General features: G+C 38.3%; 1 protein-coding gene across 1 annotated transcript; it reads left to right on the top strand.

Moving 5' to 3' along the window:
- Positions 1-31,816: 31,816 nt before the first annotated feature.
- On the top strand, positions 31,817-109,881 carry SCARF2 (scavenger receptor class F member 2). The gene is made up of 11 exons (XM_053469710.1): positions 31,817-32,123; positions 63,590-63,648; positions 70,865-70,966; positions 79,031-79,550; positions 80,871-81,089; positions 81,364-81,492; positions 87,582-87,685; positions 93,130-93,247; positions 93,895-94,013; positions 107,793-107,945; positions 108,286-109,881. The coding sequence occupies exons 1-11, from the start codon at positions 31,909-31,911 to the stop codon at positions 109,545-109,547; spliced, it is 3,000 nt and encodes a 999-aa protein (XP_053325685.1). The 5' UTR covers positions 31,817-31,908; the 3' UTR covers positions 109,548-109,881.
- Positions 109,882-142,882: the final 33,001 nt, after the last annotated feature.

The following is a 142,882-nucleotide window of genomic DNA, read 5'->3' as shown; positions in this document are numbered from 1 at the left end:
ATGAGTGGCGTGTCCTGTGTGGGCTTGGCTTGTATCCTTATCTACTAAGTCACTTTATTGGAGCAATGTTATTTCTTCATTTTTTTTAAAATTGTAATTGTTTTAAGAGATCAGCCTCTACCGTGTTGCATTTGCCACTTTAATAACTATGTTACATGTTTATTGCTGTTTTTTATGTAAGATTTGTACTAGTGTGAAATATGGTAGCTGATTATGATTGTTCTCGCCTCTTTTGCAGTGTTCTTGAGGGTAACCATGTTTTCATGCTCTACAACATACTAACTGCCAAATCACTGGACCATAGATTTATTTTTTTGCTTTACTTCCATCTGCTTTTGGGTTATGCCCAGTGCAGACTACTCTATACAGGACATAAGCAATTGGCTTTTCCTATTCTTGTCTGTACCTCCTCTGTTTATTTAGTCTGAGCCACTGGTCATAGACATATAAGGCTTGAATGTTAGTGGATTTTTTGTGTTTGTCTGATAAATAACCATGGTTTATCAGTTTGTTGCTGCTGTTCTTTACAACTATATCAAGTAAATGGCCTTAGATCGGTGAGCATTTATACTTCAAAGTGAGTTTCCTTACTGAAGAGGTGAGATGCATTAACTATATAATATTAATTAGTGTCTCCTGGAAGGAGGAGAAAGTTGATCGTCACATCATTGCAATTTACCTACAGTTAATTTAGTAAATCTCAAATATGCAAAAACAGTGCATTGCTTTAATACATAAATCATCTGGATCAAGGAATGCTATGTTCAGAAGAGTCTAAATAAAATCTTCATATGCAAAATAAAAATGCACGTAGATTACTTGGGACTGAATGGAGGTATATATTTGAAGTGACGCTCTCACGATGTCAGAACATCACAAGAGCCTCTATACTGCTACTATGTTAAAACTGGTTATTCAATAAAGCGAAAGTTGTCAGGAAAGTTGTGATTTTGACTCCACTATACATGCAGTCCAACCCAAGTTAGCTGTGCGATAGGAAGCATTTGGTTTTATCTGGAGAAATCTGAGTGTTAGTTTAAACTATGCATTATACAGTTTCCTGATAATCCTTGATAATTAGGGATTACTCTAGCCTTGGTGTAGAGCTAATCTAAATTTTATTAAAGACAGGAGGCGAATATTTGCATAACTTCTTTACTTCAAGACCTCCAGCAGCAAAGAAACAGTTAAAAAAACATAGAAACAAAAGGACCAATCAGAACATAATAGAGTCCATAAATAACAGTCCGAAACCTCCAACTTCCTCTTCTTTGATGTGCAAAAACAGGTAGCACTAAATAACGTCTCCGGCACTACTTCAGAGGAAAACTCGTAGACCGCCAAAGGTAGAGATCAGGAACTTCAACCGAACAGCACCAGCCTCAACGGAATCAAGCTGTAAATGGAACAAAAATATGTGAAAGTACACGGCATACACAGTATACATAGTATACAAGAAATAAAAACAGGTAAGTATGATCAAAACACTAAGTCATAGTAATCATAATATAAACATCCAACTAGGAAGAAACACAAAAAATAGAACAGTAACCCAGGGAGGGAAACACAGGGTGGGAAATATTCGCCTCCTGTCTTTAATAAAATTTAGATTAGCTCTACACCAAGGCTAGAGTAATCCCTAATTTTATGGCAAGACAGGAGGCTTCATATTTGCAATTTTAAAGCGTCCCCACAACAGCAAGAGACGGATGAATACGGGGACGATAATAAAACGTACGAAAGGTAGACTCCCTAGACCAATCGGCTGCGGAAAGGATGTCAGACAGAGAGCCACCCAAATCAAAAGCAGCGGAAGCAGCTGCTCCCCTAACCGAGTGAGCTCCAAAGGAACCGTCCACTCCTGCCAACCGCAGGATCCACTTAATCCATCTGGCAACCGTAGGAGATGACACCGGTTTAAAGGGAGAGACATAAGAGATCAACAGAGGGCCCGAAGAGACTGCCCTAAGAGACGCTGTGGAAAACAGATAAACACGAACACACCTAGCCACACACAGCCTAGGCCTGTCAGGAAAATAAGGATAAGACACCGAGGAAGAAAGACCTTTGGTCCTACGAGAAACGGACACAGAAACACCATCTGGGGTAAAGGAAAAAGAGTCAGTGTTAAACGCTCGAATGTCAGAAACCCTCCGGAAAGACACCAAACACAGGAGAAGGGCCAATTTCGCCGAGAGCTGACGTAATGATAGGCCCTCGTTATCCGGCCACGCTTCTAGGAACCGTAGAGCAATGGATACATCCCAAAACGCAACATACCTGGAAGGAGGGGGTCGAGCAAGACGAATCCCTCGAAGGAGACGACAGACAGTCGGATCCTTCCCGATACTAACCCCCGCGACAGGAACGTGAGCGGCCGAAATGGCCGACCGAAACAAATTTATCGTCCGATAAGACTTCCCCGACGCGAACAGATGAGCGAGAAAATTCAAGACGAGCACCACAGGTGCTGTAAAGGGATCCGCCTGTTGTTCCACACACCAGCTATACCAGGATCCCCACGCCTGAAGATAGGAGCGTCTGGTGCCCGGAGCCCAGGAATCCCAGAGGAGATCTCTAGCTGCGTCTGATAAGCCTGCCGTAGTCCAGGATCCCCTGAAATCGTCCAGGCCACCAATGACAACTGGTCTAGAAGCACCAGCGGATGAGGATTGCCCTCCGGATCCAGTAGGAGATCCTGAGACGAGGGAAGGAGCAGGGGATCGTCACACGACAATTCCAACAGCAGGGGAAACCAGGGTTGTGTCTTCCAATAAGGGGCAATCAGCAGGATCGTGACCCGTTGTCTGTTCACCAGATGGAGTGTCCGGAGGATCATGGAGAAGGGTGGGAAGGCATACGCCCCTGACGTCGGCCACGTCTGAAGGAAGGCATCCACAGCCAGAGACAGGGGATCCGGGAGCCAGCTGAAGAACTCCGGTGTCTGCCGGTTCGTCCGGGATGCGAACAGATCCAAGGTGAACGGACCCCGAACCTGATCCAGAACTCTGAAAACGGTCGGTAGTAAACGCCAATCGCTGGCATCCCTCCAATGTCTGGAGAAATAGTCCGCCACGAGGTTCTCTTTCCCTGGAATGTACTCTGCCCTGATGGAGAGGTGGTTGTCCAGGCAATATTGATACAGATCTCTGGTGAGATCCGACAGAAGCTTGGATCTTGAGCCGCCTAGCCGATTGATATAACGAACGGCGGACACATTGTCCATCCTCAGGACCAGGGAACAATGGGTGACGTCCTTGGTAAAACTTCGTATGGCGAAGGATCCGGCGATTAGTTCCAAACAATTTATGTGGAAACCTCGTTCCTCTTCCGTCCAGAGTCCGCCCGTGGCTAAATCTCCGCAAGCTGCCCCCCAGCCAAGAAGGCTGGCATCCGACTCCAGATAGAAGTCCGGGGCCTGACCGAAAATGGCACGGCCATTCCAAGCTTCCATGTGCCGAAGCCACCAGTGAAGCTCTACGCGCACCTCGTCGGTCAACCGGATGGGTTGGTCGTAAGAAGTAGACCTTCGCAGGTAGGACGTCTTGAGACGTTGCATGGCGCGGTAATGCAGCGGACCCGGAAACACCGCCTGAATGGATGCGGACAGTAACCCCAGCATGCGAGCCAAATCCCTCAGGGAGACAACGTTGGACTGTAGGAGGCGACGGATGTTCTTTTTGATAGCTACTATCTTGGACGTCGGTAGTTTCAAGACCGCCTCCACCGAGTCCACGAGGAATCCAAGGAACTGGATCGATTGAGTAGGAGAAAGCTCTGACTTGGCCTCGTTGACAATGAATCCCAGGGACTGGAACAGATGAACGGTAAGCTGGGTGTCCTTCATCAGGGTTCCCCGATCCTGGGCCATCAGGAGCACGTCGTCCAGATAGATGATGGACCTCACTCCGCGTTCGCGCAGAAACTCCATAACCGGTTTGAGGAGTTTGGTGAAACACCACGGAGCCGAACTGAGGCCAAAGGGAAGGCAGGTGAACTGCCAGAGCTCGTCTTGCCACCAGAATTGGAGGAAACGTCTGTCTGCCGCGTGAATAGGTACCGTAAGGTAGGCATCCTTCAGGTCCAGGCGAGTGAACCAATCCCCGTCTCTCAGTAGATCCCGCAGAAGATGGATCCCTTCCATCTTGAAGTGATGGTAAGCAACGTGGGCGTTCAGCGCACGTAAATTGATCACCGGACGGAAATCTCCAGTCTTTTTCTTGACGAGGAAGATGTTGCTGACGAAGACCGGCACACCTGGGGCCCGCTCGATCGCGCGTTTCTCCCGAAGGGAAAAAAGCTCTGTATGAACCAAAGCTTGGGCGTCCCGTGACATACGGATAGGGGAAGGGGCCCTGTCCTGATAAGGATGGGAAACAAAGTCTATGCGAAACCCTGTGACACATTGAAGGATCCAAGGATCCTGAGTTAACTGTTCCCAACAATGAAGGAAATGAACGAGCCTGCCCGCTACAGGAATGTAAGGAAGAGAAATACAAGTCCTTACCTGATGTATGTCTGGCCCTGAAGGAGGAAGATGTCCCTCTGCCTCTGGACGAGCCTCTGAAGACCGGGTTTCGGTAATGGTAGCGTTGTGCCGCCGAACTGTCTGGAAACCGGGGCCTGTTGCCACGGAACGCGGCCCTGCTGGTGACTCGGCCCCTCTGTCGACCAGCCCGGGATAAAAAACGGTCTCCGCCACGGAAAACTCTGCGAAGTGAAGACTGAGCCTTATTCAGGGACGTGAATATCGTAACGTGTTGATTGAGTTCCTTCAGGAACTTGTCCCCAAACAGCAGACCTTTTGCCTCTGGGCCCAGCTCCTTAGTAGCCAGCTCCGCCAGCTTACTATCCAGCTTGTAAAGAGCCGCTTTCCTCCTCTCTGCAGAGATGGCCGCATTAGCGTCGCCTAGAAGACACACGGCGCGTTGCGCCCACTCTCTAACCAGGTAAGGATCCAACTGGGCACCATCAGTCAAAGCGTCATCCGCCATGGAGAGGACCTGAGTGAGGGGACCAGTCACGTCCAACAATTTGCCCTGCGCAGCACGAAGACCCTGTTCGAGACCTTTGCGTGGATCCTTCCCGTTCCTGGTCATGAAGGTGACGAACGAGCTGTCAAACTCGGGAGTGTTCGCCACCTTGTCCGGGACCGTAGGCCTAGGGCACTCTGCGCGCAGTTTCTGACGCGCCTCCTTCTCCAACGGGCGTCGAAGCCAAAAACGGAGAAACTCAGCAATGTGAGATGCGGGAGCCCACTCAGCAGACCTTGGGTGTCTAAGGGTGCGAGGATCAAACATGGGCAGGCCAGCTGCGTCCAGGATATCTGCTTCCACCGAAGTAGAGGGCTGGGGATCCGTGACCGTTTCCCTGATGTAAGAAGGGCCGGCCGTTGGGGAGGACGGTCTAGATGTCACAGCTGGACACTCGTCTACAGTCTCATAATCCCCCGTCAGATCCTCGGTTTCCACCGGAAGTGAAGACGGTTGGGAGTGGTCAAGAAGCGGGGCTTTAGACCTCTTCAGGGGAGCCTTGCCCTTGCGGGACACCTCACCTTCAGCCCACTGACGCTTGCGTGGGCGACTTGGCTCAACTGCGGACTGCGACTCCTCAGAGTCCGACATTCCTTCTCTTGAAGGCCGACTGATGGAAGGCGGCGCCGCCTGGGAAGGGATTGTACGATCCAAGGCAGCCAGGGCTGTAGGAAGGGATTCCTGTAATGCAGCCTTCAGCCATGCTTGAAGGGCCGATGACATGGGAAGGTCTGACTCAGACATGATGGATCGTGTAACTCGTATCTGCAATCGTATAGAAAGATAGATCAGTGAGACCAGACACAATCGCGGGGGTCATCCGCTGGCACCAAAGAGGGTCACTCAAAGGGCTGGGAAACAGGGCAAAGCCTGTCCCTTATAATGATAAGGGGGTTTTCCCCTACATAAAGCAGTGACCAGGCACCGCACAAGGCTGGAGCAACAGCTCCTATATGTGTTGTCAGCTAGTGACAGATTCAGTGGCACATAAGTATAATCCAACCTCAAGTAGTACACAACAATGTGTTCAGTGCCTGTAAATCTTTTTTTTTTTTTTATTTTTTTTATTTTTTTATTATTATTATTTTTTTATTTTTTTTTATTATTATATCATTATTTATTTAGGACAGCAAGGCATGTGTCACTGTCTGGGCTAGAACCCAGGACCAAAGAAACCCTTCAGAGCACTGCACCAACAGGGTGAGCCACAGGGTGGTGCTGTATGAGCAGACAGCAATCAGATATATGAGGCAACGTGCCTGAATGCAATGAATAATTTTTTTTTTTTTTTTATGAAACTTTAATGACCGCGTAAATTGAATAACCGTGTAAACGTAATGACGGCACGGTAGCGGTCCAGGCTGTATGGCGCGGCGGCCGCAGCACACGTGGTGGAAAGGCACTCACACCAGCAGAGGGGGTCACCCTCTCCAGCGCGGAACGGCAACGTGTAGCCGAAACGCGGGAACGAAGGTAAGTTCTCACACTTGTTATGCGGCCGGAGCCGGGTAAAGCAGAATGCCGCACCTGAAAGGAAAAAAACGAAACCCCCCGCAACCGGACAAAACGGAGGTCCACCGATGTCTGTAGGTAAGATTATTATTTAATTATTTATTATGGGATAGAACCGCGGGGAAAAGGATAGGCAAGCCGCGGCGCGGGCTGCGCGGCGCAGAAGAAAGGCCGCAGATACGCAGATAGGCCGTAGTACGCAGAAAGAAAAGAAGGATACAGGGAAAAGCTAGTGAAAAAACTAAAAGCAAACCCTGTGGAAGGAAATCACAGAAAATACACAGAAAACAAGGCTATACATTATAAGAAAATAATGAGACAAGGCAAATAATGAAAAAAATATGAAATATGGTAAAAGAACAATAAATCAGTGTAGCACACTAGCATGGAGGGTGCTCACCTGGAGGTCAGCAGCAAAGAAGAGGAAGTTGGAGGTTTCGGACTGTTATTTATGGACTCTATTATGTTCTGATTGGTCCTTTTGTTTCTATGTTTTTTTAACTGTTTCTTTGCTGCTGGAGGTCTTGAAGTAAAGAAGTTATGCAAATATGAAGCCTCCTGTCTTGCCATAAAATTCATAGGAAATGCTGGAGGTTTCTTAAAGGTCTTCTTAAGTATTTAGCAAAGCATACAGAACCAGCTCTGCCCTTCTTGCAGAAGAAGCTCGTTTGAGATTGACTTCATAGTTTATCAGATCTGAACTGTTTAAAGAGTGAGTTGGGGACCAACGCTGGCAAGCTTCTGAGCTGAGTTTGCCCTGTATAATGCATAATTCACTAGGTGAGATGACCTCTTCCTTCAGTAAACATAGTGAACATTATTTTTTTGTGAGCAAGGATCACAGGCTGTAGGCTAATGGGACCTTCTACATAATGCTATATAGATGCTCTGATGAATTTTAAAAAGTTACATATGTTGAACTACTAATCAGATTATTTTTTTAACTTGTCCAGAGAAATAGATGGTTTATGCCTTTTTTTTTTTTTTTAAACAACACATGTATCACCTTTGTATCATTGGAAAACATTGAATGCGGCATGGACACTTAAGATTAGTCAATGCTAATCCTCCTAGGCCGGTATATTTACAAAATGGTGGTGATGTTGTGTTTTTCTCATGTAAACTGATTATTATTATCGTGTGTTGATAGACTGCATTTGGAATCCATAGTATTACATATTCTTTATATATATATACACAAAGCACCTTGTTAGAAGTGTATTGCTACTGATGAATATCCAAAAATGCTTTTCCTGAAATATGTCCTTCAGTTATTGCTGTGACATCAAACGTCTGCTGATCATATTCTACAAAATAGCATGTATCGTTTTCCTAGATGTTTTCAGTGTATACTACTGTATATTACTATGTATGCTCTCAAGATTTAAATGTAGTCTGGATACCATCTCCAACAGCGGTATTAATTAATGAAATGGAATTTAATATAAAAAAATTATTTTTTGTATGTAAATGTATTACTTTATCTTTAATAATAATAATAATAAAATACTTTTATATTGTGTAGTGCATTTATGTACTGATGACTCATGATGCATCATTAAATCTTATGGTAAAGGTTTTTTTTTTTCTCTCAAATCTTTATTTCCTTTCATAATACCGTAATATTTCATCGATACAAAAATAACACGCACTGTATCCTAATCAAAGATCAAAGTAAGAATCTAAAGTGCCATTTAACTAGGTAAATCACACTGTACAGTATAGTATCTGGTTAAGAATAATTAACCTAGGATAACAATTACTTCACGCAGAAACACTCATTCAAGTATACTGGACGTCAGAGGCAGTTATGGGACCAGGGGGGAGTCTGCAGGTACCATCTATTAAGAATCCCAAATTAATGCCCAGGGTCCCCTTTTATCTAAATTTTCATTCTCCATCTGTTTCTGGTAACTAATTTGAGAGGATATTTGGATCCAAGTGGGGATATTTTTAGATCCCCCAATATCTCGCCATGCAATGTTTTGTGGCCATCAGGATTTGAATAATTAGTAATTTTGTAGAATTTATAGTAATAGAAACATCTGGGGACTTAAATTGCAGGGGCCAGGCTGAATTTTCTTTAAGACATCGGTTAATGCGACACTGGGTGCCGAGCTCTTTTTCGGTCTTATGATAAAGATTTTAATATTGTAAAAAGATACTGCGTTTGGAGACAACTGAAAAACAGAAGGTACCTTCTTTAGTCTTAGTTTTCTTTAGAAAAAAAGGATGGTTAAGGAATTTATTTTCTTTTGATTTTGTCTACATGATCCACGATTAAATATAAAAATATCTACTGCATCTATAAAGGAATGATTGTTTTGGGCATGTTGTGTGTATTACTGTTCATATCTCACAGCTGTGGTTGGAAGAAGAACACAGCTGGTACAGTACACTCCAGGGATTACGCTCAATAAAAGTGCAACAATCCATTATTAATTGTTAACTGCCATCCGTATAAAAGACGGCCACGCATATGGGAATATATTTGTAAAACTCATTAGGATGGGAGCTCAATAAAAAAGACAAACTGCGCTGTTAAATCTAGGTTTTTAATTGCATATTTCCTTTGTATCTGTTATCCCAACACGTTTTTTTGCTGGAGAACATGGTTTTAATGTCCTTTTTTTATTGTCAATTTCTGAATACTCTAAAGTGCTCATATCTCAATAATTCATGTCTTTAATTAGATTTTATTGGAGATATTATTATACAGGATGCATGTGTTCAACCATTTATAATAGAGTTCTATGGAATGACCTTTTTATAACCATGAATCCTTTTGTACATCATCTTAATGGTTTACTTTAAAATGTAGGGTTTGTTCTGGTTTTAAAATTCCCCTTTGGAGACTATAAGGAAAATATATATGTCTACAGATGTTTGTTGTCCGCATGCTAATTACTTTATTGATACATTTCTTTCCCGTGTGTATCATACTTGACAATGCTTGAACGTTTCATAAAGCTGGTCAAGACCATTGATTTTACATTAAATTGACTTGCTCGCCCCTTTTCTTTTAACCCAAGCCCTCCCCAAGCCAAATACATAACCTATTTTAACCAATTCTTAGTGGCTAAATTAAAAAGACTAAACTGTCTTCCGAAAGTGGACTGGAAACGTAAGACATCGCTTTTAGGATTCTATGAGCACACATGATGACATATGACCAAGAATATGACATAACTTACAAATAAGCTAATTGTTAGCAGGATATCTCCACTGTTAAAGGACAGGATTAGTTATAGCTTGTTGATCTTCTTAGGTTGCCATTTTGGAGTTAAGAAGATTCTGTTTTCCCTTCTTGAGGCACAATTGTGAACTTTATTTTGGGGTTTTCTGCGTTCTGGGTCAACAGCAAGGTCAAACTTTTTTTTTCAAGTTACTATAGTATGGTACAAATTAATTTATGGTGTATTTATAAAGGTTGAGTAGGACAGTGGGGATCACAAATATAAGCTGAGTCTAGGTACTTGAAGCGGTGAGCCTTTTCACCATATACCTGAGATACTTTTGCTTGTGAGCAGAACTTACAGGAACTCCAAATTTGTTGTTGAGCTCCTAGTGAGTTTAGTTGCAGAGTTAACATCAACACTAGGATGTGTAACTATATCCCAGTATCCAATTATTCGAAGTCTGTATTTTACCATTAAACAAAAAAACCATAGGCACCTGTTTTCTAATGCATCAGAATTTGTTAGTTGGTATAAAGGAGAAGCATCACTTACCTAGGTCCAACAGCCTGAAAAGAGAAGCTTAATGAATATCATAACAAGTATGTAGCTGTTCCCTTACAGAGAAATATTACAAGTCACAAATTATTTAATGGAGAGCGGTGGAGCTAATACCCTGATACTGGCTAATAGCCAGATACCTCAGAAGCACAGAGGGGTACAGAAGTTTCACAAAAAAATATAGAAAAAACTCTGAGCACACAATGGAGTAAATCAGATCTTAATAAATACTGATAGACAGCACACAAATAATCTAAAAAAGTTACATACAAATTACCGAGCATCTGAATGCAAGTTAGTTATTTTATAGAGCAGTCAAAGTCAATATAATGCCATAAATATGTGCAAATAGGTGATATCGTCCTCAGTCATAATTATATTGGGTTGATACAAAAGTAACCAAACAGTCTTATCTTAAAGCATACACCTTGCCCAAAACAAAGTTTCAGGGCGCTACAGGAAATTATCTCCCGACCATGAGCATGTAACAAAATCCACATACGCAGATCCACTATACTTCTCTAAGCGGAGAAGGGAGATGTTGCAGGCGGGTTGGGTTCTGAGGTGAGTAAAACTGTAGCATCCGGTATACAGAACCCTGACAACAAGATGGGCAACCTCCAGGATTACCTTGCTGCGTACTGTGTGTTCCAATTGAACCATCAAATAAGAGGTCTTCCCATGTCTGAATTGTAGCCATTCAGTAAGAGCTTCAGAATAGCATACAGGAATCCTCATTAGGCAGCAGCCATGCATAACAGCCATGCATAACAAGCACATCCGAATCCTCGCACACTCGTTATGCTGTGTCTCCAGCTCACAAGGCTCCATGCATACAAGGGTAGTTTCTCAACTTAAAATGACGCAGGTTTTTTCCTTAATGTGACTCTTCCAGATCCCGGAATAAGTTACAGCTACTCTGAACTTTTGAAGTACTACATGAATGGGAACTGCACCTTAGCTTAGAGGCATTGTGTCCCCACTCCATATAATACAAGTGAGGTTTCCCGGAGAAGATAATCAGCTCTAGAACGGAACAACCAAGACAATCTAGACAATTTAGCGATAGGGTACAAACTGTAGAAATAAAGGCACATGGCTGTCTACAGCAAACTCCACAAAGCGTTCAAGGATCCGTATACTACCAGAAAATAGCAGTTCAGGAAAAGCATGTTCACCTTTGTATATATGAATGGGCAAAGATCAATTCATCCGTTTGACATTTTCACCAATAATACCAATTTCTAATTTGGAAAAATGACAGAAGAAGAATGGGAAGTTGTCAATAATAAATTACATTTGATCTGTCTGGATCTTTGTATTATTCTTTATCATTCCACATTGATTCACATCCTTTTGATGATAATTTGATGATTTGTTGAGTCATCAGCCACAAGACAGCAAAAACTTATATGAAACTCTCAAAATATAAGTGCTAGAATAGGAATAAGATAGCGGAATTATACTGTATGTTTAAGAATAGTTTACACAAAAACTTTTCCACAACAACTGGACCTAAAACAAACCACCAAACCCCTACAAAAAGGTATACAGACTGAACCAAGATTTATCTTCATTTTGCGTTATTTGTATTATTGTCATTATTATTGTCCTGTTTCTGCGCCAGGTTTACCTATTGCCCCCGTCTCTCTGTGCTAGATGACCCAGTATGGTCATTCCTGAACTATGTGGCATTTTCTCACTGATTATTTTAATTTAGTAAAATGTATTGTCATGCCTGTCTTCTTATTTTTTTCTTCACTAACCACTTATCTCTTATACCTGCCCTCTTTCTGCCATATGTCCACTCTAACAGTATAAATAACACTCTTTCCTACAACCCTCTTTAATCCTGCAACTTTGTAGAGGGCATCAGCCCTTGGTATCACTTTACTCCCCACTATGCTCAATTGGACTACTCCAAATCTTTCCATTCTGTTCTCCTACATATTCCTTTCTGTTCTCAACCCTGTCAACCGAAAACCTCAAATAACATTCGCAAATTAACAATCTCATCTCTATTGACAAACTCTTGTCTGTCTTCAACTGTGCCATGTGGAATGTCTGCTCAGTATACTACAAACTCACTAGTGTACATGACCTATTTCTCTCACATGTAAGCAGGGCTTTACCCACCAGTCTGTCTTAGTTGATTCTAGTTTTGTCATAGCCCTTGAATATACACTAAATGGACACCAACAGGGATTTTGATGACATTGCATTTTAAATACATAGACATCAGCACTTATGTTGGATGATAAGGCCTGGCTGGCAGTGTCTATTCCAGTTCTTCCCAAAGGTGTTTGATGGGGTTGAGGTCAAGGCTCTGTGTGGGCTAGTCAAGTTCTACCACAGCAAACTCATCCGACCATGTCTTTATGGACCTTTTTAAGATTTAATGAGATTTATTTAGAATGCAATGTCATCAATGTCCCTGTTGGTGTAATGGTCAGGTGTCACAATACCTTTGTGACATTTTATGGGTTTGACAATACCTTGCACAGGGGGCTAAAATATAAGTAATTACAACAATGCCTTGGTGAAACATCAAATACAGTGCACATTCAAGTTGTTTCCAGTACCCTGTGAGTAGATATCAAGTATTTTGTAATAAAAATCAATTAATTCTCATATCTTCAGTACAAAGGTTTCATCTCTGACAAGATCCAAGATTACTTACAGCTGAGCTTTTATCTCATTTTACCAAGGTCACATTTTCACTTCCTCTTATAGCAACATTTTTCTTCTTATTGAATGTGAACAAAAAATGCTTCCTCTATGGGCAGAAAATTGTAAAATACAGAGAGAGATAAAATCAGGCTCCTTCCCAGTGCTCCTTCTAATGCTGTTATTATAAGGAAACTTATTGCGGGCACATATTATGCAGCCATTGCATTTATTAGTCTATCCATCATCCTAATGGATCGAAGGTAATTTGAAGTATTACTTGATTTTTGTGTGATTCAGTCATACCTACAGACTGAATTTTTCCAGTTTGGACTTGTTGTTTTTGCAGATGTTGTAGTTGAAGGTGTGTTTTTTACAACAATTTGAAGACACCACAGAAGGAAATTAGGTAGTAAATTTACTGTCTACCATCAGGACCATGCAGAGGAAGCTACTGTAAATGGTTAAGCCTTCTGAAGGAGAAAATTACATTACATTTATTTATATAGTTCCAGCCTGTTCCATAGCGCTTTTACTACAGAGTCAGTAAAATAATTTCGAATACATGCTGTTGTAAGAGGATTTGAGTCATTCAAATAAATTGTTATTTATGACACCCCACTCACCCCCCACCCCTTCTCTAATACCATCACTTGTTTTAAGTTCTAACCTCTATCATGTTGATCAGTATTGCTTTAGACCTGATGAAGGGAGGATACATCTCGAATGCTTGTCTTTTAAATATTATGTTAGTCCAATAAAAAAGGGTATCACCACATACTCTGCAATACCGTTTTTTTTACATTATATATATATATATATATATATATATATATATATATATATATGTTACAGTGAAAGACCGAAATCTGTAGAATGTCGACATTCACCGGTGAATGTCAACATTCACATAGTCGCTTGGTGTATGTCCGAAATATTTGCTAAATACCCTTATTTCTTACTTACACCGGCCAATGTCGACATTCACCAAGTACTAATGGTGAATGTCGGAGATTTATATTTTCTTCTCCGTATTTCAGTGGCGATAAAATATCACAAGGGTGACGTAACTTTTTCGCCTCTCTTTCCGAGAGGAGTGACCAAGAACTTAAAACAAACAGCACGTTTCCAATAAGAAAAGAAAATATAATATTAATAATAAAAGGATTCAATTATGTGATTAGAAACTTATTTATTGCAACAACTTAAACTATTATGACATTTTGAATTACACAGAAGTCCCTTGCTTTTGCAACTGCATTTATTTGTGGAACACTTCCTTTTGCAATGACAGCGTGTATAGCCTTGCCCGCCGCTTCTCGAATTAGCTGCAGCTGCTTCTCTCAGCCCTCGGCTCCTCTCTTTTTGACCTCCACCAGAGCATATCTGTGATTGTCGACATACACCGGTGAGGGTCCGAATGTAATATAATGAAATGAAATATTCCATCTTTCACCGACGTATTTGGTATGTGTTGACATTCACCGGTGAAAGTCGACATTCACCAATTTCGGTCTTTCACAGTAACATATATACATAACTGAGAAAAGTGAATCATTTCCCTGTCAGCCTTCATTAATGAAATTGACCTTCTAGGTAATTGATATTTATGCCTTTGTCTCTTTCCACTAATGCAGTAAGACATATGAGCTTATTTGGTGTTATTATAGTGTTATGAAAGGCATGCTTAACACACAAATGAATAAAAAAAACCAGCCCTTAAAAATAAAGATGTGCCCGTATAGTATAACGTTAAATCGAGCACACTGTCTTTTTTTTATCTTTACATAACGCTACCCTGGAGAGTAGAAAATTGAGTCTCAAAAACCACAGACACTCTATGACTTGCTTGAAACTAGATAGCTTTTTTCCAAAGGCATTTTATGTAAGAGAACATTGTGTGATCTATAATTTCTGTTAAGCATACTATTGCAATGGTTTTCTTTTTCCTTTTCTTTTATAAAAAAACTAACCTTAAGAGAACACCTCAACAATATAATTTGCGTAGAAAACTACCAAGTAATTTCACGAGTTCTTATTGTTATTTATTGTTTTATATAGCGCCATCAAATTCCGTAGCGCTGTACAATGGGATGCATAATACAGGTATGTAATCATACAATTTGTGAAATTGTTTGTAAATATGTGACAAAACATACAGGAAAGATTATAGGTTTATAGATTTAACGTGCATTGTAAATTTAATCTTAGAAGCAGACTTTTTTTTCTCTCATCCTAACACTAGAGGGCACTTTGGATATGGTTTTGTTCTGCACTTCCTAGTTGTTTCTGAGTGCTCTCTCTGACTATGGAGTTGCATGGCTCCCTGTTTATGGTGGAAAGCTTACTAGTTAAATGTAGAGATATCTAATGTAGTGTACAAGCCCAACAGCAGGACTTCAGAGTCCCATGGGGATTTACAGCCCGCTCCACCGCCTTATTAAGTTAAGAGATGAGCCCCTCAGTTTAAAAGATAGCTGGTACTTATTATGTATTATTATTATTATTATTATTATTTTATTATTATTATTATTATTATTATGTATTATTATTATTATTCATCTTTTGTAAAATGAAGATTACTTCCCCACATAACCCCTTTGTGATACCTTACTAAAGATATTTGCATTGTATCTTACAAAACGCTAAATCATAAACATAACAATAATGTTTGACATTATTATGTTTTATTTATATAGCACCAACAATATACGCAGAGCCTCTTACAATACATATATTCAAGGGGTATGACAAGACTAGAATTGGCAGACCAAGACAAGTACAAATTACATAGGTGGAGAGGTTTGGCTCTCGAGTTTACGATCTCAAGGGAATGGGGTGAGGACAAACATAAGGAACATTGAAAGGTAAGAGGTAGTGTGGGGTTGTATCGGTGGAAACATGTAGTTTAAAATGTTTCATTCAGGAAAACTAAAATCTGTGTCTAAACCTAGCACAGTTAGTTTATTCCTCCTCATTAAGATGATTTAGTGCCAACAGTCCTAAAGACAGGAAGTTAAGATTGCTGCTCCCCTGGTATATACATAAAGTTGGGTTTTGTGTACAGAATTATAAAATGCATGATTTGGAAAAAAGTGTCAGATTCCCTTTAATGAACAACACATCTGTCTGCTGACTCAAAGCTAACACACATACACACACGTACACATACTTACGCTACCACACTTTACTGTACACATATTAACACACACTTACTCACTTATGCTTACACATAGTCCCTCTCACACTTACACATACACATTCCTGCTCACACACTATCATGCAAAAGGGTTAACACTGCATCTTGCATGAATCAGAGAAAATGGGACTTTTGCTAAGGCCATAAATGTTATCTTGAGACCTGGTCAGACTCTATCCCCCCCCCCCTTATGAAGTAGCTCTCTGGTTGTTTCTCAATACTTTCTCAGATACTTTGGAGAGTTTGATATTATTTTCTCCCTTCCAGAGAGCTCAATGTTCTATTCTGCTTGTTAACATATTTCTGCTCTCGACAACATACTGCTATGGTATTCCAAGTGGAATCTAAAGACCAAAAAACCCACAATTAACAAGACATTTTGTTACATGACATATTGTGAGCAGGTAAATTTTTTTGTTTGCCTATATACTAATTTTGTCCCATGTCCTTTTTTTAATTTTGAAAAATATATACTTCCAAGACATTCCCACAAATTAAGAGCGAATTTAATCTCCCATGTGGAAAAAAAATATTGACAAGATATATTGGATAACAGGCATTAGAATCAAAGATTCCCAAGATTCTATTCTACTCCATATGAATTGGCCAGAAATGAATAGGGGACAAACACAAGTAATAGTCCATATTTTACTGAGCACTATCTTGTCTATAGCTAGGAACTGGAATTCAAGAGAAATAGCATCATGGGATTAGATAAAAAATCAGTTAACATATCAATTAAAAATGGCGATAGGAAGAATCAAAGAGCTAGGAGTTAGATACCAGGATGCAAAATAAGTATGTAAGCATATAGTAAAGTAAAGAAAGATATAGTATGATAAGCCACACAATAGGTGAGCCAATTCGGACCTCTCTTCTGCTCATTCAAACGTTAGAGCCAGCCTTCCTCTTTTTTTGCTCTTTTTCTTTCTGTATATGTGTATGGAAATTCAAGCATTAATAGTAATAAAATCATTGTTATGAAGTTATATATTTTCCATTTTTGATTGTTTATTCAAATACTAAATTACCATTCACACCCCTTATATGGAGCCTTATTTTTTTAACACTTTCTTAAATATTGGCACAGCAAGGAAGCATGTCCTTTTCACTAGTAGAATAATCCTTCATAATCATTTCAAACTGTCAGGTAAATTTCCTCGATCAACAAATCCACTGATGCATAAATTATGATTAATTGAGACATCTTTGGTTATTATAGAATAGGGTGTATGTAAACTACCTGTTATATAGCACTGGTACATACAATTAGACATTGGATCCTAGTAATACCATTACAGGGTTTCTCCATGGAAGCTTATTGTTTTGCTTTTAACATTTATTAAGTAAATTAAATGTACATACTAGATCTGAGTTATGGTTCTTGTTTTTGAATGTCAGTGTCTTTAGACACACCATAAAGTATTTGCTTTCACATCTCAACAGTATTCATGACAGCGCACAACCATCCTAGGCAGATAGTTAAATCAAAACTGACAGTGCATGAAAGAGCATATGGATATCTTTGATATTAAACGTGGAGATTTTTTACAGCTTTTAACTGAAGGAAGATAGAAAAGTTCAACTTAAAACAACACAAATACATCAGCTGTGTCATTCAAGCTATGTTTTCACAGTTTGGTTCATTTCACAGGGCTGACCTTTTATCCCAATCTCACAAAGCCTTTACAGACATATTTAAGATCTAGACACATCTGTCATCCTCTGACAACCTAGTACAGCAAATGTTCAACCTTTTTTCAACCTAAAAGGTCCATTGATTAATTCTAATATTCAGTCCCTTAGTGCATTTTCATCAATGGCCATGTAATATCTCCCTGGTATTGAACAATTAGCATGACTTATCAGAATGTACTCACTACATGGCATGTTCTCATTATTATTAATTCTAATAACATTATAATATGAATGATACAATCTTGTCACCGCACACAAAGGGCAGCGTAAGGGATATTGACACTGTGTATGAACACATTTTATTGTAACGAGATGTCGCAGAGATTTTGTAAACTTGTCGGGAAACATTGCAAAACAGATTTACAGAGTTTACAGAACGTCTTTAAAAAGTGATATTTTTGTTTTCGGGGTTGTGATTTCTGGGAGATTTCTGGTTGTGAACCAAAATATAAACAATTCTTATCAAGTGTTAAAGTGTAAGCTTAAGGGGTTCAAACTGCTCCTGCTGTATTGGGTTTTGTAATTGAGGACCATAATTGGTTTGGACAAAATTCGGAAACACAATTGGCATGGGTGTCTGCAAAAATGTTTTCTGAGGTGCGGCACATTTTTTATTTCATCATGCTCCGCCCCTTTTCAATCATGTCATGATTTGAGTATATCAGATTTGAGTATTGCAATTTCCAATGTTTTTTTATATTATCACGATTAAATGCACCACATTATTCATGCACACATGATCAATTCGTCCTCAAAGTTGATGTGTTAGAAGCAGGGAAAACAGGCAGGCATAAGGATCTGAGCGATTGAGCGGGCCAAATTGTGATGGCTAGATGACTCGGTCAGAGCATCTCCAAAACTGCAGCTATTGTGGGGTGTTCCCAGTCTGCAGTGGTCAGTACCTATCAAAAGTGGTGCATTATCATGCTAAAGGGCACAATATCGTGCTGAAAGCAGTGAACCGGCAGGGTCATAGGCGGTCAATGCTCATTGATGCAAATGCTAGTCCATGTGGTCAAGTTTAATGCTGGTTCTGATAGAAAGGTGTCAGAACACACAGTGAATTGCATTTTCTTGCGTAATGGACTGCAGCCAAGTCAGGGTGCCCATGCTGACCCCTGTCCATTCAGGGCCGGACTGGCCCACCGGGATACCGGGAAATTTCCCGGTGGGCCGGAAGGTCCGTGGGCTGGGCGGCCAGGAGACTTACCATATAGACAGCCGCTGAGCTGCCCCCCAGGCTGCCCGAAATATAATCAAAGCGGCCGCTGGGTGCTGATGCGGCCGGCCGGCATCAGCACCCAGCAGCCGTGTGCGATGGCCGTCTAGTGATGGGAGCAGTGTGAGGGGTGAAAGCTCCGCCCCCTCGCACTGACCTTTCACCCCTCACGCTGCTCCCATCACTATGCGGCCATCAGATTGCTGGGAATGTAATCTGAACGGCTGATGCGTGCTGATGCCGCCGGCCGGCTCTGCTTTAATACTTTTTTTTTACTTTATATGGCAAGCCGATCCAGCTTACCATATAAATAATAAAAAAAAAGTGTTAAAGTAGCTCCGGCCGGCGGCATCAGCACGCACCGTCCGTTTAGATTACATTCCCAGCAGTCTGATGGCTGCATAGTGATGGGAGCAGCGTGAGGTGGAAGCTCCGCCCCCTCGCACTCAGACTGCTGCAGCACCGGATGTCAGGTCAGTGGCATCCTGGCTGTCAGCATAGAGGAGAACAGTGTGCAGCTACCAGGAAGTCAAGAGAAGTAGAAGGTGAGTAAAATAATGTATTTTTTGTACTGTATAATGTATAAAAATCGGCATGTGTGTGTATGTAAGTGTGTCCCCCTATATGCCACTCTGCCTCCAGAAATGCCTTATATCCCCCTATATGCCACTCTGTCCCATGATATGCCTTTTAACCCCCTATATGCCAGAGTTGCATATAAGGGTATAAGGCATTTCTGGATGCAGAGTGACATATAGGGGGTCAAAAGGCATATCTGGAGGCAGAGTGGCATAAAGGGGGTTAAAAGGTATATCATGGGTCAGAGGAGCATATAGGAGGGTATAAAGCATATTGGGGAGGCAGAGTGGCATATAGGGGGCATAAGGCTTTTCTGGAGGCAGAGTGCCCCATGATATGCCTTTTAACCCCCTTCATGCCACTCTGCCTCCAGAAATGCCTTATACCCCCTATATGCCAGAGTGGCATATAGGGGGTTAGAAGGCATATCATGGGACAGAGTGGCATATATTATTTTTTATTTAATATGGCAAGCTGGATCGGCTTGCCATATAAAGTAAACAAAAATGTCCCATGATATGCCTTTTAACCTCCTATATGGCAGAGTGGCATATAGGGGTTAGAAGGCATATCATGGGACAGAGTGGCATATAGGAGGGTTGAGGCATATCAGGGAGGCAGAGTGGCATATAGGGGGGTATAAGGCTTTTCTGGAGGCAGAGTGACATATAGGGGGTCAACGGCATATCTGGAGGCAGAGTGGCATAAAGGGAGTTAAAAGGGATGTCATGGGGCAGAGGGGCATATAGGAGGGTATAAAGCATATTGGGGAGGCAGAGTGGCATATAGGGGGCATAAGGCTTTTCTGTAGGCAGAGTGCCCCATGATATGCCTTTTAACCCCCTTTATGCCACTCTGCCTCCAGAAATGCCTAATACCCCCCTATATGCCACTCTGTCCCATGATATGCCTTTTAACCCCCTATATGGCAGAATGGCATATAGGGGGTTAGAAGGCATGTCATGGGACAGAGTGGCATATAGGGGTATAAGGCATTTCTGGATGCAGAGTGACATATAGGGGGTCAAAAGGCATATCTGGAGGTGGAGTGGCAAAAAGGGGGTTAAAAGGCATATCACGGGGCAGAGGGGCATATAGGAGGGTTGAGGCATATCAGGGAGGCAGAGTGGCATATGGGGGGTATAAGGCATTTCTGGAGGCAGAGTGGCATAGGGAGTAAAAGGCATTTCTGGAGGCAGAGTTGCATATCGGGGATTAAAAGGCATATTATGGGGCAGAGTGGCATATAGGAGGGTATAAAGCATATCAGGGAGGCAGAGTGGCATATAGGGGGCATAAGGCTTTTCTGGAGGCAGAGTGCCCCATGATATGCCTTTTAACCCCCTTCATGCCACTCTGCCTCCAGGAATGCCTTATACCCACTATATGCCACTCTGTCCCATGATATATGGCAGAGTGGCATATAGGGGGTTAGAAGGCATATCATGGGACAGAGTGGCATATAGGGGGTATAAGGCATTTCTGGAGGCAGAGTGGCATATAGGGGGTTAGAAGGCATATCAGGGGGCAGAGTGGCAAGCCTGGGGGCAGAGGTGCATAACTCGGGGGTAGGTTGTCAAATGAAAGGAAATAAAAACCAAACATGTCTCATTCATAGCTTTTATTAAATATGGAAAAAAATAGTCTACATGAATTAATAAAGAAATAAAAGTTTCTTACCAGAATATCGTGAAGAATAATGTGATCAGTGTTTTGTTCCACTGAATAAAATGGAACTCTTTCATCTAAAAATGTTCGCAGTAGTAAATGTTTTGATCCCATTATGTGTAATGTATTTCATTTATTAGGGCCTTTTAACACTTTTGCTTTCTGGCATTTTAATACAAATAATGAGATAAAAAGAATGGCACATAGTGTGACTCGGGTGTGTATAAGGGGTGCGTGTGTTTATAAGAGCTTCACCGTGAGATAAACTATATGGGGCTGGTCTCCAAATTTTTCCAGGGCTGCTTTTCAGTCCCAGTCCGGCCCTGTGTCCACTCCCGAAAGTACCTATATTGGGCATGTGAGCATACAAACTGCACCACGGAGCAATGAAGGAAGGTGGCCCGGTCTGATGAATCATGTTTTATTTTACATCACATGGATGGCCAGGTGCATGTGCGTTGCTTACCTGGAGAACACATGGCACCAAGATGCTCTATGGGAAGAAGGCAAGCTGGTGGAGGCAGTGTGATACTTTGGACAAAGGTCTGTTGGGAAGCCTTTCGCCCTGTCATTCATGCTATTCATGGGGATGTTACTTTGCCTGACCGCCCGCTCCCGCCCACAGTACCAGCAAGACTGCCCGCGCCCTCAAGTTTTTTGGCGGGTCCTCACAATGCAGTCCTCTACCAGGAAGTCACACACCATGCTGTGGGGTTTCGTTGGGGTCTCTCCTTGTTTACAGACATTCGTAGGAATTGCCAAAATTGGCAGATTTCATTAAAATTGAAATTTGTATGAATTTGAAAGCACAAGTCTAATAATCACACTCATCCATAATAGCATAAAAGTGAAGAAAGCAAGCTGCATAGGAAAAGGACTAAAATAATTTTAGACCAGACTTTTAAATTGTTATGTATAATTTCAGCTGCAGCTAGATTTGTTGATTGTCTGTGAATCAGTGATTTGTTAGGTGTTAAATATTCACTTAAATACAATAAATAGCAGACAGTTAATGAAGCAAAAAGTTGATGGGGGTGGAACTGTGTTACTGGAGTTAAAAGTATGCAATTTTAAAATGAAGCATGGGTGGTCAAAATACACTAGCATCACATGGAAGACTATAGAGAAGTATTCTGTTCTGGTTTTTAAAATACAACTCAATTTACTCTAATTAGTCTTTCTGCACAATGTTACCCAAATAGTACAATTACACGTGAGGGGTATACCATTAAATGGTAAGAGAAAGTGAGTTGGTGGATCTGTCATAGGAGTCCAGTTCTCACCACTCTCTTTAATTCCATTTTATGCATTTAAACTGGGTCAGACACAAGCATCTGTTCCAGCTACTGTTACATTTTTGTTACAAGGGCCAGTTACGCATAATGAAACCACACTGGCAACTAGACTTTTGTGCTCTATCGAAGCTTAAAGAATAAGATAATAGACAATGTTATATTTATTCATTAAGGGGTAAGGTATTGAAGACATTTTGATTTAGCATTTTTATACAAGAATGTAGCAGCCTGTCTTATTTATCTTACACTACAGAAGAAGAAGAAAATCACCCTTTTATTATTGTTCTGTGTGGTAATTAATAAACAAGATAATAATGATGTTGTTGTAAGAAACATAAATTTGTATGAGAAAAATAATCAATTTCATGTCTCAAGAAAATCCATCAAAACTTGACTGACTTATGTCTTAGAGTGACCTACAGTATGCGCAATATCCATCAGCTACAAAAATCTACAGTCTCCAAAGAAGTTAAGGAAAACAATTCATACAAACAAAGCGAGGATGTAATTATTGCTCCTCCGGGATTGTGCTGTACATATGTTCAGAAGACTGCTGCTTTGCAAAAAGACATTTCCATGGTTTAAAGGAATGGGCTTTGCGGTTAGAGATCTTGTGATTCTGGCTTCCTGGCTCCTTGACTCAGACCTTCATGTGATTTGGAATACATTCCTGCTATTTTTATAGGCTTCTCTAGACTCTTAACTCTTTTACTCTACAAGTAAAAGCTTTCAGTGTTCTTGGTTACAGCCATGTGATTGTTTGTGGGTATTGTTAGATCTCAGGAGCCTGAAAAAATCATACAGGGTCCATTACAGTTTAGCTCATTTTCTGAACACTTGCTATCATATTCTAGGTATAATAATAATCTTATTTTGTTATATGACAACCAAGAATCCCTAGCAACATTACAGAAGACCTATTTATTCTCCTGAATACTAAAAATGCCACAGCCGTCCCTACAGGAGAAACATAATTATCAGTCCCAATTTTTAGTCCCAATTTTTTTTTCAGATGAAACAGCTACTGGTGCATTTCCCAAAAACTTTACAGTACAGTGTCATTCAACACCAGAAAAAAATTGCCACATTTTTCCCATGAGACTTCACCTTCAAGTAAGTATATTTTACAACCCAAAGACCAGCCATAAATGTTCTAATTGAGGAAGTAATGTGGAATTATGTATCCAGCAGCTTTATGCTTGCTTAAAATAACAATACACACTAGGTAGATTATTGTGTGGAAGTAGCTGTAAAGAGTGCCCTGCCTCATACACCTTCTACTTTTTCCTTGGTAATAGGTCACACTTTTATTTGCCTTTTATTTGTGATGCCAACAAGCTAAATTGAAGGTACTCAGTTGGATTGGTGTTCATCTTGCCTAGAAAAATCACAAAAAAATCTTCTGACATTTGTTTTACCTGATGCTCCTACCAAAAAAACGAAATTATGGTGTAAAAAAATTTCAAATGATGAAAGGGGTAAGAACATGGGAGAAGAGAGATGTGTAGGACTAAGTGAGAAGTTAAATCCTGCTCCACAGGAACCTTATAACTGCTATGGGAATAGGGACACCTGCAAACATGGGCAGAAACTATGAATACCCACTCACTGACATCGCAGCAAATCTGATGATGCTATTTACTATTTGCATGTCATGCAAATTACTGCGGTAACTAGGAGGAAACAATTTTCCGGAGAGGAAGGTACAAAAGATACCCACATCTTTGAGTAGTTACTTCCTGTAGTATCTATAAAAGTACCTGTCTACGAACAGCTTAATGTTGAATCTGATCATGAGGTGATTTAAAGTATGGGACCATTATACAAGTCATTAAGTGGACAACACACAAAGTTGATGGACCACAAATTCTGTGAAAATGTGTCCTATTAAATGTAAAGACCTCAGGCTGCCTGCCTAATTCAGCAACTTGCCTCAGCATACTCAGCGCAGTCAACATGGTCTTAACCAAATCTTGGCAAATGGAAAAGTGCAAGCTGTTCAACATATGAGCTGTAATATTAGGGAATGGAGTGTGTTCTCCAAAGTGTCTGTTAGCAGCATCTGCTCGTCAAACACTATTATTGCACTATTGCATTATAGTTAACTATGTGTGTGGTTCCTGTGTCTTATGTAACCTTGAGAAACACAGCCATGAACCTGATACACTTGATGGTTGAGTGAGTACACCCAAATATGCATTTCATCATAACAAGAGCAGAATGAGCCTGGTATTTTATACCAGGCATTATTAACATATTGCTTTGAAGGTATTGCATGCATATTTGTATATATAAATGCATAATCGAGTAAAGTTTTACAAAAAGTATGCTAGGTGGTTGTAGGCCTTACAGGCCCCAAAATCTCAGGTAGCTCCATGGTGGGGATTGGAAGATATTGAAGATATTGAAGATTGTTAGAGCCCTTTCCTTTAAAACGCATTCACAAAGCTGGTTCCCTGGTTTCCCTGGTTAGTGCAAAATTGGAAAGAGCGAAACTGGGGTTTTTTTTGCCTTCTTTTGGAGCAACAACAACAAATGAACAGATATAGGAAATGCTGAACTTGATGGACGCATGTCTTTTTTCAGCCTGTATAACTATGTATAACTATGTATGTCCAATGGAGTCTGGCCCTGAAAGAAACCAAACCCAAACACTGGAGGTGATCTCCACAGTGCTGGCATAAGCTACTGGGCTGCGGGTAGCAGAACTCCAACAACGTACTGAGGGATCAACATCCCCTGCTACAACGGCCAGAAAGAAGCTGCCACATGCTGCTTTTAAGACATTTTCAGTGACAGATAGCATCACAGATGGCTACCTCAAGGACTATGAGAGACAGTGTGTACTCCACGGGTTTGACATTGCAGACTCAGTCTCTATCCTGACCAGCAAATTGTTGGGCTGAGCAGCAGAAGCATAATGGCTGTGGCGGATAAGGACTGCACCATTAATGAAAGTGTTAAACAGCAGCTGCTAGCCCTATATGCCAGTACCACAGAGGCACACCGCCTAAAATTCCAGGCCTCCGAAAGGGGGACATACTCAGAGTGGGGGCACGGGATGCATTGGATCTTACTGGGCTGGATGCAAGGACTTCTTGCATCCAGCCCAGTAATCTGCTTTTAAGATGGAGTTTGTCCCTACAACCATTTAACTTTACGGCACAATACCATCCGGGGGAAACAGATTACCGGTGGATTATATAGACAAATTGAGTTAGAAAGATAAACAGGGGGCTACCTGGACAGCTCCAAGCTGACCCGATTGGGGGTCTCATCAGGCCTGCCAGACAATGGAACAAGGGGGAAGCACTGTGATGATCCCATCTGCACCCCTCTTCAACATCTCACCCTGCCTAGTAATCTGTCAGCCAGACTGAGCTCTCTGTTTTCCCACATGTTTTTGCCCCTTTAGGTTTGTTCCCTGCAACTCACGCTCCACCTGCTGGCTACGTAGGGAATTGCAAGATGCCGCAACTTATAATTAACGGAGGACAGCTGAGTTCCCCTGGAACTCTTGGGAGGGACTGTAAATCTGCTGTGGACGCTTTGTCAAAAACCCTCAGATCAATATGACATTTCCAGATGAGGGAGGTTATTTTACGAGATGTCCAGGGATATACTGGGTTTAGTGTCGCCCTATATTGATCACCCAGGGAACCCTGATTTCTGTATATCTGGACATTTCACAGTTGGGCGCCAGGGGGCAAGGTGCCAGGCAGATGGCTGGAATGTTTACCCTGGGTGGGACAGGGGGAGTGGGAAATATTGTATTTCACCTGATTCAATGTGTATAAATACCTGTGTCCTTTTCAGTAAAGAGTTTTCTCACCCTACACTGTGTCTCGGCAAGTGGGTGAATAAGAGCTATAATTACTGGGCTACCTCGAGACTTCTCTGCAAGGTAGTCTTCCAGAGTACAGGTCTCCATCACAAGGACCTTTTGGTTTTTTGGACATTATTATCTGTATTATGGACATCGATCATCAGACAGCTTGCTGTGCTGCAAAATATTTTCTGCATCACTGCCTTATAGCCTGTTAACCTGGACTGACAACTCTGCCTTTCTCAACAGTGTTTGATCTCATTTAAGCTCTTGACTACAAAGTTTAGTGATCCTTTGTGTGACCTTTGCTTGTTTTTGACTATGATCCTGTGCATGATTCTTGCTACCCTGGTTGTAGCATTCCTTCACTTTGAGAGGTTTATCATGCTTTCTTGGATCATTGAAGTCCTGGGCCTTCAGTTTCTGCAACTCCGATGGTGCTCTAGCATCATCTTGATGTGTACCCCATTTACAACACTCTTGAACTATTATGAAGGTCTGATCCTCAACTACAATAAACACTTGGCTGAAGGATCAACTAGTTATTAAATCCAAGGGTTCACATACTTTTCCCACCCTGCACTGTTAATATTTGTTCAATATGTGTTCAATCAAGCGGATTGTGTTTGCTTATTCTTGTATTAGACAAATATCAAATGACTAATATATACATAAATCCAAATGGTGCATGTACTTTTTCCTGCAACTGTATATGGTGTTTTAAACAAATCTTCTCTGGTGAAATCCATACCCAACAAGTAGTGATGTGTCATGTGTCAAGATCTGTTTCTGCCAGAACAAAACATTGGCTAGTTTAATTCTCCTTTATAAAAAGAATTATATGTTAAATAAAAAAACAAGCATGCAAACCATATTTTTGACAAGTGTCTTAAGCATTTATCATACAAAATATCATGATAATAGGGTCCTCTTAATTAGTGTGCTCCAGGCATACACTCACATGTCCAGTTGTATAAAGCTGTCTAGATTGTACAGCGCTACGGAATTTGGTGGCACTATATAAAACAATAAATAATAATAATAGATAAATATGTAAGAGGAAATGGACAGTGCAGGTTCTCTTAGACCCAGAAGGAATTTATTTGGATCTATTGCCCCAGGCAGGCAAGAAATGAGGCAAGGACTATACTAGGTGAACACAAGATAGACTAGCAAGTAATATACAACAGGTTTCAGATCCTAGTTCTCTACATTCCCTTCTGACCTACATTAACCACAGTGCAAAACCTACAACTACACAGCCAGTTTCAATGAGATAGGGAATAGTGCAATCATCAACAGTTAAAAGGAAAATATGATCAACCACTAGACTAAACATACAAGAATGCCATTATGTGCAGTTTTTTAACTGTGACTAAAAAGCTGCAGATAACCGAAGCACAAATTATCTGTTTTAATACTAAAATATGACTACATAATAACTTCGGTTAAAATAATTCCACAATTTATGCACAATTTAAAAGAGTTTGCATTTTCTTGTTTTGCCATGAATACCAAAAGGGCTGGTCTGGGCTTTGTGGATACACTGGAACATTGATAAAGCTTTTGGTTCATGTAGATGTAATACTAACATAATTACATATTTAATGACATTTTAAAAAACAAGAAACTTGGCAGTGTAGTAGGATGATGACATTAAATTAGATACAAGTAATCACTACTGTTTCAATCTGAGTTAACGCTATTTTTCCCCAGTTGCCAGAATGTAGGGGAAGGCTTGGCAATGAGGATGACACTCAGTCTAATGAACTTGGAATTTGGGTTGCAATATCGGCCATTTTTTTCAAAGTTCACATACACATTTGACATGTTGCTGATCAGTACATATAGTATTGCCCTATAATACACTGTATATATTGTATATAACTAAGTAACTGATTTCCTTCTGTAAATGTATATATTCGATATATAATACCAAAGAACATTTTACAAATCTGGTCAGCAAAAAATGGCTAATATGGCAACTCTAACTTAAATGCAGGCCTGGCAACTGTTCCAGGTTAGGGACTTGAGTATTTCTGAAATTAATTGTGCTGCCGACCCTCCACTTGGATGGGACCCTCACCATTAAAATGGATACTCTAGAAAACAATTATATTTAACATCTGGCTTCCACTACTATTCTAATGTAAGCTGTACATCTTTAGTCCGTAATATTTGACCGATGGAAGGATTTTATTTATCTTTCATGCATGGCTCTCTTAACTATTATATTGGTTTGTCTTAGTCTGCAAATTCTAGTTTTATGTAGTAATAATAATAATAATAATAATAATGTATATTTAAATCATGAGTGGGAACTGAATCCAGCTGAATATGTGCATTAGGATGATGTTGTTTCTAGCTCAAGATGCCTCCCACTGATTCAGGTTTTCAGTGTTTCCTTACATGTAGTTCAATCTGTCATTCAAATACACCTGTGCAAGTTAAAAAGCAGCCTGGGAATTTCAAGGATATGCTGAATCAATTACTAAATAAACCAAAATACAGACAGTTAGATGTATAATCCACATGTGTTAAACCAAACTGCAAAATGGCCTAGTGTTGATATATTTGCTTTTATTTCTTCACAAGTAACTGAGTATTTATTTATAACAGCACCTACGTTAAAGCCTTTCCCCAATATGTTTATAATCAAGTTTTACACTTCCCGACACTTTTAATACGTATACAAGGCCCTTCAAATATTTTTTGTTGTTTTTGTTTCATATTTAATGCTCTAATTCACAATCCTGACATGTTAACTCGACCTGGGACTGAGGACATATGGGAGTAGGTTTGAGTTTGGGAGGGGGGCCATGACAGGTTCATGGGGAAGCTCATTTCTAAGCTTCCCAGTGTCCACTTATGTCGAAGTCACTCTGGGCTAAGGAAGTACAGTTTGGCTGTAGTACACAGTCACAGTCCCCCCTTTGCAGCTATAACAACTTCCACTGTTCTAGGAAGGCTTTCCACAAGATTTTGGAGAGTTTCTGTGGGAATTATTGCCCATTCACTGATGTTGGACGAGAAGACCCGGCTCGCAATCTCTGTTCCAGTTCATCCCAAAGGCGTTTGATGCAGTTGAGACCTGGGCTTTGTGTGGGCCAGTCAAGTTCTTCCACATCAAACTCATTCAATCATGTCTTGTACCTTGCTTTGAATGGGACATACCAAGTAATTTAGGACAATGTTGTGCGTGGGAACAGTTTGGGGAAGGCCTTTTTTATTCCAACATGACTGTGCCCCAAGGGGACCAACTACATATTAATGTCCATGTTTTTTATAATGTGATGCCAAGTCCTTGTTGGTGTAAAAGTCATGTGTCCCAATACATTTGTCTATATAGTATAGGTATATATTCTGAAACAATGGGTTTTATTCACTATTACAGAGGGCTAACACTGTCACATTCATCCAACTAGAATGGCTCAGCTGGTCCTACATAATGCATCATTTTATGGGTGAGGATACCCTCGCTGATTTGACAATGCATTATATAGAGCCTGCCAAGCATTTCCTACGACAGAATGTAATTGGAGATGAGCCTTCATAATGCATAGTGTAGTCAAGGAGTTGAGAACCACACTTTTGCTAACTCTCCTACCCAACAAATAAACGCCAATATATGTAAGTCTGTAAGGTTTTTTCTCCAGAATTTCCCTATATACGAACATTTATAACTAAGTATAGTTACATTCACATAATCTGGTAACAATTACAATTTTTAAGTTATTTACAACTGTTATTTACACCATACATACATTTGCAAAAAAGTGATGTTTTCATAAAACATTTTCACCTCATCAACCACAACTGCCCCTACATTAACACTGAAGACCCCATCAACCATACCCATTTATTAGGTAATTTATCTGGAGTATATGCAATTCATTTAGGGGCCGTTATGGATAATGGGGTATTTACGGTTAATTTAGGGGCAGTTATGGTTGATGGGGTCTTAAGGGTTAATTTTAGGGGCAGTTATGGTTGATGGGGTGTTTAGGGTTAATTTAGAGGCAGTTATGGTTGGTGGGTCTTTAGGGTTAATTTTGGGGCAGTTATGGTTAATGGGATGTTTAGGGTTAATTTGGGGGCAGTTATGGTTAATGGGGTATTTAGGGTTAATTTAATGCTGATGACTGAGGGTTAATTTAATTAATTTAATAAAGTTAATTTAAGGTGCAGTTAGAGGTAAAGGTGGGCAAACTAAGGGGAATCTAAATCCTGGGGGCAGTGAAGATTATTAATGTATTTATTTATAAAGGTTTTGTGTCAGTGATATTCTCTGAATGATTCGAATCTCTGTAAGATTCGAATCTTTGAATCATTCGAATCATTCGAATCTTTCAATGATTCGAATCTTTGAACGACTCTCTGAATCTATGAGTCATCGTTCCTTTGTGAATTAATGAGCTGTAACCTGATCCCAGAGTCTGTGTCTGAGTGCTCTGAATGATTCACAGACTGAACTGCTACAAATGAATCGTTCAGTCTACTGAACCGATTCATCCGGATCACTAAAAAGAATCGCATCAAAAGAACGATTCGTTCATGATCCGGACATCACTACTTATTGTTACTTACGGTATGTATGGAGCACTTAGAAGAAGAAGAGTGTGTTTTATTTACACAATTTAAATTGTAAACATATCTTCTGTTGTTTCAATACACATTATACTGGGATACACTCATAGAGCAATGTCAATACAGAAGCTGAGACAATTATAGCTACACAACCCATCTGGAAAGATTTCTTGAAGCTGGAAGACCTCATCCCAACACCACTAGAAGACATACAGTATAGAAATCGTGTGGTTTAGGGTTAAGAATCTAAATAACGTTTCAAATCTTATCCAAAGTAAAAAAAAAAACAAAAAGTTTCATATTTAAGTTTTCAGAAGTGATCCCCACAATATGGAATGGCTGGGTGGGACATGTGGATTTTTGCCCCACCTCCTAAAGGATCAGGGTAGCAAATCTGGAATTTCCTTCTGCCACTCCTGCTGTAAAAATCATTTCAAGCTGCCTGGCAGTCAAAGTAACTGAGCTTCATTTCCTCTCGCTGAAAGTCCTCAGCTCTGGGGCTGCGAGCTGCAAGCAACAATAACAGTACTTTGTGTCTGCCCCGATCCACGCATCCTTATACTTCGCTCCCAGCGAGCGATCTGGATTCTGCTCCCACTCACCCGCTCTTCGGATGCACAGACTCCATGCCTTCTCCTGAGTGTCCGTGAAGTTATTTGCACTCATCGGACTGACTTTTTCTAAGGAGGGGGGGGTGGGAGTTTCTTTTGATCGCACCTCGTGGATGTAAAAACTAGTGGAACCTTTCTATGCCCCCTTCCCTGGCCAGCTTCACCCCTACTGAAATGCTCGAATACCACCTCCTGTTGGAATCTGGGGGAGATTAAAACTTTCTGGAGTTTGTTTTAGTGTTTTTGTTTTCCTTGCGAGGAGCTTGTTTTTTTGGGGATGCGGATGAGGCAGTCGGCTTCTCTGGATCGAATGGGGATGAGGAGAACAGGAAAGTTTGTGGAAATGGCAAGAAAAAGTACTTTTCAACATCTGGAGGGGAGAATGACACACTTGGCCCATAGCTGTTTTGTGGTGCTTTTAGTGCTTTGTGTGAGCTGTGGAAGTGCCCAGGACCTGAATCCCAGAGGAAGGAATGTATGCAAATCACCAGGGTAAGGGGTTAACTCTATAATGCATCTGGATGCATATGTATATATATAACTGTATATGTTGAAAACCACAGTATGTATAGATGTGATGCTGTGTGTACCGTTACACAATTTCTACTATGCAGCTCTAGGAAACTACTCCATGTCGCATTGAACAGGAGGAGTCTCAGGGTTGCTTAATATATAAGTGATGGGTGCATTGTTTAAGAGCCTGTAGAAATGTTGCACCTATGGGAATTATGCAGAACACTTACTCTGGTGGCTCTACTTGCATTTTGTAAGTTTGGTGCCAAGTAGAACATGGCTGTGTGGTTAATGGAGCCTCTTTTTGTTGAAATCCTTTAAGTTGGCATGATGGGTTAGGGATGACACGTCATGTACACACTGACAGGGTATAAACATAATTATAAAGTAATAATAAACCTGCAAAAATTAAGATGATCTCAGTGAAAAAAAAAAGGATAAACATTACAGATGTTCGTATTCATGTTGCTGTGGGAAGCAGATCCCAATCATGGTCAGCCACCCAGAGACTGACTATGTAGGAACACATGTTCTCTTGGGTATTTATGGTAATTTTTGTTTTGGTTTGTATGATCTAGTAATTTACACAGTAAATATTTTAAATATGTTTAAATATTTGCACTTTTTTGTTTTAAATATGGTACTACATTTATATTTCCAGTGGATTGTGTGAAAATCTGTTATGATGGTTTTAGCTAATCTCATAGTAACCATGATGGTGTTGAAACCAATAATGGACAGTTGGAAGTGTTTGTGATAAGACCATTAGTGACAAATAGAGATTTATCTTTGCTCCACCATAGAGCTTAGGGTATTTTCTAATACAAGATAACCATGTGAACATTGTAGCCTGATAGACTTCAGCAGTTTCTAGTGTAGACCATGTGACATTTTGGCCAGAAGCGCTCTGGTTTAGGATTGGCTCTCAGATGTACTGTCATCAAAAGTAGGTGTCAATGTCCATTTAGATTTTCCTTAATGCTCTCCACTTAAACCCTATGTTTTAGAATACTGTTTAGGTAGATTTGTTAATTTGTGACACATGATGCCCAGGCTGAATTACAGAAACAAATATCACTATACCACTGGAACTATGATCATTGAAATGAAACTGATTAACTTTTGGAGAACGTTATCATAATGTATGAATTAATTTGTAACCAAGTATAACCTGCGAAATAATCAACAAAGATATATTAACGTCTCAATATGAAGAGACAAAACATTATAGCTTGTTGTATAAAGTAGTACGCGCTTAAGAGCATCTCAGCGTTCAAGCTTATTTTCATACTCCCCAAGGTCTCTCTTTGTTGGTTCTTTTGTGCAGATGACATTTGTCTTCTCCTTGCAGATCAGTATAGCCATTATATGGTGGCATTCTGCAATATTCATGGAGATAATACCTAAAGGTATAAAATGTTAAGTTAAGCCTATCATACATCTTGTTTTTACAAAACTATTTTTTTCTTTTTCATTTGGCAAATATGATTCTACATAATACTTTGGCTGTTCATTTCAACTCTTCCAATAACTGCTATTTCATCCATCCAACCCTGTGACCGTTTCCAAGCAGCACAAACAAGGCCAGCAGTTTTTTTCCAGATTCCAAACAACATAGGTCCCTAGCATTTAATACCATTTTTGATGACTTGATGCTTTCTTGGCCAAGGAAATGGTATATCTATCTGCAAACTCCAATCTTCTGGTGTAAACTGCACGGCCTGCTCTGGGAGTTTGGAGATTATAGTCCAAAAACAGCTAGAGGACCATAGAACATCACTGTTTGGTGTCATCCATGGACACAATTTTCTTCTAGAATTGTTACAATATTTCATTATGTACTACATTTTTAGTACTTTGATATGCATTCCTTACCTGCAGACAAAAAGGAGCTGATTTTGGCCATTTTGGATACATTTTTGCACCAATCAGTGGCAGGAAAGTGCCTCCACTGAAATTACTTTTAATTGAATTTCCACTTGTACACAGGGCATTGTGTTTGAACCCTTTGAACACTAATGCCAAACACATACCCTATAAGCCAAGTACCTGGAGGTCGGAGAAAACCACATAGAGCATAAGGGGGGTTTTGCTAAATCCAATCATGTATTTACATGGAAATAATTTAAAAGGGACCCTCAGCTTTCATATTCATTAATGTGCATATGATGATGGAAGTGTCCCTTTAATAAAGAAGAGCAAAACTAGTACGCAGTGTTATATGTTTGTGGAGAGTGCGTTTTCCATTCTCTAGGCATGCATGCACATGGAACTTTGCCAGCACATTTGCAACTTGTTTATAGTGCTGAATTCTAATCCTTCAAATTTGTCGTAAATAGCTTTTTACTGTGGTTTTGATTGCATTTGGAATGCATTGTAGCCAAACGTCCTGCCAAACTATTTGTAACTTTCACAATATAAACTGTGTCATTCGGAGCAGCCATTTGTTACATTCCACCCCTTCTGAATATCTTTCAAGTGTTGTATTGTGAGCTTGAGCATTTTCATATGTCAGTGCTCCTACTGTAAGATTAAATACCCATTCCTCCACAAACAATGAAACTGTGAGCAATGTCTCTTAAAAGCAGTTCTGCAGAAGCGTGCTGAATATTGGGCAGCCATCTTGAAAACCCATGGATCACTCCTACTGATTTCTTCAGAATGGACTTTTATAATTGTGATGTTTTATGTTTTGCGTTTATAACCATGCACAGCCCAGAAAAGAGGGGTACAGGCTGATTATGTTTATGTGGGAAACTGTACCACCAGGTTTTAACAGTGGAACACGCATGTACGCAATAGATGTACAATGTGTTTGATAAAGCTCATTGGGATCTCCATGCACAAGTGGATGGGAGCTCCTGTCACCCTGCCCAGTTTTCTGTACAGCACAGGACAAGGCACCATGCTTCATGTAAAGTACTTGTATTATAAAACCTTACCCGCTCCGCAGGCTTTTCCTGTATGAATAAAACAGAATTTTTCCATTATTAGGTGATTCTTGTTTCAAAAGTTGATTTTAATTGCAGAACCAAAGTAAGGTATAAGTTTCTGGTAGCATTATGATTTTTTTTTTCATTTTAGTCACATTAACAGTTAAGACATAAGTCGGCACATGCATGGTGGATCTTGAAGGCTATCGGAGCACCCTTCTTTTATTCAGCAAACTCACAAGTGATAAATCCCTGTTTTATAGAGTTTAGCCCTTTGGCCCAAGTAAAGACAAACAAGGTCCAATGCTTGGCAGGTGCAAATGTACTTATGTCTTTTCTATCTTGCTCTTCTTTGGACAGTCAGTTTTATTAACAAAACTAACTTTAATTCTGGGGTTTGAAACTAAGTATACCAGTCCTGTTGGGCCAGTGCTTCCATAAAGGTATCCTGACAGAATACAGTCTAAGTGTAATTTTTGCAATGAAGTTCAATTCTCAACCAACCAGTTTAAAGTATCATGGCTAACTTCATTAGTGATATAGCCGTTGTAGATTTTGGGATTTATTGTGTATTTTGATACACACACAAAAACAGAGTAAGTTATACTATGATGGATAGCTAGGGAGCTAGGGTCATAATAGTGTTGCTGAAAATAAAGACAACAAAATTAATTAAGGTAATGGATGTATAAGACTCTGAAGAGGAGCAATCTAAACATGGTTTGTTTAGTCTGCTGAAAAAGGAAGCCTAAGTGGTGATCTAATTGATATGTACATTATCCAAGGTCAGTGTGCATCTCAAGGGAGTTGTTCATCCTACTGAACAAACAAAAAGGCAATCAGGTGTGACCTGAAGTAGGTAGGACAGTTAAGACAGTCTACCACAGGGTCTCCTTCAGGCTTTTCAGGGTCTATCTTGAAATACAAAGTTGAGGCCAGGTTCAGATGGAACATACTGTAAGAAGCATGTTCTTTTTTTCTCACGATATGTGTGATTGGGTTAATGTGAATAGTGAAAAACCACATTCTTAAATTATTATATTTCATTCTTCTTTGTAGGTACTTTTGCAGATTATTCATGCTATATCGTTGATTCTATGGATATGAGTATAATAATGCTCTTGCCTGAATATTATTATTTTTAATAATAATAACACATTTCGGTGTGTTTAACAACACATTGAAGAACATTGTTTTATAATAACTTACCATGTTGGTGAATATATCTATCTCATTTTCTTGATATTACAAAATGGTTTAATCTTTATTTTATCTTTTTTTGAACTTGACCTAGTTAATTTTAGTCACAGTTATGAAAACAAATGAAAACCAACTTAGATTAAAAATTAAATGTTTTAAATTCTTGCCATTTTAGTGAGGTCACTTTCTCATAAGATTGCATCTCCAGAGAGTAACAGGGGCTGTGCATAGTCCTGAGAATCTCTCTAGGAGATATGATGTTTATTACATTGTGGAATGTGTGGTGGCAGTGGAGACTACGACATGGCATTTGTACAAAGCAATGTCAGGTAGAAAGATTAAAAAATATTTTAATCTATATTAACAAAACATTGAAACATTTACAATTTTTAAGGGAATTACATGAATTATTTCCTGCTGCAGCGACATTCAAGTGGGTCAATATTTTTAAATATTGTGTTTTGAAATTTTTTTCACATAATTTAATGTTTTACACAGTTTCATATTTCCCATGTTTTTGTGTAGTAGGTCTATTATGTAAGCACAATGTACTCCTTTAAATACTGCCTTGTGGTACACAATAGAATAGCTTAGTGTTATTAACACAGTGACACTGTGACTAATAAAAGTCTAGAGGAAAGGACTTCATGAAATAAACCGAACATTAGCACTGCCCTAAACATTTCAGTATAGTGTTCTAGTAGGGGAAAAGTCACCCAAATTATCATTACTAACAACACGATCTGCAAATAGTAGAAATGATGTTACTGTATTTAATGTTGTATTGAAAATATTTGATTTTACTTACTTCCCAGTTAAGGGTTTGCATAGACATGAGATATGTGACATGATATATATTCATTATTTTAAGGTAGCTGTTTATTGCAACTATTGAGTGGTCTAAAAACTCCATCATGACTTTGACCATGATTAAAATAATTATCAGTACAATGAAACTATATACCTTTCCCCAGCTAGCACACATATACCAAAAATATAGTCATTTATCTTTTGCATTGCATTGTTTTTCCTAAAATACCACATACCATGATTGGCTGGATAATACGGTATATCAGCTAAGGCAAAAAAAAAGCAAAGTATGACTTGAGAAAATTCCCAGACTTGTTTATTCGGAGATCAGTTACCATCTTGTATTCGAGTTCAATAATATGCCATGAATAATGCCAAATTTAACGTCTAGAGTCTTCCATAATCTGTCTGATTGAGTACAGACATTATAGTCTGCTACATGGCATATCAGGTGCCAAGTATAAAAAGATGTTGGACCATTCCACTGGATGCTATGGTGATCAGACAACTTTTCAGGCTTTGGACTAGAATCACTTTTACTATATTACTTATCGCCTATGGCATTTTGTAATATATATATATAAATGAGGTCAGAGAAACATCAGCCTTTCCGTTGTTGCTTCATTTAATATCGTATTACTTTCAGCCAGTCAAATAAGAGTAAGAAGTTTGAATCTGATAGGACCCAAAAAGCCACATTTGTCCAACCTCAATATAAATAGCAATTGTCTTTAGAAAGATTGCTCTACTCTATGTTTTAGTGAAAAAAGTGAAAACTTTGTGCAAAGTAGGCAAAATAATGACTTTATGTGCCCTGGTCTTTATTTGAATATATAATAATAAGAATAAGAGGATACAAATGGAAGACTATTATAAGGAGGCCATTACTGTAGAGACAGGTGGGTTCCATTGACCTTATTTGCATGTGTCTACTCATAATCCTTTGTGGTTGTAGTAGCACCATGAGATTTCTGAGGGGACAACAAGCCTTCTGGCTTGTCTGGTGTCTGTAGATGAGTGTTTAACAATGCTTCTACATACCCCTACATTTTAGTGGAAGGGTTTTCCATCACCTTTACCAACCATAACTTATGTAATTAAAAAGTTCCCTAAAATTTTACGAATGCCTTTATTAATGCATCTTCTAAGTCCGCTGTAACACTCAATCCATTGTTTTGCAAATTGATGCAGGCACTCAAGATTTTATTATAAATAGAAAAGGACTCTTGCCTCATATCCCCTCCCCCGTCAGCTTCTTTTAAAGCAGGAAGCATATATAAGTATACACGTGCAGCAGCCAATCTCATGTATGCTAGCTGAATCTTGCTTTGGATTGCATTGAGTTACTTAGGATGCCATTAATTTTACTTTATGATCCGGGTTAATTGATAAGCAGTAAAATGAATTGAATTTGCTTGTCAGATTCCTCTGACCATTAAATGAGGGATGTCATAATGCTTGCCGACAGGCTGGATGTTATATCATTGGAATGGGAATTTACGTGGACGCAAAGGTAGACACCACCCGATTTTAATCATCCTTAACTATAAAGGAATCAATTCCCAGTGAATTTCTAAGGCATACATTTTTAGACGTGTGCTGAGTCTGAAACTCGAGAGACAGGAACATTTGGTAAAAGTAAACATTTTGCATTGAGCTGTACGTCGGATTTCCTGTTAACCCTCTTATTCGCTGTGGGACTTGTTGGAAATGCACTATAATTGCAGCTGACAGTACAAGTGAGCTGGGCATGCATCAATATTCATGTAGTGCTTGTGTAATTCTTGCATATAGCTACATAGAACTTTTTTTTAAGTGGATCAACACACAAGCAACTACTGCCTAATATTGAAGCCATGTGTACCACCATATCAATTTTAGGCTCAAAAACACCCCCCTCCTTGACTCCACATCACATTTTAAATTCCTTCACTTTTGATCCTCTGGTATGAACAACTGGAGCTTGCATGATCTGTGTATATTTCTAAGCTGAGTGCATCCATATGTCCTGCATTCATTTCTCCTATCAGGGGGCATGCTGAAAGTGATTTAAAGTTAGTGTCCGTAAAGCAGCGTTCTCCCTGTCCTCATTTGTAGCTCTGAGTCCAACTCAGTGATAGGACCATTTATTTAAATGATCACACACACACACTGAAGATGGATTCCTCATTATAACTAATCACAATATTATATACTCTGCTGAATAACATAAATATAACATATACAATATGGTATACCTATTTGTACACTTTGGTTTGAGTTATTTATCAGATCTTGTAATGTTAAAAAGAAAAGCAAAAATATAGTACCAGGATAAATAAAAAATGATATTAGATTATTGTATCTAAGTGTTTTACTGCTTTGCTATTTGCATAGGAACATGGGATCCTAATTAGCTAAATGGTATAAGGGGCATAGTAGCATCAGAGCATATATATCGGTTATATAATTGAATCTTAGAATACTTTTGTCCACAATTTCTCAGTACTGGTCCTGAAGTTCTGCCAGTAGGGTATTTTTTCAGGATCTCCTCAGACATATACAGGAGGGAGGGTTAATTAGATCCACCTGGGCCATGTGAGAGAAATCTGGAAATTCACAGATTATTTAAGGACGGGCACTGAGAAACTCTACTAATGTTGTTTAATTCAGGGATGGTAAAGTTACTGTTTTACCAGGTAGAAGCTAAAATGTCAGTCATTTTATTCATGCAATAATATATTTTCAACAAATACCCTTTATGTGGTATGCCAGACACAAGTGGTAACTGTTAGTAGATCCTGTTTTTGATAGACTGAACATTATCAGTGACGTGGGCATTTTCTTCCCACTGGATGGAAGATTGGCGGCCACTGCGAGAAACGTGTTTTCTTTTTCTGTGTGTGTTTTACTTGTGACCACATCATCAACACCCAAGTGAATGGCTTCAGCACTCTTTTTATGAGTTTCCTGTGTATTTGATTGTTTTTGAACGTGACCGAGACATTGAGCACGAGGGATTGAGCACGGAACATACTCTTTTGCAGGAAATATTATTTTGCTATTCTGTTACTGGATTCTTAGCTGAGCTTGTACATGGAAATGGAAGCTTCCAATTATCCCCTAAATAACACTATTAAATGCACAATTTGAAGCATATATTCTCTGTAGCTGTGTTTCTTTTCTTTGTATATTGTATGAATATGTGTGGCACTATTGTAGTGCTGGATTTATAGTTAATTTGGAGGAAGCAGTAAAGCCCTTGAGGTTTTCTTTTATCAATTCAGTTCCATTAACCACTGAATGACTGTGAGGTCCTGTTTCAGAATGAAGGACATCACTTGATGTTTTAGTTCTATTCTGGTGGTTTAATTTCCTTATTTGCCACTTGGGACTTGGTCATGCCAAAGCAATTCTTGTAAATAGGGCCTCTTAAATGTGCCGCTAACCTGTTACTGCTATTGGTTTCATATAATATAAATACTTTTTTAACCTTCACTGCAACATGGGATCCATTTTCTTTTGTGCTTGTACTCAGAAACTAATAAGGGAATTCCCTTGAGAAATACAGGTAAAAAATATTCCATACACCCACTGGAATACTTTGAGCTCATGCCACATACCACCAAGATACCTGGCAATGCCAAAGGTGCTCTATATGTTTTATTCCAGGGACCCAATAATAGAATGGTTAGGTATGGCCACCAGTGCAACCATAAGGGGTTGTATCTGCAACTATTTCAACTCCTAACCCTTTAGACATATTTCCTCTGGTGGTCTTTTGGGGGAGCAGGGAGGTTTTGTGACCATGAGCACACATCTCCTCAGCTGCTCTTCCCAGTGCCTAGCCTATAATATACTCACCTGAGACTCAGCAATGTACATAGAACAAGAGAGGGGTGCCTATGGTGGTGCAAATCTCCCAGCTCATCTAGGACTCCGGTAAACATACATAGACAGACACTTTACTCATAAAACTAAACATATGATGAAAAGATGAGAGAGAGCAAGGAGCCAGGAAATATTGGAAACAAGGGCTTTCCTCACTGCCAAGTTATGCTGTTGGGTGTGAGGGAGTGAGTATAGATAACGCAGTCTTTTCAGCCACTGTGTAGCTTTTTTATTACGCTTCAAGTTCTATACACAGTTGTATTAATTAGCCTTATGAAAGTATCAATTGAGAAAATTCCTAGATTTAGCTTCTCCGATGTACTTTTTAGTGTTTAAGCTCACTAAGCAAACAAACCCATAGGATAATGTAAGATTGTATATAAGGTTTGCTGTACTATGATTGGAACTTAGAGAGTGACAGCAATAATAAAATAAATATAAAAAAAACCCCAGTGATCCCCAAAAGCTCCTATTAACCTGAAACAGGGGTAATGATTACTCCCTCTTCCAGGGAGGTGATAAAATAAGCCTTGGTGGCATTCCCCACCTCCTGAATGAGCCCCGTTCAATTCTATACCACCAGAAATGGGATGAGGTCAGTTCCTCCTATATATTTTATAGGGCTGCAACTAACGATTATTTTCATAATCGATTAGTTGGCCGATTATTTTTTCGATTAATCAGATAAAAAAATTAATGTAAATTTTTCATTTATTTAAAATAATTTAATAAACAAATGATGTTAAATACAAACAGCAGAATAAAAAAAACCTTGATAAAATGCATTTCTTGTCTTTATTTCCCAACCAGCCCCCCAATTTATGCACATTTGAGCCCAGACATGCCACGCTGCCTCCCACATATGCCACGCTGCCTCCCACATATGCCATGCTGCCTCCCACATATGCCACGCTGCCTCCCACATATGCCACTCCACGCTGCCTCCCACATATGCCACTGTGCCTGATACGCCTTATACCCCCTGATACACCACTCCATGCTCCCAGACATGCCACACTGCCTCCCAGACATGCCACGCTGCCCCCCCACATATGCCTCTCCACGCTGCCTCCCACATATGCCATTCCACTGTACCCCCACATATGCCACTGTGCCTGATACGCCTTATACCCCCTGATACATCACTCCATCCTCCCAGACATGCCACACTGCCTCCCAGACATGCCACACTGCCCTCCCCACATATGCCACTCCACTTTACCTCCAGATATGCCACTGTGGCCCCAGATATGCCTTATATACCCTGATACACCACTCCGTCCTCCCCAGACATGCCACACTGCTCTCCCCACATATGCCTTATATACCGTATATGCCTTATACCCCCAGATATGTCTCTCCGCCCTCCCCAGATATGCCTTATACCCCCAGATATCTCATAGTGCCCTCATAGAGTCACAGACCCGTTCGCATCACACTGACACCATACTTTTATAAATAAGTACTGGGTTAATCTTCACTGTCCCCAGGATTTAGATTCCCCTTAGTTTGCCCCCCTTTATCTCTAACTGCACCTTAAGTTAACTTTATTACATTAATTAAATTAACCCTCAGTCATCATCATTAAATTAACCCTAAACACCCCATTAACCATAGCTACCCCTAAATTAACTCTAAATACCCCATCAACCACAGCATCCCCTTAAATTAACCCTAAAGACCCCATCAACAACAGCCCCTAAATTAACCCTAAACACCCCATTAACCATAGCTGCCCCTAAACTAACCCTAAACACCCCATTAACCATAGCTGCCCCTAAATTAACCCTAAACACCCTATTAACCATAGCTGCCCCTAAATTAACCCTAAACACCCCATTAACCATAACTGTCCCTAAATTAACCCTAAACACCCTATTAACTATAACTTCCCCTAAATTAACCCCCACTTCCCCTAACTTTCAGCAGCCCAAATATTAATTTTATACTTACAGTTAGATGTGTGTCACCGCCATGTGGTTCTGGAGAAGGAAGGGGCAGGGCCAGTTGTCACAGTGATTACAGGGAGGGACTGGTAAGTAGGAGCTGCTGCTGTGAGTCACTGAAACGGATTATATAATGAGGGGTATTTTTCAGAGCGTTTGCTCTGAAAAAACCCTCATTTTATAATCGATAAAAATCGATTCAACTAATCGATAATGAAATTCGTTGGCAACGATTTTCATTATCGATTAGTTGTTGCAGCCCTAATATTTTATTACAAATTAACCTTTATCCTTAGCTTACAACACTCTGTGTTAAAGAAATACAAACTACCATAGAAAGCTGTTGTGATAATTGCCCCTAATGAATGGGGAAAATATGGCACCAACCATGCAATGCAGAAATTCAGATTTTGGATATAGAACAAAATTGCATGCTGGATGTACAAAGGATCTTAGAATTTGAGGTATTTTTTATGATGGACAGGGCAGATCCCCCAAAGAACTTATAATGTAAACTGGAAAGTTTCTTCCTTCTTGCACAATGCCGATGTTTAAAAATAGAAGTCCTTGGCTCACATGACTAATGTGTTCTGCTTGTTTTGCCAATCTTTTCTTATTTTACTCTGGGCTGATTGTTTTGATGAATAAGCTTTTAGATTTAAACCAAATGGTTATTTTTCTGAGAAAAAAAATCTAATTTTTTAGTAAGCAGTGCTATCTGTTCCATATTGAGAAAGCTATACAGTGCTTAGCTATCTTGTCAGGGACAGGGGTAGGTCTTAGAATCCATGTTGAATTTTGTTTTAAAAACTACAAGCTGCTTAGGTTTGTTGAGGGGTATACCTAAAACCTGATTGTTGAACTTGGTGTTTGAGGGAATAGGCATAAGGTTATCCTAAATCTAGAGCGAGACCAAGGACTGATTAAGAACTGGGTCTTTACATGAGGAAAAATGGGTAGACTAGATAGGCTAAATGGTTCTTCTCTCCATCAGATTCTATGCTTCGTTATCAGGAGTACTTGCTTGTAATGGTATAGTGCATGTTACTTACAACTTAAAATAAGCCTCATAATGTTATGTGTGTAATATGGGAGTAGCCATCTTAACCTCCTGGCCATGGGTCTGCATAATTATTTGTCCTTTTATTGATTGCATCCCTGGTGTTCATTGGTTTAGGTGCCCTTTGTAATTTAAGAGAATAACTTGATTAGACACACTTACCAGATTGTACCACAGTTGTTGACTTTCAGATGAAAAAGAACCATTACATTTAAACTAAATATCCACAAAACAATTACACTAATTAGACTAAAATTCTCTGTAATTTAGTTTTGGTAAAGGCTGTGAAAGGCAAAGACATTATAATTCGCCCTGCTGTGCTGATACTGTCATGTAATCCTGATGGAGGTTTTTAACATTATAGCCTACTTGTATTTTTGCTGCTGACGTCAATATTAATTGTTGTTTACCAGACAGGCAGTTGAAATACTGAATTCTATTATATTTTTCCTTTATCTCATTAAGTTAAATAGTTATGGATAACATACAGTAGAGCTGCAGTCAGTAACAGTATGCTACATTGTAGTATGGGATTTTTTAACAAGGGTTTTCTCTACTACAGAAGTAGCCTGTGTTCTCTTTGCAGGAAATGATTATGTAAATATTTTAGATGAATCCACCCTCAGCTTCCCTATCTAAGGGACAAGTGGTGAATTACAACACAAGCCCTAAACGCAGTTCTTATCTCATCTGGGGAATGGTGAAACCTTCATTTTCTACTCAGGTCCCAACCTAGGTCCTGAACCCTTTGAATGGGAATCATTAGGGTATAATTACCCTTAGTTGACAATCTAAAAACAGTTTACATTAAGGTATATCTTTAAGGCCAAAGTTAATGAAATCCATAAGTGCCTAGTTTGAGGAAAACTAAACATCTGCATGCTGGCACCTCATCTAGCAGTACATTGGATGCCAATATACCGTTTCGGTATAAATATAAGGTTCTTGCCTATAACATGTACACTTGAACACTCGAGTTCAAAAGGCAGGTAGTAAAAGGCTGACATGACTCTGCTTCCAATTGCCAATGTGTGAAACCAAATTTTCAACAGTGACACCATGTATTGAATACATGGTTGGCTCCCGAAGGGATAAAATGAAGCTACGACCCAAACTTTGCAGGTGATATTTTCTCTTTGGTAGAAACTTACAAGACACAGAGCGGAAATTGTCAATATTGTAAACAACAGTATGTGTTACGTAATCTGCGCTATAGAGAATTGATAGGTTAGGACGACCAACCTCAACACACTTGAAAACCTTAATTCCAATTACAAAAGTAGTGCCTTGTGCAAATTAGTCTTGATGTAAGTCAACACAAAAGCAAATGCTACTGTACCACTTATGAATCCTGTTTCATTGTATATATAGTTAAACAGTACAGTGATGATACTGTGACCCACCAAGTGATATGGTAAATACAGAGGCTCCTTACTACTTGTCATGCATTCCCATACTTATCACAGCTGCTCTGTTAACACATGGCTTCTGTACAGAAAGACAAACAGCTGTATCCTGCCAGTGTCTGCTCTTTTTATAGACAGATGGTTAAAAAGCAGACTGAATAGCTCCTTCAAGGTTGTGTTCTTAAGTAGAGAATTGGCATTGTTTTTCAGATGGCGTATTTTCAAATACTTTTTATGTTAATCAGCCTTGACTTTACATTTCTGAAAGATATATACAGCTGTGAATATTTTATATCTGGCACAAGTAAAAACATTTACATTGTTAGATTTAGTCTTCTAACATAATCAATGTCTAGAAATCTGTGGCTGTTTTGTTTAGAGTAGTAGACGATGGGAATCCTGCTTTGACATGTGAGCGTTTTTTTAATGTTAAACTTGATTTCAAATGCTGATTTTCACCATGGTCATGCCCCATAGACAGTCCAATTCTTTCATGGGACATCAGGAAACAAGAGGGGTGGCTAAGCTTACACCGACAGATAGCTCAAAATCAGGTGACATGGTATCTTTGTTTTAGAACATCAGCTCCATTTATTCTTGAAGACTATGAAGACCCTATGGAACCCAGTGTTGCTACAATTCAGATAATCGCATACCAATGGCTTACTAAATACATATGCATAAAAAGGTAGGGAGCTACACTGCTAAATTCATGTGTCGTGGTTCACAGATGAATGGACCTCTGGGTAGAGGAAGGGCATAGAAACAGCACAGTCTCTGGGTGTCAATAATAGAGGTTGAGTTACCAGGGGTAGTCCAAAGACTAAACTAGTTCTCGGGGCCAGGAGGTCAATAAAAGACAAAGGCAAGCAATATAACCAGTAAGAAAACAGTAAGAGGATCTGCTCAGGCATTTGTGTTCTGTTCATAGTGGAAATAAATAGGCCAGTGTGTAACAGGCTAGGCTCACGCAGAATGTAGTGATCCCTCTTGTGTACGCAATAAACTTAAAAAAAGTAAGGTGATCATAAAGCCAATGCATCTTTTGCGAAAAGTCCATGGACAACGCCAATCACTTATAATGTAAGAAACAGCCTGCTGCAACATGAACTTGGAGAAACTACATTTGACAAAGTTGCAAGTGAGAATATTTACTTGTAAACAAAATAAATTATCCAAAAAAATGTCACAGCATGCAGTATCCATGCTATGCCCCTTGAAAATGCGGAGCTCCAGGATATGATGTCATATCCTGGCACGCATCAAAAAGGATGATGGAGCAGAGGTGAGTTGCGGTGGGCAGCCTTCAGTCGTGCCTAGGGCAGCCTGCTGCCTAAATTACACTCCTGCTTTCCCAGCTGTTAATGACAAGGATGTGTGCTGTTTTCCTAAAACAATAAAAAGAAAAATGCATACAATGTTCTTCCCTTGCACATTTCCAGGAAAATAGTCTTTGAAGCATTTGGATTTTTTACATGAATATAACATCGGACCATCAGCATTATCAGAGATATTATGAGCACTGTATATCTTTTAAACAATAGGCTAATTGCTGTCTGCTAGGGTTGAAAAACTTTGAAAATCTTAGATTTTGTTTTTAGTCTTTTTATCTTCTTTTCGGATTTTGTTTTTAAACAGCAAAATACATAAAGCTGTGTTGGTTTTATATACAAATTATATGATTGTGATTACACCATCAGTTGCCCTAAGATGAATAATTTAATCACGTTATGCCTAATGCAACTTCAAGGGGCTAAACTGTTCAGTTCGATGGAGACCCTTCTGCAGCCAATGTTGATGGGGGGGGGGTCACAGAATTCCACACGTTTTACACTTTCATAACTATGAGTATCTGCAACTGGTGGTGAAGCTAGAAGAGGCATAAGTGTATTGTACTTGCACTGCTGACCATACCTGGGAGAAGTGCCACTTCTTTGGTTTTCCAGTTGACACCCAAATCCTCCAGGGTCAAAGAAGGGAATTGGAAGAGACATTTAGGGTTATGAGACAGGGAGGCGAAAAGGAAGGTAAAATAGGTTTCCTTATCAAGGGTGAGAGCAGAGTACTCATGGTTACTTGGTACCCTCAAGTAATAACCCAAATGTTGTTTACAAAGACATTTTTGATATGTAAGAATTATCATCCCATCCATACCACAGGTTTTATTATCTAGGATATTAATTTGTGGTTGCTTTCTTTAATTTTATGATAAATTGTAATTGAATATAAAATAATTCATAATTGATTATGATTTGCTTTAAATTGATTTTACTACATGAAGTTGTATATATTTTTGTTTATATTCTGATTATATCTATATTTATGACATATTTATATATTTTGTAATAAAAATATTTTATATAGATATTATACATCTTAATTCCTTGTAGTAGTTGGTAAAATTGTTTACATTCTTTTTCATGTTTATACTGTCAATTTCTCTAATACTTGTATTCTTCAGAATGCTTTAGTGCATACTTCCTTTTGTATTATTTGAATTTAATATTGGGAAATTTTACTATACTCCTCTGGGATCCATCTCAAGGATTGCTGCTGAATAATTGTCTCTTTGCAATAACATCTATTATTCAGCTGCCAGTTCGGTTAATTCTAAGAAAGTACGTTGAGTCCCAGTGGGAGAAAGGCGCTATAGAAACACGAGTTGTTATGTTATATAACCAGGTGTCTGGGTATGGTAAGTTTATGAATTAATTGTTTTTTCACATTGACGTTTTAATTTTTAGCACATCACATTAAGTTTATATATTCTGATGTGTGTTCAAAATAGAAACAGAAAAAATAGAAATAGAATTTGACGGCAGTTTACGGCCTGTTTTTTCTTCTGTAAAGACTCAGGCCTTGTTTTTGCTCATTGGTAGTAAATTGTAGGAATAATGTAAATTAATTCTTCTGTGTGACATTGTAAAACGTACGCCTATGCTGACTGAGCTGCTTAGTTTGGAAGATAGAACTTGCCAGGATAATAAAAGCATTATCATTTGTGTTAAACCATTATTTTCTGCTGTCTAACCATAAAAATGTGAACAGAAGCTACTTGATTTAAAGTCTACAAAGTATGGTCTGTTCTTGCACAGGTATAGGACATGGTGTTGGAATTAACAAGCATTGATTTATGAAACTAGTCCTTTTAAACCTAGAGCAGGGGATTTCTTTTCTCCCCTTCTAGCAATGACGCCTTTTTAATGAATGTTTAAAACAGCACCATGTGTACATGTGGACACAAAGTTCATAATTTACTGCTTCCTGTCTCACACACTCTGCTTCATGCTGTGAACAGTGTTTAGTTAATGAAACCAAATCCAACTCATTTTTTTTTTCGTTATTAGCTCAATTCTACCTCAAAGCAAAAGTTTTTGATAAAACTTGCCAGAGTTTTCCATTTCAGCTGTGTGTGGAACTACCCTTCTCCAGACCTCATACGTTGGCATTCTCGACTAACGTCATGCTGTTCACGTCTGATATAGGTTAATCCCGGGGTAATATGACATTCAGTTTGGATTATCCCAGGTGCAATTTCACATTTTTTTCTAAATATTATAAAGACAACTATTACATATTATAATTTTTCATATTAAAGGAAATAGTGGGTCTAGGGATAAAATTAGTACTTCTAGTGTAATCTTTTTAGTGATTTTATATAACCGTAGCAACCATTTGGCTGTTGTAGTAAAACAACACTGGATTACTTTTTTATGTTACATCAAGGAGCAGTTATATGACATGAAATCTATCATGTGTTCTCACATTTTCTGTTGATGTATAGGAAAATCAGTGTATCTTACACCTTTACAATAATGTTAACCAGTTATTTGACATTATTCTTCTTCTGTGCTGTAATAGACAAACTTCACAGTGTCAAAAACAATTTCCCTACAATATATTATCTATCTATTATTGTATTTGGATTGCTATTCATATTTATTATTTATTGATTTATATAGCACCATCATATTCCACAGCGGTGTACAATGGTGTAAACAAAGCATAACAAGTAGTGCATAACATAACAATTTTACTTACAGAAAAAAAGTGAGGTGGGGCCTAATCAAAAGAGCTTACAATCTAGAAGATAGCCTTAAAATATCAGGTTTACCAATTTATTGCAGCTAAGGTTCTTATTTTCTTCTTATTAATAGAATTCTTACTATAATAACATCATTGGATGTAAATGTATTTAAGCCCATTAAATGTTTTCCAGATAACATTTTCATTGCTACAAAATTAAATGATCCTTACTTAGATACTTAGATACACTGTTCTTTGATTGTGACCTGAAATGATTTAAATGATATGCTTGCTCATTGAACACAGGTAAATAATTTGGTTTCCGTTTCCCAGTACTGTTGAAAGCCCAAACCCCTTTCAGAACATTTTTCAAAAATGCAGCGATAGAAACTGTGAAAGTATTTGAAAAGTTATTGTTTTAAATGACAAAAAAAATCTCAGAAGGTTTATTGGCTTAGCCTTAATGTGCTGTGACTCCATTAATGTTTTGTCTAAGTGGTACAGTATTTTTAAGATGCTACAATACAAAGTGGTCTAAGCTCAAATAAAGACATCGCCTCTAATACTTAAGAATTTATTAATTTACTTATATTACGGTAATAAATATAATTTAAAATACAGGTTAATTTACTTACCTGTATTTTATATCTTTTTTTTTTCTTACACACTGTTCATTTACTTGAACAAAGCTGTGTGAAACACTAAAGAATACTGCATATCTCTATTGGTGCTTATCTTAAAGTGAACAACAGCCATCATTAAATATAAAGTAGTTTTTTTTTATAAAGTAGTTTCTGTCGTTGGGTGAGGAAATAGATCCTAAATCCAGAGACTAGACATTTTATATGATACAGAATATTTAGCAACACAGCAATGAGGTAGTAAAATGACTTGAATAGGGTAAAAAAAATCAACATGAGAAATGTTAAAGCTGCTAGTACCAAAATATATCATATCTGAAATGGCACTCAAAATAGGATTAGAAAAAAAATCTGATTTTTGGCAATCAGCAAGAGAATAGCGTAGTCATTATTTTTGTACAGGGGGAATTTGTAAAGGCTTACTGCTTTTGGCCCAAGTTGTCTTATTTTGGCAGGAGCCCAGCATCTCCTGCTAGGGGTCTGCCAATGCTGGCACTAGTACTCTGCAAAAAACACTGGGTTAATGGAGTGTGGTCAGTGGCATAATGCCACAACATCCTCATCAGTCTGCTGCTCCACCCTATGTCTCTTGTAGTGCATAAACTTTCTCATTCGCATGCCTTTTTCCCTTCTGTGAGCATTAAGATGTTATATAAAAATAACAATTTTGTTGCAGGGTGATGAAAAATGTGATGGTAATTGTTGTACTTATATTACTTTGCACCAGAATCGTTCTTTATACATAACATCAAGCATTTCTCTGGGCCTCAATGAAAATAATTAACCTTCTAAGTTTTATTTTATTTTTTATGAAGACTTTCATTATAACGTACTTATTGTGATAATATCATCTACATCTCCTTTCAATATCTAGTCCTGCCTGATAGACACTTGGCCAGCCTGAGTTCCCTATTTTACATGTGCTTGCCCTTTATGTTAGGTAATTCTTCCCACAAGTTTATTTTCATTGCCCTGTCCTTATGCCTATTTACCGCTCCCTGCAACTTGTACTCCATCTGCTGGAAGCGTCAGGAATTGGGGGATATTACAACTGAAACCTGACTGGAGGAGACCAGGATTTTCCTTGAACTCTTGGGCGGATTGCAAATCCGCTTCGGTCATCTAAAACTTCAACCGGTTGTTGCTTTACCATAAAGCCTCTGATCAGTATACTATTTTGTGATGAGGGAGGCAATTGGGAGAGGCATTTGGGCATGCACCGGGTTTGAGGTTTGAGGTTGCCCCATTAGGGGGACTTGGGAGGGACCATGTTTTCTGTATACTCGGACAGTTCACAGAAAGGAGCCAGAGGAAGGGCATCTAGCAGTTGGCTGGATTGGTTGCCCTGGGTGGGGCAGGGGTAGTGGAGGGTATTGTATTTCACCTAGTCCTGTGTGTATACATATGAGTGTCCTGTTCAATAAACCTCAGTCTTGTTTTCACCCTTCTTCAAGTTTCGACTGTTTGGGTGGGGAGCTATTTACCACTGAACACTCTTTCAAAAGGGAGAGACTTTGGTCGATATACTCTGGTAAGAGTATTGGAGCTCTGCCACACTTACCTTCTATTGTGTGAAGGTTTTCTTCCAGGCTATTGCATTCTGCGGCCATGGGGAGAACTATAGGAGTATTTAGGAAAATACATTTTGTATCTACACTTGTGGTGCCAGCAGTGTCATTGTACAGTTGAGATAAAATTGTTAACTGTACACATAGTAGGCCTTGCCATCTACAGATTTGTTGATGGAAGGTCCACAATGGGGTTTATTGACTAAAATAAGGTTTTGCAGAACATCTTTGCTTTCAGCCTCCTTACTTCACTAATCATTATGAACTCCATCCACATAATGTATAATGTGTGAGTAGACTTTGAAGACATCTCATTGATTTAACAATGTGTTATATAAAGCCAGTCAAGCTCTTTTTGCAGCAGAAGCTTACTGGCATTGACCCTTTATAATAAATAGTAAAGTCAATGAGCTGAATCCACAACTCTAGAAACTCTAGAAACTCTTCTGTCAACACTCATTTTAGTAAATAGACCCCACTAAAGAAGATCTTTCATGTACTTAAGTCATCACCTCTAAATTGACTTACACCATCCATTTAGCAAAGAACCTTGCGGGCTATGGCAGCTTCATATTAAGCAGAAGGAAGGCGTGTAGTTACATATTCAGGACAAGCTACAAAAGGCTCAAGGGACATCCGTGTTACGGATGAATAAAAATAATAGTATGTAGGCTGTTTCCGAAAGAAAATTAAATCAGACAGACCCACTTTGAATTTAATGGTGACAAAAAACGATTTTTGGTTTCACGAATTTAAAGTACTTTTTTCCTCATTGAATAATTATTTAATTATCAAGCTATTAAATAGATTGACAGCTATTTTTTTTTGTAACAAAATATACTTTATTAGGTAGGTTTTTTTTATCACAAGGTCATGGGATTGCTAAAGTCAACCTTCCATATGCTCAGCTAAACAGAAAAGCAAATCCTTCTAAATTTTTTGTACCCTCTGGGGGGAAAAAATATGCTTTAGCTCTAAGTTTTAAATGTCTAGAATAATTGTGTATTTGTGTTGGATAATAGAAGCCTTTGGGTGAGTTCAAAAGTGACTGTGCTTTGGTAATCAACAATTTTTTGGCTAAGAACTTTTTAAGTAATAAATCACGTAGCAATTATACATGAGCTACTCAGATACACATAAGGCTGTTGTTCTGTGCTGCGTGTGATTGTTAGTCACCAGGTCAAAACACATTAACCGTCCATTAGTAAGTATGTTTTATGTTGTTTCTTCCGAAAAACAAATGGGTTATCAGATACTGACTACAAGGTTCGACTAAAGACAAATTAGAAATACCAATTTATGTCTATACACAGAGCCAAACTGAGGACGGCCCTAACGCTTTAAGTCCACAGGCCACCAAATGAGGTACAATGGTACGTTTCTGTTGGAGTAAAAGAGGTATATAGCCAGGCCCAGACTGGCCTTCTGTCTAACTAGGTGTGCATCAAGCTGGTAGCTGCACATTACTTGTAGCATGTGGCCATCTGTATCCAGCCAGCAACTAAATACTACAGGATTTGTCCTTTTCATGTACAACTGAGCAGAAACAGAGGCTACAAAGGAAGAAGGGAGAGGAGACTGGTTGCGCAACAACTCAGCCAAGGCATCTCCTCCTGTTCCTATCTTTAGCTTAGCCATTAGGGACTGTACCATGTCTGGCCACCAGGACATAACAGCTTCTTTCTGATCAAACAAACCTAAGGGCAAGCCAAAACCAAAGCTGAAAAACAGGCCAAAGGGTCAGGGAAGGCTGAGAACTTTAATGGTCTGATCAGAAGCCCAGGTAAATACTGGAGAAACCGTATCAGAATAAGTGCACTCTGCGAAAAAATGTTACATCCTAATGGTTTGCTTGTGACCACACTTAAATGATTTTCTTTTTACTGCAAAACCTATATATTATGTAGATATACAGACATTTTTTCAGAAAAGCACTGTTTATAATGCTGTGCCAGACAGTTCCCTTTTGGGATTTTATATGTGTTTTATATTTTAGTTAGTAATATTAAGAAACAGTTGCATGTAATAAAATTCGTTTGGGATGCCTACCAAAAGCCTCTTACTTTTGAATTTTTAATATTTGCCTAAGAAAGTCCAAGTAAATATTTGCTGTGGTGGTTGCGGTCATTTATTCTCACTAGCGCTACATCAGTGGTAAGCACACTCCACTGCTTCCCACAGTCATATGTTATGTCCAACTGACATACAGTGTCACAATGTTAAAGGTAAAGCGTTGGAGTTTGACCTCTAGCACTGAGGTTTGAAAAAATATTGCACAGTGGTCACTACAAAGACTTTCTATTTTATTAATGTACATGCACGTTTCACTACATGATGATTGTTTTAGGAACTAAGCTTGTAGGAAATACACAAACCTGGCAGTAGAGTGGGTAGAAAAACTTAAACCTATTTCCAAAACTTGGTGAAAAGTAATACTTTACGTTATAATAATAAGTTAGGTTATGATGATCATCAGTGTCGCTCACAGTCTCAATTAATGGCAGTCAGCCAGAGTGCCAATCTGCACCACACCTACACCATCAGTATTGTGTGAGGAAGGGAGGCTCCTAGTGACTCCCTGCACTAGCTGCCTGCAGTTCTTGGTCATTTACTTGTGGCTGAACCTGCTTAGGGTGTCTGCTCGTCATTTTCCATTATCTGTTTTTTTTAAAAAAATAATATAACTAAAAATAACGTTAAAAATGGCTTGCTTTCAAGATGGTGCACAATATCAGAATAAAAACTTTGAGTTTATAAAAACAGTTTTAGAAGCACCAGTCTGTGTGAAACATTAAAACATATCCTAACTAAATCACAGAAAATAACCCTCTGTACTTTTTAGTACCAGCACCCACCGCAAGCAATTTGAGATATCAAAGCTGGTTTGGCAAATTCAATTATAGCTGTGCTTTATTGTATATTATAATGCCCTCCCACAACAAAGAGCACTATAACTTTCCATGTTTGATCCTGAGTCTCAGAGTTTTTGCCCCATTCTGGGTAAAATTATCGGAGTGGCATGGCTGTATGCTTACCATGGCAATTTGGACCATGAAATTATAGAAAGCAAATATATCACAATGTGAGAAAATCTCCAGTGTACTGATTTCTTGCAAAATTATGGTAATATTACTGGCTAGAGGTGGGGTAGTATAATGGTCCAGGTATCATCTGTGTTTGTGTGGGCTTTGTCTGCAGCCTGTGAAATTAGATGTTAATTTATAAGCTGCCAGTCAGGTCTTTTTTGTCTTTTTCTATGTTTACCAATAGTATTTGAGAGCACAGGGAATACACTTCTCATATAGGCAGTTTTCTTGGAAATGGCCTAGTAGCAGTTAACAGTCTGTGTGTTCTGTCAGGAAGCCTACCTTGGACCTCTTCTTAAATATGACTACTGCCAATGAGTTTGTCCAGTGTGATGTTTTTATGTAAAAAATAAAGACTGAAGGAGGTCTCAGCCATTTAGGCGAGACTTCTCAACTCTCCTGCGTCCCTCCTTCACAACCAGCTCAGTGTAAGCTGCGAACAGCACCAGATATGTGTGTGACTGTGTGTGTATGTGACGATGTTTGTCTGACTGTGTGTGCAATATCTGGTAATAGAGGGGACAAGTCTCTTAATCTGTTCATGCCTGGTAATAGAGGGATTCATTATCTGAATCTGCTCATGTCTAGTAATAGAGAGGTTAATTATCTGAAACTGCTCATGTCTGTAATGATTGTATGTACATTATAACATAAACATATTATTAAATCTGAAATCAAAGCTTCCTAATAATTAATATAAAATGCATTTTATGTGTATGTGACGGTGTGTATATATGAATCAATGTGTATGTGATATATATATATATATATATAGATAGATGGATAGATAGATAGATAGATATAGATAAAAAGGTGTATTTTATGTGTGTGTGATGATATGTAAATGTGAATCAGTGTATCTGTGAGATTTATATATATGTGTATATATATATATATATATATATATATATATATATATATATATACGCCAGTGTGTGTAATCTCATCCGGCTTCATAGTGTGTACCTGAGTGGCAGAAATGAAATGTGGTCACCCTTATTGTCAAGCTGATCTGGAATATTGGGAGGTGGAAGGACAGTAGAATGACAGCTCTACAGATGGAAAGTACCAGAGCCCACTCCAGGACATTTAGACTAGTCTTGAGGTTCAATCTGCACTTGAACTTGTGACCAGCAGCTCTTGCCAATGTGGCAACTACGGAGACTTTTCTACTGTGTGAACTGTAAAGCTTCCACTAGCAGCCTGCTGATTAGGGTTGCTTACCTGGTCCCACACTTGTTTCTAATGAGCTATAAGGTTTGTCTATTTAAATCTCCAGTTTATGTCTATGCCATTTTTTCTGTGTCCATTCAGTGTTACTGATGGTCCTGTTTATTCTTGTTATCAGTCTGATGTTGTCCTAGCTAGCGTTTGACTATTCTACTATCCTGACTTACCTTGCATTCTCCATTCCTAACTACTTGCCTAATTACTTGTGTTTGTCTAACCGGATGGTTCCCTGTGATCTGGGAGGATCATCACAAGACCCATGGCCGCTAGAACCCAAGGCTCAACCTGGGAGGGAAATAGTTGGAGAACTCCTCCAGGGTCCTTGGAATTCCATTGGTCTGACAGATTACTACAATTTTTGCTCCAGAGCTCCGTGCCTGATGCCTAGCGTAATTGGTGGAGGTTGATTAGTCAACAAATTGTATGCAGACTCGTAGCCTGACACAGAGTACACTAAGCCCATTCCGTAAACAATAGACAGACTCTGGTGGTTTTGGTTATGTCAGTGGTAGCATTAACATACACTCTACAATCTATGTACCAGTTTCCTTCTTTTTAAAATATAGTAATCAAGAATAAAGGCAGCTTTACAGTCCATTGTTATATTACTTGTAGGAGCCAGCTTTAGTGTCTAGAACAGTGTTAGTGGTATTTTGTTCAGGTCAGTCTTAGTTTGTGTCTAACATGATTTTCACTTTAAATAATACACAACTAAAACTGTGGCAAATTGTGAACTTTGACGAAACATTTAAGAAAAAAAATATATAGTTTAAGTTGTTAAGTAAGTAATTGAAGAATAACTAACATATCCTTCTTGGAATAGTGGATGCGAGCCAACATGACTAAGTTGACTTTAATGGAGCGACTTGTGTTTTCACTTAAGTCAATATGGTTTCCAACACAACCACATTTCATGTAATTCTAACTCAACTCCTAACTTGTGTTGCAGTTGGAAGCATAGCTCAGCTATTCACAAACAGCTGAGTTAAGTCATTTGGCAGTAATGTTGGTGGCCAAAAAGTGACCAAAAACTAAAATTGTTAATAGTTGACCCATTGAAAACAATGCATTTTGAGCCCGTACATGTACGGGCTTTGTCATTAAGGGGTTAACTTGGTATCCACTACATGATAGTAAACGTAAGCTTAATATTTAATAAGATGTAGACTGCTTCTAATATTCCTAGTTTTAATGAGTTTTACTAGTTAGTTCCCAAATAACCTCCCATGTGCTTATATAAAACAATTTTGTTAAGTAACTTTTTAAATTGCCATCAAAATCAAGTTTTAATAAGGAAGATGAATACTGATTTTGTAGACTGTAAACATTTAATTGTCAACACAGAATTTGGCAGACGTTCTTTAAAGTATGAAGCTGCAATATGCTTTTTGGCAAAGCTAGTGTAATGCATCATTCCCTGAGAATACAGAATAACCGTCCTGGTAAATGCGACACTTTTACCTATATAGCTTTATATTGTGCTTTCGATTTGTTTCAATTTAGAAGGTGTTAAGGGAAACACGTGCTTTATATAATCAGATGTCAGTCTGCTTGACATATTTGCAATCTGTTGCCAATAACAACATTCTTTAGCGAGACGAAAACTCCCTTGGAGAGGGTAGAAAGTCGCTGTGCTTGATCCAGCAAACTCTAGAGCCGTCTTTAGAATAAATAAAACCAAACCGAGATCAAGCAAGCTGACGGGAAAAATAACACCCTGTGGTTACTTCTAATTTCAGATATGGGGAACGTGTGGGATACTCTATGAATAGCCTTCATTTTTTTCTGAATATGAACCCATCCTTGATGCACGTTGCAGATCTAGAGTACTTTCTGGTAAACAATGATGAAACATGTTTAGTTAATATATTCTTGCAATTTACCAACTTAGACTACCACTGTAGACTTATACAGTTTCACAGTTACAGAACTATACACTCACTGGTTACATGTTGGTTTTATAAAAGGAGCAGTCATGCTAATTGTTTTCTCTGTGGGGAATGGAGTTCTATACCCTGATAAACTGAAGATGAATGTTTCAAAGCTGAAGCCTTTTCCACTCCATTAGGTCCTCGCAAAACACACACCTGGACTTGTGTGTCCAGAGGGAGAAGTAGGCTTTGCTCACGAGTAGGTTTGAGGAAACATACCAGCGCGTCTCTTGGCTCATGTGTGGACTCTTTGTGCAGCTCTATGGCCAGCTTGTATGCATGAAAAAACTAGTATTTGTGGCTGTTCAATTTCAGTTTCAACAGGAAGAACAGATAAACCCTGTAAATGTATTCATATTAATATGTTTAGACGCTCTGATGATGTTACATGTTTAGATATTCATATCCAGAAGTTGAGGTAGACCTTGATAGCATGCTCTTTAAATGCAAAAAAAGTGTGTTGTGGACATGTACAGTATGATAACCGTTGTCAGTGGTACAGCAACCTACAAGAAAGGGGAGAGTGTAAGTATGTTATAGGTGTGTGGTTTAGCTTCATTCATCATGCTGGAGAAAATGTTAGAAAATGTATATATTTTATTTTTAAATAGGCACACATGCTTTTAAATAGCAGTGTTAAAGATTCATTTGAAAACATGGTATAGTGTTCTTCTATATGACTATAACTATAAATAATAACATGCATTAACACATTGAGAGCTAAAATGGTGTTGAGGTGGAAGGATGAAAGCTGATCATTCTAGGACTAACGCTTAAAGGGTATGATGAGATGGTGAGAGAATAGCACTTGCTGTGTTGACACTTGTGAAGATCACTTCTTGAGAAGGAAATTGTTGACCTATATTGCCTTTCGTACTGCTCATACTAAACAGCTTTCACTAACTATGGTCTTGTATAGGTCAACTGATGATGGTCTCTAAAAAGGCATAATATATGGAATGGCTGAAAATATAGTCTAATTTCTGGATAAAGATAAATGTATGGGTTGGTACAGTGACAGAGAATGTGTGGCTATTCACCTTTCAGAGAGATACTGTATGTGAGTGACTTGTATTGATCACTAAGTGCTGCACACATGTCATGTAAACAGTATTTACAGCTAGCCTAGTCTAAAATGTAGAAAGGAACTGTCTCCATTTAGGATACACTATCTAAATACAATCATATTTACAGACTGCAATGACTTGGATGTGTCATTTCCATATGTAATGTATTTTAAGATTTAATATAACACTGGAATTTAACCCTCGGGAGTGATTATGATTACTGGTGACTTAATGATTAGCTAATGACCCTGCTATATCAAAATACAGTATCCTCTCATCTATGTCAAAATTTAACCAGACTCTCATTAGTTATTAAAGTTCTACCCGTTGGGTATCTGTTTGGCAGAGAACAAAAGGGCTTTTGTGCCATTAATGAAATTTTAAAGACTCCATATAATCTGTTATGTGTTTTTACCAATCAAGGGTTGGATTGGTACAACATGTGCAGATCAGATTATGTTTTTAGAGTTGAAAGTGAGAGGTAGGTAGCATTCAAGGCAAACTTTTATTGAGATTTATATAATATATATATATATATATAATTATGATAACATTTATAATGGTTAACATGTGAGGTAGTGACTTTTCAGAGCAGTACAGTTTCAGACACAACTAAACTAGATTTAAACTACCAATAGCTTCTGCATTTTAGTCAGCCATTTAGTTTATAAAATTTCACCCCAGGAAAAGCTGGCTCCTCTTGGTAAAGCTAAAGAGTTCTCTCCCTTCAACCTAGGTAACATCATAGGCCAGTAACAGTGTGGGAAGCTTTATGAACCACAGTATACAAACTATGAATAGGGCTAGACAACCCAATCCAGAAATGTAGACTTAAACAGAAGCATGTGATGATTCACATTTTTGTTTGATTGGTAATTGGTTCTCATGTTCATGCTTTTTAACTCATATATGCGCCCATGAAAGTGGGCTAACTTACCCCAAGGCTGTAATAGTACCAGGTTATAGAAATGCCACTCTACCGTCTAGTAGATCGCAAGAGCAAGGCTCTCATCTTCTTCACCTGTATGTCCTAATGTGTGTTAACCTTATTGACAATTTTGTATATTGTGTATTTCTATGTTACTGTTAATGTTCACTCTTCCCCTTTTGTTAGAAGGGAATCAGAATTTGCTCTATAAATAAAATGCAAAACATTTTTGATTGTAAAATCTTTTGCCTTAAATGCTTCTATTTCTTTTAAGTGAAATTGTATTCATTGTGATTTTAATGTGTACTTTGAATCAATAACACATTGTCATTTTGTTGTACATATCCAGACATTGCCAAATCCCTATACTTAAAAATTAATTAAATGTTTATTTCTAAACTGTGTAAATTAGCAAAAAAAAAAAGTGCAAAACACACAAATCATCACAGATAGCTGCACAATTTTGCTATCTGGGTGAGTGCATCAGTCGAAGCAGGGATTCCCTTTTACTTATTCCTTATGGTATTGGTCAAATCTGAAGGGGTATATACTTATACATAGGGTTCAAGATACTTAATTTCATTAGAAATGAAAGCGGTAGAATCAGTCATTTAACCTTATTGAAAATCTACCCTACTAGACACAAATCTTAATGGTAATAAAATATGCTTTAAAGAACAATACAAAATACAGTTTTTTGATGAAAGCGGGAGATGAGTAGCATTGAATACACGAATGGTTAAAATAATTGTTGGTTCTGGCAGGAAGCTGTATAAATATGATTATTATTCCGGTGCCTATTCATAGAAGCCCCATCAGAAGTGCCGGCAGCAGCAGCGGAGGTTGTCTGCGCGCATTGCACAGACCTCCACCGGCTGCCCCATTAGACACCAAAGAATCTGAAGCACGGGGAGAAGTCTAGGGATGCACTGGTAAGTCAGGGGAGGGTAAGAGTGGCATATGGGGGGTATAAGGTCTTTCTGGAGGCAGAGTGGCATATAGGGGGTTAAAAAGAATATCAGGGAGGCACAGTGGTATATAAGGGTGTATAAGGCATATCTGATGGCAGAGTGGCATATCAGTGAGGCAGAGGGGCATATAGGGGATATAAGACATTTCTGGTGGACAGAGTTGCATATAAGGGGATATAAGGCATATCTGGGGGGCAGATGTACATGGAGGCAGGTTGGCAAATACAAAGAAATAAAATAAAAAATGCATTTTTCTCAATCAGTTTTTATTAAATATGAAAAAATAGTTTACATGTGAATTAATATTTACTAGTAAAACTTTTTCTTATAAGGTAGTCCTTTATTCAGGCTTTCTTTTTTCCCCAAATTAATATTCAAATTTTGGGGGTTTGTCTTATAATCAGCGAACAAGACATCGACTCCACCTGATACGTACTTACAGTGAAGACATTGGGGTGTCAGTCAGACTGGAGAAGTGCAGCCAGATTGTACTAAAGAGCTACTTTACACTGATGGGATGGAACTATCAACAAGTGACATAGCAGACATACAGAACAGTTACAAGTACCTTGGCATCCAACAGTCCCATGATTACCACGATGGGGAAGCATGGAAGGCGTCAACATCCAAGTACTACAAAAGGGTAAGGCAGATCCTAAAGAGCCAGCTCAATGGGAAGAACAAGATCCAAGCCATCAACACATACTCCCTGCCAGTCATCAGATACCTTGCCGGCATAGTGAGCTGGCCAATGGAATGGAATGGAATACATTGAGGCTGCTGACGTGAAGACCCGGAAACTACTCACAATGTGCAGAGGTTTCCACCCCAACTGTTGGAGCACCACCCTGCTCTTCTGGATACTCCACTCCAGGGACCCATTACACAATTTCTAAGTCTCATACTTATATTTTAGTTATTTGTTGTGCTTATCTTTCCCTACTGTACCAGCCTTTCTGTCTGTATATATGTATACTGAGAAAGATAGACTTTCATACCAATGTAAGAAATGGCAGAAAGGCCGCCACTATCTATGCGAGGAATGTCATGTCATGTATCAAAAAGAAAGAAACATGGGTTGGCTGTTCTTTTAACTAAGATGACCTAAAGCTGGCCAAAATGATCCTTCTCAAAAGTCTAACCTTCTTTGTGGTTTCAGGGTAATCGGACACAAAATTATCATGGGTTCAGTAAAAGCTTAGAACAAAATGCATGTAATGGCACATTTTTACTTTACCTGTAATTTCTCCAAAAATAGTTTGGAGAAGAGCTATGAAAAACAGTCTGTAGGAAGCTGGCTAATCAACTAGCTCTGAATCTTCCTAGTATAACCGTCTTCAATGTTGGAGAGTTTAAATGAAAACCATACATCAGACCCTGTGGTGAATATTCGAAATTTTATATCATATATTTTTCAGCCAGAAAATAAATGCCACAATTGTAACACACATTGCAGAAATTGTTAGCATTTTATAACACTCATATTTAATCAATATGGTGAGACTGGTTGTGCAACAGTCTGGAGCCTCTTCTAATGAATCTGTAAGAATATAGAAAATTAGAAGATGAAGTGTGTACATTTGTGGTAATGAAACTCAGAGGGCTGGATGCATATAGTGTTATATATTCTCAGACATTCCATATATGTCAGACTTTTCTTTTTTTTTTCTTTTTGTGCACATTTTGAAGTATTGATATTATTTATTTGTAATTACACAACCAACCCAGTTGTGGCAAATATTGTTTGCAAAAATAGTCACAGCTCTAATATTAGGTTTTTCTTGGCAGCACCAATCATGAAACGTTTGCTCTTACAAGGGCCATTATTTTGTAAAAATGCCAACTGACAATAAATTTCCATTTGAACTCTGTATTAGTTTGGCAGGTTCAGGAACAACTCAGCCTTTTAAAAAATCAAAATTCACTTTGATTTTGACATACATATTCTTTAATTTGACTAGCACTGATTTTGCCTTTGTAGTCCACAAATCTGTAGAAGATTCAGATTCTCTAAGCAATCCGTACTGTATTGGAAATTAGTACCCTAAATACAACCTAAAAACTCCTGGGATTTTTTTCCTGAAGAAAAGTCTCAAATCAGTATTTGTAGTGGCCACCCATTGCCTTCAAAATATTTTGAGACTAACAGTGCCAGCACCCCCTTAATCTCACAGTTCAATGCTAAGGGGCAGTTTAAATACAGCTACCATTGCTATATGCGGTGACAAATTTAGTTTTGAAAAAAGTTTTCTGCATCAATTACAAATATTATATAAACAGGCTTGGTTGTTTTCTAAATTCAGTGTAGTGTGTATCAAATAAGTATTGTAAACTCCTTTATTCTATGCAACCACCTCTCCCTATGTAGTGTATATATAAATAGACATAGAATATATCTTACCTGTTAATTGCAGCTATTTAGCTGTGACCAAGTGTAAAGAAATAGAATTGGCTATTTTCCAGTAAATTTAATTTTCATGAAAACTTTGAAAAAGAACAATAGGTAAAGGGTGCAAAAAAGAAGGTGTAAGAGAAAAGGAGACAAGTTACCCTGAGAGTTATCAAGAAAACTAACTACTGAACTTGACAAGAATTTTAGTTTCACGGCAGCTGTAGATGTAAGAGGTATGACTTTTCTATGGGCTATATCATTGGGGAAGTTCTACATATCAGGCTCCAGATTATGGTATAATATATTGTAATGCAAACTGCCTTGATGTAAACAGCACCGACAGATTCTAATGATATGCATTGTGTCTTCTTTCAAAACAGCTCATCAAGTTTTGTATGCTGTCCAGGATGGAAACAGCAGGGGGAGGAATGCTTAGTTGGTATGTATGGATAACTGATCTTTTTCATTCCCTGCTCATAGAGATATTTATGCTGAAGTCACATGAAGTTCTATCAGATGAAGCACAATCAGCCACCAGCAAATTCCTGTTCTTTGGTGCTGATTTTTGAGCATAGGAAGTGTAATGATGCAAGAGCTGGAGAGACACCTGGTGGCTAAGTTTGTATAATGGACAAATGGCATGTTCATGGCAGGTAAAGCATAGATCCATAGCATAAATGATTCCCCACTGTGGGCCATTCACCTGTGGCCCACCGGGGAGTCTAGTAGGGATATCTGCCCTTGATAAACTGGGACAGCTCCATCCTTGACCTCATGCCATAGGTCTAGTTGACCTACAGTGGGGCAAAAAAGTATTTAGTCAGCCAATTGTTTAAGTTCTCCCACTTAAAAAGATGAGAGAGGCCTGTAATTTGCACCATAGGTACACTTCAACTATGAGAGACAGAATGGGGGGAAAGAATACAGAAAATCACATTGTAGGATTTCTATTGAATTCATTGGTAAATTCCTCAGTAAAATAAGTATTTGGTCACCTACAAACAAGCAAGATATCTGGCTCTCACAGACCTGTAACATCTTCTTTAAGAGTCTCCTCTGTCCTTCACTCGTTACCTGTATTAATGGCACCTGTTTGAACTTGTTATCAGCATAAAAGACACCTGTCCACAACCTCAAACAGTCACACTCCAAACCCCACTATGGGCAAGACCAAAGAGCTGTCGAAGGACACCAGCAACAAAATTGTAGACCTGCACCAGGCTGGGAAGACTGAATCCGCAATAGGCAAGCAGCTTGGTGTGAAGAAATCAACTGTGGGAGCAATTATTTGAAAATGGAAGACATACAGGACCACTGATAATCTCCCTCGATCTTGGGCTCCACGCAAGATCTCACCCCGTGGTGTCAAAATGATCACAAGAACGGTGAGCAAAAATCCCAGAACCAAATGGGGGGACCTAGTGAATGACCTGCAGAGAGCTGGGACCAAAGTAACAAAGGCTACCATCAGTAACACACTACGCCGCAGGGACTCAAATCATGCAGTGCCAGACGTGTCCCCCTGCTTAAGCCAGTACATGTCCGGGCCCGTCTGAAGTTTTGGGCTGTTTTTCTGCAAAGGGACCAGGACAACTGATCCGTGTAAAGGAAAAAATGAATGGGGCCATGTATATGTTTGAGTGAAAACCTCCTACCATCAGCAAGGGCATTGAAGATGAAACGTGGCTGGGTCTTTCAACATGACAATGATCCCAAACACACCGCCCGGGCAACGAAGGAGTGGCTTCGTAAAAGCATTTCAAGGTCCTGGAGTGGCCTAGCCAGTCTCCAGATCTCAACCCCATAGAAAACCTTTGGAGGGAGTTGAAAGTCCGTGTTGCCCAGCCCCAAAACATCACTGCTCTAGAGGAGATCTGCATGGAGGAATGGTCCAAAATACCAGCAACAGTGTGTGAAAACCTTGTGAAGACCTACAGAAAACGTTTGACCTCTGTCATTGCCAACAAAGGGTATATAACATATTTTATTACAAGTATTGTAATATGAGACAACAAAGTCCATAAATCACATTGTCTGATTTTTAAAGAATTTATTTGCAAATTATGGTGGAAAATAAGTATTTGGTCAATAACAAGTATTGATATGAACTTTTGTTATTGACCAAATACTTATTTTCCACCATAATTTGCAAATAAATTCTTTAAAAATCAGACAATGTGATTTATGGACTTTGTTGTCTCATTCTGTCTCTCATAGTTGAAGTGTACCTATGGTGAAAATTACAGGCCTCTCTCATCTTTGTAAGTGGAAGAACTTGCACAATTGGTGGCTGACTAAATACTTTTTTGCCCCACTGTAAGCCAGAATACGCCACTGCTTGAGGTTGTCAATGTTCTTTTTTTCTTGACACAAGAAAAGTTGGGCCTCTGCAGGGCCTGCCATGTGTGAATAATGAAAAAACGCGTTTTATATATAATTACCAGCTTGTTATTTTAGCTTGCAAATATATGCATATGTTAGTTTCGTCACATGGGAACTCTATTGTGTAGTTCATGGGCTGCATCCATTCTTAATGAGCTACTGGTGCCAAAGATTATGGCAAAAAGCCATTAGTACTTATGTTAGCCCTTTAGAAGAACATCCATGGGCTCTGTAATTACTTTTGGCTACATTAAGAAAGTAACCACCGTGGCCTATGACAACTATCAGGTCATTGTCTTTTCTGACAGCATAGAGTCCATGGGGATGAGTAAAAACCATGAATGTTTGCACTATTATTATCTTAGGGTTATTTATTTAATTACATTCTTTAATATGGGTTATGGTAATCACTATTGCATGTCCTGTGATTTGTTAATGTCTTTTTAGGAACTGGCATCGATTCTCAAATCAGACTTTTAAAGAGCTTAGGAAAAAGTGGAGCATTTGTCCAACTCCCCCCCCCCCTCCATTAGTTAGGGGTCCAGAAAAAGGAAGGCAGGAGATGCTATTCATTAAAGCGTTTAATGTATAGAGAGTCTTGTGTTATTTTCAGGCAGTCTGTCTCCAGGCAAATCTTACAGCATTTACTCAGCTTAAACATACACAGAAGCTCAGAAACCGTGAATAGCTGATGAAATCCAGTATACATAAGCTAATAGCTGTGCTCTAGTATACTAAATGTAGACCTTAATGCATGAGTTTGTGTAAACTGCTCTGAAGCCCAGCTGTATCCTCTCTTATGGTCTGTCACACAAACTGGATGTTTAAATAGGATCCTTGCAGACAGAGAATAGTTTTATATAGCATATAGGCAGCACAATGTGGGTGTGTGTTGATTGCCAAAGCATAAAAGAAATTGGAACCATGCACAAGGCGTTCAATTTAGGAGCTGCAGAGATAAAAAAAAAGAGGTATATTCACTGCATTTCCAGTTGGTATAGTAGATTATAATATAGTTTGTATTCATTTCTTGACAGATTTAATAGTGTGAGATTTTAACCTGATCCTATCTGTCAACATAGGATTGGGAAAAGAAAAAATGTCAGTGCGCTAAGCTAGTCTCAGGCCCAAATAATACAAATGTATAATACGAGGCCTACCAAACAGTGTAAGCATGCTGCAAATACAGTGTGTTGGCTGTCCAATGTATACAAAATACAAAAAACAAAAACTGTCTGTGCTTCTCACCCTAATAAAGTTGGCAACAAATATATAAACATAATATAAATGAGAGGTTTTGGTTGTATGAATTGGCCAAAGCATAATTAAGCTCACCCGCCACATCAAGGCACACTCTCAATAGGGTGAGAACCTACTCTCACCTCCTACATAGTGGGCACACAAAGCAGTTTATACTGCTACCAAAACCTTATTAATGTGTTGGGGGAGGTGCAATTAAACCTCCTCCCATTTAACCCCTGGACAGCAAGCTGCAACCAGACTGATGAGGAGCCAACAACCTCAAATATGTGCAAACAGGGAAAAGAAAAAATGTCAGTGCGCTAAGCTAGTCACAGGCTCAAATAATACAAATGTATAATACGAGGCCTACCAAACAGTGTGAGCGCAGACAGTTTTTGTTTTTTTGTATACATTGTACAGCCAACACACTGTATTTGCAGCATCCTCACACTGTTTGGTGTGCCTTGACGTGGCAGGTGAGCTTAATTATGCTTTGGCCAATTCATATAACCAAAACCTCTCATTTATATTATGTTTATATATTTGTTGCCAACATAGGATTGGTCACATGGCCAATTAGGCCTCTGCATGTGATGGCAACATTTTCCATTGACCAGTAGCATGATTTTCTTCATCATCCTCTCACTATGCATATTGTCATGTAACAGATTTAATGGATAGCTCATGATTAATGTGTAAACCTCCTGGATTTTATAATATTAGATTACATATAAAACAAAAATATTTCCAGCAGAAGTAGTAGAGGTTAATACAGTGATGGAATTAAACAGTCATGGGATAGGCATATGGCTATTTTGAACATAGTACAATACCATGAACCGAATAGGGTTTGAAGTTTTTATAGCAGTAAATAATGGGAAGACTGAGCCTTTTGTATCTGCTGTCTAATTTCTTATTTCTTTTGAAATATGCAGAGTGTAAGTTCATCTGTTCATATATTAGTGTACAGATATGTGAACTTGTAGAAAGATATATTTTTAGTATTAATGTTCTTTCTATAAGATTAGAATTTGTGTTTTATGGAAAAAAAACCTGATGCAAGTGCTATAATTTCCTGATGACCTTTATTGCAAATGAACTGTACCCACCCCGGAGAAAAGATTTACTTTGATTTATATACTTTTGGTATGCTATATTTAATTTCACATACTCTGACACATTATTGAACTTTAATAAGAACTTGAATTGGGAATACTGATTAAATTTGACATGAAAAATTACAGTGGTCTGTCCTTCCGGGCAAGAAAGACTTAGACCGCAATATGTAAAATAATCAGCACCTCGGATGCTAAATATTCCAAACCACTGAAATGATTATAGAAACATAAAGTACCCAAACATATAGTAGCATGAGTAAATATGTTACATTACTTTGGCATTGTCCCGTTTTTCTCAAAAGGACAAATTGGTTAAAAAGGACTGAATTGAATATTATTAATGTATACAATAACACAAGTGGCATTAGCCTCATGACCATTTTAATGATTCTGTCATATTAGCGATGATATACTTCCATTCAGGTGTCCACTGTTGGCTCTGACACAATAAAACGTGTGCATTGTTTAAGTCAACAAGGTACATTTTCTCTCAGCCCTTGAGCACTGCATATATCACACTGCACAATACCACCCAATATGAAAGCGTATGCGCTCATTAATCATAATATTTATAATGTACATTTATACATTTTAACAAATCCAGTAATAGAGCTGCATGCAAATACTACACTATATAGAATCTCTGCTAACATTATCTGGCTGATGTTTATGCAGGCTATTCTTACATTTAATTCAGGCCAGAGATAAGTTACCTTTGGATCTGCTGGTACTTTAAACCACAACCTACTTACTGATGAAGCAGAACCTCCTAGAGATCTAAAGTGTTTACAGCACCAATATTAGGTCATATGTGCTGTGATGAAGGGCGGTCCTAGACAAAGTGGCAACCCAGGCAAAAATATGCCTCCCAATTTTTTTACATAGATAGCAATATTTCTAAAGCCTAGCAGGATCGAGAAATGAGCTAGCTATACACAGTAGAGTGCAGAGCAATTATTTCTTATGCAGGATAGCTCAGGTCAGCAAACCCACTATTTGCTCTGCTCCCTACTCATTAAAGCTTCTTCACTACCCAATGCAGGGCGCATTTGCTCTGCAAACCACCTTACTGGCTTAAAGACTGCCAACACACATACTCATCTAACACCCTAAGCTTATACACATTCTAACACTGTCACTCAAACAATGCACACTAACAGAGTCTAACACTATACATCAACACTTCACCCAGTCTATTCACTGACACAACCATACACACTCACTGCAACACCGTACACTGACAAACCCCACATTATAAAACTGGCACCCCATACACGTTTTTTCTAGTACCATACACCAAACACAGTCTAACACTGTACACTGACACCCTCCTAAAAAAACATACACTTGAAAACTGAATACTGACCCACACACAGTTTAACACTGTACACTGACACTTTCACACACATACTTATTCTAACACCATGCACTGACACCGCACATAGTCTAGCATTGTATGCTAACACCAATGCACTCATTGCAACACTATACACTGACACTCCCTTCACATACACAAACACTGTACACTGACACACCGTTTAACTTGTACACAGTCACCCCCACACACATTGTATATTAACATACACAAAAACATTTTAATCAGGGACAGGCACAGATATGGATCATGGAATACATTTTCACAATTGCTGGACTTTGAGAGGACACTAACATTTTTTTTTAATTTAGCCCTTTTTATTATCGCTGTCCTTTCCTCTATCTCTCCCCTCTCTTTGTATCTCTCCTCTTTCTCATTATCTTTACCCTTTCTCTTCATTTCTTTCCTCCCTCCTCATCTCTCTCCTCCCTCCTCATCTCCCTCCTCCTCATTTCTGCTATTTCTCTGAGCATAGCACCCATGTGCTTTGGCTTGCAGATGATGTGTTTGGCCAAACACATCATCTGCAAGCCTGTGAGCTGGGGCCGGTCAAAGAGGTGAATGCATATGGAGGAATTCCATTTGCATGTGGATGAAAAATGGCAGTTTAAAGGAAGACACTCAGCTATCATATGCATTCATGTACATATGATATCTGGAGTGTCCCTTGATTTTTGTGTTAAACGTGAATGACCACTGGGTTTGGTCGTCAAGTTTATCATTCACTCATTTATAATGACCATCTCTATTCCTTGATGTGCTTTAGCATTTGAAAATGATTTCTCCTTTGTAGTCTATGAAAAAAGGTCCAACTTATGGGGCTATTTCTTATTAGACACATTGATAACAACTCTACAAATAAGCACATAGTGAACACAGACACTCTGTGACCATTTTCCAAAGTAAATTTGCCTTAGCACAAAGGACTTTTGGAAGTCAGGGTTTGATTAAAAAGTTGGACTCTTATTATGTCTGTGAACAAACATCATCTGTAAGATATAATGATTATGAGATGTTTATTTCGTTTTAGCTCTAGCAAACAATACTTTATTTCACTGCACTAAAAACTGGCTTCTTGTCAGATGATTAATGTCCGGATGTTCTATAGACAAAACTTAGACAATCAGTGAGGCAATTTCCTTTCTGAACAACCCATGGTCCTTTGCCAGATCTGAAACTCCTGATATTGTGATGAACTAAATACATTTACTTTTTTGGACTTTGTTTTTACCACTTACTACCAGTCTCTCTTGATGTTGTGTCATCCAGTACCTAACCGTAGAGCTGGGGGTGATCCGATATATTTGTGAATTGAAAAAACTGAATCACAACTGTAGTATAATTGTAGTACTGTGCAAGGTTTTGATTACTAATACGTGGCTTTGATCAAGGACATAGAGCTTGTTTCTCATGTTCTGTGCCAGTATCCTTAGGGCAGAGAGAATTTGTTGTACATATGCTAATTTTATTATGTAAACACAAGTCAGATACAACCTCATGTGCATGATTCATAACATGATTCTATTGTTGTTCCCTAGCTATATGTGAAGGCAACTTTACGTGTAAGGAAAATGAAGTCTGCGTTCGTCCCAATGAATGTCGATGTCGGCATGGATACTTTGGTGCAAATTGTGAAACAAGTAAGCACATATCATTCTTTGTTTACCCTTTGCTTTGTAAGCTATGGTAATGTAGACAGAGTTTTCTGACATTTAGGGAAATAACTTTTATTGAGATTTATTGTTAAACTAAATCACTTTCACGTGCCTGTTCCCTGCTATTTGAAAAAAAACATTTTGGTGATCTGGTTTATGAAGCATCAAATACCAAAATGGAGCTTAAACGTGGTGTGTCACCTATTCTGCTTAACTTAACCGAATTATAACTAAAGCCCACAAAAGCCAAAGGTATTAGCCACACTAAGACGCAGTGAAAATATGTTGGGGTCCCAGCCACTGGTGTCTGGATTCATATTGAGCGTTGGGACTTCCAGTCATCAACAGGTTCTAACTCGCTTGGTTGTGTTTTTATTAAAAGTTCACTCAAGGCATCCAATGAATGCATTAATATACCCTACCACATCTCCAACAAATTTTCATGGAAAGATTTAATTATGTGCATTTTACTATACACCTTTCTTAACAATCCCCCTATGGAATACTTTTTTGGCCAGATGATGGAATAGAGAACCTTTTTGAAGTAATCGTACAGAATTTATCAAAATACTTTGTACTATAATTCAAGAATTTCCTTTAAATGGTGCTACCAGACACCCTATTAGTGCTGAACATGATATTTCCAACCCTCTCACACCTGTGTGAGAATGACACTGGTGGAAATACCCTGCTATACAAATGTATGGGAAATTAGTAGAGAAACTGATTAAAGGAACACTTTACCCTATTTTCATGCTAAATGACTATTGCTGCATGCAAGCTGGTACGGGCAATTTGTAGCTATTGGAGTCAGAACATGAGACTTCTTGTTTAATTCCTCTCCTAGCTGCCTCTACTGAAAACAGGGAGCATACCACAGAGTACCAGCAGCAAATGATATAAATGCTGCCTGAACACTGATATTTTGTAAGCATACACTTCATTGACTTTAGTTGGAGTGCTACTGAGTGTATGGAAGAAGCATTTATACTAATGCTGCTTGGTTTAAGTAGAGGCAGTCAGGAGGTGATATAGGAGTCTCGTATTCTAACTCCAACAACTAAAGAATGAATGTTCCAATTTGTATGTGGTGAAATACACGGGAGTCTATGCAAAATGGCCTCCAGTATGCATTAAAAAAGTGAAACTATAATTTCGGGGACTTTTGAGCAAATTACACGATATTGCCTTAACTATGACTTACGGTATTCTTACCACACCACACAACACTATAACAAATTCCAATTACTAGATTCAAGTTTGACACAGATGACCTATTCCTTACATGGTTCCATGGTTTTGCCGCCTTTCTGTTTCCTACCCGTTCATTGTTTCTCCCATGTGTCACCTAACATAAAAAAAACTTCTTCAATTTCCCCTGTTCATAAAATATTAATTGTTACTATACATGCACAACATTTGAGCCTTTACATAAATTTTGCTGTAAAATTGCTTTTACACAGTCACTGTATTATGGTCTATATATTTATATGAACTAATAAATAAAGAGTAAATTAAGAATAAAAAAAATTGTCTTTATTAACAGTTTTGGTTATGTGATTTAAAATAAGGTGTGCATAGCTTGTCTTCATAGAAACTAAATAAACTTTCTAGTCAAGGCCACAAACGCCTGCAAGTAAAATTTACCTATGGTGAAAAAGAGGAAGATGTCGGTAAAAATACTAAGTAGAACTCCAGAATAGGGCTGCAACTAACGATTATTTTAATAATCGATTAGTTGCCCGATTATTTTTTCGATTAATCGATTAATCGGATAAAAAAATGCAATTTTTTTTCAATTTAAAATAATGTAATAAAAAACGTACAATTTACACTTTCATCTCTTTATTGCAATGGCCTCTCTCTCTCTATTCACCTTCTTATTTTACTGACATAATAATAAAAGCTACAAGACCCCAAACACAGTGTTTCTCAAACTAGGTTTTAATACAAAGTTATTAGTAAATATTAATTCATATGGTAACTATTTTTCATATTTAATAAAAACTGAGAAAAAAGCCTTGTTTATATTTTCTTTTATTTACCAAACTGCCCTCAGTTATGCACATCTGACCCCCAGCTTGACACTCTGCCCCCATATATGCCTTATACCTCTTATATGCCAGAGATTCCACTGTGCCCCCTGATATGCCACTGTGCCCCCAATATGCCTTATACTCCTAATATGCCAGTGATATGCAACTGAGCCCCCTGATATACCTTTTACCCCAGATATGTCTTATGTCCCCCTGATATGCCTAATATCGATATGCCTTATACCCCCTATATGCCTTATAACTTCCAATATGCCACTCGCCCCCATTTATGCCTTATACCTCCCTATATACCACTGTGCACCCTGATATGCCACTCCGCTCCCCATAAATGCCCTGCACCACCCTGAAATTCATTATACTCCCTGATTCACCACTCTGCCTCCCCCAGATATGCCACTCTGAAATTCAGTATACCCCCCATACACCACTCTACCTCCCCCTATACACAACTCTAACTCCCCCAGATATGCCATTCTGCCTCCCTGAAATGCATTACACCCCCATACACCACTCTTCTACCCTGAAATTCATTATACCCCCCATACACAACTATAACTCACCCATACACCACTCTGCCTCCTGCCCCCTCCCATATACCACTTGGCCTCCTCCCCCCTCCCATACTCAACTCTGCCTCCTCCCCCCTCCCATACACCACTTTGCCTCCTCCCCCCTCCCCATACACCACTCTGGCTCCTCCCCCTTCCATACACCACTTTGCCGCCTCCCATACACCACTCTGCCTCCTCCCCCCTCCCATATTCCACTCTGCCTCCTCCCATACTCCACTCTGCATCCTGTCAGCAACGAAGGTTCACAAGACACCAGGGAGCCGGGTAGAGAGGCAGAGTGGTGTATGGGAGGGGGAGGAGCCAGAGTGGTGTATGGGAGGGTGGCTCCCATTCACCCCTCTGACTTCTCCCCCTCTTCATAGAAGCCTCAGCGTAAGTGAAGTATGTATGTATGTTTTTTGTCATTAGAGGAGAGGGACGAATAAAAAGACAAATCTACTAAAATGTGGTTGGTTATTAGATGAGAGCTTAATGTTTTGTGTAATGTTAATATTAATGAGGAATTGCACTTTTAATGGTGTCACTAGAACTCCTATATGGTGTCCATCAGCTCAGAGACCAGATGTGGTGGTGTATTATACATATACTGTATATGTAAAGCATATTCTGTAGGGGGACAATACAATATAACTAGCAATAACATTAATATTATCATTATACAAAACATACACTTGCATAACATACTACTACAGAAGGAGAAGAGGACACTGCTCTAGTGAGCTTACAATCTAGTAAATAGCAGGTGATGTGCATAGTTGACACCACATGCCCGATATTCCTATTTTTTATTTTTCTCAAAATTATAGCTATACCATTGTGTTAATGGTTTTCTTTGATGGATTATACAAAATAAATCCACTTGGTGGATATATAGAATAGTTGCCATCAGCAGAAGTAGTGTAGGGTCTTACAATGAAGTAGTGTAACCATGCCTGTGATAGGAATAATGTTTCTATGGAGCTGTTATACATGTATTATACTGTAGCATCAGATGACAATACAAAGTAGAAACTTCAAACCGTCTGCCATCAAATTTTATAATTTGGTATTTTCCTAAAAAATGATTATCATTTTGTGTCTATTTGAGCTACACCTTCCGTGTCTTAAGGAATGGCAGTATAAAAAGAACTTCGAGATATCTAAAAACTAAATGAAAGTGACCAACTTAAAGCCAATGTTTCCTTTTAAACTATTCTTGCAATGTAAAGCTCATAGCATCTATTTTCACAGAGACATATTGCTTCGCTACCATTGTCCCTATAAACATCTTTCAAAAATATTATTATTCACTTGTAAATTGTTATTTGTGGTTGATGCAGAGCAATGACGGCCAAAATTCCCGGATTTTTAATTTTTTTGGTAGAGCTGAAATCCACAAGCTTGTGGTTAGCAGCTAGTGGTTTCATGTAACCGTTCAAGTACCCTGGGATCTCACAAAGTTTTATATTATGTCAGACTAATGAGGCTTGGGGAAGAAATCCGATGGGAGCTAAGTTACAAGTTCCATTTCCCTTGACTGCATTTTCCTGTATCATGCACATCGTCAGTGTTCTGAACAGAGACAGAATGGTTTCCTACCAGTATATTTTTCTGTACTAACAGAGTCCAAATGGGCATACCATGCACTATGAAGCATTACTTAATATCACTGTTACAACACTTGGTATATAAGGCCCTAAGGATGGTCCTTTTTGTGTATATGTTAAAAATCCTAGTGTGTTAGATTAAACTGCGATACAGGATACACATTTTTTAAGAAGTAGCCTCCAATACTCCACAGTTTGTTTCTATGATGGCTGGAATACTCTGCTGTGTTTTAGTATTGTACTTATGACTGATGGAAAAAAACTTTACTGCTCCCCTATTATAGGAATCATACATGCTTTTCTAAGCCCTATAATTTCAGACGGGGGACATCTAAGAATTCTGTTTGGCTAGCAGGTCATTTTGTAATTCAGATGAAACATGAAACTGACTATACAGAGACCATACGATAAGTAATTTTGGCCCCAGGCTTGGTATGCACAATGTTTCTGATCAGGCTGCCAGTACTCTAGTGCATCTGTAACAGCTTTACTTTCATTTCTTTACCTTGCCATCTTTTTTTCTTGTCCTCTGGCAATGTTGTTTTCTATTTTTCTATCAATAATCTAAAGGACTGATACATGTTAAAAGCAAAAGAAATCCAGGACAGAGAACCTATAACCAACAACTACAACAAAAAGTCTAGTACTTTAATTATGTATTTATTTCTTTTAGATACAATATTTTTTCAGACCCTCAATTTATGCCCCTAAATATGGATTTGTTAAAATAGATACATTTAAACCATTTACATGTATTGAATTTGTGTCCCCAAAAATGCTACATTTTAAACAAAACTCTTATTTGTTGTGTTTTCTAATGTGGCTGTGGCCAAACTTCTTTATAACTTAATGTTAATATGATTGTCATAATTAAAAACCTAATCTATTTAAAAGGATACCCAGCTGTACACATGTACCAACCAATGGGATATCTAAGCAACAGGAACATGCCATTAGCTCCATTGCCACCTCGTCATTGCGGAGCACTGCGTGATATGATGATGCTATAGAAATCAATAAATAATACATAAACCCTAAATATTTTTGGTGAGTTTGGCAAATGTGGTAGAGAACACTGTTGGCTAAAGGGGTGCGCAGGTAGGGTTATGGTTTCAACCCTTTTGCTTCACTCTTCATTATGAAGGGACAACACATTTACCAGATTTAAATAATAATTGTTGGATATTTGTTGTTATTGAAATTTAAGCAAAATAGAATTAAAACAATGTTTTTTTTGTGTACCATAACACAAGAATAATATTGACTTCACAGTAGTTTGCCAAAGTGCCTACCTTGCATCTTGATAGGCTAAATATTAGAAGTATGCTCTACATAGACTTGCTTTACCGGCCAGCTATCCATCTAATTTAACCAATATGATCTATTCACGTAAATACACTCCAGATTATAGAGGTTTTTTCAACCATGAGCTTTCAGGTGAGATGTAGCAAGTTGTCAACATTTTTAACTCACTCACTTCAAAGTGCAACTTTGCACCTTCATGAAATATCATCGATGTAACTAAGCAAAATATAGGGTAAATTGTGCCCATATGTTGACCCATTTCAATTATATGTCTATTTCACAAGCTGAAATGTTTGCGTCTGAGAGATAGCTCAATGTTGTTTTAAATACTAAGGCATGGAACGAGTGATAGCATAACATACACCTATCCATTTGCACACCTGGGGTATATGGATTTCACCCAGAGACTCCAGAAAGCAATGTGTTTAAACTTTGAGCAAGTGAACCTTGCTTGGCCCATCCAGTGCCTATCATGTTCAAGTCTCTTGGGGGCTAGCCTGGCCCTATGTGTGAGTATTCCTGCTGCTTGTACTTGGACAGATATACCGTATATCCCCATGTATAAGACGCACCTTAATTTTGGGGCCTGAAATTAGAAAAAAAAATTATTATCATAAAATTCATACTCATCCTCATCACTCCCATGCATTAACTGCCCCTAAATTAAACTTAAAGACCCCATCAACAATAACTGCCCCTAAATTAACCCTAAAGTCCCCATGAACCATAACTGCCCCTAAATTAACCCTAAAGACCCCATCAACCATAACTGCCCCTAAATTAACCCTAAAGGCCCCATTAACCATAACTGCTCTAAATTAACCCTAAATGGCCCATTAACCATAACGGCCCCTAAATTAACCCTAAACACCCCATTAACCATAACTGCCCCTAAATAAACCCCCACCTCCCCTAACTTTCAGCAGGCCAAATATTCATTTTATACTTACTGTTAGATGAGTTGCTGTCTGAGCAGTGTGAAAAGAAAAGGGGTGGGGACAATCGACAGTGAGTCAAAAAGGAGCAGGGCCAATTGGCAGTGTGACTGCAGGGAGGTACTGGGAAGCAGTAACTGCAATCTACAATCTACAACCACTGTATAAGACGCACCCAGTTTTTAGACCCCACATGTTTCGAAAAAAGGCGCGTCTTATACATGGGGAAATACGGTACTTCTAGTCTCTCATAAGGAGCAGGATAGCCTGGGGGCAGTCCTAGGAAGTTCCTAGGTGACAAAGAGCAACTGTGCTATGTCTTTGAAGTCCACAAACGGAACTGGTGTGAGCAAAGAGAATGGTCTTAATATTCTTATGAGTATTACACATAGGAACATTCTGTAGGGCACTCTAATGAGCAGTTAGGTAGTATGTAAGGTAATTTATTAAGGTACAGGAATTGACTTGGTGTAGATTATGCAAATAGCAAAATTCATATTATTTAATGAAAATATTATTGTATTTAAAATGTATGTTTTATTTTAAAAGCTTGATTATATATAATTCACAATGCAGAGAAAGCGATGAGAACGATTCGAACGTAATATAAACATATTTTATGCAGCCTGAGGGATGTGTTTATATATATATATATATATAACTTTAGAAATGTTCTCATTGCTTTCTTTGCATATACGTCTTATACATATCTTAATTCTTGGAAAAATAAAATAAAGAAAGCATAAAAAGTACACTTTGTTAAGATAAACCTTTATTGAGTAGTTAAAATGTTCTGCAACACAAAATATATATTGTTGTTGATGCCTGCAGATCCTGTTTAATAAATAAGCTTGTCATAATAAAAAAAGGTTTGCATTTTTGCTTTTTGTTTCTTTTGTTATATACATCAGTAATTAGTATGGAGCATATTATGTTCCACAGTTATGTTCCTGCTGAGTGTAGGGAAGTTTCTGTCCGTCATGCCTGGTAGAGTCTTACTCAACCATGCCATATTATATCTTAATTTCCCTCTTGCCGCATTATCATCATAACTGTGTACCAAGACTTTTCTTAGCACCATGAGTAGTGGCACATCTTTAAAAAACTGCAAAAATATTTGTTTTTCGACTGTTAAAAAATAAACATCTTAATGCTGTTCGCAATGAAATCCTGTTCTGTACTTGCATATAGTGTGCAATGTAGGCAGTGATAACAGTACTTTAGTAATCCATATTACATTTTACACAAATCATAATCTTGTATGTAAGACTAATACATAAGGGATATTTATCAGCACCAAAGCTTTCAGAAGAACTGTTAATTTATTAAAACTATATGCTGTGGGCTTTTTGTTTGTCAATTAGTGAATTTTACCTTTTAATGGAGAATGGGATTATATGGCAAAAATAATGCAAGCACTGTAAATATTACATAGGTATATTCTATTCTTCTTAAGACACTTTTGGATATTAGTTATGTGATTACTGATAGTACAGTGTATGGGGCTTTGGAGGCAAACTCCACTTTGCTAAACATGCAACAGTAACTTAGGTCATATCATGTTTAATAATTTGCATCTGTTTTGTTTCTTTAGAATGCCCTAAACAGTTTTGGGGTCCAGACTGCAAAGAAAAGTGTGCCTGTCATCCTAATGGCCATTGTGATGATGTTGTTGGCCAATGCACTTGCAATGCAAACCGCTGGGGACCCAACTGTGAAAATGCATGTCTCTGCAAACATGGCAAATGTGACCAGGACACTGGGAAATGTACCTGTGAACCCAACTGGTGGGGTCCTCAATGTTCAAATGGCTGTTACTGCAGCACCAACTCACAGTGCGACCAGGCCACTGGCCGGTGTATTTGTCAGCCTGGATGGTGGGCCCGAAGCTGTAACAACCAGTGTTCATGCAACAATTCACCCTGTGAACAAATGACTGGCCGTTGTCTTTGTCGAGAGAGGTTATGGGGACCTCGCTGCGATAGAGTTTGCCAGTGTTTCAAAGGAAAGTGCAACCAAGCTGATGGAACTTGTACATGTGAGCCGGGTTACAGGGGCAAATATTGTAGAGAGCCCTGTCCTGCAGGACTCTATGGACAGGGTTGTAGAAGACGGTAAGGAGACTTCAAATTTAGGCATTTATGCGTGTGTAATAGTTATATATCGTAACAACTTTCATTTCTGGTAAAATGCGAGTTTGAGAGTGTTAGCATTCTGTATATGTTTTTTTATATTTAAATTTAATGGGATTCTCATACTGACCTTTTAAAGTGATTTCAATAATAATCTGTGACTATCTAGGGGGATAAACAGCAGTCAAGATACTTTTGTAATAATTTACAAAGGTGGTGTAAAAATGAGACCTTTAATGCTCAGATATAACTTACATGGGGCAAGAGGGACAGCTCGCTCAGGCACTGTAAGGTGAGGAATGGTCTTGAGCCTCAAGGTGGCAATGCCCCTGTGCCCCCTTGTGCTTTCAGTGCAGGTGGGGACCTCCAACAGTGCCCCAGGTGCCCAGAGCCCTAGTTCTGCTCCTGCTTTCTTTGGTAATTGAGGTGATAGCAAACATAAGCTTTTAGAAGACTTTAGACATAGCTAAGCAAATAAAACTGAAACAACATAGAAAATATATGCAGAGTATAATTAAAAAATGCAATGAAACCATTTGGTTCATTTAGTCTACCCATTTTTTTCTGAAGTAAAGTCTTTGGTCTTTTCTTAGATTCAGGATATCTGTATGCCTATCCCATGCATGTTAAGATCCCCTCACTGTATTACCATATACCACTTCTGCTGGGAGGTTGTTCCTTTTATCTACTACCCTCTCAATAAAGCCAATCTTAGTAAGTTAAAAATGTAAGTGAAACTTGCTTCTAGGCCTCTTACATCTTACTCTCTAGTTTTAGATTATGACCTCTTGTTCCATCGTTTCTCCTCCTTTGAAAAAACCTTCCTCTTGTACTTTGTAAAATCCCTGTAATTATTTAAATGTTTCTCTCTATTATCTTCAGTGCTATACATATACATCAAAACAGAATACCCTAAATGGAATAAAATAATTACTGTAACCTGTTTTGATGTATTGTAATTTGCAAAATACATTTAAATGCAACATGAAATAAACTGTTGTGCGGCATATACATTCCACATACTTACTCTTAATGCTGCCACGAGTATGTGGGTTTAGCTACATACCACCCCATTTATATGTATATTCTGCAAACTTTCCCAAATATCCCCCAATACTTGTTTTAACATTCATTCCTTTGTCACGGATATGGAAATGCAAGTTTGTGTGTGAAATGAGCGTGTGTGATTCGTTCATTTAGAAATATAGAGGTCAATAACTAACCAACGATTTAACGTCCGAAAATGCTTAACCAGTGGCCATCGTTTTTTAAATATGCATATGTGGTTTTCTTTTTTTGTAGATGTGGCCAGTGTAAGGAACAGCAGCCTTGCACAATTGCAGAAGGACGATGTATTGCTTGTGAACCTGGATGGAATGGAACTAAGTGTGACCAAGTGTGCTCACATGGTTTTTATGGAGAAGCTTGTGAGAAAGTGTGTCCACCATGCAAAGATGGACACACCTGCAACCACATTAATGGGAAGTGCTCTCATTGCAACGCTGGCTGGATAGGCGATCGGTAAATATGTTATACATATTACACATTATTCAGGTTGACATTATCTTGTTTGGATACACAAATCTGGAGACCTGGGCAGCTGGTGAGGGGTTTTCAGTCATTTGGAGCCTTCTGCTACTTGGTTGTGAGAGGCGTTTATAACAGATAGAGATAAGACATGGTTTTATTTATTTATTTGACCAAATATGTATTAAATAAAAATATCAAATATTTATGTTTTCTGAAAATCCAAATATATTTTAAAATGTATTTAAAAAGTATTATTTTTTTCTAGGTGTGAGACAAAGTGTCGCAATGGTACATATGGAGAGAACTGTGCGTTTGTTTGCACCGACTGCTATAATGGTGAATGCCATTTTGAGACTGGGAAGTGTCTCTGCAGTGCAGGTTCCTACGGACCATAGTAAGTTTACGTATATATAAAACATATTACACTGTTTTAGTGTGTTAAACTTAATTAAATTACTGATACAGATGTATCACCTTTGTTCAGACTTACTGGTATCGGAGTGGCATGTTTTTTTATCCAGCTTTGTGAAGTGAGGCCTCATTTAAGACCAATCAGTAGGACCAGACAATATATAAGTATTAGAAACCTACCTAATGTGTATACGAGCAGGAGAACAGTCTGCCTTCCTTTAGGATTTTATATGATTTCTCCCTATGACGTTATATTCCCCATTGTTACAGAATGATATTTTTGTCAACAGTGAGTGAGTGTTCTGCTGAATTTAACCCTTGACTAGCTTAATCCAATATGAGAAATATAATTTATAGAGTTCCGAATTTATATCAAGTGCTTTTATTAGCACTTAAATGTGTCTGTTCTGATAACCTGTAACTAAAATTAAACATAAAATTAGGAGATATTATGAATAGTCTTCCTCTTGTTGTAAGAGGCAGAATACCGAGATGTGGTGCCCAGAATAGAGGAGGTGTTTCCTAAGTGTAGCATTGCTTCCCCAGGTCATTTTCATATTTCCTTGGACAAAGGAGCTGCGTGGGGCATTGACCTCCAGAGGATTTCTTCCATGGGGCAAAAAAATATCTTCCCCACCTTTCCCCTCTCCTACCCTAAAACCTACCTTTGTTGGCTCAGAAGAGGGGTTTCCTGGTGGGAGGGAAATGTTAGTTACCCATTATTAGGAAAAATGATATGGCCATGGTAGTAGCTAACAGACCAGCATGAATCTGCACAACATGAGAACTTTAGTTTGCAATAGTCAAGAGTGGTAATGATTAGCTAGAACTACCCCAGTCTAGATAGTAAGCTCCCAAGAGCAAGACCATATTCTCATTTTGTACCATTTTGTTATTTCTGTTTATTTTACCAACTCTGTTGTATCAGTGCTACAGAATCTGCTGGTGCTATATACATAAATGAAATGGTGTTCAGCCAGTAATGGCTGACTGCATATCATGGGAGCTGCAGTTAGTGTGTTGTGTAGGCCACCACAGCCCCGGTCTATAACCACAATTCCCATGAAGTTCAGCCAGCAATATGGCTTCTGAATATAATTGTAGATGCAGTCGACGAAAATGAGTGTTTGTACTGAAGACTTATTGTAGCAAGGGAGTAACAGTTATGAAAAATGCTGTGTTGTGCAGTGTATGTGTCTGCAGCCTGCAAACTGTGTCTCTGCTCAGGCGGGGACTCTGTGTCTATGAAGAAGCAGCTACCAGTGTGAAGGAGAGGAGACCAACTAGAGGGATTGGAAGAGGGCAAACCAAACCACACTGATAGCACAGGGGTGTACAACATTTAATAATAGCTTCTTTGCCGACTACCAGGTGCTTTTTTCTGCCTCTTTGTCTAGTTAAACTGCTCTAATCAGCCTACTGTTTTTTCTTCCTCCTGTGCTGCTGCTCCAGTGAGTCCGGTGAGTGGGGGGGGGCAGGTTCCTCTTATGGACCAGCTTCTGTACACCCATGGCATGTGGCCATACCTTTTCCGTGCACATCTTCTACCCTGCTCAGTTCCTACCTCTAAAGGCTCTTTGGCCCCTGTGTGCAGCTACTGTAGCTCTACCCCTACATGAACCCACTCCCCCAGAAGTAGCCTACTCTTAGGTATGCTACTACTGGGGGAGTGGGTTCCAGGTAGCCCACTCTTAAGCTGTGTTTTTGCTTTGGATCTATAAAAGTAACTGATTATGGGCTATTTAACTACTGCAGAACTTCACTTTTATATCCTTTTTGGCTTTTGTTGCCAATTCTAAATGATCTGGTCTTACTATCCCTACTGAATATACTAGGACATTTCAGCTTAGTACCAAAGGAAAAAATAAGGACATGAATCTGGAGAAATAATAATGCAAATTAGGCTGTGTTTGCCCAATTAAAGGCTTTAACTACCAAGTTTGGATAGATTATTTTACTTCTTAAAGCCAGCAAAATTATATACCTTGTTATTACCTGACATCGTTTTAGATATTTGCATCTAACACTTCAGATTTTAATGGAGTCATTCCAATATGAAATACAATTCATATAGATATGGTTGCCATTAATCTAACCTTGCACAAACACTGGTAAAAGAAGCAGGCCATAAATTATTTTAAAACAAATACTCAGCAGGCATTACTAAGTTTTCCTTTTTTTATTAGACAATACAGTTTTTGCTATTATCTTCACACAGTTTTCACAGCTGACTTTATTGCCTCAGCAATACGCACTAACATTACACATTCTATCCATGCACGCTGAGCATAAAACCAGCTTTTTGTGAAATTAAATTTCATTGGTACTTTAATTTTTGCCATAATATTTTATTCAGATCACCTGTGCTTCATATTCATGGAAAAGAAAAGAATGGGCTTTTGTATAACGTTAGTAACAACTTCATGCAAAATAAAATATTAACCCCTTTGCATGCAGTTGAATACACTGGCCTCCATGAAAAATGGACTCCAGTGTGCATTAAAATTACAGTTTTTTTGATTGTTGAGGAATAAGACCACATTTCACATCATTAAAGATGTGTTTGGGGAAGGGTTTTGGTATTCAGTGGAACTAGGAACTGCTACATTTAGTCCCAAAATTGTTACATTCAGCAGAGTAGATATAGCCTTTAAGATATTGTCTTAATTCAAAATATTTTGTAGTCTTAAATTGCGTAGTTATGAGGTGGAAGCAGTCGTGGAAACTTGTTATGGTATATCTTTGTAATAGTGAGTATGGTGCCTCCACCTACACATGAATGTTTTCAGACTTTTTTATTAAACCAAGATACTCACCATCAGCCACCTTGCTCAGCATCTTCTGATTTGAAGTCTACCCAAGTAACATAACAATTCCCATAAAGCTTAACGAAAGAATTCCTGGCACCATTATAATGAAAGATGTTATGATTTTATTTTGTTCCGTGCAAAAAACTTAAGGCAGCTTATTGTCCTTTTCCTGCTATGCTGTATACTGAAGTTCAGTTAAAAAAATTAAAATTTCTTAAGTACAGAATATAAGTACTTACTTAAATCCTCCATTTATTTGAAGTGAGTGTTGGCGGTATCTAACTATATCAGCAAAGCCTAAACTTGGATGTAAACACTATGTTATATATTTTTTTTAAAGTTGAGTTCCTTATTTTATTTTTTCAGTTTTCTAAAAAAAATATTTTTTTATTTTTGGTACAAGACAGCCTGTCTAACTGTACTGTTATTCTGTTTTACCACCATTAAAAATAGAATTAAGATAGTACAGTAATCCTTAAAGCCACGCATTCAGCCAGGATAAAATTACCGTATATTCCGGCGTATAAGACGACTGGGCGTATAAGACGACCCCGAACTTTTACAGTCCAAATATAGAGTTTGGACTATACTCGCCGTATAAGACTACCCCTCTACCCAGCGTACAACAACCAGCCAATCACGGCAAGCGATGTACCTTACCGGTGATTTGCTGGTTGATTTGCTGACATATACATACATGCACTGCCCTTACACACACATATATAATATATATATCTATATATATATCTACACATATGCCTGTCCATACATACACATTTATACACTGCCCTCACCACACACCCCTGCCTTTACACACACATGTATATGTGTATATGTATATATATATATATATATATATATATATATATATACACACACACGTATGTATATATATATATATATATATATATATATATATATATACACACACCAGTATATATATATATATATATATATATACACACCAGTGTGTGTGTGTGTGTGTGTATATATATATATATATATATATATATATATATATATTTCTCCCCCCCTTCACCCTTTCTCCCCATCTCTTACCTTATCTTCTGTCTTCTTTCTTCCATCCAGTTGTGGGAGCCCGAGGTCTGGCACTTCAGACCTCGGCTTCCCTGCTCTCTAATCACTAGGCGCCGGCTATTGATGCCGGGCGCCGGGACATGACGTCATCCCTGCGCTCGGCATCAATAGCCGGCGCCTAGTGATTAGAGAGCAGGGAAGCCGAGGTCTCAAGTGCCAGACCTCGGGCTTCCCTGCTCCCTCATCACTACGCGCCGGCAATTGATGCCGGGCGCCGGGACATGACGGCATCCCTGCGCTCGGCATCAATAGCCGGCGCGTAGTGATTAGAGAGATTGGTGGCTTCGTGGGAACCTCCGGCTTGGTAAGTACGCGGCGTATAAGACGACCCCCCACTTTTAAGAAGATTTTTTGGGGTTAAAAAGTCGTCTTATACGCCGGAATATACGGTAGTTCTGTGTTTGCCTTTTGAAAGTAAAAATGTCATCTTGATAAAACAGTGATCCACATGATATCTCTTCAAGTTGCAGCTGTGTCTGCTTTTTTCTTGTTCTTGTTATTGCTGCTTGATATTTCAAAGGCATGTACAGTAACTCAAAAGCACTTTGATCCAGTTTAAACTCGTCATATTAAACAGATCCACCATAAAAGTGTGAATTTATCTCAGAGACCACTAGGTAGCATTCCCAGTTTATTTCTAGCCACACACTGAACTATGTTAGCTAACATTAAACCATCAATTTCATGTCCTTCTGGAAAGTGTCTCTGCCCAACATAAAAAGCATAGGTTATTACTTAAAGTACTAACTATGCATATTCTATAGTGTAGCTCAAACTTCATACATGTATTTGAGAACTTATATTTTGTTGTGTTTTTCAACATGGATGTAATTAGCATATGTTAGCTAATGATCATACTACTCATGTTTACAGAAGTCGGTGCACATATCCATACCTGGAAATTTCCAAGCATAGACTATTGGGAGCTTGTGCTCTTCTGCTGTATACACTTTGTATAGTGTTAAGAAAGTGCAAGGGAAATAGGGAAAGTTGGGGGAATATGGGTGAGCGGTGGGTATGGCCACATAATGCTCCCCAGAGGGAGAAGACACTGTGACACACAACCAGCATGAAATGTACATTTGGGGTAATTATATATTTTCTTCTGTACACTTAATAAAGGTTTAACTAGTTCAGGATGTAGCTAACATTTTGTACTTTGCCTGAAATTAACATTGTCATCCATATAAGATGAACAGGATCATTTCAGCTTCTTAAATGTTGCATTGCTTGAAAAGTGATTGAATAACTACAGTGTTTTACCAAGAAGTATCTTCAGAACAAATCTGAGATCTTGTGGCCTCAGTACAATGTTTCTTTCCATTTTACCCTAACCTTCATTCCAGTTTATACTCAGATTGCCCATAAAACCATTCTTCCTGCTGCCAAGGATATTGGCCACGCCAACCAGGGGGGAACTGTCCCCTACATCATTTTAGTCATTATTATTTTTAAACATTACCCACAGTTCTACCAGGGTATTTTCATGTTCATCTGAAATACGATAAATAGTTCCAATGAATGAAACAAAATGAATGTATAGTTGAAAGTATTGTCTAAGAATGAAAGAAGGACAAGAATCCTACATGGAAATCACATACAATTTCCAATAAACATTGAAGTAAACATTATTCTGGAAGAACATTTGATGAGAACCATTCACTTGCATTGTTTGTGACCAAAAAGGCATGACGACTTCTCTTGCAGAACATCAGCCAAAAGAAATCACTGGTCTTTCACAAGTAATTTACATCACATGACAACAACTGAAACCCTAGCTTGCCTTTAATATCCACATATATTTATTCTTTCAGTATGTGGTACGGCACATCTGGACTCTATAATTTGTGCATTAGATTTTACCATTCCTTGTCTTTTCACAAATAAGAAGCGATGCCAACATTAGATATGGTTGTCTGGTTGACCAAACTGCATGTTCCCCATCCACATTAGAGTTGTGAGCAGATACTAATTATATACCAGGCTTCAATTGCATGCAGTATGAGAACGGAAAAAGGTTTAACTCTTTCAGTGTCAGAGAGATCTGCCCAGTGTATTTTTTAAAATCTGCCTCAATGATTTAATTGGGCAAAAACTCTAATTCTAACTCTTACGAGCTAGCCAACTTGCTTTAAATTAACCTGGCTTTTTGTGTCATTTTTAGCTGCAACATGACATGTCCTCCTGGCCAGTTTGGCGTTAACTGTGACGAGTATTGCAGCTGTCACGATAACAAGTGTGATCCAGTCAGTGGTGCCTGCTATATGGGTAAGTCTGCTATATAATGGTAAACTGGTACAATGCAAATTTCTAAAAATTTTGGTGATACCTTTTAATGGGCCAACACAGAAGACGATGTAGAGTCACGTAAGCTTTCTGGACCGCATAGGTCTCATCTTCCAATGAGAAAGGCGAGGAAAGGAGAAATCTGCCTTTGTAGGTACACATCTTCTGCTTCTTTAAACTGACAACCAAAGACATTGGTTCAAACAACCCTTAGAAAGAAATGCTATTTGAAATAAATTCACAACAGAAAATAATACATTCTTAAAATTCTTGTTTGTGCAATGCATTTAAAAGTACTATTAGAGAAACGATACAATGATATTTATTGTCATCTACTTTATTCCAATAATCCTCATTCAAATGCATTTGTTCCTGTTGCCATGCGTAACATTTGCTAAGCTATAGACAAGGCCAAAAAGTGGACATGCCAACTCTCCTGGAAAGCCAGACCAAAGGAGTTTGTAACTGACAAATACACGCTTGTGTGGCAGCTTATCCTGTTGTATGAGCGTGTCAACGAGTTGCCAGTACTAACAAGTGTGAGATGTGCAACTCCCCGTGTACAAATCTGTGATTTCATACTAAAAAGAACTGTTCCTGTGCTTCAAAGAGAGGAAGTGTTCCATCCAGCAGGCAACATAACAAGCATTTTATATGTTTCTTTTGGGACTCTACTCTTTGGCTTCTTCTGCCTGGCTGACATTGAACATTTGATGGTAAGAAGCATATGGAAATAAGTGAATTGAAATGTTGATTTATTGAACTTTACAAGCATTCTATAGCCATAGTTTTTGGTACAGTAACAATACAATCTTAAGGGTGTTAAATATATTAGAAACACGTTTTACATTATTACAAAGTGCACATACTTTTCCATTGATTTGCCAACCTGTTATTTTTTAGACATACATTGAGATGTTAGTGTCATGTCTGCGAAGTAATTGAAATACTTTATGGTTCTAACGTGTTCAATGAGATTAACCGTTCCTGCGCCAGATGGATGCGATATATTAGACGTTCTAATTAGATGTCAAGGCAAATTATCGAATGTCTTTTTGTGTGTGTGTGTATATATGAGTATATTTATATATGTATACATACATGTTTCTACAATTCAATTTAGATTGCAAAAGTATTCAGTGGGATGACAGTAAGTGTCATATATATTTCTTGTTAGACTTCTTTCACAATACTTACTTACCCCATGATTCTGTGTACTGGCTATTTTAGCCAAGGCCATTGTAGGAAAGTATCTGCAAAATTCATAATACCACATATAATTATGATTAAGATAAAAGGTAGCATGAACTACTTCTTTATTTTCAAAAATGTATTACCGCCTGTCCAAAATAGAGCTATGGATACTTTTTTCCATTTTCTGGAAGTAGGTTACATTCTATGTATTTTATAGAAATTATGTCAGGAAAAAAAGGTGAAACAGTTGTACTAGAAAGACTCAACTATCATATGTTAAAGAAGAATATATTTATTGCACCTTCTGTCTAATGCATATCCTTGCTAACCAGCTAAGGATGAATAATCCATACAGATTTCAGGTCATAGAAAAGACAGGAAGGGAATGCAGAAATAATTGTTCACTATTCTTGTTCTGGGTTATAAAATATTTACTCTCTAGACTTAAGATAGCTGACCAGTCGATGGAAGAGTGTTTTTCCCTTCAAGCTAAGAGATTCCTGTTATCTCCTACTGTAGACTGTATGTTAGTGTAGGCAGGGACCTCCTTTTTGTATTTTTAGATACATTTTATGCTGTTTGCCCATTAAATGGCACTACAGATTTCATTTTACAGTATACAGGTATTATTTTTGGTTTGATTGTGTAGTTGTAGTTCCTGCAGCATTAATTTATCCTTAGGGGGATCAGAGCATGAATATTTCATAGCAGTCCACGTCTGCTTGAAATGTGTTGCTTAATATGCCATAAAAATGTTATAAAAAGCCAGTCTTTAAATATCTGAAATAACATGAAATAGTAATGAAACATATATTGAACTCTGTATGTATGGCAAAATTATGTATTTTTATAAAATATTACCATATAACATCTGTTTTATATACCCCAACTGTAAAATGTTTTATGCTTCCTGCAGAAATATGGTCCATGTGCTATGGAAAAGGGATGAACCCAAAATAATTTAATTTAACACAAGGCCTGGAGCACCAGATACAGATACTATAAAAATGGTGTATAAAATATGGATAAGTAAACAAAGCAGAAAAATGTCTGTTTTTCAAGGAAAACCTTGATAAGAGAGCTGTAACTATTGGTCGATGAAGCACACTTAAGTCTAAGAATTTATTCACTTAAGGGAGAGCTGGTAGGAGACTTGTAGCTTTGACTCATTGACTTGACTATTTACTCTGATGGCCCATCCCCCAAAAACGTTTGCTGCTTGATTGGCCCTGTGTAATGCTCTCCTCACCTATTAAATAATGTATTATACAAGCCCTACTGGCTGGAGGAACCTACCAATGGCAACCCTTTGTAATGAACAGTGAGCTAGGGACCTGAAGCATTAAATCCTCTACAAACTCTGCAACCTATTCTCCCTTTAACAATTACATTTCTGTGTGTAGTGGGTTGTGTGTAATGTAAGAATATTCTAGCTTTAGTGTTCGAATAATCAGAATTTTATTAAAGACAGGAGGTGAATATTTTGCATTATAGTTATTTACTGAACCTCATAGCAGCAAAGAAAACCATGGTAACAATAAATCAATAGATAAAAACCACACAATCTATATAACCCTGCCCCTTGAATAGGTTCCTCTTTCTTGCAGCGACTTCCAGTAACTTAAGAAAAAAATGTTAACAGTAACCTCGAAGTAACGATCCACATAACCAAGATCCATAAAATGCAGCTCCCGAAGGATGAGAAATCATGCTGAAATAAAATGGAGAAAAACGATGAACAGTATCTTAAATTATGAAAAAGTCATGATTTTTTTTTCTTTTTTTCCACTATAATACATACACTATGAAATAAACCCTGATACCGTCAGGATTGAGGTAGAAATTGCGATATAACTAAATAGTTCATAATAACTTAGTAACCAAACAATAAATATACACACTAAAAAGTAAACCATCTAATTACTATAGATGTAATCACTCAATCACTATACAGTACAAAAGATAGACACAAAGCCCCACAAACCTTTAGAGTTTTGAGTAGATAGGGAAGGGAATATGCATTAAAAGGCCGTTTGGGCGGGAAAAATATTCGCCTTTTGTTTTTAATAAAATTCTGATTATTCGAACACTAAAGCTAGAATAATCTTCAATTTTATGTCAAGATCAGGAGGCTCATATTTTTGCAGTTTTAACGCGGCTGAACCAGGGCACTCGCCGCATGATCTACCGGACGAAACTAGAAATGCCTAAAGGTGGATTCCCTAGACCAGTCTGCTGAGCGCACGATGTCCTGCAAGGAGCAAACACAATAAACGGCTTGAGAGGAGTTGACATCCAGTGCCTGAATATCCGACACTCGGTGGAAAGAGAGTAAAGTGGCCATCTTTGATGACAACGAATCATTGTCTGGCCAATACATGAAAAGATTGAGAACCAGAGAAACATCACAAAAGGAAGAATATCGGGGGGCTGGCAGACGCACCAGACGCATACCCCACAATAATAGACAAGGGATCACTCTGCCTAGCCAAACACCAAGCTCTCCATTTGCGCCATGTGTCTGGTGCCAAAAGACCAGGAATCCCGAAGCAACGATCTAGCCGTATGTGATAGGCCTGACATATTCCAGGCACCCCTGAAATTGACCATACTGTCATCAAAAGATGGCGATAAAGCAGAAGCCAGAGCCTCCCGAATGGCCGCCTGGATCGTATAATAATTTTCTATTTGACTCAAATTATCAGATTATGGCTCATATAAATTCACAGAACGTGGGCTCACCACTATAATATCAGCAGGGATCCGTAGTAGGGCTCAGCCACTGCAAATATGTTTTTTATATTTAGAATGTTACAAAGGGTTAATCTAATTAAGTGCCAATATTTGTGCAGCGTTTACTACAGCTTTAAATAACTATCTAAGAGGTGTATTACACCAAGCAGATAAACTAGCTGCCACATAGCTTAGGTAACTGGGAAAATGCATGGTAAAAATTTGCATGACACCTCCAAGATGGCTTCCGGAACAAAAACAAGCATTCTCAAAAAAACACCCCCAAAAATCGCCCCACAACCATGAGAGGTAAATGGGGGACCTTCTGATACGAAGGAAGACCGTAAAAATTAAGGAAAACGCGCTCAAAACGCTTAAGAAATAGCGTGCCACCACCAAGATGGCCACGGCACAACAGATAGGCAGGCTCCAATACCTTAATAGTTAACCCAAGGTAAGAAAAACACTTTCTCAAAATAACAAAATAATGTTTAGAAGACATACTATGACAGTCATAGATCAGAATCAGAATAGCACTGACCTGTGGAGCAGCAGCAAAGAAAGAGGAGTAACCTATTCAAGGGGCAGGGTTATATAGATTGTGTGATTTTTATCTTTTTGTTTATTGTTACCATGGTTTTCTTTGCTGCTATGAAGTTCAGTAAAGAAAAATAATGCAACTTATGAGCCCCCTGATCTTGACACAAAATTCTCATGACAGAGTGCAACAGAACAGGCCTGGACTGGCTATCGGGCACACAAGGCACATGCCGGTGGATCAGCTGCTGCAGGACCACGTATTGTATAGGGTTGTGTAGTTTAACGCTGCACATTAGTAAAGTAAAGTGCAAACATGTGTATCGAGCCGGTGGCTACACGTACTTCATTTGGTGGACACTGGCCTTAAAGTGCCAGGGCTGCCTAGTCATGACCAGTTCAGCCCTGGGAGAAATTGTTGCCATGTAGCAGTAAACTTTATAACAGCCATTTATCTGTGATCAAGTAGCCTATTTAAAAACTGCTCACATAGTAACTAATGTAGAAATGTAGGTTCATTTGCAGTATGAGACCTAGGTTGCTCAAAATTCTATTATTATTAATTAAATCAACATGCAAACCAAAAAAATATATTTCAGATCGATGCACCACAACTACTTTTCTCGCATTTTTGTCAAGCAGTGGTGATGTGGAAAGCTTTGCCAAATTAAAACACAGTTGCAATGTGCACAATATAAAAAAAAATAGCACATTAAGAATTATATACAGTGGTTGAGGATAAAACGTTTCAATGTTATTGAAAAGATGGTGGGACTATATAATAAAGGCAATAGTTGAAGAAAACAGCAACATAATGTTTCGAGTGGGAGTTGAATGTTCAGATGTTTCTATAGCTAATAGCTTTTTCGAAGCTACTCTGGTATAGTGAGAGTAGTTCCCATCAATGCGAGCTCCAGAAACTCATACTTGAGTATCATATTATTTCTATGTTTTTCTTTTAGAAGCAAATCAGCGCATGGGTGTAATAGGAGCTGGAGCTCTCGTGGCCTTACTTCTTGTTCTTCTTCTATCCTTACTTTGTTGCTGCTGTGTTTGCCGCAAGAAAGATGACTCACCTGAGTAAGTTTGTCTTAATACTAATACTAAAATAATATGTACGGTATATATGCATTGCTACTGACGTTTTCAGATATAATATATGATATATATATATTTTTAAATGTGTTCTGAAGCCAAAAAGACATCGTTGTTATAGTCTATGCCCTTTCTATTTGTGTTAGGGGATTGTGTTTTTATTAATCATACCGCTATAATTCAGTATCTTTTTTTAATTTGCTATTTTTGTGTGCTGTTGTTCATGCATCAGCTAAAGATCCTAAGTAACCTATTTCAAATATACAAATTAGGGATTCACTGGTCCTACATTAATGATAAGCAATACAGCCATGTTTGTATTAGATAGAATTGGCTACGGTTTGAGTACCCGGACAAAATGGAAAACTATGAAATATGTGGCCATATGGTATGATACAATCTCCAATAGTTATATTTGTGTTATACCACACAAAGGTGCCATTTCATAGGGTTAACAAATCCATCTACATGTTGTGGTCACTGGCATAGAGTGCATAGATGAAGAATTTCCAAGCTGAACAAATCGTTTTTAAAAAACAATTAAATTGTTTAACAGAGTATCTTTTTATTTTACACTTCTAAATCCTGCACCTTTAACATAACTAACTTGTTTGCTAATGCCTTCCATACAGAGGAGCACAAGACCAAATAAATAAGAAAACTCCCCGACGTTTTTGTGGACGGTTTAGCAGAATCAGCACTAAGTTGCCTCGAATTCCTTTGCGCAGACAGAAGCTGCCAAAAGTTGTGGGTAAGATTATTATTTCATGGGCATTTAGCTCTAAATTACACAGATCAAATGAAGTTATTCATTTTTTTTTATTTTGAAATATGTGTAAGACCTTATTTTCATATATAATGGCAATGTAATCCTCAATAGGCAGTCATTTTTTTTTTAATAAAAGGCCATGTCAAGAACATTGGTAAGTATAACAAACATCTTTGTGAGATCAAGCTGCGTACAGTTATCACTTTTGTAAGGTATTCTTTTGAGAATTCACCAATTATTTCAAGACATCCAACCGTCAGTTAGTTGATCTACATTGGCACTTCTATTTTGTATTTTTAAAGTCTTATCTTGAAGAAAACCTCAGTAAATTTAGCCTTTGAAGTGTTATCCTTTGTCTTCCTAACCTGTTACTATTGGGATATGCACTATTGGGATATGGTGCAGTCATGTGAAGGATGCCATGAACAATAGGGTAATACAAAATGAAGTCTACTCCCCTCTTTGGGAACCCTCTCTACATCTGTGGAGTCTATTCACTAAACAGACAGTTGACAGGATGGTTTGCAGGAGAGTTGTGGTTTCAGAGTCATGAGAGCTGTACTTGGAAAGTGTAGAATTCATTCTCATCAGTTTCAACTAACTTTCCCTGCAGCTCTTCTGCCTCAGACACAGCCTGATGCACAGGTCTTTGCCATTAAAAGCCAATTATGGACAGGGATAGCTGTGAGTGAGCCCCTGTGGATGTCTGGGCCCTGGGCAGCTATCCATTTTGCTCTGTGGTAATTAAGGCCATGACTATAACAATATTCACAGGCATTTTTTGCAATAAAAACGGGGGAGTTCTACAAGTTAAAGCCGCGACATACCATGATGCTAATTCCGTATCCAAGATGATGTTCAAAAACAGTTGGAATGCCAAATATTGCCTTCATTTGTTGTTTTTGGCTTCAAGGTTGTTCTTATTTCATATTTCAAGCGGAGAATAACATTGTAACAGAAGCAGTTTATGCTAGCATGTAATTGATATAAGTTCTTGTCAGTGTATTGAATAGCTGAGGACATGTCAACAGAAAGTGATTAAATTCTGCCATATGTAAACTTTGAACTGAGCAATATATTTATTTTACTGGCAGTTTTTCGTTCTGCCATCTGCTTCTATGTTTGACAAAGCACAATTTGTTTAAATGCTAAAACCCATATGTTTCAGAAAAGAAATGCATAGATGTTTTATGTTTTCCAGAAGCTATTTTTATGAAAATCTTAAAAAAAGAAAAAATATCTTCCTTAGGCACCCTTACCCCCTGAAAAGAAAAGTGTATAAATCTATTTGCTGGATGTGCTAACATCTGTGTTTTAGGTGTTTTCAAATGTGCCTAAACTTATAGAAGGTTGAATACATGTCACTAGAACATTTAACTCAAGTCAAAATGTACTTAAACTGATTATTTTGTCTGTATGACATAGCGCAACTTGGCTGTTTGAGGTATGGAGTCTACACACTTAATCCAAAATTTCAGATAACCCTATATGCTTGTAAAGGATTTTCAACTAGATTTGGCAAGGCCCGCGTGTCAACTGTTGAGTCTGCAAAGTTGTATCCAAATTAACACTAGAGAAAACATGACAAAAAAAGGTCATTGGGTCTTTCAGCATTGCATGGCATCATCTTTGCTTGACACCAGTCAGATCAGGGGTTCCATACGCTGTCCTTAATGCAGACTAACAAAATGGGATTTCGTAATTACTACATTGAGAGATTTTTTAAAAATCTGGAATTTTGGTCTGCTCTGAATACTGGGATGGAAACCACTGGTTTAGATCATAGCTAAGAAATGTTACAAGAAAATGACTTGCCTGTGAGGAAGGGTGTTTGAGAACCAACAAAGAGGCCATTGAGTATGTTCGAGGATCATCTTTATCATTTCTCCTATTGTCAGCTAATCTTAAAACAAATACAAGGAACCAGAATGGCACCACTATAAGCTCACCAATTGCCAATGCTTATTCTAGAATTTTATTTGGAAAAGCAGAAGTAAGTGTTAGGTAAAAATGGAAACTGTTTAATAGCTTGCTTTTTCTAACAACTTCCTATTAAGAATACTGTAACTGCACATCAAGGTCAAAATTAATCGTTTGTTAACCCCTATTGATAATGCATTTAAAAATGAAATACAATTTTAAACAAGAATATATACATTCTACATTTTCCTATCTGAATAATTTTGCAAACGTTTCACATACATGTCAAAAACATTATGTAATCAAATCTATAAGATAGCACACAAGGCCGGACCCTCAATGAGAATAGGTTAACAATTAAAATGTCTAGATTTGTAAAATAATTACAAATTGGAGGTAATTTAAAAGGTTTAGCTTGTCTGCCTGTTCAATTATAAGGAGGCGATGGAGATGTGAGATTGACCAAGGATTCAACTGATAATGTGACATTATAAAGGAACAACATAGGCATGGTTATCTTTTTTAAGTAGTAAATTAACAAGCACTTAATATGAGAATTCCTCTTTGGTTGGTATCAGTAACTGGTTCCAGACTTTCAAAATAAGATATCAGCTGTAAACTTTTAGGAGCAAGACAATGTAGCCAAATCTGTCATGATTGTATGTTTTATGAATTATTAGTGTAGTTAAGTAATTACTATAAATTATAATAATTATTAGGAGTGCAGTCCATAATGGCGCCACATTGCCTGTTCATATATGCTCCAGACAGCCTTCTGGTGTAATGTATTATATTCCACGTGATAAAATGTAAACATTCATTTAAACTTTGCTTCAGTATTCTTCATAGTTCCATGTAGTTCTTCCTGAGCCAGTCCTCAACATTCCAGGATTTAGACCCAAGGAGTGTTCCAGCAGAGGCTTTGCTGGATAAATCATGGCTGGTAAGAGAGTACTATTGGTGCCCAACTTTTGTACAATATTATAGTGATCTAAAGGGATACATATATTCATTTTATTGGTTCCTAAAAAAAATTAGGTGGCTCATACATTTGTATACGACAGAACAATCCCACTTTCATTTGTGTAGTCTTGAATATGATACCCAGAAAACATTTGTTATTGATGTGTCTTGAGGTCATGGTTGGGGAACCACTTTTATAACAAAAAACGGTCTCTTTATAGATATTGTTCATAAATTCATTTATTTTAAGTTTGGAATATTATTACAGAGCAAATAATATTTTTCTGTGATTTTAGCCTTGGTGTTTTTCATATCTAGTAAGCATGCTGTTGTTTCTCCACAAAATGTAGTATATCATATTTATTATCTATACTTTATACAATGTGATAAACAGGCCACCTGGATTAAAATCATATCAGTTTTTCAAATTATATCCTTAATGCATTTTCCTAGATCATTTAATCTGCTTATTTTCAATGGCTATATGGTAATCATTAAAGAGGACATTTACTGTAATATGTACAGATGGTATGTGAGCCTAGCCAAACCTCTCTGTTTCAGTTCTGGAAGATCTGTTCAGTTCTGGCAAAACTAACGGCATATACTGTATGTTAGCATTTCTGTGTTCAAACAGATTACTGGCTTGAAAATGTCCCAAGGTCACCAGTTCTTCTTATTTAATAGTCTTTTTTGAGGGTATAGTTAGGAACTCACAGCATTCTTCTTGCATTGCAAATGTAACCAGATCCACAGTAGCATAAGCCTAGAACCAATTCTGTTGCTAACAGAATTGTCTTGGTATGTCCCCTTCAGCATACGAAGACATACTGGACAATGATATGCTTCCAACCTTGTGGGAACAGTTTGAGGAAGGCCCTTTTCTATTCCAGCATGACTTAGCCCTAGTGCACAAAGCAAGGTCCATAAAGAAATAGTTGCATGAGTTTGGTGTGGAAGAACGTGACAGGCCCACACATAACCCTGACCTCAGCCCTATCAAACACCTTTGGGATGAGCTGGAACAGAGATTGCGGGCCAAGAGTCCCACACCAGTGCCTGACGTCAGAAATGGATTGACTAGGCAAACAGAAACCCTCCAAAACCTTGTGGAAAGCCTTCCCAGAAGAGTGGAAGCTGTTATAGTGCAAAGGAGGGACCCAACTACATATTATTGTATTTAGAATGCAATGTCATAATAGTCCCTGTTGTTGTAACTGTCAGGTGTCCCAATACTTTTGTCCATATAGTGTACATGCTCGCACACATAGACATCCCTGCTCAGATACAATTATACATAGACTTCCATTCTCAGATACTCTTATACACTTATAGTAGGGGAGCAATCTACTCTATTACACCCTTGACCCATGTGCCTATGTATACAATGGAGGAACTGATCTCCACCAGGTATTTGCCAGACTTCATTCACAGTCTTCTCTACTTTAACAGAAGAAAATTAAAGCCCTTGTTTCAAAATAGTTATTCACGCTAGTGGCAACAGAAACCACAGGTCTTTGTGGTTTTCTTAAAGGAGAGCCGGTTTTCATGGGTATCTTAAAATCCTTTCATCACAGTCATTTAGTTTCACACACAACAGAAGGGAAAATGTTATCCTTAATGTCTGTTTTTATTGCCAGAGGCAACTGTTATTTCACTTGGATAAAATGCTTTGGTCAGAGGCCCTGTTTTGCTTGGCAGACAGTATTTGCCATGTGTTTGTGTTCTTATATATTTTGTGACTAAAAACAAATCTAAATATAGGCTGAACAAATGTAAGCAATTTAGCTAAAGAAAGATCTAAACACATTATGATCATAATAGAATGTTAATTTTCTATATGAGCAGACTTAACCTTGTGCAATGAAAAAGATACTTGGATATGTGGCTTTTTATTATCCTAGAACACAGAATCAATGTGGGGATGCCACCTCTGTGGTAGACTGGGTCTCTCTCCAACTAGCACGCAATAAAAAAAAGTGCAGGGTCTATTAAGACCCCCGTCTGACTGCTCCCTTGTGCTCCTGCCGGCTCTGTTATGGGATGTAATATGCTGACGCTCAGCTGACATTGGAGAATTAATCCCCCCCATGACCCTGCAAGGGATAGCGCGGCAGCTCGCAGGGTGAGCTGCATCAGTGACCGACTGAGGCTTTCTGAAGTAAATGAGCTGTGTATATGTGTGTCTGGGTATATTAGTGTGTGTCTGCCTAGTTATATATGTGTGTTTGCCTGTATGTTAGTGTCTGTGTGCTAGTGTCTGTCTCGGTATGTGTGTTGTGTCTGTCAGGGTATGTATGTTAGTGTCTGTCAGGATATGTATGTGTGTCTGCCTGTATGTTAGTGTCTGACTGGGTATATATGCACATGTCTGCCTGGGTATGCATGTGTGTGTCTGCCTGTATGTTAGTATCTGTCTGGGTATGTATGTTAGTGTCTGCCTGGGTATTTTAGTGTGTTTCTGGGTATGTATGCTAATGTCTGGCTGGGTATGTCTTGGTATGTTAAAGTTTGTGTGTAGGGGTATGTTAGTGCATGTCTGTGTGTCTAGGTATGTTAGTGTGTGTCTGTAAGGGTATAATAGTGCATGTCTGTGTATGTTAGTGTGTGTCTGGTTATATTAGTAAATTTGTGTGGGTGTGTGTCAGTGTATGGGTATGTTAGTGTGTGTCTAGGGATGTTAGTATGTGTTTCTGAGTATTTTGGTATGTGAACATGTGCCTTTGGCTATGTTAGTTTTTGTGTGTGTGTCTACATGTTAGTGTGTGAACATGTGTATTTGGCTATGTTAGTGAAAGTGTGTCTGTAACTTAGTGTGTGTTGGGGCACTTTAGTGTGTGTACATGCAGGGGCCTAATCGCCCGCGCATTGAAGTGGCCGACTAGGCCGCGCCAGGGCCGTCTTTAATGCGGAGCAAAAGACCACAGCACCCGCGGTGGGCCGGCACACTGAGATGCCAATGCAGCTGATGCTGCTGCAAGTTTTAAAGCAGCGGTAAGACACACCGTGTCGCTCAGTGCCTCAGTGAGGCCCTTCGTCCCGCCCCTTTGAAGACGCAACGTGCCGCTGAAGGGGGCGGAGTCACAGCTCCTCATGAGTCGTGACAGGGAGAAGAATACGTCGGAGGAGAGCAGTCTGCAGGGAAAGAAGGCAGTAAGTATAAAAAAAAAATAGTTGGGGTGATAGGTGGAAGGGGACACATATTCAAAGGGGGGGCTGCCTTGGGACAACAATAAAATACAAAACGTGGGTGGCTGGTGGGGTATAAGTACACAACAGGGTGGTTGGGGCATCACATAAATCAATACACAAAGGGGGGTTGGTGGCTGGGGGCAATACACATGGATACATTAACCAGTACAAAAGGGGGCATCAATACACAAGGGAGGGGGGCTGGCTGGGGACATCACAAAAATTAATACACAAGGGTGTTGGGGCATAAATGCACAAAGGGGGCTGGCTGGGGGCAAAAATGCACATAGGGCAATACACAAGGGTGTGGGGGGAATACATTAAAACCAAAGGGGGGGTGGCTGGGACATCAATACACAAGGGGGGAAACACACAAAAGACAAACCAGTGTGGAAAGCATTTTTTATGCTTTGTGTAGATTAACCCATACTGATCCGGGTATCAGTGTAGCAGAGCCTGTCCTGGTATGTGTGTGTTTGGTGTGCCGGTGTGGCAAGTCCCATGTGTATAATCTTGGTGCTGGGCAAGTGTTATGTGTGAAATATGGGTGCTGAGCAAGTTCTATGGGTGCCAAGCAAGTCATATGTGTGCAATATGGGTGCTAAGCAAGTCCAAAGCAGCCAAAGGGGCAGCAAAATGAGGTTTTGCCTAGGATGACAAAAACCCTTGCACCAGCCCTGTTATCAACAGAAGATTTATTGTTATAAAATAGGTTACAGAAAAGAGATTCAAGCAGAATAATCGCTATGAGAAATTTTCACATTTTGCCTGGAGTTTGCAGGCAATGCTAGGGCCCATCATACAAATATTTAGCTAAACACAGGCATGAATCTGAATTTAAAAAACCTATGGTTTTCATCCTGTAGGCATTTATTTTAGGTTTTGTTTAAATACCGTAAGTGTGAGGCACAGTAACTGCCTTATCAGCATATCTGGAAACTTTCTAAATGACTTAAAATATTAAGGCAAGAATGGAAAATTGTGCCCCCCAGCTATGTGCCCATAAACACACATATACACATACACTGCCCTTACACATGACTGCCTATAAACACACGTATACACATACGCTGCTCTTACACACGACTGTCCACACAGGCTGCCTTTACACACACCTGCCTGTAAACACACATATACACATACACTGCCCTTACACATACCTCCCCATACACATTGCCTTTACTAAGAGTTAATACTCTATTTTGTAAACCCAAAGAACAAGAAAGGCAAGTAGCATGACATTTTTTTTATATATATATACCCCCAAAAGCTATATCTGACTGTCTATTAATATGTTATTTCCTCATAAATACCCTTTGTAGAAGTCTAAAATTCGTGGTTGCCAAATGTGGTGTTAAACCAAATATAAAAATATACATTCAAAGGTATTTATTATAAGGTAACAACACAGCAAACACATTTATCTCATATACACACGCATAGCCAAACCCCACAGGACAATAACCCCCCTTTATACATATAACAATTCCCTTCAACACAATTTGATCTCACCCATGTTAAGCCTCCAGATCCGATAATAGCTCACTGCCGGGAGCTGACTCTTACCACATCCACCATGGAGGAAAAGGAAAAGAACTGAAGGAGTCCATGTGTGGCATTATATTATATACCCTTCATTTGACATCACATCCTGTTTCATCGCTTCCTTTAGTGAACTGTGGGAGGGAAGGATTCTAAGAACGCCCACCTTAACCAATTCCCTTTGTTTATGGGGACAAGACAAGTAACCACACATACACCTGCCCATTAACACGCATATACACATACACTGCCTTTACACACAACAGCCCATTAACATGCATATACACATACACTGCCTTTACACACACTGCGTTAACACCCACCTGCCCATAAACACACATATACACATACTCTTGCTAGTTGATTTCATGAAAATATGTGGTCTCTGTATAATAAATAGTTGTATAGTCTTCCGTTGGGGTCTTGATAAAGGCTTTCTGCAAACAAATGTAGCCTTTTCTGTGTTGTATTAAAATGTAATTGTTGTCCTGGAGTGCTGGATCTCTCACTTGGCGTGCTTTCTCACGTCCTACATGCTGTTTCAGTAGTTGATTGAAATGTGTGTATGTTGGTAGTGTTTTCTTAATTTGCTGCATCTAATAAACTAAGAATGTTTTTCTCGGCTAATCTTCTGCTCATGCCCCCTCTGTTCTGAAATGTATAGCATCTGATTATTAAGTCAATCAAAGGTGTCATTCATTCCCATTCTTAATGAAAGCTTTGTCCTCAAAATATGTATTTTTATTTATATTTATTTTTGCTGGTTTAGTTTATCAATTGCATATAATACTAGCTTGGTGAATTGAATCAGTCCCGGCAATTTAAGGCCCAGTAGCCATTACGCCACATAGTAGTATTCCAAATCTAGGCAAGAAGCTCTTTAGTACACCATCATTTCTGGCCTTTGCTGTGTGTGCCCAGTGGCCACCCTGGGCATGATTGCATGACTATATTTCAAATGTGATGTTTTTACTCTTGCAACAACACTTTGCATCAAAATGACCCAGATCGTTTAGCGGATTTGTCTTTCTTATGTTGCAAATACTTAGGATAATGGTTTTGATGGGCTTTTTATGTCTTTGAACTATGTATAACATTGTTACCTATTATTCTATAATTTCCATTTCTTAATTTGGCATAGAACTCAATTGTTTATACATTTTACTTTAGTATATCTACGTTTATAGTACTGATGGGACCAAGACAAAAACAAATCTTTATTAGATTAAAAAACTTGTTTTACAATTTACCACTTAGAGGTACAGTATTTATAATTAGGTTTTTTAATCTGTTGGGTTTTGTATAGGTCACATTCAAAGCTCTTTTCACCATACACTATAAGATTATTTGAATCTAGTATAAGAAATATATGCAGCTTTTTGTAGGGAGTCTTAAATCCAACAGGAAATGGCTAGATCTGATATAATGATGTTACCAAGCAAACAGATGTTTGAGAGCGAAGACCTGCCAGAAAAGGATCTTAAGCCCAGGAACATAGTCTTTCTGCATTGTGGTATTAATTTCATCTTCTCCCATGCGGGGTATGGCCGAAAACTCTTTGTTTTTTTGTTTTTTTAAAGTATTTTACCAACATAAATATCAGACTAGCTTACTGGGAAAAAAACGGAGATATTACATGCATATATATATAACAACATAAATATGTGCTCATTCATTAAAAAAGAAACCTATATGACTAAACTGTTACTTTTTCATAAGGGTTTCGGTTTAGCACCATAATGGAGATAAATGCATTGCTGTTATGTAATTAGAACCCATGTGATTAATGAAATTGGTCTTTTTTTTCTTAGGGGAGTACAAATATGTGACGAGACATATGCTGTAACATGTAAACATGGAACATACATATCTTTTTTTGTTAGATGGCCATAATCCATATATGTTTAAAATTTAGTTTCCCCCGTTTTTTTGAATTCACAAGTCACTACCAGACATATACCAACTTATACATGGGTTTTAATGCTGCCACATTTCTTCTGTCCTTTGATAATAATTGAAAGAGAATGTACCATGGGCTTATATTATAGTGGGCCCTTTACGCTGTGATGTGAAACATGAAAGTATCAGATAGTTGGTACTGTAAAAAATTTGTGTCTACACATTGGCTTACCTTTAGGTTACTTTGGAGGAAAAGGAATAGATGTGCCTCTTTTCATATCTATTTTCCTTTGAACTTTAGCTGCAGTTTTCTACAAAGTACTCTTTATGTACACATTAACATGTAAACGTGTACATGTACAAACTTTCATGAGACGGTTTTTAAGAATCATAATTCAGTTCCATATTTACAGTAATGAGTTTACACAGACAGTGACTTGAAATATTTCCCTTGACCTTTCCATAATTGATGTAATGACAAAAGTATGAGTAAACTAAAATAGATCTTTTCTGGCAAAGCAATGGTATGCAGATCAACAGAATAGTCTTCCAGGAAGGTTACTTCTTTCTTATTTTCTTACAATGATTTCTGCAGACCAAATGAATGAGAACACTGATATTGGTGCTTTACCAACTATCTCATGAGTAGGCATTTCATAGACAGACAATTAACATTTGTCTGACATTTTGTCAATAAGTGAGTGTGGTTGGCAGCATTGTTCTTTGCATCAGCCAAATGTTTACTCTCCAGATGTAACTATGCAAGGGGGAGCCTAGAGAGACCCCAAGGTTAATGGTGCCTGGGTGTATTTCTTTGGCTGCGCCTCTCCCGTAACTAAAACGCATGCACATAAGAACACATAACTCGCTTAACATATACCTACACCATACACTAATACACATTAATACCTTACAATAACATGTACACACATACTAACAGCATGCACTGTGAACAACATATGGCTCCCGTGATGCTCTACCAGCCATACCCATGCTGGTGAGCTACAGTATTATATGAACTGTAGTTTAACAAAATACTAATGGCAACACATATGCTATAGAAATTATGTGTCCAACAATGATGTAAAGTAAAATGATTTATGTGTCTTATTATAGATTTAGGGGGCTATATTCTGAAACATGTAATGTAAAGTTTATGCTTTAATAATTACAGAGGTCATTATCAGCAGTTGTCATTAGTACCAGCCTCAATGGGCCCTCATGTGGACTAAGAAGCCTTGGGGTGTAGGGGCATAGATAACACGCTATTGCCTATTTAGCTTTTGCGTTATGCTATTTCTATTTTTATCACTTGGCGTTTCCTTTGGTCAATAAGACTTTTCTCTCTCTTTAGCTTTTCTCTCCACATATCTGTTTCAACCTTCTTTTTTTGCCTCCCCGTTAGCCTTCTTCACTCACTTTGTATCTGATTCTGCCACCTTTCCTTACCCTTGTAAAAAGGTTCATTAGTTGTTTTTACACAGCATTTAAATGTTTTAACTTTTTTTATTATTATAATTAGTTTTATATAGGGTCATATTCTGTAGCTCTGTATTATTGGTGAACAGGATATAACAATTAGTGCATAGCATAACAATTTGACTTTGAGGTAAGGAGGGCCCTGCTCAAATTAGCTTACAATCTATATAATTTTTCAACTTTTTTCAACCTCTATTGTACCTCTAAAATGCGAGTAGGAATTTTCTTCGTTTTTTCTACCCAATGTAAATATATATATATATATACACAGTATATACACTAATCAGCCACAACTTTATGATCACTGACAGGTGAAGTAAATAACACTTAAAATATTGTTATTATGGCTCCTGTCAGTGGGTAGCATATATTAGGCAGTAAATGAACATTTTGTCCTCAAATTTGATGTGTTAGACAAAGGCTGGCCCTTTCAAAATGGACAAAGGCTGGCCCTTTCAAATCCAACAGACGAGCTACTGTAGCTCAAATTTCTGAAAAAAGTTAATGCTGGTTCTGATAGAAAGTTGCACACAGTCCATTGCAGTTTGTTGCGTAGCCACGTAGCCGCAGACCAGTCAGAGAGCCCATGCTGACCCCTGTCCATCGCCGAAAGCACCTACAATGGGCACGTGAGCATGAGAACTGGACAACGGAGCAATGGAAGAAGGTGGCCTGGTCTGATGAATCACATTTTCTTTTAAATAACGTGGATAGCCGGGTGTGTGTGCATCACTTACAAACTAGAGAACACATGGAACCAGAATGGACTACGAGAGGAACTCAAGCCGGCTGGAGGCAGTGTGATGCTTCTACTGGGAAACCTTGGGACCTGCCATTAAGGTGGAAGTTACATTGACATGTACCACCTACTTAAGCAGACCATGTACACCCTTTCACGGACACGGTATTCCCTGATGGCATTGACCTCCTTCAGCAGAATAATATGCCCTGCCACAAAGCAAACATGGTTTAGGAATGGTTTGAGGAAGATTACAGGACTTAAAAAATCTGCTGCTAACGACTTGGTGCCAGATACCACAGCACGCCTTCAGAGATCGTGTGAAGTCCATGCCTCAACGGGTCAGGGATGTTCTGGGAGACCTACACCATATTAGGCAGGTGTTTAAAATGTTATAGCTAATAGATAGATAGATAGATAGATAGATAGATAGATAGATAGATAGATCTGCTGATCACTTCCACTTCTGTGTCTCATCAAAAGGCAGGAAGTGGCATTTCTCTCTGCATAATTTTATAGTACACCACACATTGTGTTGATGAAGCAGTGCTCAGTGAAAACTCATATCAGATTTAAGAAGCTTAATTATGTATTCACTGATGATTTTGATTCCTTTTTTAATGACTATTGTGTCATTAACATATACATCTATTCAACTGTGTATAAACCTAAACCTACAATGAAGATAAAATTATTTGATCCCCTGCTGATTTTGTACATTTGCCCACTGACAAAGACATGATCAGTCTATAATTTTAATGGTGGGTTTATTTGAACAGTGAGAGACAGAATAACAACAAAACAATGCAGGATAATGCATTTCAAATAAGTTATAAATTGATTAGCATTATACTCAAAGTCAAAGTCAATTTTGTTTTCCTGTGAAAGCCTGTTTACAGAAGTCAGTTCTGACTATAGGTGCATATAATCATTTAACCAGTCTGCTGGCACTTTGTAAAAGCTAAGATGAACAGAAGGGTATTGTGGTGTGGCCTGACACTTTAAAACTACCAGGCGACCTACTCTATACCACCTAGAAAATAATGTTGTTTTGCATTTATGAACGTAGTCACATCAACTGTATTTTTGTGTTATGTCACTATGATGTTTATTAATTAATTAATATTTATTTATATGTATATTTTTATTCAATCTAATAGCAGTGTTAAAGTCTTTAATTTGCAAATATCAATCATTGCTGTTTTTAAAACATAAAAAAGAAGCTGAGGGTCAATCACATTCTGAACAATCAATATAGCTGCTATATATATATATATATATATATATATATATATATATATATATATATATATATATATATATATATATATATGCACACACATATACAGTACATATATGTATATTGGTAAAGCACTTTCACATTGATAAGACATTGGAGGAAAGAAATCCAAATGTGCAGAACTGAGATTCTCTCTCAGAATTACTTTCTAGCTACATCAATGACTTGTTTATATGCTATGTTTAACATTTTCATAAGGTCTGGTCTGTGCATGTCTTGACAGACAGTGCTGTTTTTTAAGGTGGTCAAAGGCTAAAGAAACAAGCACTTGTAACTTGTACTCACAGACAATAGCGCCTCAGTAGCCCAAACCTTCCATGTTCAGAAAAAGACATTGCTATGAAAAAATAATGAATATTTATGATTGAAATGTAAATGGCAGAACACAATGCCTCTGTAATTCATATTCTGCAGACTTATTTTTGTTTCTTTTGTGAGCTTCCTCTTCTGCTATAAGCCTTGAAAAGTTTCAACTACCACAGATTTTCTGGATTCCTGGAAGTTAACAGGTCCCTCAATAATTATGTCTTTCAGTAAAAACTATGTGATCTGTTTAGAAGAACCTTATTTGCTCAGATAAATAACCAACAATTATTAACAACAGTAGTCTGCAAATTAACTGAAAATGATCTAAAAAAATATTATTCATTATTCATTTTTGTTAATAGTGAAAACTGTTTTATTTTATGGAGTCTTAATAGATGAAAACTTACCATATATTGCATTTCAGTGGCCCATCATGACATGGAGAATACATTTAACTGCAGCTTCATTGAGCCTCCATCTGCTACAGAACAGCCATCTCCATCATGGTCTTCTCGTGGTTCCTTCTCATCATTTGATACAACTGACGATGGCCCAGTTTATTGTGTACCACATGAAGGTGAGAAACGCATTGACATTTCAATGCCAAAACACAATCCTTGCTTTGTGGATAACTAAATTGTGATTGTATTGAAGTAAAAAAGGTAAACTGTATCTAAATAATGCTCTAGTACAAATAAGTAATATTTGATTACCATGTGGTTCTTTGAGTATAATAAAAAAGGTTTACCAAATTGGTATGCATTTCTTTCTTATCTGGAACACAAAGGGTTATGGCTGGAGTCAGTATCTTCCACAGTCATATTTTTTATAGTTAAGTTTTTATTGTTGTATTTTACAGCTGCAGAAATATAGAGTGTGAAAAATATTTTTTCAAACATAGATCTTATATCTTGCAGAATCTGTGACAGATTGTAAAGAGAAAGGAAATGCAAGTGCTCTTGAAAAGATGAGTCATCCAATTAATGAAGAGGAAGCTGGGGAATACACATACTTAAAAGAGTCGGGGTCACCTAAATCATTTCAAGTTGACAACAGTGAAACCCCATTGTTGAAATCCTCAGATAGTGAAAGGTCATCATGTGGCTCTGGGTCAACTGGGGGTGCTCTTTATGCGAAAGTTGCGAGATTGTCCAAGCAGTCTAAGGATGAAGATGATACATTGTTGGATAATAAAAGTGCTACAATTAGTGGGAAACCTCCATCTCCAGAAAGAATAAAACCGCCTCCACCTGATCCATCTACTAAGCCTAAAGTTTCCTGGATTCATGGGAAGTATAATGCAAACCAGTCCAACTCTTTACCAACTTCCAGTAGGCCTAATGACAAGACAACTGGCCAATGTGAACAATCAGAGCTGAGTCAAAGTACTAAAGATCATCACAGAAAAAGAACCCCTAGTGACACATGCCCTGCTGGCCATGGCAAAAAGGAAGATAAGATTATTTTAAGAAATAAGGAAAAAGGACACAAGCAAACCAAGGATGGAAGTGCTACAGATTCCAGGTCATCTGAAGAACCCCAATCTCCATCCAAAACAAAACATAGGAACAAATCAAGTCATGATAACATAGAAAACATTAATGGGACAGTTCAGAATGCTTTAAAAAAGATAGGGAACCTTCATATTGACAAAAAGAGTGCTGATGTAAAAGAGGTTCCAAAAAGCCCTGATCATAGCAAGTCTCGCGCTGAAGTTTTTCACCCACATTTGTCATCTGAGGCCGCTTCACAACTAGCTGCGCAGCTAAAAGAAAAAACTCAGAGTCTCAACAGGATTGAGAGCAGCACCACTCAAAATGGTGTTGGGCTGCTGAAAGCACAGAAAGATAAACCAACTCCTCCCCAAAAAGCCAAGCGATCTACAGCTAGCATAAACCAAAAATCCAGTAAGCCTGTTCTTCCAACATCAACTAATTTACAAAAAATGATTAGCCCTGTTTCAGAGACAGTCCCCACCAATGCAAACACTATTGAAAAACAAAACTCAAACAGTAACCAGGAACAGGTTACAAGTGTAAAGCAGGAGGCGGTAGAACCAACAATTAAAAAAACACCCATTAAGAAGCCTCCTCGTAAGAAAAGCAAAGATGCCACTTTGGACTCTGATGGAAAATCTCAGCCGAAAATGGCAATTATGCCCCCTCAATCTGTTAAATAATCGTAGCAGATTTGCACATCTGTGTTATTGCTGAAAAGGGCATTACGTTGGATTCAGATGACTTCTGCAATATACATTGATGTATTTTGCTTTAGCCATGCCGTGAGCCAAATAACTGAATATTGTCCTTTAAAATATTCATTGACAATGGGACATGGAAACCAACTTTTTAGAATTCAGTGTGCAGAGACAAGAGGGATCGGTCACTGGACTGATGGCCTCTCTCCATTAATTTAACTAGGAGTAGATAACCATCTACTTGGGAATCATCATTTCTATGGAAATCTGGACAATGCTGAGAGAGGAAATATTAGGAGCATTAGAACTTCTACAAACCTGTACTCTGTTCTGGATTGTTAATATTCAATAATATTTGCCATACAAAGTATTTTTTCCCTTCAGCTAAATCCATTCTTAGTTTACTATTGTTCTTTATATTTAATGCGTCTCACATTAAAAGAATAAAACTAAGTTATTCACTTTTTTATTCTTTATACAAGATATAGGCGGAGGTTCAGAATTAAGAGTTCAGAAGAATCTTGTTAACAAATAGCAATTATTGTAATGTTTATGAATATTACATTGTCATTTGTTTCAGTTTGCAAACAGAAGCTTAAAGCAGTATTATGTGTACCTGTAACAGAAAGTGCATAAGCAGTGCTTATATTAATATAAAATATTTTATGAATCTGTTTTGCCGCATTTGATAAGCTAGCCTCTTATGTTCCCTTTGCTATCCTATTACAAGTTGTGTTATTTCCGTTTCCATATTCAGCTTGGGCTACAAATGCATGAACCTTTTATTTAACAATGTTATTTTGAGTCTGTACAATAATACCACTGTTTAAAAATTGTTACCAACAGCTTTGTGGGTTGAAAATCCTCAGTGAAGATTGCGATGAGAAATAGTGCTTATCTCCTGGTCACAACTGAAAGGGTTTTTTTTTATTATTACAAGAGGAAAAAGCACATGACAAAAAATGTACAAATTTAAAAATCATGCTTCTTAAAAGAAACTCCATCCTTTTTTTTCACAAGATAAAAAGTATAATTTATGATACATTTTTTGTAAGTTTTCAGGGATTTTGCCTGAAAAAAATCAAAATCTTTCAAAAACAAATCTATTTTTACTAGTTTAGAGCCTACTGCTTTACAGATCCTAATATTACTTTTTGTAGAAACATGGACATCTTATTGAGGTGGTATAGGTAGGACCCTTTCAATGTTTACCTAACTGTGATCTAAATGTAGTAAATGAGACTGGCTTTAGGTGATTTAAAATAACAGTTACTCAAACATCACTTCCTATTTAGCAATTTTAAACAATATTTTGGTTTTCTAAGTACCAATACCTTGATGCACAGTTTTTTGTCATTTGGGCATTTTGTTATTATTATTATTTTTAATCAAACTCGGCCAGGAAAAATAGACAGCTTTTGACTTTCAACTAATTTAAGAATATTTATCAAACAGTGCATTAAAAAAAGCTTTTTATTAAAAATATATATATATATTGTGCTAATAAAGGCATCAATGTCTTGCTTTGGTTTCCATAACAGATAACTGAAAAAAAATGTCTTTCTGTATTCAGTTCTAATTTGTCTTTTTTCACTTTTGAAAACATGTAAGATTCAATACATATCTCCTATGGCTTCCGGTCTGACTACCGCAATGGAAATTATTATTCACCATGCAAAGCCTACATATTAAATACTGAAGTATCCCCTTTTACAGCATGTATGTCTTTATGACAGAGAGACATAACTGGGACAGAAAGTATAACCATGCTGTCCGCCAAGTTGCATTAAAAATATATAGCAGTGTGTTGTCTGCAAAATATCTTTAGGAAGCAATAAGGCCATGTGTTATAATTATTAGAATCTAGATTTTATACTTCATAAGCCATGATTTCCTGGAATAGTGCTTTGAAGTTTTTTTTTATATAATGGGGAAAAAAGCTATGAAAAATAAACAAACCGTACAGTTTTGTCAGCTATTACTGTTAGCTACTATCACCAGCTATTTCCCATGACCAAAAATTCACCATAGAATAATATGTATGCTATATATATATTTGTGTGTATATATATATATATACACATATATTGCATGTGTTTAGATTATTTGCATATTGTTCAGACATTTGAAGTGCCAAACAAGGTATGAAATGCCTGATGTAAGTTGAAAACAACTTGCAATAAAGTGAAATACATTTAATAATCAGCCTGGATCTCCCATAACTGGGGCACTGATAGAACAGCCACATACATGTTAATGAATTTCCATTAGAAAAACGACACGTGTACGACATAGTATACTTTTCCCTGTTTGTTACATATAGCACCGAACCCAGTGCATGCTGTTAGTACAGACACCTGAGAAACATCAGCAAAATGGAGAGGCATAGATTATTGTCCTAATCCCATAGATCAATAAAAAGATTTAATATTAGCCATTGCTGTTCCTGTTGTCTTAACCTAAGGGATTTACAGCATGTATAGTTTTATAATTTTTTTGTGTGTACAGTGTGTAAAAATATTTGTACCAAAATTTAAAAAAGTAATATTTGGTATGTGCGGTACTTATATGTCCAAGTCAGTATTTTGGGGTTAATTCATAAATGTACCACAAATGTATGATCGGAACAATACATAAAGTATTGTTTGCATCATGATGAAACCTATAAAGGAATGATCAACTTTGCATACTTCTGCATTAGAAGACGTACCGTCACTTTGAATACACCCCAACATACTGTATATTTCTATATGAAACTTTATAGAGTGATCCTGTATCTACAAACCTACTCTCTTGGGGTGTTGCTTTTGGGAAAGTTTGTCACAAATCATGTCAGCATGTTTATTTTTTTTTCACCTGTTAATACCTTTATAAATTATTCCCCTTGGCTTTCAATAATCTGTGTACCAAGTACAAATATAGGTTACCATGTATGTTCTTACTCAGTGTTCTGAGGGCTAAACATTGGCTAAGGTGGCATTTGTACGTTTATACTAAATTTTCCTTCCTGCTCAGCAACTTGCTTACTTGTAATTAACAATATTATTGATATTTATGGTGTAATTCTTTCAAACATGTATACAATATAGGTCTGTCATGTGCCTTAACCTCTTCCATAACCTCAGCTGTTAATTAGCTCAACTGTTTCGTTAGAATTATCTTTTTTATGTTTCCAGAAGCTGGTATAGAGTCCTATACCAGTATTATAAAATTCAAGAGGGGTAAAATGAAATTCAATTTCTCATATATTAGAATTTATTTCAAGTTTGTCATCTCTGTTACGAATATTTTGTTTTTGGGTTAAGGGTCAGGTTGGAAAGTCAAGCTGGTATTGACTGATTCCCTTAGTACCTGCATATATAAAATACTTTCTAGTGAAACTGAAAGCTATACTCAACCAAAAGAATATTGGTGGTGTTGAAATGCTATTTATGACCTGACAATTGAACCAGTGTAAGGACGAGTGCCTTTTGTATAATATTGCAAGTAGGTTTAGCTAATTAAGTTTTTGTATTAGAAGACTGGTACTGAACTTGATATTTTTGCCCAAAGAAAATCTTTGTTAATAAATGTCTTTATTTCCTGTTACTGCTGGTGTCCTGTTCTTTAAGTGTCCATAGCTACAATTTAACTAGCCTTATTGTTAAAAAATAAAAATAAAAAAATTGTAAAGCGAAAAGGCTCTAAAAATAGACATGTTAACGGTTTATTTTTATCATTTAACAGTGAACAGTAGACTTGTGCAAATGGACCAAAAACGTTTTTGAAAATTGATTTTGTTTCATTTTTGGTTTATTCGTTTTGGGGGGGATATATTTTTTCCTGCCGTTTCGGTTTGGAAGAAAATGAGAGGGGGTTTATATATAGAAACACTTCTTGTCACTTACCCTCATTCACTAATGCACTGGACATCTGGAAACCCTTGTCTGCCTTGAAATATCTGCCTGGGGAGACCTTGCTGATGCAGTACACCTTTCTTGTATCTTGTTGCTGTGCTCAGTCTTGCCACGGAGTATGACTTTTGACATTAGCAACCTCACCTTGTTACTGAGTTTGGCAAAGGATGTCACATCAAATATTGATTTGATTTAGATGCTTCTTCTGTTCATGGTTGTTTGTGTAAGTTAAGCCAATGTAAGTCGAGTATTCACTACTACAGGGTTTGACAAACCCAAGTCACCAGGGGGCCATAACAACTTGGAATTGCTTCTAGTGCCTAGAGTTCACCTGCCTTTGTAGAACTTTTCAGGCATGTGAATGCTAGGGCCCTCTGAATTTAATTGTAGCTGGTGTGTTCACCGCTTTAAGAGTGAGATGGGCTTATCTTCCCCTTGCCCTTCACAGATGAAAACTCAACCAGCCCAGCATTGGCTATTTGCTGCCAAAAGTTTTGACCCAACCAGAAAAATAAACCACAGAAAACTAAATGAAACCTGCTCAGGGCATCTAAGGGCAGTTTGTGCATCTAAGGAAGGAAAAGTCCATATACTGAAGAACTCTTGAGACCTCTGGCTGTGTGGAGCAGGGATTATTTATCTTGCTATAACTTGTAACCTACTGACAGTAAGTGCGCAAATGAAAAAGGAAAAAAACAAAACACCCGCCCGGCGTCTGGAACTGCATGTCCTGAGCGTTGGGCGATATGAATTGCACATCCCTGCGCTAAACTCCGGTTATAGGCCACACCCCCAGTGCAGCCTATATTCAAATTTAATGGGACGCTAAGGGTGCTTCTCTACCTACAAATCTAGGTTTCTCCTGGTACTTGGTGGGGTGGCTTATAGAGTAAATTTAGAGTCTAGTGAAGTCAAATACGTTGTGAAAGAAAGGGTATAATTGGGTTCAATTGTCTCAGTGGAAAGACTCTCACATGTAGGCTAACATGTTCTACAATGACAGGTATAAAATGGCTACGATATAACAGCTGTTTGGTTCTTCAACATAATTCACTCAAACACAACTTATTTTTTTAGATAGGATTGAGGAAAACAAGTGAAATGTTTTAGCCCCCGGATAAATAGATAACTAGAACAGTAAATAACAGTTCTGTGTTTTTTCTTAACATATTTTATAGTATATATGAAACTATGATATGTGCAAAAGGGTAGGTATGCTGAGAAGCACAAATTATGGTAATTTTAAGAATTCAAACTGGAATTATTGACAGTAAACAACGTTCAAGCCAAGAACATCAAAGAGGGAGCATTTCTAAAAGAAGAGGCACAGGAAGTCTAAAAGGAATCATTTCAAAGCAAATAGGACAAATATCTTGTATAAATATACCAAAAGTAGGCCACAGCTGTTTCTCCACTCCTTGAAAACAGTAAAGTGTATCAAGTACTATAATACAATCAAGTACTATAATACAATAGGCGTTGTTTCAATGAAAAGAAGCAATTCAGAAGAAAAAAATGTGTTCTGACTAGCACTAATATGTAATGATTACAATAATTATGATTCCCATTTTTTTAACTGCTTGTACTAAAGAAGTTAGTTGCTTCATAGAATCCTAGAAAACCCATGTCACATTAGCCAATATATTGAGTTATTTGCTTCTATTTCAATTGGACTTATCTTCTACAAACATGTGGATGATAACGTCCATTGCACCTAAGCATTAGCCTTTTTATTTTATTTTTTTATTACTATTTCAACTCATGTCAAAATGCATTTTTACCATTTTACCATGCCTTTTTGCCATTTTTACCACATCTTTGTTGAATTTTGATTCCCTTTAATGCACCCACACAGATTGTATATTGTTTTTTTTCTGGAACGATAGAGCTTTATTTTGCTACTTTTACATCTCAACATTTATTATCAAAAATATCTTTAAAAACAGTGGCATTTAAAAATAAGAGCAAATAAAATAGTTGTTGACAAAAATGTAATTATTCAAGTGTATTGATATGTTGATTTCAAAAAATACCTAATTTACATAGAATGTTCATGTACTTCTGGGAATAACATCTTTGTTTCACAGATGCAAGTGTTTTTGCCTTTAGTTAATTTCGGGAAGCAGAGAACCCAAGGTGTCATGCAGCCAAGTTTAAGCGTAATATTTATTTGATAACCTTTTTCTTCTTTTACACTTTTTGCAGAGTGCTTAGAGTTTCTTAGGCAGGTTATGCCCAAAACAGCATGTATGTGACATCTTTACCAAAACAACTTACACATCCGTGCTAACACTCTAACACTTAATCATTCATACACAAACACACCTGCACATTCATGTTAACACATACACTTATAAATATATTCTCATTCTAACATACATTGGTACAGTGGCGACTCTAGAAACAATATATAGGGGGGGCACACAAGATACCACAGTCAAACTGGGGGGGCATTCATAATTTCCAAAAGTAATGTGCTATGGAATTATACTTTTGTTATTGGGCTAAAATAATACTTGATCATTCAACATGGGAAGCCTGAAGCCACAATTGAGTGCGACTAATCCTTGAAATAAATATTATAACACAATAAATAAGTTTTCCCCTAAATGATTTCAGGGCCTTGAAAGTTTTGTCCCCTGAAGTCACTACAGCTTCAGGAGGGCATTTTATCTCTGGATAAATATAAATTAAATAATTCCTACTGTAAGTTAAGTGCCAGGAAACAGATGACCAAACACACACACCAACACAGGCTCTGTCACACCAACACCCAGACACACACATCAGGACAGGCTCTGCCACACCGACAACCAAACACACACACACACACACACACACACACACCAGGACAGGCTCTGCCACACAGACACCCACACACATCAGGACAGGCTCTGCCACACCCACATCCAAACACACACCAGGACAGGCTCTGACACACTGACACCCAAACACACACCCTAGGACAGGCTCTGCCACACTGACAACTGAACACACACACCAGGACAGGCTCTGCCACACCAACACCCAAGCACACACAAGGACAGGCTCTGCCACACCAACACCTATACACACACACCCGAGGACAGGCTCTGCTACACTGATAACCAAAAACACACCAACAGCAGGACACAATCTATGTCACAGACGTCTACATCAGGATGTATTTTTCACACTGCATTGTCGTTTATACCCCCCTTAGTGTTTTTACCCCTTGTGTATTGATGCCCCTCCTGCCCATATATATATTAATATTACCCCCAGTTGCCGATAGCAGGTATAGATCAACACATTAACACACAAACCAAGCTTTACATGTATAGATCAACTGATATTCACTTGTGATGTCAGCACTGAAGGTATATATCAAATAAACAGAATCAGACATACAAATCCTGTATTTGCAGGTATACAATAGTATATGAAATGTAGCATTGCAGGTATAGATCAAATAAATACATGGAACCAGCATTGCAGGTATTAATCAACTGAATAAGACATACAAACACTGTATTTGCAGGTATACATAAATAATGTATGGAAATATATAGATATGGCTCTACAGAATAACGCAAAAACCCAGCTTTGCAGGTATAGATCAACTGGAATTCACATAAAAACACGTCATTAAAAGGTATATTTAAAACCCCCTAAATTACAGGCATAGATCACAGGTTGCGTCCACACTGCCCACACAGCAATCACACTCCTATCATACCAAGGCAACCAGTAAATGCTGGTACCTAGGCAAGATGGGACTGTGCTTGCTGTGATTGCTGTTAGCAATCACACTCCTATCATGCCAGGTCAGCCAGTACATGATGGTACAGGGTGGCTGTAAGTGATGTGTAGACCCCATACTGCTGGCAGCATCAATACACAAGGGGGCAGCTAGCTAGGTTTCAGCATGTACTGGCTGACTTGGCATGATAGGAGTGTGATTGCTAACAGCAATCAAAGTCCCATTATGCCTAGGTTCCAGCACTTACACATCCAACCAGTAAATGCTGGAACCTAGGCATGATGGGACTGTGATTGCTGTTAGCAATCACACTCCTATCATGCCAAGTCAGCCACTACATGCTGGTACAGGGTGGCTGTAAGTGATGTGCCGACCCCATACTACTGGCAGCATCAATACCCAAGGGGGCAGCTAGCTAGATTTCAGCTTGTACTGGCTGACTTGGCATGATAGGAGTGTGATTGCTAACAGCAATCAAAGTCCCATCATGCCTAAGGTTCCAGCACTTACACATCCAACCAGTAAATGCTGGAACCTAGGCATGATGGGACTGTGATTGCTGTTAGCAATCACACTCCTATCATGCCAAGTCAGCCAGTACATGCTAGTACAGGGTGGCTGTAAGTGATGTGCAGACCCCATACTGCTGGCAGCATCAATACACAAGGGGGGCAGCTAGCTAGGTTTCAGCATGTACTGGCTGACTTGGCATGATAGGAGTGTGATTGCTAACAGCAATCACAGTTCCATCATGCCAAGGTTCCAGCACTTACACATTCATGCTATCACACACACACACATTCATTCATATACTCATTCATTCACAGATTCATTCCCTCAATCACCCATACTCATTCAAACACCCTCCCCACCCCCTTACCTGCACTGCAGCTCCTCGATGCCGCTCACAGACTTCAGCAGGGGGCGCGGCCTCCCTCTGCGTTCTCTGCTAGCTTCCGCTTCCTCTATGCAGTACAGAAGACCCTGCCACAGGTAAGTAGCAGGGCTCGAGGTGCGGCCCAAGTAAGATCGGTTGCCCTGGCTGCCGATCTTACGAGGGCCGTACCCTCTCTCTCCTCCACATTAAAAAAATAAATAAAAAAAAAAAGACGGGATTTAAAGTCGCATTGCGACTTTATTCCAATTTCGGCAGGAGGGCAACAGGGGGGGCAATTGCCCCCCCTTGCCCCCCTGTAGCGACGCCACTGCATTGGTATATACTACCCTCCCACTCACTAGCTTGCTCCATCCCTCTCTCTCGCTCACCTTTATCCAACCCGCACTTTTTTCTCTCTGGCACTCTGGGAGTGCCAGAGTTGGTAGCATGAGTCTGAGTTAAGATACTGTGGCATACCTTTTTGCTTCCAACATTACAGTTTTTAAAAAGTCATCAGTAAAAAACAATAAAAACAACAAAATGAAATGTCTCATAACTCACAATGTTACTTGTTGTTATGGTGCTACCAGATGCCATAAGGGTGGAATCTGGTAGCTCTCCACTGCCAGGATAGCATATGGCTCCTCCACAGTATTAACGGGTTTCATTAGGGTTACACACTACAAAAAGTTGTTTTTTATGTTTTCTCCATCCCTAATGCTAAAACCCCTGTACACTACTCAAATTACTATTACTCACCAAGCACAATAAAACATGCTACACTCCCAAAATTCCCTCTACCCACCAAAATAAGACTTGCACTAGATCACCAAATTCTATCCACCCAAAACTAAAAATGAAAGCTTAACCCCTGAAATTAAAATACTTTTTGTTTATGTTTTTTTAATCTAAGTAGAAAAAAGGATGTGTGTGGATAGCACAAGAGAAAGAGTTTCGATGGCTCAGGGGGTGAATTATAGGGCAATGAAAGGTTTAAATTCAGGTTTAATATTGTTGAAAACCCTATCATGGAATATCACGTATCAGCAAATTCCGATTCAATGGCTTGAGCATAAAATGAAAGGAGAGCTAGGCATAACAGGGAGACATATCCAAGTTTACCAGATATTCCAGTGTCCTTTTCCAACAGTTGCATTGATGAGGTGACATATTAAAATGAATATCCAGTTTCCTATAGAGCACCACCAAAGAAGAGCATACTATTTTATAAGTAATATGCAATCATCAGCCTGCAAAAAAATATTTAAAAATGACTTACCTTTAACAGCTGCTGCATACCACTCTTCCTTGGTCGTCTTTTTTGCACCATTGTTGCACAGCACAGGGGCATAACTAGAAACCACAACCCCCCCTGACTTCACAATCAACATTTCCTATAGTGGCATCTTTGCCCCCCAAAACAGCAAGTCAGCGCCATCTTTGCACTCAAACAGCATGTATGTGACATCTTACCCCAAATAGCTTACCCACCATGTTTACGTGGTTATGTGACCCTGCTGAGTTCCTGCCTCCCTGTGCCTGTCAAAAATTGTTCACAAAGGGCTAGTCCTATTGGCACCGATAGGAACGCAGCAGGGACACATTACATGACCCCGCGCTAAATGCAAGGCTGCTTGCACAGTGTGCGAGTTCCAGAGTGGTAAGCTGTGGGCCCTTGGCGTGCAGAGAGAGCAGCTTTAGAGTGGTCCCTAGAGTGGCAGGACGCGTATCAGTTGTGACCCTTGCGACCATGGTTCTTACTTCACCAAATCAGCAGCAAGAAGGAGCTCCCATTTAAGTCTTGATAAACTTCCTTGGAGCTGGCTGGCAGTGAGTATAGCACACAGGCACTTTGGTGAGCAATGTAATTGCATGAAGGGGTGCTGCAGAAGGGGTGCTGCAGAATCCCTCCATGCAATTTCATGGGGGACCAAATAAAAATGTAAACAGACAATCATATGCATTCAAGTGTATATGACGATTGGAGTGTCATAATGAAAATCACAAAACACATACAACTGGCAGAATCTGAGAACATCTGTAAAACATCTCCGAGTTACATATTACAACAAGTATGTGTTTCATTCTTCAAAAATCAGTTAATAAAGTTGTCTCCTGTACTCAAACCACATAATTAAATATTTTAATTTCACTATAGCATTAAAACGTTTCCCACAAATCGGTCTATATTGAAAACAAACAAACAAATATATTATTATCATTATTATTATCTTTTATTTATATAGCGCCAACAATTACGCAGCGCTTCATACAATACATATATTCAAGGGGTATGACGACGAGAATTGACAGACTACGACAAACCGATACATTAGGTGGAGAGAGCCTTGCTCGCAAGCTTATAATCTTGAGGGAACGGGGTGAAAATCATAAGACACAGAGAAAGGGTGAGAGGTAGTGTGGTGGTTGTATCGATGACAAGGAGGTTCTAGAAGCTAAGATGGTGCGGCTTCTCTGAACTATGTGAAGAGTTTTGAGATGATTCTTGAATGTTGGGAGGGAGGGTGAATGCTGAAGGTTCGGTGGAAGTAGATTCCAAAGATATGGGGCAGCTCGGGTGAAATGTTTTAGCAAAATTTTGCAAGTTTGCTTGGGCTTCAGTTGTTGTTGGGAAGATAGAGGAGTGTATTGCCAGGCAGCTAATAATTACACAGCTTGTAAGCATTTTTTTCTCTTTTAACTGATCCACAGGGTCATGATCAGAGCCTTGTTTCCTACATAGGAAAAAACCAAGTCTATATGTAATGCATTATAATATATTTTATACAACTGGGAGACACTTCCCAGCTCATTTATAAAACTGATAAAGTAACAGAATGTACCAGAAAACATTCCTTTCACAATTCCTAGACCTACATTTTAGACAAGCTTATGTGTATGTGTGAATATCTCCAGTAAATGTATAAAAAGACAGAAGAGACTTTTGGCTCTGGGGTAAAATATAGCAAAAATATATGTATATAAAATTATACACTGAAATGAGCAAACTCTGTTTTTATTTATTTAAAGCACGTCTATATTTTTTCATAATTGCAGGTCAGTTTCCTGCAGGACTGAGTTTTACTCATACCAGCTTGCCATCCCAGGTCATTCGAAGGATATGATATATTTTCCTAGATCTATATAGATATACAGTTGCAGGAAAAAAGTATGTGAACCCTTTGGAGTTACCTGGATATATACCTCAATATATTAGTCATGAAATTTGATCTGATCTTCAACAGGCAAGCACAGTCTGAATCAGCCAATAACACATTGATTATTCGTTTTAATGTCTATAATGAACACATTGTGTAAACATTCACCGTGCAGGGTCGAAAAATATGTGAACCACTAGGCTAATAAAAACATAGAGCCATAGAATTTCATGGCAGATAAGGACTATTTGGCCCATCTATTCTGCCCATTTCCCTGATGTAAGGGATCCTAACCCCTATCAGTCTTTAGCCTGGTCCCGTAGTGAGGATAGCTTTGTCTATCTCATGCATGTTTAAATTTCATCACTGTATTTTCCATTTATCTACTATTCTGTCAGTAAAGTAGAACTTCCTTATATTACCCCTAAGCCTCTGAACCAATAGTTTCAGACCCTGACCTCTTGTTCTAACATCACTCCTGCTTTCAAAAAAACTTGCCTCTTCACTTACTTTAAGTCATTTTTAAGTATCTAAATGTTCCTATTACATCTCCCTTCTTTGCTTTGCTATATATCTTAAGATCACTTAGTCTTCCAAACCATTTTTGTAGGCCTCCTCTGAACGCTCCACTGTATCAACATTGCTCTAGAGATGGCTTCTCCAGAACTGTACACAGAACTCTAGATGAGGCCTGACCAGAGATCTGTAACGTAGCAGAACCACCTCGCTACACAACCCACCACCCTGCTTGCCTTTTCAGATGCTTTATTGTGTTGTCTGCTTACCTTTAAGTCATTAGAAATAATTACTCCTCTCTTTTGTCGTCACTGACAGAACAGTGTTCCCAATGGTATACTCTGCCTTGAGATTTTTATGTTTAATGGCAAAAGCCATTGTGGTAGGTTTGAGCAAGGCCCCGGGCTAAGCAATGCACCGAGATTCCTACTGACCCCCTCCCCCCAAAATACATGATGTGAAGCGAGGATTAATCAACCGATACTTTTGAGCCTTATGAAAACACAAATATTTCAATTAATGAATTATTTCTTAATAATTAACCCAGATGTTTGTGAAATTTCTTTTCTCCTAATGTTTCTGCAAAAGGTCAGAAAAACCAGGCTATACCTATATACCGATAGGTATACCACCTATATATGATAGAATTAAAATTAATATTTAAAAGCTTCTTGATCCAAGGAGAAACCTGATTGTCTTTTGGAGTCGAGAAGGATTTTCCCCCAAAATCAAAAAAATAGCTTAAGTGGGATTTTCTTTTTGCCTTCCTTTGGATAAAAGCAGGAATGATAGCTAGAAGTGTTGAACTTGATGAACTTAGGTATTTTTAAACCTGAACTGCTTTTTACTATGCTACTGTGTTGTACATTATACACATGTAGCTGTCCTGGCTAACTATATTAAATTTTGTTACAAAAATGATTTTCCCATGGTCTCCACACACATGTAATTGACTATGTAATATAATTAATTTGACAGATCATTAATTTGTTTTAAGAAAAGAGCTAGATGTGAAGAGAATTAAAAACCTACACTGATGTAGTACAAGAAAAATAATACCCTATGGCATATTTTTCCCATGGTGGGGAAGGGTAGTATTTGATGAGACCTGATTGTAAGAATAAGCACACTATTATTAATAATAATAATACCCGAATGGAACAACTCACCTATACTTAAGTCCTAAAGGACATCCTGTTAGTTGTAGTTGTGGAAAAGGGACGTCTATTAAAATCAGAGTTTTTGAATGAATAGTCCTATGTATATTTTGTTTATATAAGCTGTCCACTATTTTACTCGCTATGTAAAATTGGAGAATATTGAAAAACATTCAACCGCACAACTGTTCTATTTTTGGATAATAGTTAGCAGGGACCTATGGAAGCTCACCGTTTTGGACAGAAAAAGTGGTAGGCAATCACACATATTAAAGTCAAATGCCTGCTGCTGCTTTAAACTGAGAACAAGGGGACTATTCATGGTCTAACAGCCAATGCTGTGTGTGCGGGTCATGTAGCTAATGTATCATATGCAGAATATTTGCACTCTCAAGAGGAAAAGCATGGCAGTAAAGAAAAGAAAATGCTGATCATGTGGCTCATAATTAGATCCAGATGTTGTCAAAGTGATGACATGGTGCTGTGATTTCCACAGGAAGGCAGACTAAACAAGGAGGAGGTTTAACCCAGAGAGCTCCAGAGCAGCTAGCTACAAGTAACATTATGACTGACCCATATGGCGTGTAAGGAAGTATTTTTTGTTTTTTTTGTAACATGCATATTTTTTCATTGTGCACATTTTCTATTTAGCTTACCATTTTTTATATTCATGTGACCTACCTAGGATGAAACTTGATAAGAAGGCTCCGTGTCTTACAGGGAAACCAGCACTATGGCCTGATTATGCAGGGATATTTTGATCTATGTCTCCAGGGTCTTTCAATTAGTAACAGTCCGTGTCTATGAATGGTGTAAGTGCATACAGGAACAGTCACATGGAGCATCAAAGGCAGAGCATGATATATAATTCAGGATACATCAGGGTTTGCTGTGAGTGAAAAAAAAGTAAAGTGTGTACGAGAATCTCAGTAAGGCCACAATTATGTATTTGGAAGCTACAACAGTAATACTGATGGTAGATGTCTAATACATTGTATGTGGATAAATGGTTAGAAAGTTATCAGTACAGTATAGCCCCAACCACTAACAGGGCTGCCATAATAACTTTTCAGGCAAAGTATAAACTAAGTGCCTGGGCTTCCACCCAGCATGGTCACATGGGGAGGGCTGGCACCTTCAGGCATGTAAATCAAAGTGACCTACTGCACCCAGACCACCATACACTCACACAAACACACTAGCACACTAGTACACAGACTAAAACCTATTTAGCTCCAGCTCCACAAATGGGCCAGCCCTCTTTGGATAATCAATAGTGTTTGGATAAAAATGTGGTACATTGTTATAAATAAAATAAATAAAAGCTTGCCTTTCTACCCTTATAATTCCTCATGTTAAAGAGTACCTCACACATCACTCTCCTCTCAGGTTACATGTCCTTATGTTGAATAAAACTCATAAGGATTTGAACACCTTGGTCCTATATACCTTGGCTGAGGTTATTCAAAGACATAACATACATTTAATATACTAAGAATGCTGAGACACAGCACACAACACATACAGCAACAGCTTCACTTGAATACATAAAAACATGTGATTAATATTAAAAATAGCACAGCACAAACAATTCACATATGTGATATAGTATATTCATAACATTCATTTGGAAACAGTATAAAGAAGAAATAGCAGTCTAAGGCAGTGACCTGTTCCCTTCTCAGCTTCAGGGGGTTCCTAGCAAACCACAAAGTGTCCTTAACACAACACGTTGAGCACCAAGCTTCTTCAGTGTCACCCTCTGTGTGCTTGGGATTAGCCCATACAGAATAGAGTTTGAGTTTTGTTTTCAAGAGATCCCAGTAAAGCCTGTGCAAAAGGACACTGCCAGTGTCTACAAACAATGTAGAGAAGTCCTGTATGATACAATGCATTGTGGGCATATTTGCATGAATGTCCTTAGGGGGACGCCTCCCTGAATGGCCGCCCATGCCATGACCTTGTATCTGTTAGTCAACATGCTTGATATCATCTTATTCCAAACAATCTCTGCTGTGGCATCAGGGAGCCTTGGAATCTGCTTGATAATTTTCTTAGGCTCTGATGAATTTATTGATTAACCTAAGGAACCAAAAGTCTGGTTGCACTCAGGGGTATATTTACCTTTGGGGCTGCCCTAAACCTGAACACTTCTGTGTTCACATGTCTGGTACACTAAAAAGCACTGCGTGCCTTTAATGTAAAGAGCACCAGGATACAATGTCATATCCCTGTGTGTCGTATCTATTAGGCATGCAGCGCTTTATTATGAAGTCAATAGAGGATGTGCTGAGTTGGCTCAGGGCCCCCATCAGAAATATTGAGACCCATGATATGCTTGACAGCTGTGCCCCCTTGCCAGTCCCATAAGCCCACAATATGTGTATCCCACTGTCCCATCCATTGCCCCACCCATCACTCTGCCTTAAGATCCTCGCTTAAGCAGAAGCAATATGCGGAGATATTCAGAGAGCGTGAGAGAGTAAATGAGAATGGGAGTGTGAGAGAACATGGATGAGAGTGAGATAGACGGGGGGGGGTCTCATTTTTGGAAATTTGCACGAATTTATGAAAGATGCAAATCTCCTTAATTTGGAATCTGTACAAATCAGTATGCACAAGCATAGTAGATAACAGGAACAACCTTCCAGCAGAAGTAATTTAAGTTAATACAGTGAGGGAATTTAAACATGCATCAATATAATACAAGACCAGGCACCGATTTAAGGTTTTTCTGCAGGAGAAAATGGCCAGACTATATGGCCCAAATGAGTATTAAGTGCCACAACGTTCAGTGTGGCTTAGGTTATGTGCTCCTTTCTCCCATTCCATGTGAAGCTTGATTATGAGATTACATTTAACAGGGGGGCTACCCAATGGACAACATCAGGACCATCTTTCTATTCAAATTCTACCAACCCCCTTCCACAGACAATAAAAAAATAATTTATAAAATCTGCTCCTCCCACAAGGTAAAAGGGAACGTTTTGGCATGAGACACATTCGATTAGACTATGAAACACTTTCACTGACATTAACAACATTAAACATTCCATCAAATGGAAGGCAAGAAGATACAGACTGCAGAGGAGAGTTTATTTGACCCTTGAATCAGAAAATTGGGATGATGGTTCACACATTTTTCATTTCCATGCACCCCACACAGATCTTGCAATATGTAAATAATGCTTAATAAATTAGATATTTGTCCAATCATAGGGTGTACTATAGTAAACATGGTTCAATATGCTTTTTTTTGTTTTGATATTTTTTTTTTACATCTTAAATATAGATAAAAGTATGGAATAGACAGAATAAAAGCATATTCCCTTTGTAGTAAGACACAATCATACCTGTTACTTGCTGGAAAGGCTATTATGTTTATTCCTGGAAACTCAAACTGGAAACTCCTCGATGATCTATTCAAGGTACAAACGTCTTTCATCTGTGGGGAAAAAGGGTCATCATTAAATGACCCAGCTTCTTGACTGTGATGGTTTTGTCTGAATCTCATACAATATTAATGTACCTTGATGTGGGTTATAACTTTCCCTTTTATCATCCATTCATTGTTAAAGAAATAGCTACCCAGCAACAGGTAGGTTGGAATACTTTATCTTGCATGACATTTTATTTTATAGATTTTTTTCTACTATTACTTTACTTTGTCCATATCAGTGATTAACACCATACAGTAAATTTTTGTTGCTATTTCAAGTAAATGCACTACATTTAAACTGATATTCTTCCTTGTGCATCACTGATATTCACCAGACAGTTAGTACCTTGTTTAATAAGATAAGCATCGTTTGAATTGGTTAATTTAAATATCAGATGAATCATGAACCTGTCACGCTTACCTTATATAGGGGTCATGGTGGGTCCTCCTCTGCTGAGTTTAGCGTTGTCTGGCTCATTCACACAGCCTGCAAATGTTAATTATTTATGTGGTCACTTCAGAGTCCATTGCCCAGCTGTCACACTTGATCCAAGGTACATTAAAGATAGCCTTTTAGTTCCTTCAAAAAACTATCCACTAGTGACCTGCTCATTATGGGCGCCAAAACTAAGCAGATTAGACTCTTGTCCAGCAAACCGCCTCAAGAACTCTGCACACCAGCAATAATTGCCCCAATCCATTCCATAATCAGTGCGTCAGTCAAACAGGGAGTACTCCTATCACCAACATCCCAACATATGTTTGTATGTATGTCTGTGTATAAATATATGTGAAAGTGGTGTAAGAGGGAGTGTGTGTGTTAGAATGAGTGTATACATGAGTTAACTAGTATGAATAAGTGTATGTTAGCATGTGTAAATTTGCGTGTTTTTACATATGTGTGCAAGGGTTAATGATGGTGCAGACATGCTGAGGGCAAAGATGGCACAGATAAACTGTTTAGGGACTAGGATGGCACTGATAAACTGCGTGGATTTTGACCTATGGCATGGATTTTGACATTGGTCCTGGTGTGCTCTTTTGTACTGTGATTTATTTTAATTTTCTGGATTTTGACCTTGATGTGGACTAAATTTACTGATCTGGGCAACTATCTTGAATGTTTTCCAGTTTAGAATAATCTTTCTCACTGTAAAATGATGGACTTCTTTGGAAATAGCCTTATAATCCTTTCCAGATTGACGGGGAGCAACAATTGCTTCTCTAAAATCCCTCCTTGGCATTGTGTTAACACACACCTAAATGTTCCAGACCAGCAAACAGCTAAACCTTTGGCTTTTATAAAGGTGGTCACACTTGCTGAAGATCAGTTAAACAAGGGCATTTGATTAGCAGCACCTGTCTGGTACTTAACATCTTAATTCCTATGGAAGCATTAAGGGTGTACTTTGTCACACATGGCTTCTCCATTTTTTCTTTATTTTTGTTAAATACATTTAACAAGTTTGTATTTACATAATTAGTTTTTTTTACCTAATTTTCGCTCAGGGTAAAGCAACAGATAATTGTTATCATATCCTGACATTTAAAACCATAGGGTTCAAAGAAGGTTTACTTTCTTTTTCACACAACTGTATCTGTGGAACTGAAGAAACTACAGAAGTAACCACCAACATGGTACACTGGGCACTATATAAAAGTGAACCATTACATTTACAGATGTTCACCCCATGACCTTCCCCCAAAGACATCTGCTCCTCCTCAACTGTTCTTGCAACAAGCAAGATATACCAGAAGTAAAAATGATCCAGCCATTAACCTTCTGTACTAGGTACATACAGTAGCTCTGGTACATCCTCTCTCCACCTACCAGGACAACAGAAGACCACTTCATATTCAGACGGAAACTAAAAACTAAGGGTATTCACAGCCATCACCTCTTAATCTCTTTACCATTCCTCGACAATCCTTCCCTAACCTCTTACCCTGTTTATACATTATACAAGCTTTTAGATAGTGTCACGCCAACCTGTGTAGTGCATACATGGATTTGCTACCTGGTAGAGATGGTATTGCCAAATTTCAGCATGAGAGGGGTTAATTCGATTGTATAGGCATGTGGGGCTGACCACTCATGTTACTACCTGGCTTCTCCGTGACTTTTGAGTTTTGCTTTATCCCTGGTACCACACATTGAATTTGATTATAGGTATCCCGAATAGATATGTAACATTTCCAGGAATTTTTAAGCCATGGAAGAAAAATAGGAACAAATACCTGTTATTTTTCTGAAAGAATTGATAGAAAATTGAGTGGAGTAGTTTTACAAATGTAAAATTAGTTTGTTACACTGGGAGCATGAAATGCAGTGTAAATAAAAGTATCATGCTTGAAATAAAAGTGCAGCTTATTCAGTAAATAATAAACTAACTTTGCTTTTTAAAACTATATTTTTTGTTGTAAATGGAACAAGGTCTGTATATGTTATGAACATTTCAACTATGCATGAGAACAGGTAACCCTCCTTCCCTCAAATGCACTTTTGCAAATTAACTTTGCATAAAGGTTTTCATGTAATATAGTTTGAATGCCATGTCATCAACATATTATGTATCATTGTAAAATATATTTTGTTTAAATTTCATACTGCTTATGCATTTTCTTCTCTGCAAGTGACCTGCATCATTGCTTTGAAAAAAACTAAACGTAATTTTTCTTTGGTCTTCTCCCCTATATAAAATGCAGCATTTTTTGAGGTTATAGACTGGAGAGAGTACCGACCACGGCTACTCAATAACAAGTGTCTCTCCGAGACAATACAATCGTTACAATCTTCTGATATAACCATATTAGACCATTAACTGTGATTTAAATTACAGTGATACTATGTGAAGGTGAGCAAGGCCAGTGTGACATTTTAGGCACCATTAGCCACAAAGGCTACTAAAGCCCCATGATCTAAAAAAGAAAAGGTTAAGAAGACTTTGTGGGGAGGACAATATGTGCATGATTTCTGCCCAAAATAGACTGAAGTGCGTGGGTTGATAATAGCCTATGCCTCTCACCTTAAACAGGGAAAACATACAGAAATAATGACACTGAAAAAGAGTTGCAGAATATTTTACATTCTTTGTTTTTTTTTTTAAATTTCACTCAGAGCATATGAATGGGCAGACTGCAATCATGATATTATGTCATAGATAAGTGAGCACACGTGAATGATTACTATATATTTTGATGCCTTTCTTTTAAGCGTTAAATTCTCTTTGGCTCAGGTTATGCTTGCCTTTGCAGAAAATGCTGGAAACTCTTTTCGCCACTCATATTTTTCTTCCACAATAACTAGCAGATGTGGTGGGTCACATGCACCAAATGCCATGACAACCAAAAGATCTCATTATTCTACAAGGCCTAACTAACTGGCTTTAGGACAGGCCTGTTGGAGAACCTATTTTTATGTGAGAACTGGCATTGCTTTTAAACCTGCAGAGTAATATGTTGTTTAACTTGGAAACAAGCTTGTGGTTATCGTTTCACATTTACTCCCCCATTCTCTTACTATATGGCATTCTTTCAAAAAGAATAAAACATATGTCCACATCTATGACATAAACATGGCATTTTCCCAGTGACTTCTGCAAAATAAAACTGACAAAACAATATTTTCCTGGTTCCTCATGCAGTTTCATTTCTTCATGAGAAAAATATTATTTCAACTTAAACATACTGTAGCTATGTGGCCCCATATGCAACAAATTGAGATACACTGTGTGTTCTGACACCTTTCTATCAGAACCAGCATTTTTCAGCAATTTGAGCTACAGTAGCTCGTCTGTAGGATTTGACCACACAAGCCAGCCTTTGCCCCCCACGTGCATTAATGAGCCATGACACTGTCGCTGGTTCAACACTTTCCCTTTCTTGAACCACTTTTGATACTGACCACTGCAGACCGGGAACACCCCACAAGAGCTGCAGTTTTAAAGATGCTCTGGCGCCATCACAATTTGGCCCTTGTCAAAGTCACTCAGATCCTTACGCTTGCCCATTTCTCCTGCTTCTAACACATCAATGTTCAGTTTCTGCCTAACATATTCCACAGGATTATCAGTTTTATTCACTTCACCTGTCAGCGGTCATAATGTTATAAATGATCGACAGATAGATCATATATATATAGTGTATGATGCTGGACCCCTGTTTTAGGAAAATTATTATTATGATTATTATCAGAACCCAGTCGGACACAAAACTTGTTTTGCAGAACAACTTTATTGCAGGAACCGAGTGAATAAAGCCAAATCATGATTGTATACCAAAAGGCAAGCCAGGGTCAGGAACCAAGATGGGTACTCAGACAAACTGTTGTCAGGAGCCAGGAGGGATGTCAGGGAAAGCCAAGTCATGCACAGGAACACAGGAACACAGGATAACGCACTTACAGCTGGAAACAACACAAGGTCGTGAACCTTTCCGCTTCGATAGCCTGAAGAGACTGGCTGTGGGCTGAATAATGGGCTGATCCAAAGGAAAGGAGCCGTGGTAACTCTAACAAGCTGTTAATTAGCCTAGAACTGAGGAGTTGGCAGTATGCAGAAAGGGAGCCAGACCAGTAATATTTTGTATTTTCACCCTTGTTTCCATTTCTATGTATATTAAGAATGACTCTCCTTCTAGTCTACATTTAAGAGTTACTTCCCTAATTCCATTGCCTGTGTTGTGTATTTGCTTTTGTCGTATGTGTGATGAGATTAGTCTGGTGCTGATGTTGTCAAATTAAACATCACGACCAATGTTCCGTCTATTTTGTAGTAGTAAGTGTGCACAGAAACCTTATGTTGTATAATTTTTTTCCCGTTACAAAAGCATGTGCACACTATATTTGTAGGGTAGATTAAATAGATAACCCAATAAACGTACCATTACAGGTATAGAGCAATTAAATAACAATCCCAGACTTGCAGGTGTCGGGTCCCCGCTGCGGCACTTCTCTCCACACGTGCCGCCGACATGACGACGCATGGAGAGGGGTCCGGCGTGGTCGACCCGCTTGCCTCCGGATTATGGCGGTGCCACGGTCTCACACCGCGATCCGCAGGGCGGCTGGAGCACGAAGAGGTGGCCGTCACGACAGAGACGGAGGATTGTTTCCGTCTCTCGCATCAGATGGCTTCTTAAAGGGACAGTAGGAGGAGATCCTAGATGAATTGAAATAGGCACAATCATAATGTCAGAGTCTGTAGCACTATCAGACTGGGGAACAATAGCACAGTACCAAAATCCACACCAAGAAGCCAAAAACGAGAAGATCCAAATAAATCACAGTACAAATACGCAAACCAGATTCAATGTAAAATTCCATGATACAACAAAACTGCTGCACTCCACAGAATAAAGTGTCAGAAACACAATGATGTAGCACTGAACTAGCAGCAGGTTTATAGGAAATTAAGGTGAATTGTATGGTGCTTTTGTTGATGTCCTCCCCCACTATAAGATAGAAGAAGGAGAAGAAGAATATGTAGAAGTAGTTGGCAGAAATGGAAGTTGTCAGCATAGATGGTAGGGAAACATTTCGAGAGTATGTGGGACTGAACAAGAGGGTAAGAGGGTGAATGTATAAGATTGTGAGTGAAAGAGTCTGCTAATTTTGGACAGAAATTCCAAAGAGTTTTTAGTTTTGTTTTCATCCGCTTCATGGGGAGTCTGGACTAATTTTGTGGCTTTGTACGAATCGCCAATTTGCCTGAATTCTGTAAATTTGCAATGTTTAAGAATCCGAATGCACAAGTCTACTATATACAGAGCTAGGTTCTACACCATAACTCCCATCACTATATAGTGAGTCAAACATTGATAGTAGTAAAGCATAACCTCTCTCGTCTCCCATTATCATTATTTTTGTTTGCATTTTGTGAATTTTTTACTCTCACTCTCACACTTTCACTCACTCTTATTCACACTCTATCACACCCACACTCTTTTAGATTTGCACTCTTTCTAATTCACAGTCTTCTTTCTTCTGCCCTCTTCTTTATGAGAAGCAATGTACAAAGGGGCAGAACAGGATTAAATTCTGCGTCCAAGGTAAGGGTAGCTGGGAGCAGCCCTAGTAAATATAGGCCCTTTATTACAGAATAAGCAGCAGGTGTGTTAGGGACCACAGATATGCAGGAGATGTGAGGAGACAGAAATCCCACCAACCACAGATTTTCCTGTGGTGACATGGGCAGGTAAATCATCTACCATGCTCAGGGTCAGTTATTTAGATATTTTTGAAAAAATGATTTAGGTTATGTTTAAAGCTGTAATGTTGAAATGTACACCTTTAGAGCAATATCCTTAGTGACATGGATATGAACTAAGATACGTGTTATATGTGGCTCATTCCTTTAACACTTAGAATTATTAATTAACCTCCTGATTATTTCACTATGAATCATACAGCATGGACTGCAGAGACTTTACAAAAGTATGTGTCTAGCAATGCATAATGTATATTTGTTAATGCAAATGTTTTTTTGTCATTTCTAATAGCGTTGGGTAGAAAAGAAAATGTGTCTCTCAATTTCCATTTATTTTCCTCCAAGATACTGAATGATTCATAATAAGGATGAGTGAACACGCTAAATTACATTTTCTAGATTTTATGAGATGTGCCAAAGTTTTCAAAATAGTTAAATCAAATATTTCCAAACCAATATTTATTATGAATGTGATTATGTTATTTGTGTTATTACGTTATTTATGAATACAAAAGCAGCCAGTCGCTGATGACTGATGACAGTTCCAATTAGATAGTGTATCAATCTGATAAATTTACATATATTGGTCTTCCTCTGTGTATCCTATGTAGAAGTGGGGATCAATCAACAAAATAATCTATTACCATCCATGATTTTTATTCATTTGGGTGGTATATTTACATGCTGTGAACAAGCATGTATGATTCATGTTTCTGTAAAAGATATACTGTGTGTATACATTTCAGGACATTGACTGTAATTTAATTAACAGTTCTAATAACTATTTTTTATTGTGTGATGATTTATGAAACTAGTGTCACATATCACATGTACATAATTTTGGAATTATTTGTATTATTTATGGTCAGTTAAATCTGTATTGAGTGCAATTTATTTTATCGTATGGTATTTAAAGCTGATTGGGCTCAAGAATGATATACTAAACTGCAAAATCTTACCCACAACCAGAAGAACACTGGCTTAACTACAGGGGTCGCGGCGGCCGCAGCTGCGATGCGGCCCATGCCTCTACGGGTCCGGTGTGAACCTGCAACCCCGTGTTCCTGTCTCCATGTGCCGGTGCAAAATAGTTTAGAAAGGGCCCTTCCGACCTGGACCGCACCACTCCAGGTCAGAAGGGGTTCTTTCTAAACTATTTTTAACTGGTACAGGGAGACAGGAGCTGTGAAACAGAGGCTGGCCGCACAGTGTGAGCAGCCGGAGATAAAGCTGTGGGGGCAGATGAGATGTATGTATATGTGTAAATGTGTTTGTATAGATATATGTATATATATCTATGTGTGTATGTGAGCATGGATGTGCACTTGTGTGTGTCAGCATGGGTGTGTAATTGAGTGTGTGTATCAGCATGGATGTGTAATTGTGTGTGTGAGAGAGAGCATGGATGTGTAAATGTGTGTGTGGGAGTATGGATGTGTAAGTGTGTGTGAGTATGAATGTGTAACTGTCCACCTGCTTAGGTGTTCACATACATTTTGGTCATAAAAAGCACAAAGATTTGGTGGGCGTTACAGTATAACGCATGATAAAGAATTCATTTAGTTGCAAAGGCAAGATTAAGAAATTATATAATTTTATGATTACTGCATTTACATGCCACTGTGTAGTCAGTTAAATAGCAACATTAACACAATTTTAATAACCACAGTGTATTTCATATGCAATATTACATTATATGAAATTCCATTTGTTTATCAGTTCTCTTAATAGAATCTCATCTGCCACTTAGTTGCCCAGTCCCCTAATTTATCCAAATCATTCTGAAGAGGAGCTACATCCTTGTCAGACTTTATAAACTTATCTAATTTTGTGTCATCAGCAAAAACAGACAAGTGACTTCCAATATCTATCTCAAGATTGTTAATAAATAAGTTAAAGAGAACTGGACCCAAGACAGAACCCTAAGGCACCCCACTTACCACAGTAGTCCAGCTTGAGAATTTACCATTAACATCAACTCTTTGCACCCTGTCACTAAGCAAATTTCTAATCCAAACACAGGAATTTTCTCCAAGACCTATATGTCCTAGCTTACACAATAACCACTGGCGTGGAACAGAGTCAAATGCTTTTGCAAAATCTAGATAGACAACATCTACAGCAACACCCTGATCTACACATTTACTCACAACATGATATCATTGTTTACAATATATTCCTGTATGTCATCTCTTTATAAACTTTTAAACAATTTCCCCACCACAGATGTCAAAGCTTACAGGTCTGTAGTTCTCAGACTCAGATTTGTATCCTTTTTTGAAAATGGGAACCACATCAGCAATTCCCGACTGGAATGAATCTTTGAAAATCTGGCTATTTCTGGCTATCTTTGATGGTTTGGCTATTTCTTGACTATCTTCCCGTAGTATCCCACCTGGCCCTGGAGCTTTGTCTAGTTTAAGTTTACTTATTTGTTAAAAAAAACTTTATCTTGAGTCAGCCATTTCCACGATTGAGTTAAGGTTTCTGTAGAGCTGAATTGCCAATCAGCAGGTAGCGACTCTTCTTAGTTATAGCTCAAGAAGAATATTGTGGGGGAGTGAGGGACCAGTCTTTCCACTCATGCAAAGTTTAGTGCCACCAAGTAATACAACTCCATTTCAGTGATTGGATCATCTGATAATAGCCACGGATAAGCCATAACATACTGAAATGTTACCAATGAGCATCATGGGTCAGGGGCCCAGTGCTGGGTAAACCCCAATGCGTGTTGCTGTTTAAATCTCCAGTGACTTGGCATAAAATGGATTAGCTCAGTTAGGTATAAAGAAAGGGGAGCCAATACATATGCTACTGTATAATAGATTAAGAATAACATTCCCAAATCAGTATCCAAGGCTCTCTCTTGCTTGCCTCCTACGGGGGTAATTTACTTGCTTCCGGATGCAACAGTCAAGAAGCCAAAAGTCTATGCAGCACATGAGCGCCGTCGCTCTGAGGTATCTGTAGAAATGCAAGACATAGGAGATGGGTAAGATGTACTTGCCTAGCACCCAAACCTCAAGTCCTCGTTCCACCTCAGGGTCACTTTCAGAGTATAGTTCTAAAGTGCGGACAAGCCACTGTTGCAACTTAAAACAAAGTGTCCAGCAAAACCTTATAACATCAACTCGTCAAACCAGTCACACCGCATAAAACAGCTATAGAATGTCTATGAACTGAAAAGAGTACATGACCATAAGTCCGTCCTACCATCTCTACGACACTCGATGGATCTGCGGCTTCTCAAACCTTGCTGCCACAGACCCCTGTTTATGAAGTGTATGAACTCAAGCACCTAAGCTGTCTGCAGTTACCGTTGAAAAAACATGGGTCAAGTGAATTCAAATAGGGTACTGTGATAGGATTCGACCTTTGTAACAAGTCAGTGCATAAAATTTCATCCCTTCTTGGTATTTCACAGTCAACCGCAAGTGGAAGTGCCATGGAAGTGTCGTATTTCACTCCAAATGGTTTGCTTATTCTGGGTGAGAAGGCAGGAGACATCCTCCTTAGTTGTGAGCTCATTGTGGTTCACATCATGCATCAAGGGTATTTAAATTCAGTTGGGAATCTCCAACAATTATAAATATGCCTACAAGCAGAGGGTGATATTTTGTATACAAATATTTTGTATATCCCCTTAACAGCATGTAAAGCATGATGGTGCAAACAAAAAGATTTATATGACCAGACTTGGTTTCTATATTCTTTTTTCTTTACACACCACTCCATTTTTTTATATATTTGGACTTTTCACACATTCCTTTTTCATTTTATATTATATCGATCTTTGGGTTACCTACAGATTATATACCTTCTGTTTTATTTCCAGCTCTATAGATATTTAAACAAATAGTTAAGGAGTCTTCACTTGTCAGAACTTACTGGTCTTAATGGCCAGAGATATTTTCCTAATGTGATACATTTCAAGTATATCTTACATATTAAGACTTGTGCTGGGTCTGCCAATACTCTGGGAAACCATAGGATATAATCTATATATATAACACAGCAATTAAGCAGCAAGGTGCCGCTAAATCCATTACTTGTTTAGGTCAATGTGCATAAAAATGAGGTTTTCTTGTCAATTAAGCAGATGACTTTATTCCACTCATCACTCCACTTCACTCTAGAACATTTACAAATACAGCTGGAAGTAAGCCTGCCAAAATACCAAATCCTTTAAATTGTTTAAATCTAAAAAATAAGCATGTGGCTTATTTTTTTTTAGGGGAACTATGCTTTCTGTTCTTGACAGCATTCTTTGTCACCTTACCTATGGGGATATAGATTACATCCTAGATACCGTATTTGCTCGATTATAAGACGAGGTTTTTTTCAGAGCAAATGCTCTGAAAAATACCCCTCGTCTTATAATCGGGGTCGTCTTCTAATCAGACCTCAAATAGAGGTCTGATTAGTAGACTAAGATCCAGATCCCCCGCACCGCTGCAGGGGACCTGGATCCTCCTGTCGTCGCCCCCCCCCCCTCCCCACACACTTACCGGTGCTTCCGGAGGTGAAGTTGGCAGCGGGGGTTTGTATGCGTCCGTCGCAAATACCTTCCCCGACTGTCAGAGACCAGAGTTCCAGAGTTCCTGATCTCTGACAGCCGGGGAAGGTATTTGCGACGGACGCATACAAACCCCCGCTGCCAACTCCACCTCCTTCCGGCTGCCGCGGAATGAGACGTCAACCCGCTGCCCCGGCAATACAGGAGGAAATTCGAAGCACCGGTAAGTGTGTGTGTGTGTGTGTGTGTGTGTGTGTGTGTGTGTGTGTGTAATGCCTTACACCCCTATATGCCACTCTGGCACTTAGGGGGTTAAAAGGCATATTATGGGGCAGAGTGGCATATAGGGAGGTATAAGGCATTTCAGGAGGCAGAGTGGCGTTAAGGGGGCATTTAATAGTGCACTCTGCCTCCTGAAATGCCTTATACCTCCCTATATGCCACTCTGCCCCATAATATGCCTTTTAACCCCCTAAATGCCAGAGTGGCATATAGGGGTATAAGGCATTTCTGGAGGCAGAGTGCTCTATATAATGCCTTTTAACTCCCTTAATGCCACTCTGCCTCCTGGAATGCCTTATACCTCCCTATATGCCACTCTGCCCCATAATATGCATTTTAACCCCCTAAATGCCAGAATGGGATATAGGGGTATAAGGCATTTCTGGAGGCAGAGTGGCACATAGGGGGTCAAAAGGCATACCATGGGGCACAGTGGCATATAGAGGGTTAAAAGGCATATCATGGGCCACAGTGCCATATTGGTGCGGCAAGCCTGGGGGCAGATGTGCGTAACTGGGGGACAGGTTGGAAAATACAAGAAATAGAAACAAAAAAAAAATATTTTTCTCAATCATAGCTTTTATTAAAAAAAATAGTTTACATGAATTAACATTTACTGGTAAAACTTTTTTCCTTTAGGGTCGTCTTATATTCAGGCTTTTTCTTTTTTTCCTAAGTTAATATTCAGATTTTGGGGGGTCGTCTTATAATCAGGGTCGTCTTATAATCGAGCAAATACGGTATATACATTGTTAATTAAATGAATTATTTTCTATACAAGGGCAAAAAGCCATGTGGAGATTTTGACAAACAGATTGTACTTTCTGAGGAACCGTAACCAATATTTCATATTAGAAAAATGTCTGACTCCTGCTGTGTGACAAATATGAACACAGTTTCAAAATGTTTATTATAGGTAGATACAAACCACATGAAATAGAGTGTGGGAGGTCGTATTGCTATCAAATAAAATACATGTTTAACGTATGCCCATTTCACTTTTCATTAGATGAAAATAAAGGCAAACGACACATCATTTCACAATCCAGTTTGATTTCTATTCCAGGTGTACAAATGATATATGCTATAGTGTATTAATCATGCCAACGCAACTCCAGTACTTTTTGGATATTCCGGCTTAAGCACAGGTATTGTAATTCAAATTTTTTTTTTGTCATTTTCTTTGCAGTGTTGCAGAAATGCTTTTTGCTTACCCACAGAGTGGCTGCTACTGCTACATATGGATAGACATGTCCAATTTTAGCTAGCTAGCTAATAAATATCTGGGTTTTTACATATTTTAATCTTCATGGCCACAGCTATATTGTACCCCAAAGATCTGAGCTTTTTGACATTGTAAACTATGTATTTATTCTGGATCATTTCCTGGTTTACTGTACCCACACGTTACATTTTTTCAGGTCAAGTAGAGCTTTGTTTATACTTTTTTAATGCATACTACCAATCATTTAGTCTGAATCAAACCCAAAAATATAACAATTACCATAACTCAGAAATATAATAATTTACTTGCTGTGATTTGGAAACCACCAACATGCACAGGTTTTTTATCTACTTTGAAAACACCAGAGTAGATATTACAAGATGCAGAGCACCTTTGCCAAGTGGAAAATTTGCCAAATCTGGTATGCTGACATTCTAACTTCAGTAGCCACTACAGGAATCAAAACTGCAAAAAGAGATGCCACTGAACGAAAAGACAAGCCAGGGCATTAGGGTAGCTTTGGAAGATATGGTGGTGAAATGGCTGCATGAAGAAGTTTCAAAACTATGGATTACAGTTTACAACATTGTTATAGATTTCTTAGACAAGATATGTGTACTTTCTGGGGGGGGGATGCTTATAGCAATATTCTATGAGTTCCGCAATACTTCATATGCATAGGCCTGTCATGGTTTGGAGAATCTAAGACCACTTTAGTGTACAAAGAAAATTTAAAGGATTCCTTTTACAATATTTCTCCCTAACCAAGATTTTCTTCTCCCTAAATTCCACATTTATCCACATACTAAGTCCACCATTCAAATTGATTTCATTTAAAAACAAAAAGGTACTTTCCTGTTATCTGGAGCCATTCAAAACAATTTATCTCTGCAGCAATAGAGACGCGATATGAGATTTCGATTTAAAATGCTCAAAAAAGGCCTATTCTAATTCTTTAGTCTTGTAGACACTCTGAGTAAAGTATAGAGACCGTTTAGATATTTTCCAAGATTGACGTTATTTAGGTTGCTGCACTGCGATCTGTAACTTCGACCAAGAACCACTTGTGGGTACTTCTCAGAATACCCACTCCTGAGGAAACACTTGTCCGGCATTGTTCTAATGCCTAGCGAACAAGCTCTCATAGATTTAGACAATTAATCCTTTGCCTCAAATATTCCGTGTATATGAGGTAGTTAGCACAGACTTCTTGCATGTAGTTGTTCTAATCGACAGTTGTGTTCTTATTCATGCCCAACGAGGACTCTATTGGTCACTGACAGGGAGCTCCTCCGCCATGTCCATACCTTTATGATGACAGTGTACCCATCTTCTGATGGCTACTTCCAGCAGGATAATGCACCATGTCACAAAGCTCACATCATCTCAAACTGGTTTCTTGAACATGACAATGAGTTCACTGTACTCCAATGGCCTTCACAGTCACCAGATCTCAATCTAATAGAGCACCTTTGGGATGTGGTGGTACGAGAGATTTGCATATGGACCTCAATCTCTCAGGAATGTTTCCTGCACCTTGTAGAAAGTATGCCACGAAGAATGAATGCAGTTCTGAAGGCAAAAGGGGGTTCAACCCGGTACTAGCAAGGTGTAGCTAATAAAGTGACCAGTGAGTATATATATCCAGTATATCAATACATATATTCCACATTGTCATGAATATAACATTTATTATAGTGGATGCACAAGAACGTTGGTATGAAAAGACTTCATTGGCATCATTGTTGCCTACATGGTTGTTGGGTTTTTCTAGTATAATTCAGCAGAAAATGTACACCCAGCTTCATTAAAAAATCAGTAATAATGGGGACTGCATAAATTGGGTGGATCTTAAAGGTTGGTCCAACCCTTTCCTAGCTGACCCCCCTTTTGAAATCACGCTCTGCCTTTTTACTCCTTGTAACTCATATAATTATTTTCATCAACTTGTTTATGAAATTCCCGCTATAGTCTTTGTACCTATTTACACTTGGAGTGAAATCTGAGTTATTTTTTAGGAGCACCAACTGCAAGCCTTTTTACAATCTCTATACTGAGCAGGCATACTTTAAGAGCTCGAGTGCTGTCTGATAAATCTTCCAACAGACTCCATATAAAGTACAGGGCTATGATGGAGACATGGTTCTATGCCTATTCAGGCATTGGAGTTTTGGAAATGACAGAAAGGATGTTTTCTTGGACAGAAGCCACTAGTACAGAGCCTGAATACTCTTTCCTAGGAGTTAAGAAAGCTTTGTTTAATGAAAAACAGATTACTTTCCCTGCAAAGGAAGCTCTGTGGTTAAGAGTTTCAGCTTTCACATTCTTGTGTAGCTGTTCATGAACCAGAAAAAAATACCCTTTCACCACGATCAGATTAATTTGGTACACTTCCAACACTCCATCGCTACCTGATGAGCCTTTTGTAGTACACGTACAAATACACAGTGGGATACTCTGATTTCTAACAAGCAAATATAGGAAACTATATGCTTTGTGATATGTTTTTCACACAGCTCTTCATAGATTCCAAACCAGGTGTCTATTTACCTTTATTTTGGTGATGCATTTAAGGTATCCAATGGTGATTCTACAGAAGACGAAATCCATTCAGTCGAACAAGGCAAAATATTAAAATAAACCCTTCAAGCCCACATTACACTTAGGCTACATATTAAAATCAGGAGATCAGCCTGAAGCCTAAACAGAATGTCATTAAATAGATATTGTATGTATAAGGTTCAAGTTTTATGGCCAATAGCTAGTAGAGTTTATTATTCACTATAGCGATGCTTCCAAGTACTTCTACATTGTGGGTTATGCGGCTGTTTTACCAACAGACAGCTTGAGCACATTATTTTGAAGTTATGACGGTAACCAGAAAACTCGATAATTGCATCTATAGGGTAAAGAAACCACCTGTTCTCATTGCTGAACATTCCCATGTAAATCAGGTAATAGTTGATATGTCAGATGAAGAGTCCGAGAAGCTAAATCTAAAAACAAGTTGAAGGTCAGACTTAACTGAAGATCCAAGGTTAACACCAAGTGTCATTAGGAAGCTCATCAAATGTACTCCATTTTCCACTCACTTTTGAAACCAATTTAAGCCAACATAGTTTTCATTACCAATATAAGGGCCTTATTATTCTGACTAGTAAAGCTAGAGATTTTTTAGATGTTTTTACAGCCTATAAACTCTTTTTACTGCATTATCTCTTTTTTCTAAAGTAGTCTTCCTAACTCCAGTTTTTTACACTGATCAAAATCAGTGATCACTAGGAAAGTAATTCTTCATTATCATTATCACCACCTATTATAGTCTATGCCAAAGAAGTTAGATAACGCTAGAACTCTCCATCTCAACCCCCAAAAATATATTTAATGCATGATTAAAAGGGAAGTGTCATCATTTCTTTGTACTAGTGACATAATTAAACAAATAAATTACATAAAATATTTTTGTTTTGCATGAAATATCCTCATTTGGTTTAATATATTTGTCTTAAACGTGATCAGCCCATAGTAAATTTCCTCTACCATTTCCAATCACAGGAATACAGAAACCCATTCATGCAGTGCCTTATAAGACCAATAAAATAAAGCAAATCAGCATGTTCTTGGGTTTTAAAGCTGAATTTTAAAATTATTGAGTTCCAGTGGAGATATAACCATCATTTCTAGATTTCAGAATCAATGATTGTTGTTCTTAAAAATATTTAGCAATATAATGTATCATATCTGCCCGGACACTAAGATGAGTATAAGTTCTTCATAACAGCCACACTTCCCTCATGTCACCAGCTTGAATTTCATAATTGTATTTAAACTTAACAAATATGTTTAAGTCTTATTACTAATTTTGCAATGTGACATTTAAAACAAAATATGCCTTTTTGATAGTGTTCAACCTCAAGAACAAGAACAAAAGGTGCCCAGCAGCTTTTAATTGCTCTCAGTATCTGGTACATTGTACAAACACAGTACACAGTGTGATGTCATATCTTAGCACCCTCCTCTTGTTTTTTGACGCACCTAAGAAAAATATTTACAGAGAGTTATCTCAAGTACAAATGATACCAATTTTGACATACACCAATTTGATGAGCTTAACCCCTTAAAATGACAATACCATTTTTTACTTGTACTACAAAAGGCTGTTTTAACATTTTTGTGGTAATGCTGTTTAGCTGTGATTTTATTCTTTCTTATTTAGTGCACCAACACAAATTATATATTGTCTTTTTCAGGACAAGCAGGGCTTTCTTTAGAAAAAAAAAATATTTTCTGACTTTTATTCATA

The sequence above is a fragment of the Spea bombifrons genome, chromosome 1, assembly GCF_027358695.1.
Source record: "Spea bombifrons isolate aSpeBom1 chromosome 1, aSpeBom1.2.pri, whole genome shotgun sequence".
NCBI lineage: Eukaryota > Metazoa > Chordata > Amphibia > Anura > Pelobatidae > Spea > Spea bombifrons.
Note: the sequence above shows the minus strand (reverse complement) of the source record. Positions and strands in the feature narration are given on the sequence as shown.

Coding starts and splice junctions, on each gene's coding strand:
- SCARF2 (XM_053469710.1), top strand. CDS start 31,909: ATGCGGATGAGGCAGTCGGCTTCTCTGGATCGAATGGGGATGAGGAGA. Junction 79,551..80,870: donor GGACAGGGTTGTAGAAGACG/GTAAGGAGACTT, acceptor CTTTTTTTGTAG/ATGTGGCCAGTGTAAGGAAC. Junction 81,493..87,581: donor GCAGGTTCCTACGGACCATA/GTAAGTTTACGT, acceptor TGTCATTTTTAG/CTGCAACATGACATGTCCTC.